Source organism: Syngnathus leptorhynchus, chromosome 5 (assembly GCF_054491065.1).
Source record: "Syngnathus leptorhynchus isolate UIUO chromosome 5, UIUO_Slep, whole genome shotgun sequence".
In the NCBI taxonomy this organism is placed as follows: Eukaryota; Metazoa; Chordata; class Actinopteri; order Syngnathiformes; family Syngnathidae; genus Syngnathus; species Syngnathus leptorhynchus.
This window is the reverse complement of record NC_141199.1, coordinates 7,703,572-7,827,310: the sequence shown is the minus strand read 5'-3', so window position 1 is coordinate 7,827,310 and position 123,739 is coordinate 7,703,572. Positions and strand designations below refer to the sequence as shown.

General features: G+C 38.8%; 7 protein-coding genes across 10 annotated transcripts; 4 read left to right on the top strand and 3 right to left on the bottom strand.

Annotated features, from left to right (window-relative positions):
• The first annotated feature begins 3,497 nt into the window (after positions 1–3,497).
• On the top strand, positions 3,498–17,147 carry chrna6 (cholinergic receptor, nicotinic, alpha 6). Its single transcript, XM_085911477.1, has 8 exons — positions 3,498–3,555; positions 9,231–9,370; positions 10,189–10,233; positions 11,501–11,610; positions 12,450–12,657; positions 13,451–14,053; positions 15,799–16,071; positions 17,022–17,147. Exons 1-8 carry the CDS (start codon positions 3,498–3,500, stop codon positions 17,145–17,147), a joined length of 1,563 nt encoding a protein of 520 aa, XP_085767603.1.
• Positions 17,148–24,058: 6,911 nt separating this feature from the next.
• Positions 24,059–31,865, top strand: chrnb3a (cholinergic receptor nicotinic beta 3 subunit a). The gene is made up of 8 exons (XM_085911301.1): positions 24,059–24,119; positions 27,574–27,725; positions 28,382–28,426; positions 29,159–29,268; positions 29,356–29,869; positions 31,045–31,235; positions 31,331–31,523; positions 31,668–31,865. The coding sequence occupies exons 1-8, from the start codon at positions 24,059–24,061 to the stop codon at positions 31,797–31,799; spliced, it is 1,398 nt and encodes a 465-aa protein (XP_085767427.1). The 3' UTR covers positions 31,800–31,865.
• A 4,892-nt stretch (positions 31,866–36,757) lies between these two features.
• On the top strand, positions 36,758–51,883 carry LOC147056627 (neuronal acetylcholine receptor subunit alpha-7-like). The gene is made up of 10 exons (XM_085911300.1): positions 36,758–36,827; positions 40,079–40,218; positions 43,461–43,505; positions 46,421–46,530; positions 47,288–47,367; positions 47,486–47,653; positions 48,652–48,846; positions 49,774–49,860; positions 51,075–51,184; positions 51,302–51,883. Exons 1-10 carry the CDS (start codon positions 36,758–36,760, stop codon positions 51,881–51,883), a joined length of 1,587 nt encoding a protein of 528 aa, XP_085767426.1.
• Positions 51,884–53,528: 1,645 nt separating this feature from the next.
• On the bottom strand, positions 53,529–94,060 carry dnah6 (dynein, axonemal, heavy chain 6). The gene is made up of 81 exons (XM_085911937.1): positions 93,924–94,060; positions 93,442–93,506; positions 92,765–92,944; positions 91,844–92,200; positions 90,988–91,122; positions 90,812–90,890; positions 90,652–90,724; positions 90,375–90,561; positions 90,197–90,298; positions 89,999–90,106; positions 89,585–89,665; positions 89,389–89,509; positions 89,099–89,250; positions 88,770–88,922; positions 88,426–88,674; positions 88,180–88,308; positions 87,705–87,818; positions 87,458–87,601; positions 87,196–87,348; positions 86,950–87,000; positions 86,647–86,739; positions 86,440–86,559; positions 86,155–86,335; positions 85,949–86,045; positions 85,561–85,786; positions 84,877–85,041; positions 84,441–84,551; positions 84,231–84,356; positions 83,939–84,094; positions 83,572–83,733; positions 81,979–82,116; positions 81,725–81,892; positions 81,413–81,561; positions 80,752–80,859; positions 79,741–79,867; positions 79,357–79,569; positions 79,052–79,273; positions 78,819–78,941; positions 77,337–77,519; positions 77,073–77,216; positions 76,447–76,668; positions 76,058–76,205; positions 75,680–75,837; positions 75,455–75,586; positions 75,196–75,367; positions 73,475–73,621; positions 73,269–73,342; positions 72,994–73,148; positions 71,520–71,751; positions 71,294–71,446; positions 70,977–71,117; positions 70,417–70,659; positions 69,838–70,005; positions 69,497–69,732; positions 68,547–68,691; positions 68,245–68,361; positions 67,985–68,108; positions 67,631–67,827; positions 67,127–67,330; positions 66,680–66,805; positions 65,919–66,083; positions 65,609–65,676; positions 65,294–65,474; positions 64,573–64,752; positions 64,247–64,480; positions 62,172–62,307; positions 61,908–62,080; positions 60,934–61,124; positions 60,109–60,269; positions 59,812–59,900; positions 59,456–59,602; positions 59,224–59,362; positions 58,617–58,736; positions 57,991–58,112; positions 57,540–57,669; positions 57,278–57,405; positions 56,594–56,779; positions 55,378–55,450; positions 54,961–55,112; positions 53,777–53,999; positions 53,529–53,674 (listed from the first exon to the last, which is right to left on the bottom strand). The coding sequence occupies exons 1-81, from the start codon at positions 93,976–93,978 to the stop codon at positions 53,571–53,573; spliced, it is 12,096 nt and encodes a 4,031-aa protein (XP_085768063.1). The 5' UTR covers positions 93,979–94,060; the 3' UTR covers positions 53,529–53,570.
• A 994-nt stretch (positions 94,061–95,054) lies between these two features.
• Positions 95,055–105,829, bottom strand: sclt1 (sodium channel and clathrin linker 1). 3 transcript variants are annotated; one of them, XM_085911936.1, is made up of 22 exons: positions 105,279–105,829; positions 105,056–105,190; positions 104,826–104,893; positions 104,590–104,642; positions 104,419–104,491; positions 103,833–103,888; positions 103,577–103,712; positions 102,509–102,631; positions 102,365–102,430; positions 101,979–102,049; positions 101,728–101,818; positions 101,336–101,427; positions 101,011–101,188; positions 100,439–100,537; positions 99,143–99,214; positions 98,965–99,039; positions 98,706–98,848; positions 98,365–98,557; positions 97,595–97,791; positions 97,090–97,168; positions 96,442–96,537; positions 95,055–95,803 (listed from the first exon to the last, which is right to left on the bottom strand). In XM_085911936.1, the coding sequence occupies exons 2-22, from the start codon at positions 105,087–105,089 to the stop codon at positions 95,744–95,746; spliced, it is 2,055 nt and encodes a 684-aa protein (XP_085768062.1). In that variant the 5' UTR covers positions 105,090–105,190; positions 105,279–105,829; the 3' UTR covers positions 95,055–95,743. The 3 variants fall into 3 exon arrangements, with proteins under 3 accessions (XP_085768062.1, XP_085768061.1, XP_085768060.1); XM_085911935.1 differs by having other exon boundaries at positions 105,056–105,123; XM_085911934.1 differs by lacking the exon at positions 105,279–105,829 and having other exon boundaries at positions 105,056–105,261.
• Positions 105,830–105,901: 72 nt separating this feature from the next.
• Positions 105,902–107,816, top strand: c5h4orf33 (chromosome 5 C4orf33 homolog). Of its 2 annotated transcripts, none has more exons than XM_085913009.1 (6): positions 105,902–106,300; positions 106,377–106,570; positions 106,740–106,800; positions 106,915–106,966; positions 107,060–107,259; positions 107,409–107,816. In XM_085913009.1, exons 1-6 carry the CDS (start codon positions 106,236–106,238, stop codon positions 107,503–107,505), a joined length of 669 nt encoding a protein of 222 aa, XP_085769135.1. In that variant the 5' UTR covers positions 105,902–106,235; the 3' UTR covers positions 107,506–107,816. The 2 variants fall into 2 exon arrangements, with proteins under 2 accessions (XP_085769135.1, XP_085769136.1); XM_085913010.1 differs by having other exon boundaries at positions 105,905–106,053; positions 107,409–107,815.
• On the bottom strand, positions 106,546–114,659 carry LOC147056623 (sodium channel and clathrin linker 1-like). The gene is made up of 17 exons (XM_085913007.1): positions 114,498–114,659; positions 114,373–114,422; positions 114,156–114,288; positions 113,654–113,779; positions 112,896–112,966; positions 112,468–112,558; positions 112,197–112,288; positions 111,919–112,096; positions 111,002–111,100; positions 110,446–110,517; positions 110,259–110,333; positions 109,988–110,127; positions 109,624–109,816; positions 109,185–109,381; positions 108,915–108,993; positions 108,435–108,530; positions 106,546–107,942 (listed from the first exon to the last, which is right to left on the bottom strand). Exons 2-17 carry the CDS (start codon positions 114,420–114,422, stop codon positions 107,904–107,906), a joined length of 1,731 nt encoding a protein of 576 aa, XP_085769133.1. The 5' UTR covers positions 114,498–114,659; the 3' UTR covers positions 106,546–107,903.
• Positions 114,660–123,739: the final 9,080 nt, after the last annotated feature.

Below are 123,739 nucleotides of genomic sequence, written 5' to 3'. Positions count from 1 at the left end.
TTGTAATTTTGAATTGCATTGTAAACAGCAGCCAGTGATAAAACGAACCATATATTAAAACTATTTGATATGATTTCCTAAACCCAGCAGCAATGGATCTACAGTGCATCCATCACCTCCACCCTTTGTAGAATCACCTGGAATCTGCTGATCATCTGTGTTCTACGAAAACCACCTCAGTGAGACGATCCGAGCGAGGAGTGTAAAAAGGGACATCCAGATTTTATTACGTGGGATTGAAGATAAAAGCACTTATCTTGGGGTCAGGAATGTGCTTCAGATATGTGTGTGTGAATAATTCAAAAGAGTCTAAAAGTTCTTGCAGGAGAAGCAGATATTGTTATGTTATGTTTCACTTGAGGCAGAAAGATGGCACTATTGTGCGTGTATTGTATGAACGAGAGCAAGTGTAAAGGGGAGAAAGCCTCTTTACGTGAGGTGAAAGAAGAAATGATGGCAGGACGTATAGGATGAAAGACATGAAATAAAAAAAAAAAAGGAGATATTTAATGAATGACGAGGAGAGATTGTTGGATGAGATGAACTTGAGAGTTACTGTGACACTAGGGAGTGAATAAAATGATCTTAATGGCTTTTGGAGTGTGTGCAGCCAGCCTTTATAAAAAAAGAAACATGAATTAAACATGTCTGGAGGCACAGCACAGGGGCAAGCTACAATGCGTCACGCTAAATAGTCCTGGCAGAAACACTGATTCTCACCTAGTTCTTCTTTGAAGTGTCCTCACTAATAAGACGGGCGAAGGGAAGCATGTGATGACGCTCCGCATTGAGGTCCAAAACACATTCGGCCCCATTTTTGTCCCCAGCACATGTCTAGTGCAAAGTGTAGTCTAACTCTGCATGGGTGGAGTTTTCTATCTTTTTTTTAATGTGCTTTTTTTTTGGAAAGGAGAGCGTTTGGTCAAATATTTGGTCAATATTTTCTTTTGGTATTTTGCTAGACTTCACACAGGTAGAATTGAGTGTAATGAGGCTTTTGCGCCTTTGTTGTTGTGGAATGGAACGGAATGGAACATTTTCCTGGCCAATCAACACTGAAAAAAAAGATGTGTTGAATTTATGCAATTGTATTACATCAAGTGGTTGCAAAAAATAAACAGACCCAATTCTGTAACAGCAATTGGGTCTGTTGGGGAAGATGAAGTGGCAAATCAAATTCGTTGACCTGCAGTGACATCATTTATGCGCACCGTCACAAAACGACACGTGCAAGAGATGGTTGTTGGTTGAAGTCAACATTAGACTCAGTTTCAAATAACTAAAAACACATTGAGTCAAAAAGCATTTACTTCAAAAGAACCCGTGGATTTTTTTTCCTGGACGTCATGCCTGCTCTTTGCTGATTGGCTTGTTTCATCATCATCTGGATCCCAGCACATTTTATAAGTACATATTACTCTGCTAAAAAATGATTTTCCTAGAAACGCACAATTAACACGGTTGCAAAAACTCAAGACTAAATTTGAAAATGAAGTTATGCTAGTTTTTACGCTGAGCGGTCGGGCACCGGTCAACATGCCTTTCATTCATTTCATTTTTTTATGTCCTTTTTTATGTTTTGCTTGTGTGCAGGAATTAGACTCATGAAACACTGCCAGATTACCTTTAAAAGATAACAGATTGGAAGGAACAGATTGATTTAATGACTTTGCCTATGATAGATATTTTTGTGATCCAACTACCATTCTCAAAGGAAGTTTGATTGTTTTTGAGATGGATATAGAGTGTGAATAAATTCACCTGCTACAACCTCTCCATTTTCGGTCTACATTCTGACAATCCTCGCTCTACCAAGAGGAATAACAAGCCATATTTTGTAATCTCTGTAATCTCCTGTAGTGTCACTCAAAACAAAATATTATTTAAAGCCAGTTTTTGCGTTTTCTTTTTGTATTGCATTAAAATGCGTATGTTGTGGCTTGTATAAAAAGTTTATAAGAAGCAATAACCTGTATGTAGTAAATATCATGGATATTCCTCCTACACCATTTCCCTTATCAACTAGTTTGACCTGACACAAAGCAACTCAATTTAAATTTTATGTTTGAGGAATGCAGCTGTTTTAAAGGTGTGATTGCTTTGTATCAAAAAATGTAAATGAATTTGACCAAGGTTACAAATATTGTATTCTTTAACACTACGTATGCTCTATAATGACTTGGTTATTGTAGTTGACAAAAATTAACAATATAAAAACGAAAACATTAATGACATAAAATAAAAATAAGACACTCCCATGGCATAGACATCTCCTACCACTGGCAATACATGCCAAAACATGGGATTTCAGAATCGTTAATAAACCTCACAAAAAATTAATAATTTCAGAGACAGTATCAATTGATTTGAAACGTGAGCGTTCCCTATTTATCTTAAAAGTATTGATTTTGTTCTTACTGACTGTGCAGAAGAAAGAAGGTCGAACTGCACTGTATTTTTACTTATTACAAAATACTGTGCGATTTTTTAAAATCCCCACACACGCGATTGTATTAATGTAGGACTCAAATATGTATAATCCTTTTGTTTTGGAAGCCTCATTATATTATGATTTGAGAAAACAGCATGGACTTAATTAAGAAATAAAGAGACAGTAGTTGAAACGTTTATTTGGGAGTAAAAGCAAATTCAGCAGAGTTCTTTCTGTTATTTGTTTTCTAACGAGCCAGTGGAAACAGTTCAGCCTGACTGAGAGTGCCTGATTACCTTGATGACGTCAAACCAAGCGTGGAAAGTGGCAAGCCAAAATTAAATTTCATCAGCTTGATCTGAAGGGGAATCAAACAGTCACCTGGGATACAACGTGAAAACTTGACAGCAAGGTGTTAACCGTAACTTTGTTTTCATTGAGGCAGCTCATTCAAACCTGTCTTTGCTGAATGTGATTGTTAGAAAATACACATTTGAAACAAAATTATTACATTAACTACCGACTCATAATAGCCACATGTAGCCAAGACTCCCAAATATAGTTAAGTTGGATGTGATGAATGATACATGACTTATAAACAATTTGACAGAAATTGCACATTAGCTTCAGGGGAACTGCTCATTTCTTGCTTTTTTCAGTCAGCCATGAGAAGCCAAATCATTTTACGATGTTTTCAAAGTGGGCCTAAGTAGAGATATATACATTTGAGGCTGGTGATCAACTGTTATTTTGAAATTATAAGCAATATCGTTACAATGATTCCCAATGTACAAATTGTGATCAGTCCCTCCTGTGACTCCCACCAACACATGAGGGAAGGGGAGGGGGCCAGATTAGGGATGCAGAGGACCAGGAGAGGAGCAGGAGGAGGAGGAGGAGGAGGAGGAGAAGGAGGAGGAGGAAGAGGAGGAGCGAAGGACTCAGTCGAGTTTGGATCAGTAAGGAACGACTTGACAAATCCACAACGACGCTACTGGACGAGAGACACGAGCACAGTCAGAAATCAGAAAGCTGCAGGACGCAGCGTAAAAAAAACAAATGAAAGATGCATCCAGTTGTAAAATGGACTTGGGTTCTTCTTCTTGGAGGTTTGGTGACCCAAGGTAAGCAGGATTTGCCGCTTGTTCCACTGCATTAGACACCTACAGAGTTAGAGATGACTGCATGGGATCACTTTTTTTGAAGTCGCGAGAAGTCATAAAGAAGCTTGCACTAAAGTACGGTATACAGCATAGAAGTTACACTACTTTATTATTATTATTATTATTATTATCTATGTGTTATTTATGTATTATTTATGTAATATTTATTGTTTAGAAATGATTATCATTATTATTATTATTGTTATTCTTTTCTGGAGTATTTGGTATTAACTAGGCCATCAAAATGAAATGCACAGAAGGAAAATGAATTTTGATGAATGCAAATGTTTGTAATTCCATCTTTGCAGCTAATGAAGGAGGGTGGGTGGGGGTGTTTCAATATGACCTTCTCGAATCCATGTTCTGATGGTACTTGATAAAACACACATGGAGTTGTTGTTAGTCCATCTTTCTCACAATCGAGTGGTTTTGCTTTCAAATCTTGTCTTGTATGTTCTCAACATGCTTGTGTAAGTTTTGGTCCGGACACTTCCTCCAACATTCACCTTTCATCCAACGTAAGCTGGCAGAGACTTCCTAAAGACGACAAGCACGTTTGAAAATTGATTATAGAATTATTTGTGGTTGTGAAAATCATCGTAACTGGATGTTCTGACTCCTTCAAAAGCACTTTTGGTGGTTGAGGCCTATAGGGCATGATATTTTTTTCTCTGTTGCTTCAACATCACATCTCATTCGTCATTAATTGATCCATTATTGTAGCCATGCCTAAATAAATAAGAAGTTTTGAAAAACAGCAGTCTCTTGTGGCTGAATTGGAGAAGTGAACTGAGGAAGAAATATGACGATCGGAGAATTGATAGGGGAATGTTTTAGCTGCTTTGTCTGTCTTTCACTGACAGCCTGCATCTGACGTGAAAATATTCAACTGAACATGGAGAGGGTAATTATGTGGTAGCATTACCATAGACCTTTCATGGTTTATCAGCCTCTGCGCCTAATTCTTTATCTAATGTAGACCTAGTGGGATTAAATGTATGTTTATTTTGTTCTCCATCAACACCATATTACAGCAGTTATTCCAATAAATAATGTCTTTTAGAATTTAATTTTAGGATTGAAAAAATCCATGACTGACTGGTGCAGGTAGTATGGGCTCCATTCCTCATACTGGTTCGTTTCATCCCTCTTTAAATATATGCAAATATTCATAATAACCATTAACATATCGCTGGCGTCGGGCTGAAACCTCCAAGACACAATTTGTTTTTTCAAAAATCACTGTTTTGGTCAGTCGACCTGTGTGGTTGTTATTTTTACAAATAACTAACCGATCGAAAGTGTTAAAAATCCTTCAGTCCTTTTGCTTATGAATGTTAATGGGTGAACAAACATGTCGTTTTGGGGGTCTCCTGAAAAGTGACTAATTTGGAGGTACAAGGTTTCGGCCTGACACCAATAATATGGCGATGAACTAACTCCAACCAAAAAGCATCATTGACAAAAGAATAGACAATGTTATCCCCCCCCGTCCCTCTCTAGACAAACCAAGAATAACCAAAAGTTTCCACGAGTGTAACATTATATTGAGTGCGTGCCAACAGTGAAACCTTCTAATACTAGGTTAGCATAGTAACAGCGCTAAGCCAATATAAAGAACGCCATCATGTGTTGAGTGAGTGTCAGCACGGCATTGGCTGGCATAGGAAGGATATGAAAAAACAAAATAAAAACATGTCGATCTGAGATATAAAAAACAATAAAGGACACGTCATAGCGCTCTGTGGGACCTAAAAGTTTACAACTTAGATTTATTTGTTCTTTATTTGGCTGCATGTCAGATGTGCGGCACTCTGTGGGACCAAAAGGTATACAAAAATGCATGATTGACAAGTCAGTCAGTGAAGTGTGCAATACATCAATGGTACGGTGTGTGTGTGTGTGTGTGTTCATGTGGTGTATGTAGCTGTGCGTTAACAAGGATTATATCACCAGAACATTTATAGAGCAGAACGCAGAACAGAAGGGGCATGGCGAAGTGACTCACAGACAAATGTGTTGAAAATACCTCATAAATTATTGACAATGCGTTTAACCTGGATTATTATTATCATATCAATTTCAACATATTTATATCAAAGACACCTCCTAACCTCTCAGAAAGAACAATATAACATTTACCTAGCTCTTATTTATTGAGCAAATCATTTTCACAATAGAGAGAAAATTTAAACTGCAACGTTTGAATGATTATGTTACATCCTTAAACAAACCCAAATTTGGGATGAGTGTTCCTCAAGGAAAATTTGAGTAATTTATTTTTCACTTGCAGCAAGGATAAAAAAAAAAAAATCCATTTGTAAGAGATGAGTGAGAACACAAACATGTAATTTGTTATCTATGAATGTCATTGGACTTTTATTTAGCAAGTCTAAATACATTAGTTTACTTTATAGCCCTGCTCGACACCATCTTGTTCTATCCCACCAAGAAGTTATTACTCATGTTCAAGACATTGAAAGTTGACACATCCAATGCATAACTCAACTTTCTCAGCTGTACACTCAAAAAGTGAGTGAAGCCGAAAAGGTTCTCACACAGCGAGGACTCATCTCCTTCATCGTTGGCTTCCTTTTCCTCCTATTCCCTCCTTGTTATCCTCCTGAATGACACCCATCCGGAGCCATTTTTCTTCTCACGATCCAAGTTGACCTCCAATCCGTAATGCTTGGCTGCGTTAAATATCCCTCATGAGATCTACACTTCAAGAAACTTATGCTCCAAGTTTTGACAGCTTCGGCACATTATGTTGAATAATTCATATTGTGCATTTTAGGATATGAAATGAACAGCCTTTGAAATTCAGTAGTATTTTAACATAATCTTCCTTATTTTCTTTTGTGATCGTGTTTCACACGATAGACAAAAAAAATGTCAGATTGTATGCCATGCATCTTTGTTCAATACGCATCCAGGTCATCACAGATGCTTTCAGCTAAATCCAATGTAAGCCCTGCTGGCATTTTGGGATATAGCAGATAATATTGCGGGGGGAAGGGGAGCAAATGGAGTCCCATGGGGAAAAAAGGGATATTCTCACACAGTTTTTGTATCATAAAGTTAAAAAGCTCGAGTTTAATATCGTCAACCCAAAGTGAGTATTGAGATGGCTTGGTAGCACTTAAATCAGAGGTCATGACATTGCAACAGACTATGGTCAACAACATGCTTTAAGCTACCGTAGTCATTTTGAGAGCCTGACTGTTTAAAAGTGCTGGAAACAATCAGGAAGTGTAAACTAGAAAAGAACATGGAAATCAAGGTTAGTCAACCATAAAAAACAGGGGAGAAGCAAACATGATGAATTTGACGGCTGGACTGTGGAAATGCATCTTCTTCTCCCTCTCTGTTTTAATTCATTAATTACTTTATGTATTTTATATTATAATAATACATGTTGGATATTATTAGTTATTATTAGATTATACCAGCATGAATACACTATGCATTTCATTTTAGTGACTCATGCAATTATGCGATCAAAACAACATGGACCGCTACCTTTGTGTAATTACAAACGAAAGAATGCCTTCCTTCCATTCATGAACAGGAAAAAAATACTTTTATTGTGCTTGATTAATTTGTAGTACCTTATCAGGGAAAGCCCGAAAGCCGCTGCAATTTTAGTCATAAAAAGGTGAAATTGTTTTATTCCTCTTCATGATGTTGTAACGTCAAGAGCTCACTGAAAATGAAAGAATCCAAATTAAATCACATCATATTGCTCGATGCCAGCTAAATACTGTAGGTGGTTATCTTCAGCACTGTACTTATGCTGACTTGATTTTACTAGTTCCCATTCCCAACATGTCAATCTAATGTGTGTGGAGCTGATGAGAATTTTCCAAGGTGCATAAGCACACAAAGGAAACATGTATAGAACATGCATTTAAAATTCAAATGAAAAGAACACAAAAATCAAATAAACATTATTCAAAAAACTTACAGTACATTTGAGAACTTTTCAAATAAAATAAGAAGTGTGATATATTTGTTAAAGAAGTTTCTGGAGATCATTTCACTTCACTGTGTGGGTCTTTTTGACGCACTACATTTTTTCTTAAATAGTACATCTCCATTTCACACCTGTTTATATCTTTTCAAGTCTTACTTTCTTCAGTTCTTTATTTCTTGCATTCTTACTTTGCCGCCTCTCATTCGTCATCCTTTGGTGCTACATTGCTGATGTATACAGGATATTGATTTAGTTATTAATAGGAAGGCAAAGACTGATTTTTTTTTTTTTGGTATGGTTTCATGAGCATAGGGGTTGTAGGAGGAAGAGTGGGGGTATTACACAAACAACAGATTTGATCACTTCAATGACTCACTTGTTTAAAGACAACAAACTGTGTGGGGAAAGTTTCTACTTGTTTCGTTCATTTCATACCTGTTTTATATTTGAGGTGAGATGTTTGTTCTCATCATCCAAAGAACCAAATTCGAAACTAGGCCCTCATTGCGGTGGTAACTTTTCTTTACTGCACACTGCATTTCAAAACAGCAGTAAAATGTTTTATAGTGCCCATATCATAGCATATTGCTTAATAATAAACAATTGATCTGTTGTGGCAACCCCTAATGGCAGCATCTGAAATAATAATAATAATAATAATAATAATAATAATAATAATAATAATATTTGTCAGTGGTGGTGTAGTTGTACTAGTATTATTGTTGCGGTTATTCTTATTTCAGCTTACAATTTGATACAGATGAAAGAAAACTGAAGATGTTTGGTTTAATTCCTTGTCTCAATATTCATTGTAATATTTCCAATGTTACAGTTCAGATCACTGCCAGTGTTAATCATCTTGAACCTGCACTCATTATTATTTATTAGTTTTTCCATATCATCTTAAAAGGTCATGCTTCAAGTGTTTACAAATTGTCTATCTCCATGCGCAACCAAAACAGTGAACAGTGTACACTATACTGGAGGTAAGGATAGATGCAATTATGAAGGTAAATTACAATAAAAATTGAGTAGCGATCCATGGCTGGCAAATTGTCAGACTGTGAAAAGATATATTGTCACTTTGGTTTTCCAAAACCAAAGAGCTTTATTCATAGATTAGCTCACTGCGGTATCAACAATGGTGCACATGTGAACTGGTGGCTTTCAAATTAATTCAGAGCTAAATTGAAATATATGGAGGCTTTGAAACGTAATGCCGTCATGTGATTCAGGTCAGACTAAAAGGTCATTGTGGAGCCCGCAGATATCGAATGTAATTTTCCCCTGACATTTTACTGTATATTGTCTCCATATAATAGAAGCAACATTGTGAGGGGAGACAGCTGCAACCTCACCAATAGCAACACACACTTACGTACACTGATTTTGAAATAAATGATGTGTGTACGTTTTAAGCCAAGTTCATATTTGCCTTTTTGTTTGGGCGACATCTGATGCCCCACGGAGTTGATCAGCATCAGTTACAATCAAAACATCTTTTCACGTGTCTGGAGGCGATTACATTTATTTCATTTCATGGTTCTTGTGATGTTACTAATTAGCATCCCCTGAAATATTCTTTCCAAATTGTAAAATGCAGTTTTATCAAGTATACCTGCTTTTGGCTTGCCTGTCTCATTTCTCATTGCACCCACAGATTGCCTTGCATCTAAAGCAGAAGACCGCCTCTTCAGGAAGCTTTTTAGGAGATACAACCAGTTCATCAGACCAGTGGAGAATGTCTCAGACCCTGTCACAGTGGAGTTTGAAGTCTCCATCTCACAGCTGGTCAAAGTTGTAAGCTAAACTTACACAGACACTGGATAAATATAATCAATTCCATAAAAGGGAGAGTATGTCCAACATTTTGTGGGATTGACGCAATTTCACAGATTCAAATGTGACAGCCCTTCAAATAAAAAGCATGCATCAAGTCTAATAAAAGAGCAAAATAAAAATCCCAAATATTCCTTGGAGAGGTGATCTAGTCAGCTTTGAAAGTAAAGGCTGAGATAAGGTGAAGAAAATTACCTGCTGAGGCTTTTCTCAGACTTGACTGATATGTAGCTTTATCTCTTCAAGGTGACATTACGCTAAAGGGGACTTAATAGACTTGTAAGCAAAGATGCTCTCAGTATGTGTCATATTTGAAAATCCTGCTCAAAACAGGTTGACTGGAGGAAATAGTTTTTGTGTGGGTCTATATAAACTGTCCTCATCTAATCTGCCACCTGATCCTGTCAATAATAAAAAAAAAACCCTATAACTATGCACATTATAATCTCCCTTAACATTATTTTTACAATATCAGTGGTCAGTGGTTCTGTAATTGGCTGCACATGATAAAGCGGAAAGCAAAAGTAAAATACTTCATTCTATTTATTTAAATATTAATATGTTATTAAACCTGTAAAGACCCCTGTGGATTCCAATTTCCTTTATATGAATTCATTTGTCAAATAAAGCACCACTGTAGAAGCAAAAAAAAGCTTTTTATACCCAAATAAATGTACCGGGTCATTGACCCACTTTTTCCTTTAAAATTCACAAGCAATATTGCACTTACTTTAAAGACACTTACATACAAAGTCACATGCTTCTGTGCTTTTCTGCAGGATGAGGTCAATCAGATCATGGAAACAAATTTATGGCTCAGGCATGTAAGTACACACACACACACACACACACACACACCATTGGGTGAAATCATTTTAGCATTTTTCCTTCTGTCAAGGTTTGTCCACAGAAATAAAGGTGAAGAATAGCTCTACATACTAATCAGGGTGAAAGTATTCACCTGACAGGGTCAGCCTATGCCATCATGCCATCTTCATTTGTCAGCAAAATGCTAAACACAGCAATTGAGGTTGTATTGGGAAAACAAAGACATTCTAGATAGACGCAACACTCAATGTAAGCATTAGCATGTAAAGGCACACATTACCTTGCTGTAAATCTTGTAACCAAATTTAAACCCCAAATATGCTCTCATGGCATATGTGTATTTAAGTGCTACTCAAGTCGAATCAAAGCATGAAATCAGAGTTGCAATGTCTGTTTGATGCTGATACAATTCAACAGAATATAAGCTGTTGCTTAAAATACATTCAATTGTCTGCAGAGGTTACTTTTGTTTGTAATGTGTCAGCTGTCTATTTTTAAGAATATAATTAAAGTGGATAAATGCCACTGTAGTGATTCTCTGGGGGTTTCCATCTATAAGTGTGTTTTTAACTCATTCTTTAAAAAAAAAAGATCATTTTCATTGTTTACCTTGTCAAATTTGTTTAATGCACAATCTCCTTGCAACAGATGTATTTTGTATAAGCGCTTCTATGTTTATGACAGTTTGGAATCAGTGACATTTTAGAAACAATAAGGCATCCAGCACACCCTACCAGGAATTTCATCTCCAGCTCAACATAATCCCAGATAAATGGAAAAGCCAGTGTAGCATGAAGTGGTTAATTAAACAGCTCTCAGGTTGTTACTGGGCATTAATCCGCCTAGCTAATGAAAGACTTCATCTTGAATGGCATGCAAATGGCCAAGACTAATGGATCCACGGCTCACAAAATGTTACCTGCAGGTATGTTGACAGAATAGCAAGTGAATCCTTTTTTGTTTGTTGATAAGATACTGAAACAACCCCTTCTTTAATGACCTGCTCCTCAATAAAGATAGATGGTACAGTACCTGGCAATTAACTGTCATTTCTCGTTAACCCTGACTGTGCTGCAACAAGCATGCATTAAAACTCTGCAGTACAATTACTTGTTTCTGTTTGTAAATATTCGAAATAACATTGTAAAACCTCAAAAGAATGTCCAAAATATATATGTAATTGAAGGTTTTGGTGTCTTCAGGGACCGGAATAGCCATAATCTTTGACAGATTGATCATTGAGCCTTATTGTTGTTTTTTTAGATTTGGAATGATTACAAGCTGCGATGGATGCCCGATGAGTTTGATGGAATTGAATTCATCCGAGTCCCATCTAATAAGATCTGGAGACCTGACATTGTTCTCTACAACAAGTGAGCCCATCATCCCTGTTTCGTGTCTTTTTGTCCCCACGAATACAAGCATTGTGTGAGATTTGAATGACTTGCTTCACTCTAGGACAAAATTCTTTATTTTGCATGTCTTTTACTGTCATGGTGGATTAGCTACACACAAATGACACTCATACAAATCGACTAAAATGTATCTCTTCATTCAGTTTTTTTTTAATCCTATCTGCCACAGGAATAGAAACATGCAAAAAGTTACATTATGTTCACAGTCAGGGGCAAGTTTATTTAACAGAGCACTCACCACCCTAATCAACAATTTGTTTGCTGATAAACTGTATAAACGGGTGTCTACTATAGCTGTGTAACGAGTTGGGTTGACATTAGTGATGTATTAGAATAGCATTTATTGAGTTTATTTAGTGTAGCCTATCGTAGTATCGAACTTACTTAGGTTGTCGTTTAGTTTGCTGCTGTCAATCGCAGCCAGCCCACACCGAACGCTCTCCAAGCTCGATGGCCATCCAGGCAACGCTGGGCCTCTGAGCATCATTTTCAAATTTTCGTGAGGGTAGGGGAGTGAGTTGTTCTTTTATTGCTTATTATCTTTTATTGATAGATTTATTTTAAACATGTCACCCATTTTCTTCTCTAATTAAAGTTTTAATATTGGTCCAAAAGGTGAGAATGAACTCTTTTAATTCTGTTTTTTTCTTTGTTTCCATTAACATATATTGTCTTTCCTTACACGTGTTCCTTGTTTTCATTTGTGTGTCCTTTTCAAATCCACATATGCTTGTAACATTGTCCATTGCCATAACAACGCTGATGTTGATACGTGTACACATGCACGTCATATACAGTGCTGTTGGGGATTTCCTGGTAGAGGACAAAACCAAGGCACTGCTGAAGTTTGATGGTACCATTACCTGGATTCCTCCTGCCATTTTCAAATCCTCCTGCCCTATGGACATCACCTACTTCCCATTTGACTATCAGAACTGCTCAATGAAGTTTGGCTCATGGACTTATGACAAAGCCAAGATTGACCTTGTACTTATTGGATCTAAGGTCAGTGATAGGGACTATATTTGGGTTTTGTCCATTTACAGAATTTAATCTTTCTTTTCTAAATAATGTGGACACTCACATAATAAAGTGATGGATGCTTTGAAATATCTGATGTTGATTTGAGATAGATAATATTTGAATTCACAAACTGTCAGTGTGACATTAGCAATGTTTTTGTCTATCAAATACATGTTGAATTTGACTGAATGAACATTCCGCACGTCCAATCCATTTGAGATTTTATTATTTTTCACTTTCAGGTTTTAATTAATTCAAAGTAAAATTGATAAACGACATCAATCTTCAAGCACGTAGAAGCTAATTTACAAAAAAAGAAAAAAAAAAAGAATTCAAAACATCTTTCAAGCCAGAAAAGCATTCAGTTTGCAGTTCTGTTAAAACTACTTTCACGACATCCATGTTAATTGAAGGCTCTAGTATGTACCGGTAGTGGTAAAATAATAATAATAATAAAGTTGCAAGCTAAAATTAAATATAATTGTTTCAGCTATACTGGATATATTTAATTATAAATAGCAGTAACAAATTACAAAATATGTCATGGACTTTAATTAAGGATTCCTTTTTCATTACCTAAAAATATAGTGGTAGTTCATAATGACTGCAGGATCAACAATTTAACATAATCAATGCAATGAAATAAAGTAGTCTGTTCTTTCAAAACGTCATCAATCAATGTCAGATTTCCCAATAGTTTATGAATGATTACATATTTATATTGTGTATATTCATTGATTGTGCAAATAACTACAGCTTTGTTTCCATCATTTAGGTTAACCTCAAAGACTTCTGGGAGAGCGGTGAGTGGGAGATCATTGATGCTCCAGGCTACAAGCACGACATCAAGTACAACTGCTGCGAGGAAATCTACCCGGACATCACTTACTCCTTCTACATCCGTCGACTGCCACTCTTCTACACCATCAACCTCATCATCCCCTGCCTCCTCATCTCTTTCCTCACAGTGCTGGTTTTCTATCTCCCGTCTGACTGCGGAGAGAAGGTCACGCTCTGTATCTCCGTCCTGCTCTCCCTCACTGTATTTCTACTCGTGATCACCGAGACCATCCCCTCCACATCTCTGGTCATCCCGCTGATTGGAGAGTATCTGCTCTTCACCATGATCTTCGTCACCCTCAGCATTGTCATTACGGTTTTCGTCTTGAACGTGCACTACCGCACCCCTATGACGCACACCATGCCCGGATGGGTGCGGACAGTGTTTCTTAAAGTACTGCCGAGAATTATGTTGATGCGGAGACCAACTGATGAAGTCAGCAAGGCTGGAGGGTTGGAAAACAGTGGGGAGGCAGGAGGAGCTGGAGGGGGAGGAGGAGGCGGTGGAGTTAAGAAGAGGAAGAATAACTTGACGCAGGCAAGAAAGAATTTCTTCATCCTTTTGTGGATAAATGTGAGTGTGATGTCACAATGTGTCATACAGAGAAAGCCTTACCAAATGTAGGTCGTAAGATCATGTGTTCTACATTCAAGGAAAACTACAGTACACTTTTCTAGTGACTGGTGCACGTCTATGTTTAATTCTATTTTCTACTCTGAACACACTGCTTACTCAAACACTCCAAAATAGTAGCTCATTTGCGAGACTCAAGTTGCACATTGTAAGGGTGAATGGTTGTCGTTTTTTGATTGGCCAGGTTATTGACTAACAAACAGTCCATAGTGTACCTTGCGCCTCTTACTTGGTTACGTTTCTTTGTTCAAGGGGATGAACATAGTATGAACCAGCACAGCTCAAGATTCTGATTGAACAAATAGTAAAAACTACTCACCACGATGAGTTAACATGACCATGAATTGGGTAACCAAATTATCAGAATAGCAATGGGTAAGAATAATTCTAATTTAACTGCCAATGTTTTCTACAAAGTCGTGACTTTCCCTTAGATGTCACCACAGCTAGCTACTTGCCTGCTACGCTTGGTCAAGTTTTTTGTATGGAACGCCTTTCCTGATCCACCCAACTCTTTTTTTATCCAGTTTTGTAAACGACAGTAGCTGGGCTTTGCTGATCTTGCACCCAACTGTTTGTCCTGACCAGGATTTGAACCCACTGACCACTGCGGCCGCCACCTGCATTCTCTACAGTTACATTAAATTTACATCAACTTCAGTGCAAAACAACTGTCGAAAATAGCGACCAGCTTCAGCCCTTCAGCCTGCTCGAATTTAATCCTTCACTCAATCTGCTGCCAATTTTGGGTAGAAGTAATTCATTTTACTCAAAATCCACAGCTGCTCCATTGAGTGGTTTAGGGAAAAGACCCAACATTTTTTGTGTGTGTGTGTGTGTGTGTGTGTGTGTGTGTGTGTATGATGTTTGACAACTCGATGCAGGCCCCACAAAGCACACAGAGATTCACAGGTCCATGAGCGAAATACCCTAATGAATGATTCCAAAAGAAAAAAGATACTTCAATACGTTTACATATAAAAACATCAACATCAGTTCATGAATGATTTGTCTATATTGACTGTAAAATAGATACTGTGAAATAGAAGAAGAAAAAGGCACTATTACATTTTTGTAAAACACTGATTCTGTGGGTGTGTTCAGAACAAAGTTACGTTTCTTCTTGCAGGCAGCAATCGAGCTGACTGAGCTTGACTGAAAAGTAGATCTGCATCCCCATCAATGTAAAACACGCATATGTTATATTGTTACACAGACCTCTGATAGATGTCAAATGATGTCATAAATGTGATTTGTGGGTCACGCCTTCGAAGACCTCTGTGGTGCATGCAGTTAATGTATTTGTACTATCAATAATATTTGTATGCATTTGCTCTTCTCAGAAGGATACACTATATCTGAGTATTTGATTGCATACTGGCTATTACATAAGTTATTCTTCAGTCTCCTCACAGTGCTTTAAAATACTACAGGAATTAAATACCAGCTTGTTATAAATTTTCCTGTTGGTTTAATGTATACAATTTATTTCTGTTTACAGTAATAACGCAGAGGACAAGCCCTCATTAACCAGAATGCTGGAAAGAAGTTTCTTTTTGAAATGAAAGATAGTGTACAGTATGTTCTTTGGAATGTGTTATTAGATAATTACCAAGACTCTAAACTTTGTTTTTATTTTTGCTCTCCAGCAGGTTGGTGGCGGTTCCCTAAATTGTCTAGAGATTGGGGACACCACCATGTCCTCCATGGAAGGTTGTGCTGGGAAAAAATGCTCTTGGCCTTGCCAGCACGGGCAGGAAAGTCCTGAATCACCAACAACTGTAAAAATGACACGTCAGATGAGTCCACAGAGCATAAATTCAGTGGTGGCCTTTTCTGTTGTGTCACCCGAGATTAAGCAGGCCATCGAGAGCGTCAAGTACATCGCTGAGAACATGAGGAGCCGAAACAAAGCCAAAGAGGTTGGTTGTTGTCCTTGGTGGCCCAAACAAAGTCACATCTGTCATGTCTATAGAGATTTCAAGCCCTATTTTGGTAGACTGGTTCAGGGCATAACTTCATTTTCGTGCCAGCTCAAGTCTAGTCTAGCGTGTTTGGCGCTGTTGCGCCCATCTGGGTATTTTGGCATCATTTTCCGTGCAGGGGCAATGGCCTTTGTGTGTTTGTATTTGTTCACAATTTAATTTTTTTTTCATGTTAAAATAGGTCATTTTAGGTGGAAGAGCTTGGTAAAGTTCATTTTGCGTTCACATTCCTGTTTGGTGTAACTACTGTACTGTATAATATTTTTAATTAAAGAAGGTGTCTATCACATCCTAGTGATAAATCTAACAAGGGGACTTATCATTCTCATTTTACAGTTGTGTTACTATTTTGGTCATCTTAAGCAATCAAGAAAGTATAATTTTCAGAATTTCACAATATTACATATCATGTGAAATACATAATTCCACTGTTTGAACACTTGAGAAAATCCCATAGTGTTTTATGGGCAAAATATACATGGCACACAAACCCCATACATAATGTATAAATGCAAAAACACACCCTGAAGAGCTCTGCTTGATCTCAGAGCACAACATTTGCAGATTACAGTTTGTCCCAAAACAGAGCAATTGTATTATTTATATAAACACGACTTGGAATTCAATCATTTTCCTTGCTCACTCTTTCAGTTAAAACTGCAGCAGCTATAAATGGCTCACAGGAGACCAAACCTCTAGTATGCAAAATGATATTCATCATAACAACTGTGCTAAAGCAGCTCTATTGACACTATGATTTTCAGTGTCTATTAAGTTGGCCATTTTCAGTGAAAATGTTTAACCCCATCATTGCTTGCAAGTTATTTTTTAATACCACTGCTGAAATCTTTTCTGTTACTTTGTTTTGCCCCTTCACTGACTCTTAGGTGGAAGACGACTGGAAGTACGTTGCCATGGTGATTGACAGAATCTTCCTATGGGTGTTTGTGACTGTGTGTGTCCTGGGGACCGTGGGCCTCTTCCTGCAACCTCTTTTTGGATTTGTCTCGTAACCCCTCCTTAATTAGGGTTTACTGCTCCCATGATTGGACCATTCTAGAGAAATGATCCATTTGATGACAAAAAATGTACTTAGAAAGCACTTATTGATTGGCTAGTTTTGCTTTTTGCCTTTTGCAAAGAGCAGCACACATTTTAATGCCTTAATTTTATGCTTATTAACGCTGCATATTAATTTACCCCATTTACTCCCAAATTAATCCCATGGTATAAGAAGGCTTCCTCATTAAAGTTTTATAAATACTTTCTAAACAAGACAATTTTCCATGATAATCTCTGCAAATCATGAATGAAGCAGCTAATATCTGGCTTGTTTTAGCTATTGCTGCACTTCTGTACTATTCAACGTACACAAACTGCTTGTGCGGGCACTTGGCAAAAGGCAACCTCATTGAAGATGGGACAATTGCTGATTACAAATGTTACTGCCATTTAGAAGTTGCCAAAAGGCAAAACAGTAGGGCTAATTATTGGAGACACTTGTTTTAGGTCAGCGCTTGTGTTGTTGAAACCTGACACAAATAATACTTCAAAAGAGAACTCCCTACTGGCTCTGTTGATCATGTGTGTATTTTAATGCTTTCTTTAATTTATTATAGAAAACAGTTTAGAATCCCTTGAGAGGGAATTCAATTTATACTCCTCTGTATATTTGTTGTTGCATATCACACCCAAAAAAAAAAAACACATCACATACCCGCTGGCATGCTGGGAGAATTGTCAGAGTAAAGTTAAAAATCTTACTGCTGGCGCTGGGTGTCGATCTCCGAGGGCCACTAACTAGACTGCATGATCCCTCCTCCAGCAGCCCTGATTCAAATGATCAGGACTGGTATTAGGCTCCTACAGAGCTTCTTGATGAGCTGATCATTTGAATCCGGTCTGTTGGAAAAGCAAAACATTTAAAGTATGCGAGATAGTGTCCTTCAAGGACCTGAGCTGGCGTATGGATTTAATGCTTTGCTGAAAGGCACTTTGACAATAGTCAGGAAGCAGTCTGTCCAACTATTCCTTTTTGTCTGTCGCAGCATTTGATCCACCACACATTTTTAAAAACTCACATGACACATTTTATAACATTCTTTTGTTACTTAATGGGTTTTGGGCCCTTGGACATCTTGCAATTTAATGCTCAAGTGCTTACACTGACTCAGCTACACAATACACCCCTTTGATGAGAACCATTTTCAGGATGTATGTTTGGAACAAGAGGAAAACAAATGGAGGCAGACGAGTTGCTGGTGAAGCGTCTTGCTAACCCCCAAGTTTCTCCTACGTGAAAATCGTGTCATTTCCTCTAGTCTCAAGAGAGAGAACCAGTTTCAAATGCAGTTTAAATAGATGTCAACAACCCTGTTGTGTTGATTTAGGGGTGCGCAACCTATTCACTGTAGATAATTTCTAATTTTAAATGATTTCAGAGTGAATACTCCCTTACAACAACCAAGCGTCTCTCCCGGTGACTTTTATTGGAATAATCATACTGTGTCTGATTCATTAAGCTGCCAGCGGTGAGAGACAATCATTCACACACTCATCGCCTTTTGGAGTCATTTTCATAAAGAAGTCAGATTTGTGATGTACTTGACATTAATGAATAAGGACAGGCTGTTTTTCTTTTGTAATTAGAAACCATGTGTTTCTAAATGTTCATTGTGATTAACGTTCCACATGTTAATTGGTTTGCCCCAGTAAATATTGAATCCAATCTACTTGGTTGGTTGCTCCCAAAATAACATTGCATTTGTTCATCAAGAAATTGTTTCTAATTCAGTGGTTATTAATTCTTGTTTTTCTTACCACTTCTGATTATGTACTTTTGATGCCTCGTGAGAGGCATCATTCAGGATTGCCATTAATGTATTGTAATAAAATATGCAGTTCTGACTGTAGGGACTCAATTTAATTGGGCCTTTTTGATACAATGTATTAAGGAGTTTATAAAATGGTATTTGCCTTTCCAATGGTTTGACTCTGAAATAGAAATAAACGTAATATTTCATCATTGTGATGTATTTCTTGTTCACCTGTACCACTGAGAAAGAGTGTGGTGGGTATTCAACTTAAGCATTGATTGGAAGGAAGCTTGAGCAGGAATGATAACCCATGTGGAGCATTCATGACTCAAGAGTCATTACAATTCCAACATTGCAATATTTCTCACACACAATCTCAAAAAAAGATGCAGGGTAAGAAAAAAATCTATCAATGTATGTATGACAACTACTGTTGGGATGGGCTGGGTTTTGGTCATGGTCAAAGCTGACCACTTTGGCACTGCAATTATGTTTTGATTTCAACAGCAGCAGCAATACAAGGAAAATGGCCGCCCCCTGAGATGATAAAAACAGGTGAATATTTTTGTTTCATTCATATTCCGCAAACATATTAATCAGAATGTCATGTTTGGACTAGATACGGTGCATAGAATATTATTTTTGCTAAGCAAATTTTTGACTTGACTACTCTTTTAGGTGCAAATTAGAAAAGCATTTATTTTCATGTTTTCAACAGTTTTCATGATTTAAATCAAATCTTTTTTTTTTTCTTGACATTGTGCTTGCATTACTTGTTGCTTTTCCCTCTTGCTTCCATTAGTTTAGGCTAGTAATCATGTTGTCAAAATGAAAAACCTAAATTATCTGCCTCTTCTGAACCAAAACTGCAATCAAAAAAGCTGTCTGCATCTCTGTTCTCAAAATGAATAACCTAAATTATCTGCCTCTTTTGAACCAAAACTGCAATCAAAAAAGCTGTCTGCATCTCTGTTCCACCATCATTTTATTGCATGTACAGTGTGCGGTCAACTGTCAACTTTTTCCCTTTTAAGACTTTTTCCCTTAACAATACAAAATCTACACTATATTTGGAAAACATAGCCAATTAAGACATTTATTTGAACTAATTACCTTTTAAAAACCCTTTAATGTATTCCATCTTGCAATGTAGTATGGCTGATGCACACCAGTGCAAGGCCTTTTATTGGTCGAGCAGATTTCAGGTACACAACTGATAATGTGTAAAATGGATGAAGACCATCATGGTCGTTTTGAGAGCCACCCCATGTTGTTCTGCAAACACATGCCCAACACTATCCTGATATTTTTTCACTTATATGGAGGCGGCGCTGAGATATCATTTTGTTTGCAGGATACTGGGGGAGGAAGAGGTAGGATAAGAAGAAAGCCGGAGATGCAGTCCACAGTCATGGCGAGGTGTTAACTTTGATGGTTTGTTGAGGCAGAGAACAATCACATTTTATATCCATTGTTATTCCCAGGCACACTTGTAATGGAAGAGTGGGAGGAGGATGCAAAGTGAACTTCTGGAATTGGTTTGTGATTCCACAATAAAATTAAGCCTACTCTATGTAATCCTTTTATATTCTTTATTGCCTACCACAAAGGAGCATCAATGATAAAATTGTTAATGTAACCTCCGCTCAGATGTTATAATTACTGTGTTCTGTGATATTTGCCATATTTAAGATGTCAGTTTCAATGTCCAATTCTAATTAACGTGAAACTTACAAATGAAATATGTCTGCCTTGAAGAAATATTTAGTCCCTCCTTGAACCTTCATGTTTGTGTGTCACAATGACCCTACAGGTAAGTTGTTTGGAGATTTAAGATCCTGTCGAGGTCACCCATGGCAAACAGGTCCCAGGGGAGGGACCAGAATTTCAGATTACATTAACATTTCAGATTAAAACATGCCAGGCTTCTAGTCATTGTATTCCTTTGTTCAGACAAATTGAGCAGATCTTACCTTAACAAACATTTCTGACAGTTTCGACAGCAACCTCCGCGGAAACTGTCAGAAAGGTCTGTTAAGGTCAGATCTGAACGAAGAAATACAATGGGTCTCATCAATGGAGACATAATGAACACAATTCAACTATACCAGGCTTCTTTTTTAGGGTTTATGTATTGATTCTCTGTGTGGCGGGTACGGGGGTTCATGGAATTAGCCAAATATTACGGTAACTGAAAGATTTGCCTGCAAGTTTGCCAACCAGTTATCAACTTTGACGGCCTAAATCACTGTGGACTGCAGTCTGACAGAAAGAATAACATGTCTCACATGTAGCGTATTGTGTATTCATGACAGAGTAAAACGTAACCTAAAATAATCTCTCTCACTCTTTTCATGACAGAGTAAAACACAAGAGTAAAATAACTCTCACTCTATAATTCGTTCCCTCGAAGTGGAAAAGAGATTAGGTTTTTAAAATGAGAATTTTTTAATATCACAGTAAAAATAAAAAATCAAATAACTGTACTGGTTACTTGGTATTAAATGTTACATTCCATGTTGAAAACAGGCCAAGTGGAGCTAATGAGTAATATTTACTATGCATATATTCCGTCTCCATGTTAAATTAAATAAGGTCTGATGTCGCTGTACATGTAAGTATCAGAGAATATTTTCCACTTTAAGTCCTGCTAAGTGAGTCATTCCTCTCTTGAGAAAGTTTCCACAGCTTTACCCTCAGGGTAAACTCGTGGTTCAATACACTAATTCAGAGCTAAGTGCTACAATGCACTAGAATGTAGACATAGTATACAAACTCTGTGGGACTGCTCCTAGAAATGAAACCATACCGTTGTTCACAAATATCCACTTCTATCCTAAAGGTCTATAGCTTTCATCATACGTCCTTGTGTGGTTCATCAACTTTACTCCTCTATAGTTCCCACAACTCTGCTTGCTTGTGGTTGTTGTTTTTAATAAAATGGCCACCAGCACGCTTTCCCACCATTACTCAGGCATCTTACCAGCCTCTAGAATTCTGTTATACAACCTGGTCAAATACTCCACAACCACCTCTCCAAGATGCTTACCGGCACAATAGTTAAAGTCTGTCGTCACACACACACATCTTTTTATAGTCTCTGGTATGACCTGGCCGGGGTTTGAACCCACAACCTTCCAGTCTCAGGGAGGACACTCTACCACTAGGCCCACTGAGCTGGTGTCAAGTGTGTCAACAGGACCAACTGGCCACACTGATTTGTTAAGCAAATATTGGGCGAATGTTACCTCTCCACTACAGCTGCTTCTGGCCACCAAAACTGGATTAGAAAATCGGGGCCATCTCTTTATCATTATCAAAAAATATTTCAAGCACCCCCTTTCTTTTTTCTTCAGCATTGCAGGATTTGAATCTCGTGGCTGAGATGTTCGCAAGGTAATTGTTATTTTTGATGGGAGTTGCTTCTTGCTTATGAATAGCGCCAGCAGCAACATTGGCCTGTGCCCGACATGCGGTTTTACTGCGGGCAACTAACTAAAACTGCTTATCGTGCTAGCTCTGTGTCTATAATTGTAAAATCTGTCATGCATAACAGTCACAAATATATTTGCCAGACATTCGCCAACAGTTTTAATAGCTGCCAATAATTTTTCTTACTGTGAAGAAATATTTAACAAGGAAAAAAAAACAATATGTACAAAAAAACTGTTTGCAACCATTTAGGAACCCTGATGAAATACCAAAATTTGTTACGTGCGCAAACACTTGTGGATCAGTCAGATATGGGCCTTATTAATGTTAATAAGGCTACAGTGTTATGCTGAGGTGAATTCATAACAATTTCATAAACAAATCATGCCCTACAACAAAATATGATTTTCGTGAGATATCTGTTTGTCTCTTAGAACTGTGCGCAAATCATGCATGTTTTGAGTCAAGTTTCACACATGAATGTAGAAACACAACAATGTGGTTGTGTGTGTGAGTTGTACGGATATGATTCCTCTTGTGGTTCCTCTCCCATCTGCTGTAAGCTCTAACTTAATCAGGAGAAAGCAAGAGTCCATCTCCCTCTAAAGATCAACACGACTTGTTTATGAGTCTGCCGACTGGTAATTTGATTGCTTAAACAAACGACATCCAGGCCTGCTGCAGTGTGTCGTCCAGACTGTTGGTCGTGCATAAATTCCCACCAAGTGTTAGTCTCCCATTGCAGCGTCCCACATGGTAGTTTCATGTTTCAAGTGCAGTTCACCTGCAAATAATGAAGTCTTACATGAAACCCTTCGTTCAGACAAGAACAGCATTACATTCATTAAATTAATATTCACATCTTATATAGGCAACTGGAATAGCATTGTATACAATACAGTATAGCTAGATTATATTCTTTTCATAATGTTTTAATCAGGGATGGGCAACTACCAATACCAGGTATCGGGACAATAGTTTCAAAGTATCGAAGGGTTGGATAGTCTCCGATACCAGTTACAAATATCAGTCACTTGCACCCGATGTGTGCCAACAGGCCTATAACAAAAAGAAAGGAAATTATCTTTTGGAAGGGACTGTACGTGCATCGCGTTCATGTTTTTTGCTAAAACCACAAAATTGCAAATTTTTAACCCCCCTTTTTTTTTTTTTTTGAAATAGAGGAATTTCAAACATTTTGGATCACAAATTTCACTAAATAATATTTGAACAAACTGCTTATACTGACATTTGATTAAAAAATTTGTTCTTCGTTAATTGTACACAACTATGATGTAACCCGTGACAAAAAAAAAAAAAAGACTTAGAAACTGCGGTTAGAGCGTGAAAACATGTCACATCTTCTTAACTGCCCTGAGGGAGGATGTAGTGGACAAAGTGGACAGCAGGGTCATCCATCTCTCCATCCTTTAACGGGCCAGCCCCCTTCCACTGCCTCCTCCTTCGACAGTACGAGTCTCTTCACCGGGACTCACTCGCAATCGCAAAGAGACGCCGGGTTTGGTCACAGAAAAACCGGCACGGAGTGTTTCCATAACATCGGAGCGAAGGCGTGTTGTTATTAGTGGATTCAATTTGAACGTCAAGACAGCGGATATTTCTGCTTGCAACAGAAATTGGAGGACGTAAATACGCGAGTGTTTGTCACACGCACGATGAAGTTTGTGCTGGTCGTGTTGTGGTCGCTCCTGACCGCTGAGATGGTTGCTGTACAAGGTAAGAATGTGCATGTGCAGCTTTGACAGTGCGACGCATCATCTCGGCATTTCTCATCACCTTACATCGTCAAGTCCCTTTTTTTTTTTTAAGTAAATAAAGGTTCTGCATCTTTGTTGTTCTTTACAGTCAACAACTACAGGCAACTTACCCAAACACATTTTTTTTATTAAGTATGATTCAATATTTGTATCACATGCATTCCTTTTATATCAAAAAGACAATGTTACATTTAACCTACATAAATTCCCACTTCAATGACCTTGAGATGAGAAGCACATTTATTTCCTGAATAACTAATTTAATGATAAGTAGCAGTGACACGGCACCGTTTGACAAAAATAGAAAGAAATAAAATTATCTATAGCACAACCAAAAGGACATGTATTAATTTGTATCAATTTGCTAAAGTCACCACGTTACTTTTTTTTTGGGGGGGGGGGGGGTTTCTGCCAATAAAAGATTTGAACAATCATCTGCACATTAGAGGCCATTTTTATACAATAAAGTACTCCCTGGCATTGAAACTGATCAAGTTAACCATTGCAAAAATCCTGCCATTATAAATTCATAAAGACATTCATAATCAGGTGTGTGTTATTTACAAACACATTCAAAAGATAAAAAGCGAGAACGACAATATGAAACAGCCTCAAATCATTTGGGTGTACGCAACAAAATGAAGGGCTCCCCTCTATGTTCCCATTTCTCCTCTCTGTGGTACATCACACTGAGGTTCAACAAAGAGCAGATGGTGGCAGGGTGATGATAAGACTCCTACGCATTCAAGACCAGTGGTGGGTTAGGGTTATGAATGTGAACCAACACACACACACACACACACACACACACACACACACACACACACACACACACACACACACACACACACACACACACACACACACACACACACACACACACACACACACACAAATGTGTCATGATTTATCCTCAAAGTGTCAACTCTCCCCTGCTAACACCGGCTGCAGTCAAATCAATACGCTGCCCTTCACCTCTGTGCTCAACACACACACACACACACACACACACACACACACACACACACACACACACATACGCACAGTAAAATAGATCCAGGTGAGGGAGGAAGCATTGACTGAAAGTTCTGCAGGCATAATCTCTTATTTGGTGCGTGATAGTAGATCTGATGCAATGGGGTGAAATCCACCTGAGACTAAAATCAGCATGAATTTATGATCAGATCAGACACGCAAACATACAGTGAGATGGCTTTGAATACGCCCTATGATTTTGGGATCGGTCCAACCTGTGACTGTTCACTGGTTGGACTGGACCGATAGTCCTGAAACCATTACTTGTATATTGATGCCATGTAAACGTAGTGCATGAAAGCAGGCTAGTGAAAGCAGTTGAATCAAAATTAGACATTTGCAAATATCTGCTTTGGAAAATAAAAAACAACATTTTACCAATATTCTGACATGACTGTTGACATAGTTTCTGTGTTATTTACTAAGACACCCCTAACTACAGTTAAATTCCCTTTCCATTCCAATCTTTTGGCCGTGTCGCTCTCAGACACCAATATGAGTTTGCTGTGGGTCAAATCATCTCACTCTTTGCTTATCGTCTCTCTCCACTCGTCATCTGCTGATGCATGTTTGTTGCTGTGCTGCAGTATGGTGCAGCAATGTCTTATGCCGTTGAATATTCAGAGCACTTGGGTTACTGATGATTTACTGTGGCATCCCGTGTCGTGCTATTTCAGGGCAATTACTGTGTAGTGCTGCTAGTGTCCAGTGAATTTGTCTTCTGCTTGGAAGTGACAGAGAAGATGTTAGCCTCAACAGGAACGATGATCTAAACCACAAAACAACAAGACAAGCTATGCTAACCAACCACATATGGACAATATACACAAATTAAATGAATGCAACACAATGTAATGCAAAAACTAACCAACTAACCAACTAACCGACCGACCGACCGACCGACCGACTGACTGACTGACTGACTGACTGACTGACTAACTAACTAACTAAAACCCCTTTCAAGAATTATATGCGTCAATAATACAAAACAAACATGCAAGGTCAGCTAATTGAAGACTTCAATTGGCCACAGTTTTGAATGTGAGCGTGAATAGCTCTTTGTCTATACGTGCCTTTCCAACTAATCCGGTGACTTGTCGACATTGCACCATGCCTTCCACCAAAGCTCGCTGGGATAGACTCACCTTGTTTGTGAAACTTGTCCTCAACAAGCACTACAAAAAATGATTGAATGGAAGGTGCTTGGCAAGATACCCAGGCAAAGAAAACCCTTGCCAAACAAATCATGTGAGTAGGACACTGGGAAGCACTCAGTCCCCATCCAGCCAACTATTCATTCTCTGTACCGCTAATTATGGTTTAGGGTCAAGTGCATCCCAGCAGATTTTGGCCAAGGGCCGGGGAACACCCTGAACTGATCTCCAGCCAATTGCAGAGCACAAACACAAACAACAATTCACATTGAGACATATGGACAATATAGAGACTCTAATTAATCAAGCTGGAGCTTGGATTTCCCACAACCACTGAGTGCAGCCACCAGTAGTCTACCTGTATTTAAAAGAGGACACACTATGTGTTTTTATCTGTTTACCTGAAGGACCTGACACCTCTAAGGTCTCTAAAGAAGGGGTGTGCTGCTCAGCTTGAGTGTCACTCTCTAAGTGACTGTTACGTCTCGTGCCTGACTTCACTGAGCATCTCAACCCTTCTCCCCTAGCAATGCTTCTGTCAGAGTTGATCATGTCAGTATGATCATTTTGTCAGCCTTGGGACCTTAGATGCTTCCACTCGGCCATGACCAGCTGTCAGAGTTGACAGTTTGGCTGCGTCTGCCTTGTACTGGCACTTCCTCACCACCCCTTTCCCTTTACTCCTGAGGAATGCTGTACTTCATGTTTGTTGTGTGCAGGTTGATTGTCTCTCGTGTTTTGTGTCATGTGCAAAATGGCACAGAAGGAATAACGTGAGGTAATCGTGATCGCCCATTCAAGTGTTTTAAGTAAAGGAGCTGTATTCCTTTCATGCTTGCCGTACCTCAAAGGATTTGACTGAGGGCAGGAGTTAGATTAGAGCAGGGGTGTCTGTGGGTACCAGGTACCCCTGAGGATCACATGGGTAGCCCATGGGAGTATTCTAAAACTAGCTCACTAGTGAGATCTGTCATTTTTTTGTGTTGCATACTTTTTTTTTAGATCACATGTATTTGTTCTCTCCACACAGGAAGGCTAAAGCCAGAATCAAACCCTGCACCTCTGAACTGTGAGGTGGACGTGCTAAACAGTGCCGCTCCTTACTTTGTTTATTTAAAACTAATTTCTTGATAAAGTTATTGTTAGATGGCTGAGGTCAACATTCCAGTCATATAGACAATACTAATTATTTGATTTATTTTAGTTTTCTTTTTCTGCTTCCAGCTCAAGATGACTTTGTGTCGCTGGCCGAGTTGGAAGACGCCTTATTGAGGAACCTCTTCCGAGGTTATCAGAAGTGGGTTCGGCCTGTGCAGCATGCCAATGACACCATTACGGTGCGCTTTGGACTTAAGATCTCACAACTGGTGGATGTGGTGAGGACTCAACACATGTAACTACAGTGACGCAATACGTTCAGCAATCATTTTTCATCAATGTTAAAAATCTAGTCGGCTTTTTGTCCGCAAGTTGTATTAAGTGAGTACAGAGGTCAAAACTGCGTAAAGGTCGCACACTACCTGACCTCAGGTTAGCATGGTGTTGCCTTATTAATACATTGGTTGCTATCTACTCATTAGAGGAGCAGGTACAGAGTTAAGGTGGTACAGCTTAAGCCCCCCTGAGAGATCCCACTACCCTTACAGAACTGCCACTGAATTTGATACTTCTGTCATGCTTCTGAGCTTCCTTGTTTTCCTTTGGTGATACTAATGAGGCTCCAGTTTTCAGTGATACGGTTCTCATTTTCTTTTTTATATATATATATATATATATATATATATATATATATATATATATATATATATATATATATATATATATATATATATATATATATATATATATATAAAATATATATGTAGCTACTGCTAATTGGTATAGCCTCAAGCAAGCTGTGGTGATGCATATGCAAGAGAAGCTACTTTATCCCATAAAAATTGTATTGAATCAAATTCAACATTTCTTTGGCTCTCATTTCCTCATACATTTTTTCAGGGAAAGAGAAACTGTGTTCCCTTTGTTCCAACAGGATGAGAAGAACCAATTGATGACTACGAATGTCTGGCTTTGGCAGGTATAACACCAGCCTAACGGAACGCTATGCTTTGTGCAGTAATATAACTTTTATGTTACTGTGTTTTCAATATATTCTTTGTTGATGAAATGATACTCAATGCGTAGGAGGAGCTGGTGATGAAGAAGGCAGGTTGCAAAAATATATAAAGTAGCTAGTCAGGCTTGTTTAACCGTGTAAAAATCACATTATTGTTGAGGCCATAATAAATGTAGCAGATTGTCATTTATAACTAGAATTTACATTCTATGTTTAATTAGCGCTGCTAGAATGAATCCATTTTGTTAACCAATTAACAAGCATGCCATTGCTCATAAATTTACAGTACAACCGAACAACTCTCCGCTCTCCATGGTCCTGAATAATCTGCCTGACGTTAATTAAACTTCAAGAAACACCAAATCATCTGAAACATCAAACCAATTCATAGCAATTCATACCATCTTTTGACTTGTTTAAGTTTCTGTAAATGGTTTGTGTACCGATACACTCGCATCGTCTTAATCAAAACCGATTTTCCAGTTTTAAACAGTTTTCATTAAACCCCTAGTAAATAACCAACACCACTCAACCAACACCACTGTTAATCACTACAATTATTTGAAACCTTCCAGATGTAAGTAAGCTGGAAGGTTAATTTCCAGCCAGTGCCAAGGTACCGACACCCATTCCGTTTACAATACAAATACTATTTTGTAGTACACATTGCCTATCTTCATGACTTTTTTAAAGGAATGGGTCGATGTCAAGTTGAAGTGGAATCCAGATGAATACGGAGGTATCACATCTACCCGAGTACCTTCAGAGACTATATGGCTGCCAGACATTGTTCTGTATGAAAAGTGAGTGACACAATATTCTTTCTTTTTTGTCTCTCCTTTTGTCTCAATGATATATTTTATTCCATCCCTTTTCCCATCAATCACTAGCGCGGATGGTCGTTTTGAGGGTTCCCTGATGACTAAAGCCATTGTTCGGTGGGACGGGACGATAACATGGACCCCGCCTGCCAGCTACAAATCCTCTTGCACCATGGATGTCACCTTTTTCCCCTTTGACCGCCAAAACTGCTCCATGAAGTTTGGCTCCTGGACTTATGATGGAAACATGGTTGATTTGGTTCTGGTGGATCATTATGTTGACCGCAAAGACTTTTTTGATAATGGAGAGTGGGAAATACTCAATGCAACAGGAACGAAGGGAAACAGGAGGGACGGGGTGTACTGGTACCCCTTTATAACTTATTCCTTCATCCTCAAGAGGTTGCCCTTGTTCTACACACTGTTCCTCATCATCCCGTGCCTCGGTCTGTCCTTTCTTACTGTGCTGGTCTTCTATTTACCATCAGATGAAGGAGAGAAACTGTCACTTTCCACATCCGTTTTGGTGTCCCTTACTGTCTTCCTCCTGGTCATAGAAGAAATCATACCTTCATCCTCAAAGGTAGACTGGTTTGAGGAGTTAGGCTAGTAAATACAGAATTGTATTTTCGAGTTCTTTCTCATTGTAACCTAACAAAGGCTAGTTGAAGCTAGAATCACTCGTGTTGCAAATTGGACCTGTTGTATCAGTGGGTTGACTGGGTCAGCCTGTGAACAGCTCAAATCTTTGTATGATTGATGCTCATTGGAAGGCATTTTTTTTTAAATGTGCCCCCCTCCTCCTCCCAATTATATTAATTATAATACAGATAAACCTCCAATTTGCGTATTTCACCAAAAATAGGAGTTTGCTCACTCGTCCCCAAGAAGGCATGCATTGTTTGAATGAAGAGTGACATCTGAAAGAGATGAGCTGCTCATCCATGTAAACATCCCTGTCAGGATCAAGCTTGATATTAGAGAATGTGCATTTTTTGAATTCTCAGAGATCTTTGACGTGTTGTGCACACACCATTTTTATGGCGGAAATTTGTTCTAATGTGCAGCCATTGCTATGCATTGCTGTGCAAGGAAAAGTCTTTGCCACCAAGACAGTGGAAGACAAGCACAATTGTGCTGTTTTTGCTGTCATTCCATCACCATTAGAAGGATTTATGCAGAAATTGTGGGGAAATGTTGATAAAACATCAGGTTTATCGTACACACACACACACACACACACACACACAAAAAGATTTATAATGGGAGTCAATCTGACCAAATGTGTCACTTAAATGCGTTTCAATACTAAGTTATTTCCTCACTGCAATGGTTTAAAAATTGCAGCTTGGCGTCATTTTGGACATTGAAACATTTTAACATATAGAGTGAAATTTTGCTTTTTTTTTTAAAGTTTTTTTTTTTTTTTTTTACAATGCTTTGCTTTTATTGGAACTAAACAAAAACATCAAAAGCCCAAAATGGTACAATGTGTTTGTTCCATGAGGGTTGAACGGAAAAAAAGCATTTTCATTTCCTCCCTTTTTACTCTTGGCAGCTGTTTGTGCAGGAGGAATGTCTATATATGATCGTTGCTGGATTGTTAGAACAACAAATCTAATTGAAACTTTTGCACAGTACTGAACTGATTGATACATAGCATAGTCGTGTTTCCACATTCCATTCCTTTCTGCAAATACTGACGACAGATGATACCATTCCTTGATATCTATATTGTTTTGTGTTTCTTTACCCCAGGTGATCCCTTTAATTGGAGAATACCTGCTATTTATTATGATCTTTGTCACCTTCTCCATTATTGTAACTGTTTTCGTCATTAACGTCCATCATCGCTCCTCTGCAACCTACCACCCTATGGCCCCCTGGGTGAAGACCCTTTTCCTTCAGAGACTGCCCAGGCTGCTGTGTATGCGGGGGCATACCGACAGGTAAAAATAGAACCCTAATTGACTGATGTTATGTTGTCATACATACAATAGCATGGTAATTATGACATACTGTGCATTGTATGAATTTCTTATAGATACCACTTCTCAGATACCGAGATAAGTAGCCCTGAGCTGAAGCCACGTAGAGGGAAAGGAAAGAAAGGGGCTCCTAGACAGTCGCGAGGAAAGGAAGAGGAGAATCAAGCCTGGCTCGCCATGCTGGAGAAGGCCACACAATCTGTTCGTTACATCAGTCGTCACATCAGAAAGGAACATTTTATCCGTGAGGTGTGTGGCTTTGAGGGACAATTTTGGATACAATGAGGCTTAATGAGTCTGGTTTCACTGACTGAAATCATCTCAAATTATAATAGCAATATTCAGAGAAATGTTTAAGATTATGGCAGTAATTGGGTCTTCCTATTCATACAGGTTGTGCAAGACTGGAAGTTTGTGGCTCAGGTGCTGGATAGGATTTTCCTGTGGGCCTTTCTCACTGTGTCAATATTAGGCACAGTCCTCATCTTCACACCAGCTTTGCAGATGTACTTCAGCTCACCTTAACGAATATATACTTGCAAATACTGTATTTTAGAATCCCTGTTTTTCAGAGTTCAAAGTTTAATAAAACTCACTCATGGTTTTTTTTTTTTTTTTACCAAAAATTTAAGTACATGCACAAAAGTGTGCAAACAAATAGCAATAGGCAGGTACACATACATCAGTAAATTGTTTTGTGTCCTATACACAGCATGCTTGACCAGGTGATTGCACTCAATACTATGTAATTATAATAAAGTTGTTATTAAAACATATCCTGTCATTCCTGAAAATGTTCATTAAATCACGAGTTAAAAATAAACGCATGACGTTATTCCGCCTGACTGTAATGCTATTGAGTAACCACTAAATGGCAGCAAATACGTCCATGCAACCATTATCTGGATTTCTTATTCTCACGTGGGTCACAGCCTCTTCCATTTTATTGCATTAATGACCAATAAATTATAATTACAGATTTTATAGGAGTTTGTAGGTGCTCCCCTCTGATAAGCAGCAGTCAGGGATTCCTAAATTACATTCCTTGTCAAAGAGCACATAAACTGTTGTGTATCACTGACGGTAAAATCACTCTTTAATCTGTCTACCGCTTGGCAAACTGCCCAGTCTTTTTTTTTAACAATAAGTTGCAATTGTAGTGACAATACTGGGGGAGCTGAAAGTCTGAGATTTTGATATGGAGAGGTGCGCATGCGCACCACCTAAAGCTGTACATTTACTTTCCTCTGCCCCTTTGCAAGGCCAATGGTAGCAATGATTTTGTATACTTGTAATACTGTATACTGTGCATACTACAACTGCCTAAAGTTCAGCAGTCTGACACACTTCTTAACCTGTCTTGTTCCTGCTGCATTCTCTTCCTTCTATGCCAGGGTTAACATTTATAACCACCTTCTCTTTCAAGACAAGCACCTGGTTGCTGCCTCCACCAGGACTGGGGTGACCCCATTTACACCTACGCTAGTGACCTTCACTTCATATGTTGCTGCTGATGATTGCAACAATTTAAATACTCTACCACCACCACACACACACGCAAGCACTGATGCACACACACTCTCACTCACTCACTCACTCACTCGCTCGCTCGCACGCACGCACGCACGCACGCACGCACGCACGCACGCACGCACGCACACACACACACACACACACACACACACACACACACACACTTCTGAAATCTTTGTCAATGTAATGTAGCTCATTTGTTATTTTAACTGTGAATTTGGCTTCCAAGCAGCGTTCTTATTTTTAAGAGTAGTTACAAACTCATGTTTAAAATTTCATATCTGAAAATGTTAACCCCAACTCGGGGTTAACCCTAATCCTAACCCCCACACCTAAAGTGAAGGTGTAACCCACTGAGCCTCGTAGCTGAGATTTCAAAAGTATGTTTGGGTTTCAATGTCAGTTTGTCTCGTTTTTGATAAAGGTGGACATGACCAATGACAGCAACATCTTCAAAAGGCTCCAATTGCCCCTCCAGAAAGCGTGAGTGACTATTATCAAGTAACAGTACAGTCCAGGCTCCAGATCTTGAAGCCACAAATCCAACCATTACCTGAACTGCTTTTATCCTCACAAGGGTCGATGGCGTGCTGGAGCCTATTAGATCTGACTTTGGGTGGTAGGTAGGGAATATCCTGATTTCCTGTTCACACTCCTATGGACAATTTGCAGGGGTCAGTCGACATACCATGCATGTTTTTGGATTGTTGGAGCACACTGGAATACACGGAGAAAACCTACATATAGGCACAGGGAGAACATGGAAACTCCACAAGGCGAGAGCCTGGAAACAAACCCACAACCTCTGTACTGTGAGGTTAAAAGGTTAGAAAATACTGCTAATGTAATAAAGCAAAAATATAGTTTCTTCTTAAAATAAATGCTAAATAAAAGTACAAAATATGCAACGTCATAATTTTATCACTTAGCCCTGAAAGATATATTGTGACAGACCCTCGTCGCTGCTTGCCACACATTGAGACTGAGACACCCACAAAGCCTGCCCCGCTTTTAAAACCTCCATCTCCGCCATTTTTGTTCTACCGTTTGCGCAGGAGCATATTGTATCACACGCTCGCTCAAGTGAAATGAGAAAGGAACATATCATCATGCAGTGAGTGATTCCATTCAATACGTTGACTGAAAAGATTTGTTTATTTGAAGCGATGCTCCTTCATAACAAAAATGCCAAATTCTTGGTGTGCAAAAGTGCAGTGACACACTTCTAATCAACTCTGATGTACTTTTAATATCATCAGTGTGCATCCACACCTAGGCACCACTAATGTGACCACTGGCTAGAATAGATGTTTAGGGCGAGAAAATAGTCTAAAGTGAAACACAAAAAGTATAGTAGCAGTGCAAATAAACAGGTACATGGAGAGAAATACAGCACATGACAAATGAAGCAAATTTTCACATTCAAGCAAGAGTCCCATCCCTGTAGGCTGAGCTCAAAAGTCATCTCTTAATGCAAGCTGATGGCAGTCAACATACATATATGAGACTGTGCAAAGACTGGACACATGCAAAAAGGGAGTTGAGGAGAAGAGATGTACAAAACTACTAAAGCAAATGAAAAGAGGAGTGATAAATAGTGAAAGAAGCGCTGCAGGCGATCTTCTAACGGTTTTAGGGCGCTGCTGCATCGGCTGCGTACTGATAGTTGAACACATGAACAGAACGGAGAGGTGAGGGAAAATAAACATACAGCGTGTAGACAGATTGAAGGCAGATGGGGAAGGACAGAGAGGAATCAAGAGAAACATGGAAGAAGGGAGGATGAATGAAAACAGAATCAGAGAAGTTTTTGGCTAAGTGATGACAACATGGATGACTTATGGATGACTTACCAGTACCAATGGCCCATACACGTGAAAGTGGAATAGCAGCACAAATATTGTACGAGGTATAAATCAATGGCTGTGGGATCACCTAAAACAGGGGTATCACACTCTTTTTTTTCGGTGGCCGCATTGTGGTCATAAGTTCTTTCGGAGGGCCAATATGACTGTCAACCCAAATAAATGTATGAGCACCTCATATTATATACAATAAAAGATACAAGACAAACTGATAAATAACTCGTTTTCAAATCAGATGAGTAAAAACTGGTCAAATATTAAAAAAAAAAGATATTATTAAAAGTGAAGACAATTTGCAATTCTATTAATGACACATGAATTTGATGCACAATTTGTCTTGACGGGCCACATAGAATAATGTGGCGGGCCGTATCTGGTCCCCGGGCCTTGAGTTTGACACCTGTGACCTAAAACCTTGAACCGTGATTCGCAGGCACAAAGGTGGAATAGCTGTTGTGTAAAAAGGCAGATTTCCTGGTGGAAGGCAGTACTGCTTTTAAGGAAGGTTTGGATTTTCCTTGGGCAAAAAAACTCCATGGGATGGATGAACATCTGTACAAAACTTGAGGGTGGATTATATTTTACCTTGGAATTGGTATCTATATATTTGACATCTTATCGAGTGTCGACATTCGATGACGGCTACCATATAACAGAGACTATACTTTTTTTTTTTTTTTTAGCTTGTCCCTGTGGTTCAGCTGGTTGCTCTTTTCGAAGACAGTCCTATGAAGAGACTTTTGGTAAATCACCTGTTGGGTGCTTAAACACACCAGTGGTGGTTATGGCGAAGATGGTGTGCCATTACTTTAAAGCTACTTCTGACAATAACAAAGTTTCAACAACTCACCACATCTGGGCAACAGAAGAATGCGATCGAAGTTGAATTCAGTTGCAGGATGATTGGTTGAACATTGGTACGGCAGAGAAATGTTGCTGGCTACAAATACGAAACACAGATGAAGTTACTGCATGTTAGCTGCAACGATGCCAGGATTTTAAATGTTTGTTGTTTTTTTTACTCACAGAATAGCTCCAGTTGGAATGAAAATACAATTACATTATGAAACTCTCTATGAATTAAGCAACAATCAAGTGTGATTAACAAATATGTAAATGAAGTGAATACAATGTTATAAATTACTACCGTCCATGTTTGTTTGCTTCTTTGTTAGAAATTGCATTTCCCCCAATTTCTCACTAAATATTGCACACATCTTTCAAGGATGTGTGGCAGGTAGCAATGAACGTGTACCATTTGGTTATAATCCAAATTAAGAGTATGATGGAGGTCTACATTCCCCTGAGTGCCTTTTACTTTGTTGCAAGTGTCACCGCCTAAGTAAAGATACTTAATCAAACATTTGTAGACCTTTTATGCATATTGGGTGATACGTTCTCATTAGTAGAACAAATGTTTTCAAATAACTCATTTGTTGTTGAGTAAAACTCCCACTCGGGTTATCTGCTTACGCCAGGACTCGAGGTGAAAGGAGATCTGCCACATTCTGGTTCTTTCGCCTTCCTCACCATTTGCCAAAATAATGACAAATGACAAAGTGCTTTTTTGATTGTGATCATTTCTATTCTCATTTGTGAAATGTACCTAAGTGATGAGAATTTTGTTTTTTAAACAGGGCTAGTTTTCGGATGAGACATTTTCATTTACTTCGGACTACATTGAGACGAGAGTGGCATAATTTGAGTATTCATTTTTGTTTGATGCTGTGCTGAAAGATATTCCCAATGTAAAATGGGTGCCTTGGCTCAATAAAAGTTGGGAGACATTGCTTTCGAAGAAGAGCACTCATCTTCTTGGAGAAAGTTTGGAGTTGACCGAAGCAGGCAGGTTGGCTGTCCAAGCCGGCATAACAGCAAATTGGTGTCGTGTGTATGTCTTTGATGTTTGTTTTCAGCGAGAGAGACAGAGAGCGAGGGAGGGAGGGAAGGGGAGAGAGAGAGAGAGAGAGAGAGAGATGGAGAGAGAGAAAAATGGAGAGAGTGAGAGAGCGAAAGCAGTCTGATGAAGCTCTCCAAGTTTGACACCTTCTGTGGGCTAAAAAGGAGACCAACAATATTGCTGTGATGGCGTCACGGAGGACCGGAAAATCAATACTGCTAGGATTTTACCTCTGGGTGACTTTGAGCTTTCAAGGTAGGTTGCTGAATGACTCCTACTTTTTTTTAGTTTACCCAAACAACCATACATTTAAGCTTTTTGATTTTATTTTATTTCATGATATTTGATTATGACCATCAATGACGCAGGCACATATTCCCAGATGTGACTCTCTAATATTCCAGCATGTGGAAGAATTCTATCACATCACTACAGCTGAACATATTGCTGCATGCCTGGAGTGCAAGTGTAGGTCAGTGTGCTTGTGTCAGTCTTGCTCTTTAGACCAACAACATCTGGCTCAGAAAAAAAAAAAGGAGGGCACACCAGCAATGATGCACAAAGCCCATTGGGACTGTTCATCCCCTCAGCGTAATCCGCAGCCAAAATTAAATACATGATTAGTAGAGCAGAAACACCATCAGATGAAGTTAAAGCGCTTTAACACGTTTGAATCCATGGTTTACAATACTTGGGCTATTTGACACCTTTGTACTACCAAGTGACACACCGTTTTATTTAATCTTTCATTTTGTTTAATTGTTTTTTAAATCTTTCTTATCAAATGCATTAGGGTTAAGTGTTTTGTTACACCAGGTTCTATCGAGTAAGTTGCATGACTTTTGAGTGAACGTTCATTATTTAAAAAAAATGATAACATCATACCACATCTAGTTATTTTCTATTTTTGATACTACTTGCCCAAGGGTGGACTGGAATCCTAGCTGACCTTGGGTGAGGGCTGAGGTACACCCTTGACAGGTCACAACATTTTTTTAGTTTTTAGACACTAACAACAGATAAAAAAAAGAAAAAAAATTATACGGTGGTATCTTATTCAGTGGTGTTCGAGTCACACTGCACTACCCAAAATTATTTATGTACTTGGAATATAAACTCACTGGAAACTTCAATAGCTGCTCACTTGGTGTAAACTTTCATATAAATTCTCTTGGTTGCAGTGGCATTAATCCTTTGCGTTTTCCAATATATTTTTGCCTTTATTGCCCCCTGTTGTGTGCAGTTTGGACATTTTCCAGTAACTTATAGTGCCGCTTAAGGGCTTTTCTTAAACAGTCCCTCTTAACGGGGAAGTCAGTGTTGCTGCAAGGGACAAGCTGTTAGGGGCCTGCCTTCGTCTGGCATTGGAAAGCCACAATATGGTACAGACGGACAGGGGAAACCCAGTTTAAGTCTTTGGCATGACATCAAATTATCTGGGAAGAAAAAAATATGTATGTAGTCTTAGCAAATGTTAGATGTTAGCTTTTTTCAACTTTTTGCACACACACACCTCTTATTCCTGAAGTCTCAATAAATTCCATTTTGGTTGTGAGGCCATCAACACACTTCCCCTGTTTACCATCACTAGTGCCCTTTGCTTCATGAGAGAATAAACATTGAAAGGTGTGAAATACGTCCACTATACGGTAACGGAGCACAAGTGTCGCAAAATTTGCAAGATATGAGAATGTCACGCTACACATGGAAAAGAAAACAGCTGAAGTTTGAGGATCTGTTGTAATAATGTCATTCATGCTATTCTGACGTGAGGAATGGATTTGAGGCTGACCTTTGTTTTTTTTTTTTTGTACTTTTATTTAATCATCTGTCCATCTGCCTCGGCGGGCATCATTTATCCATTGGCTCACGTGTTTTCAAAATGTTTTCTCCATATTTGAAACTGTCTCCACTGAGCAATTTCTAGCTGTACCATTTCTGTTGTAATTGTGAGACTAAAAGGGAACATATAGAGAAATAATGTTTTAATTGCTTGTATACACAACTCTGGAGTGCCTGCCGATACATAATTTCTGAATATGTGTCTCTGAGCGCATTGTTTTGAATTTACCCCTATCGAGAGAAAACAGTGCAACTAATTTACATGATAACACTCCCACCCCTCCCTACACATACACCCATAAAAACAAACAGCAAATTTCTGCAGACATGACTTGGCAGCTAGACAGAGCATGGATGCCTCAATTTTCATCGACAGCTTTATTACAGTCTGAAACGTTGGGCCTAATTTACTAATTTTTGACAAAAACAGGGACAAACTACGTCGAATTTTCAATACAATCAAGTGTAGACCAGACAAACTCAGAATTGTATTTACCAAGTTGGCAAAACAAGTTTGCAGTTCATTTTGTATGTTTTAGAAGGTGTTTAGGAGGGATTGATTTAGCACAGGCAATGTGATTTATCGACCAAAACAAAACAAATTCCTTTCAACTCTACAATTTACTTCATCTGAAAATGCTGTTTTGCAGTTGGAACTGGGTTCTCCCAATCCAGTTTTTTGGGGTGCGCCTTCCTCAATTTTAAACAGGATAAGCAAGTAGAGCCAATTGCCACACTTATGAGCAATAAACAAAGCTTCTATGCAGTTGCTGGCTCCCACAAATTTGTCAGCGTAGTTTAGTTTTCTTTCTGTAATTCAAAAATGTTTGTTTGACTTCCTACTGTGCCTTCTGAGTTCTCCAAAACGCCCCCCCGTCCGGAAAATAATAACCATAAGATGTATGCTTTAAATGATCAACAACAGGGTAGATATCAAATGGACAAAGTAGCTTGTACGTGCTACTTTTATCTAATGAAATGCACTATGACTGAAACATTCTGTTAGGGGACGCAGCAGACATCCCAATTCACTGAGAAGTTTTTATGAATTACCTGCAGGCCATCTGTTTGTGAGACAGGCTGCCCAAGGACATTTTTTATTGTTGCTGTGTTCCTCGGTTAAAAAGAGATGTGATATCTTGACCATTCAGCACACGTTTCCATCTATCATTATGCCGCATATGGAAGAATCATTCAAAGAGTATTTGATCATTTCCATAGCCCGATCAAGTTCATGTTTTAAGTAGGTATAAACTACTAGGGTGTTCTTGTTAATGAAGACTGGGCTAAGATTACTTAGATGAGAAAATAATTTTGTTTTGAAACAAGTCAACTGTTTTGGGAGACAACATCGTAGCTTGTGTGCTGAACTCCTAAGAGTGCTTTGCCAAATATTTTAGAATTTCCAACACCATGAAAGAGGCCCTCTTCTCAAATTATTTTTTTGCTTGCTGATGATGAATTTACATTTTTCTAAAGTACCATTGAGGAATGTAGCCCAGTCAGTCTGTGTAGTCTTGCTTTTGCCTGGAGTCACCTCTGACAGACAATTCAGAGCAGGAGAATTGGCATAAAAAATGGATTATTATGCAGTTGATTTATCGTTGCATTCATGATGTTTTAAGTTACATTATATTCTTCAAGTTCTTTGCTGTTGTACACAGGCTGCCATGGTGGAATATATCAGAGGAAGTTGTACCGGGACTTGATGGTCAACTATAATCGACTAGAACGACCAGTTCAAAACGACTCTACACCCATCGTAGTGGAACTTGGTCTCACTTTGCTCCAGATCATTGATGTGGTGAGTGTGTTTTCCATTTGACTAAGTGCGAGCAGAAGGTATCATTTGTTCTAGATACTTAGAAAGAAATCAATATAAATTGGAACCTCTCTCATTCACCTCACTGTCCAATTGATTCAATTTAAATTTGTAGTCAATCAATATAGTGACTTGCAGAGGTCAAGCGGGATGATTCAACTTTGATATTTTTACGCATCTTTAGAAGTGCATTATTCTGGAAAATCTTGTTTGAAGTCCATATTGTACAGCTTGAAGAAAATGTGACTTTCGAGATTCCATTGTGTCAGTCTTGTGTATGTACTTAACTGATTACTCGAGTATATGCTCATTTTACTGGAAATAAAAACTGTCAAATTTCAAAGCCCAAACTAATGAGAATATTTATCTTTACCTATTTTTAGCTTCTCATTTATTTACTTGCCACTGACCTTTTCTACTTTGGTCACCGATGTTTTAAATGTCTCCAACAAAAGAGTCCACTAATTGCATTCTGGCTGAGACTAAAGGTAAAATCGATAGCACTCTTCTGGTTAGACGTGTTACTTAAAATTTGAACTAAATCAAAACAAAAAAGACAAATGCTACATTTACATTATGTTACAAGCATCCACAGCAATTATATTGCAGGCCACCGTGGACAAAACAGTAGTGATGTGAGACAGCGAGTGGGGACGGGATGGGCAAATGAGAACAGGCTGATTGTCATTGACTCTGGGTCAGATTTTTAGATTGTCAAAACATCTGCCACTGCGGTCACGGTGGGGAGGAGAAACCTATTCAGCTGTCGTAAAATGGAACGAATGCGATAAAACGTGACAAAACTTTTACGTGGTCTGGAGATATCCAGCAGATGTATTGGCATCTCCTGGCGTGCGGTGCTTGATGGACATCATACAGTGTGCTGCATTCTACTAGTCTGGAAGGGGGTTTATGTTCCCTCCATGGCAGACCCCTTCGATCAAAACAGTGCACCATAGGATTTGGGTTGTTTTTCCCAAACTCAAAGGTTTTAGAAACTGTGTAGACCAAAGCAAATCAAAAACACTGCAACATGTTCCTTCATTTCTTACTTTTCCTGCTCCTTCACATCAAAGGTCCGTTCTGCCTTGCACATGGATGTGCTTTTGGAGAATTTTCTGTCACATCTCAATTTGTGTAAAGGCTCAGCTCTCCTTACCTGATCTGTTCTAAATTTGGCAAATGTGAATTCCCTGGATTATGTTTTCCCTCAAGCCTTACATGCATTTTTTTTTGTTATCAAAGAAAAACATCTTGACTTGCTGTTGAAAGTGGATGTTTCGTTCGAAGCCGTTGTTGTAATACTATATCGGATTCCCCCATTTGTCCATGACTCATATGGATTCTGAGAGCCCATAAAACATAATTTTAAGATTCTATGCACTGGATAAAGTGTATCCATTCATAACCCTAACCTAAATGTTGTATAACGGTATACAAGCCAAAAGTATGAGAACTCTATGCATTGCTTAAAATAAACATAGAATAACAAACAAAGAATAAATCCAAGTACCAACCAGCAAAGCATATGTTTGACTCATTTTGTCGGCTTTGGTCTGTATTAATTTCAATCTGTTTTAAAAACAATCGTGTCCTATAATAAAAAAATTCTAGGTGAGTCGGTGTGGTATGAATACTCATTAACACATGTTTAACAACTGGCACCAACCGTGAACCCATATTAGCCATTCCTAAATATACATAAGTGGGAATATAATAATTATGAAGTTGGCAGTGATGTATAATGAGCCACTGATTACTTAAAATGACTTAGATTTGTGTACAGTATCATTAGGCCAAATCATCTTTTTTTTTTTTCTGTGTGTGTGCGTGGGGGGCAAGGGGTAGTTGCTAAATGTCCCTGAGTTGGCAACACCACAGTAGCTCTGGTTTGATACTTGACTTGTATTAATGTCCATGTGTGCACATAAAATAAAACCACAACTTTCAGAATAAAAGCACGGCACATTTTATGTGTTATTTTGACTTCAAGCGGGTGGGCCATATGTGGGAGTCATGCACAGGTTTGATCCAACAGCTCATGCTGTTAGTGGGTATGTTGGATGTGATCCGCTAAAGTTGTGACCTTTTACTAAGTGTCCAAATAGAGTGATTAAATAATTAATTAAATTATGTGTTTACGCGCGCAAACAGATTCTGCGTGCTGTTTGGAACAAGTGTAAAAGTAGTGAGAACCGCTGTATTTGAAAGACAGTTTTATGTGTTTAGTAGCTCTCCTGGTATTCACCATAAAATCTTTGGAGAGCATCACAACCAAAAAATAAAGTTTGAAGGGATGGAGTTAGAAGTGTTCGTGTAAGACGTTACTGAATTAGCAAACAAACATGGGCTAATAAAATTACATTGCATGTGCTAAAAATAATCAGTTTGCATGTGCTGCTTTCATGACACAAAAAATGAACTGCACGGCAATTATGCTTGTTTGCCAGACGTATTTCTGTGTGCGGCCACTTTTTTCCAAAAGAAATCAAGTTTGCATGCACAAACCACTCCTAAGTCAGGCCCAGAGCGTCAACATCATAATTTACTTTTTCTTTGTATGAAGTCGGAAATAACAAGATGAATTAATGCTTTCTGAAAGGTTGTGAAAAATATATTTTGAGCATGTGTGTGTGTGTGTGTTTTGTTCAATGTTAGCACGTATCTGCATACATGTGTGTGTGTACCACGGCCTATGATTCATCCATCTGGTTCTGGGTAGCTCTGAAGCCAGCGACTAGCTTTATCACGAGTTATGAACAGACTTGGCAGGATGATCATGCAAGTGCTTACCCTGACTCAAGTAGTTCACAGTGAAATCTGTGTTCTTTTAATTGGCCCTCAAATCTGGGTCACTTCTGCTAATATGTTCATTGGACCACTATACTAAAACACGAAATCCATTACTGGAATCTCAATGACATCTTAACTAATACATGCCCTTTGACTATTGTGTCATTACAATTGTCCATTTATGCGTTCGTCAGTTAAAATATTGCTAGAATAAAACATATACTCTACGTACTATTTAAATCATGACTAAAAAAGAAGCTGTCATTGTCATTCAGTCAGCACAGGGTCATATACTGCAGGTTGCTTGTCTTCATTCCAAGTCTTTTTAGTCCGATATCAAAGTTTTTTTTTTTTTTATCTCGGTATGCAGAACATTTTTCTTTATCTCTAGAAAACATCGACTTATCTGACATGCCATCTTTCTCTTACAGGATGAGAAGAACCAAGTTTTGATCACAAACGCGTGGCTTCAGCTGGTATGTCTCTACTTTGAGTATGTTTATGTGATCATTGCACATTTACTGTCATTTTGTATTTATTGAGAAGGTTTTGCCATTTAAGATAGCTTTTTCTTAAAAGCATTCATGTCAGAAATATTTTCAAGGCAAAAAGACCCATCTGATTTAAGGCAGTAAACCTCAACCATTTGTTTTGAAACATTGATTACTAAAATATAGGCAATATTAATCCATTTCAATCCTCCTCCTGCAACAACTGACAAATTCAAACAAAAATCTGAGGCATAACATTAAGATGAGTCTTACAAATAAAATCTCAGGGCTATTCTATTCAACTTCTTCTATTAATGTACATTTAGCATTTAATGCCAAAGCAATATCAAAGGAGAATGCTGTTGAATTTCAAATTACAAATGTATTGTTATTAAATGTGCTTGTGTGTTGCATTGTGATATTTCATGAATAAATTGCGATATTTCATAAACAAAAAACAAACAAGCAAACAAACAAAAGATAGAAAGAAAGAAAGAAAGAAAGAAAGAAAGAAAGAAAGAAAGAAAGAAAGAAAGAAAGAAAGAAAGAAAGAAAGAAAGAAAGAAAGAAAGAAAGAACCTATTTAAATATGGGACTAACTGTAGAAAGAATCTGATTAGTGATCTTTTTATTATAGGACTTTATACAGTACTTTTTAAACGGATTTTATTATCTCATTTTATTGTTTAGGACAGGATTGTGTTGTTGTTTTTTTGTACTTTTTGCTGCGCTTATTTAAAAAGGACCAGACCGGATGTAGGGAAACAAATATAAGAGTACCATGTAATGTTAATTCAAAATAATACAAATCCAGTTTTACCAAAAGTCACTGTTACCAAATAAACGGTATCCTTTATTATAGCATTCACAGTGGTTAACGTAACCATTTTGAAACCTGACAAACAAGCAAACATTCACATGCACACTTACACTTAGGGGCAATTTATCATCTTCAATAAACCTATGCATAGTAGTAGGTAGGAAAGTGGAACACCTCGTGAAAACCTTTTCAAGCATTGGGAGAATGTGCACATCCAAAGAATGCGCTGCACACTCCAATTTCAGTAGCATGCGCATATTTAACAGAAGGCTTTGTGGAGGACAGTTACTTAATTGTTAATGTGACATCAGACTCGTCAGGAAGGTACAACATCCTTTTTGTCCCCACCGCCCATTAGACTTGCACATTAAGAATGTCACATTCTACATCCAATTTGTCTGAGTCAGCTGCTGACTGGCTGGCATGTTATGAATGATTCAACTATTCGGGAAGCCACCTCCTTAACAGGGCCTCCACGCAGGAGTAATGTCTAGAAGTGGCTTTGAAGATATAGCAGATCCACAGGAGACATGAGAACACAGACAAAATGACAGCAGACAGACAACATCTGCACCTTTTAGGATTTTAGGATTATAGGTTCATTGGAAATGAACATTCCACATGTAAATAATTGGGATTTCATATAGATTATAACAGTGGAAGTGTTATCATCTTCAAAGTCGAAGTCAAAGTCAGCTTTATTGTCAATTTTTTCACATGCCAAGACACACAAAGAGATTGAAATTGCGTTACCCACTATCCCACGGTGACAAGACATATAACAAAACGTCCCAAAAAAACCCACAAAAAGTAAAAACAAGAAGGAACATACAATGAATAAACAAGAATTGGAATTGTGCTGTTTAAGACCCTCCATAAAGATCACACATGCCCAGATAGGATAATGATTTAATTTCTAATGTGCCCCAATCCTAGACACACTTTGTTTACCTCTGTTATAGAATGAACAATATTTTGGATGAAAAATTACTTTGCTTCATGCATTATCTTTGGTTCACAGTCTCTGAATGTCCCCGAACGATTCAGTTGTGTTTTGCCCCGCACCACTTAAACATTATTGGCTCCGTGCATCACACAGTGCAGGTATCTTTTTTTTTTTTTTTACATCTAAATTAGCTCCCATAATTGCTGAAAGAAAAAAGAAGTGGAACGATAGCAGCACGAAATGCATTTGGGCATATTTTCCGGCCAAGTCTTCACAACAACTTCTACGTATTGCGTGGGTCTTTATTTATGCATACTTTCAATTGGAACAGGACCTGGGCCATAAATGATGAAAAAAACTGACAAAACCACAAATTGAGAAATGGTTTTGTAAATTTACAGCCGTAACTCCATTCAGATGAGCAAACTGTGCGAAAAGGCTAGCGTTCCACAGATCTTTATTTGTGAACACAGTGTTCTTTCTTTGCAGTGTATTGTGTTTCACTTCTTTTCATCCCGTACAGTAATCATATTTAACCACACACACAAAAAACAAACCTATTCCACATTATAATAATTGCATATTAACGTCCATCCATCCATCCATCCATCCATCCATCCATCCATCCATCCATCCATCCATCCATCCAGTCCCCATGGGGGTCACGGGCATGCTGGAGCCTATCCGCAGCGGTCATCGGGCAGTAAGCGGGGGACACCCTGAACTGATTGCCAGCCAATCGCAGGGCACACAGAGACAAACAACCATCCGCACTCGCACTCACGCCTATGGGCAATTTGGAGTGTTGAATCGGCCCACCAAATATGTTCTGTGGGAGGAAACCGGAAGACCCAGAGAAAACCCACGCAGGCACGGGGAGAACATGCAAACTCCACACAGGGAGTGCCGAAGGTGGAATCGAACCCACACCCTCCTAACTGTGAGGCGGACGTGCTAACCAATGTAACGACGTGCTAACCGATGCACCAACGTGCCACCCGCATATTAACGTTTAAGTCCAAAAACAAAACAAAAAAACATGATTGCCATGACAGTCTTGTCCATAGCTGTTCCTGACTACACTTTGCTTAGTTGGAAATTCCTTTGTCTGTTTGTCTCTGTTTTTGTTTCTAGCAGTGGACAGACGTGTACCTTACATGGGATACAGAGAGTTACCCTGGTGTTCAAAACCTGCGATTCCCTTCTGATTTGATATGGACTCCAGACATTCTCCTCTACAACAGGTTGGGGTTTTAGATTACTACATTTGAAACACTTTTGATGCATTTTTGTAGGCTACCACATCTCTGCAAACTACAATGTCAATAACAAGCATATTTGATATTGAAACACAAACGTGATGTGCAAATATTTAAAGGTGGTCTGGGGCGCCTCCCGATCTGAATGCTAACAAATCATTCTTGTTATTGCTACTGACTCCTTCATTGTTTGCCATCATTTGTCAAGGGAGAGTGTTTAATTTAGATGCATCGCTCGTATTCAGCCCACTTAGACTGTCTACCTGTCAGATACAAGCATTCAAAGCATCTCTATTATGAAAGGGAGAGGACAACATGTTAAATGGAAGAATGGATACATATGGATGAGATTCCTACCTTCAGCACAATTTCTGTGACATGTATATGCTTGATATGAATATAAAGAACAGATTGGAGCTTTCTCAAAAGGGTGATACCAATCATTAAACCGAGTTATAGCCGTAACTGCATTCAGATGAGCAAAAAAGAAAAACATATAAAAAAGATGATCCATACTAATTACTGCAGAAACAGTGGAAGGTGAAGAAAGGTAACTTCTAAAAGTAGAATTTGAAAACTTCATTAAAACAAAAAAGAGTCCCAGAAGATGCTCCAATAATGTACCTTTGCATATAGACATCAGTGCATTTGAAAGTGTAATTCATCAACATCAATGTTGATTTTTAATGATGGGAGCAAATTTTGCACGAATGCTAGTCATTGTTCCCGAACTTCTTTGCAGTGCCGATGAAAGGTTTGATGCAACTTTCCATACAAATGTACTGGTCAATGCTTCAGGTTCCTGTCAATATATCCCACCAGGTGAGATAATTCCACTGATGATGTTTTTATGTAGATGCATACATGTCATTGTGCTTTCATGTTCTTGTTATATGGTAACATACTCACTTTTTTGAGTTTTTCTTTTCAAACTGTCCAGGCATCCTGAAGAGTACCTGCTACATCGATGTTCGCTGGTTCCCATTTGATGTACAGAAGTGTGACCTCAAATTTGGCTCCTGGACACATAACGGTTGGTTGCTTGACCTCCAGATGATGGATGTGGACATCTCCACCTACATACCCAATGGCGAGTGGGATCTTGTTGGTAAGACAATAAAAAGATGCCCCGCATGTGGTTCTTTTTTGATAACGGCTACATCATGAAAGCTGGCACACTTTTCTGACTTTCACCACCAAAAGGTGATTTTGAAATTTGTTTTGAGGCAAACGTATTAGATAGATTTAGTCGGGAAAAAAGGATGCTAACAAAAGAGCTTCCATTATTATCATCTCCATGGTCTACTGAATGGTATTTGAAATTGTGAGGCAAAATGCATCATGGATTATTACTTGATTGCAGAAAGCATAAAACATGAAGATTGTGATGTTAAAAGATAGCACAGCCTACCACAGGAGTTGTTGAGACACATGTCCCAGGCCGCATTTAAGACTACATAAGAAAAAAAGGCTACTGCCTCCCCATAATGCACACTGCAAGGACTAAGAAGACTGAGAAGCGGGCAGGCAGAATTCTCTTGGGTTCTTCCCACTCTGCACAACACTTTTTCTGAGTTTTTACTCCAGTCGAGACTGCAAAACTGCATCCTGACATGATCTGACATCTCAACAGCAACGTTCTTCCTTCCACTGTTTTAAATAATTGCCTCATAAGTTCACCTTGACACCCTGCCAAACTTCTTTTGTATGTGTTTTGTAGCAGTGACACTAGACATAATTTAGCACATTATAATTATATTCATCATTCCCGCATTGTCACTTTGAATAAATCTGCACACTTCTGATCAGACTCAGAGTATCCTGCTGCTGTCAAAGGAATGAAATGAACAAATGCCCTCTGTTTTATTGCTAGACTCTTGCTTCTGTCTTCTTTAGCAAACAATAAAATGTGACTTAAAAATACTTTAAAAATACTATCCCATCCATCCATTCAGGTTAAAAACAAATTCAAATCTCTAGAGTTTTTGTATTACATAGTATGTCCTGCTTGAGCGTGTGTGTGTGTGTGTTTATGACTTGTGCAACTAAGAAATCCTTATTCCAAATGGAAAGTTACAAAAACCTTCATTTGTCATTAACTTGTAGGTGTGCCAGCCAAGCGGAATGAGCTCTACTACGACTGTTGCAAAGAACCATACCCTGATGTGACATTCACTGTCACCATGCGCCGTAGAACACTTTACTATGGCCTCAACTTGCTTATCCCATGTGTGCTCATCTCTGGTCTAGCCCTGCTGGTTTTCCTGCTGCCTGCAGACTCCGGAGAGAAGATTTCATTGGGTGCGACTAAAAATACACACAAAAACTCATTCAGTCAACACAGCAATAATGTTCAAATTCAACAAGAAACACAAAACTTGACTGATGCATCATGAATCATTCTTCCTTATCATTGTGGCCCTGTTGTTAACGCATGTTTTCTATCGTACAATATTGTTCGAAAATATTTGACACCAAGTACCATTTACTTGACCTTCCAAGTTTCACAATGGTGACTCATGTTTAAATTGTTAATGCATCGAACCCCACACCCCTAAATTTGTGAAAAAAACAGGCATAAAACACCATTAAGAATGTTACACACACAAAGTCTGCTTTGATTTAACCATATTGAATATTTACACTTTAAAATGTACTCTCTTTAAAGTCATTTAATGTTTCGAATTGTCTTTTATCAGAGAGAGGCAACTTTATATGTACAAGGGGTGTCAAAAACTCTCCGGTTTACTTGAAAACAAAGACACCACTGAAAAACATTACATGCCACTGCAGCACATAAAAAAAACCCCAACATCAACATAGTACATTACTTGAAGCAGTGGAGCCAAATAAATACGAGTAAAATAAAAAAAAGAGACTGTTAGGAATCGATGAATTCATGGGACACGCTCCTGATTATTGTTACATGTTTAGACCTGGAAAGCCTTGACCCTGATTGCACTCCTCTGGTATAAGCTGATACTGAGAGTATGGCAATATTTCTGCCTAATCATATGAATCAAGAAAATAATAAAAGATCAAGTATAAATAAAGTCATAGAAATACAGAATGTTTTCGAATCGTCGCTCAGTAAGTGAAACACAGAGTAAAGAATTCTCTTGTGGGCAACTATTGCAAAATAAATCTGCAATTCTTGTCACTTTGGAAAAACTCTCAACTTTCAGGATCACAGATAGAGACACCAATTGTCTCTTTTCTTTCTCCCAGGAATCACTGTGCTGCTGTCTCTAACTGTGTTCATGTTACTGGTGGCAGAGATAATGCCTGCTACATCAGACTCTGTTCCTCTGATTGGTAAGTTGGGCTTCCATTTGACGAATATCTTTAGCAAAAAAATAAATAAATGCTGCAGTTATAGCAAGTAATTTTAACCAGTTTTGCCCTCTACAATTTCCACTGTCCTAACATACTAAATCTCTGTTCAGGAAGCACTTGTTTCTTATATGTCCTTTCCACAACATGAAATAGATGCTAAAAATTGAATTTCCCTTTGAAATAGTTTGGATCATGGCGTCTTTACAATAACATTGTTGCTAAAATGTCTCAGAACATTTGCTGTGGATGTTACTGTTAAATCATTCCTAACAACTGAAAGCAACATCTGTGGCGATTTAAATTGTTTATGAAGCCACAACAAATTCACAAGAGCAAAGATGTCAAGTGAATTAGTGTTTACACAATGATGTCACTAGAGCATCTACCCCAATGGCAAACGTGTACTGACATTTGTGCCAATGTAAACAAGAAGCCTAATTTAAATACTGTTCACTATACTTTATTGAGGAAAACATTCGCAAAGGAAAGGCAGGCATGTTCTCTTTGCAACCCAAAACAAAATGTTTCCATCCACAGCCATGCTTGACTGTGGCTATGGTGTTCTTTGTGTCATAGAAATGTTTTGGCTGTAAACATTTTTTTTTTACAGATGGTCACATCTGTTTAATGCTAAATACACTTAACAACTGTTGGGGATTTTTTTAAAGACCTCCAGATAGTTCTAACTTCACCGAGGAGCTACATTGGACATTTAAGAATAATTAAAAGCTTTCACCAATATGTAAAGCGATGTGTCATGAGATGAGAGAAAACAACAGATGTTCTGCATTGTTTTGTAGCTCAGTGGGAATAAAAAAATCCATTAGCACTCCCCCTTGGTGTAAGAGCCGGCATCTTAATGCTTCGCAAGTAGAGCTGAACTGATAGCTTTAAAATAAAAACATAAAAATGTACCACAGCCTTCACTTTGACTAAGACTTTTATAAATCTGCATTTTTATTTTCCCGCAAAAATGTATTCTTTTGGTTGGAAAACTTTCTCAATGACACCAAGTGACAATGGAAATGTATAGGTAAATTGAATTTGTTTCGTAATGTTCAAATGGTGACGTGCATTTGTTTCTCATCTCTGACTGACTGGCTCTCAGCATAGTAGTCAGATGTAGATTTAAAGTCTTTTAATCTGAACCTTATATTTTCACCTGTTTTTCCATTCCATTTCAAAATTTTCAGCTCAGTACTTTGCCAGCACAATGATGATCGTAGGCTTATCCGTGGTGGTGACAGTTCTAGTTCTCCAGTTCCACCACCATGACCCCCAAGGAGGGCAGATGCCAAAATGGGTAGGTGAAGATTGTTGACTGGTTTGCGACATGGTGCCAAAGGGCATGTAAACTGAAAGAAACCTCGGTCCTAATGTGTGTACCTCTGTCCTTATTTTTTCTCATCTTCTCATTCAGGTCCGTCTTATTCTCCTCAACTGGTGCGCTTGGTTCCTGCGCATGAAGAAACCTGGAGAGGAAAGAAAAAGTCAATCAGTTTGCCCTGCCTATGTGTATCCACACCCTCCTCCTCACCACACCAGCACCAACAGCATTCAGATGAGCACCATACCATGTCAGAGCTCCACCCAGTCACCTAACACCAATGGCAACGTTAACCTGCACCTCGGATATCATTCCATGGGAACAGACAACCCTTCTTTCCCACCAAGCACTGATCCGACTGTGCTAATGTGCGGCAGCAGTGGAGGCAGCGACAGACATCTCACTGGTTCTGCCATCTACCCAGAGCAAACACGGACTTTGCTGCTGGAACAGCTCCCGGAAATGTCTCGGATCCTGGAGGAAGTGCAGTATATCGCCAGGCGCTTCCGAGAGCAAGATGAGGGCCAGGCCATTTGCAGCGAGTGGAAGTTTGCAGCGGCGGTGGTGGATCGCTTATGCCTGGTGGCCTTTTCGCTCTTCTCCATCATCTGCACTTTTACCATTCTCATGTCGGCTCCCAATTTCATTGAAGCGGTGTCCAAAGACTTCACATGAAGCGGATTGTTACTCTATGAACAGGAAAGAGAGGGAAAGCGCTGACATTGCTTAAATATTCAGAAACTGCTTAACATGCTTCCAACACCTGGAAACCTATAGACTTACAAGCGTCTCTGATATAAAGTATTTCTGTTCAGACATAGCTGTTTTCATTGGTTTGATTGCTGAAATGTGGAAACTTAAAAAAGCACAATCTTTCTATATCTCAATTAATTTAGCACCACCAATACACAGTTTTGCAGTCACCATGCACTACTTGCCTTCTTACTTCTAAACATTGAATATTTATTGTGACTTCTTGTTAGATAATATTCTATTCGGGTTTGTTTTGATAGTAAAATCATCCACAAATACACTCCCATCAAATAAATATAAAATCATGCAAATTTTGAGGGGTTTGACACTTCAGCAATTTTAAGGTTTAGATTATTATCTTTTTATTGTTGTGTATTTTTGTGAGTTATCATCATTATATTTGTCATTAGACAACTGAAAATAACATTTCAGTTTGTTTCATTGCACCAGAGTCCTAATTTAATTTTTGGAGTCAATCCATATCCATTGATGTTTATTTTAAGCCACATTCTCCTCTCATTCTATTAAATCCTGCATGTTGTAAGATATTTGTTTACTGATCATAAAGCAAACAATATTGATCCATGACAATTTTAATATAAGTAATATATCACTGTGAAAAGTTTCCTTTGTTGGCCGTCTGGGTTCTCCCTTAGAAATTGGGTGGGAAGCTTAGTCAGAGGGCTCAGGAGAAGCTCAGAGAAGAGCTGCTGCTCCTCAGCATCGAGAGGAGTCAAATCAGGCTTCCGGGCATCTCATCAGGTTGGTGACGTCTTTCCGTCTTGTACCACCAGGAGGAAGCCACAGGAAAGACCCAGAACATATCGGAGAGATTATGTCTCCTGATTGGACGGGGAGCACCTCTGGAGTCGTGCTGGATGAGAGGGAAGTCGAGGCTTCCCCGTTTAAGCTCCTGGCCCTTTGACCTGAGCTCAAATAAATGGAAAAAGATAGATGGATGGTAGAAATAAAGATGTGTGTGCGTGTGTGCCTATGTAAGTTTGTACGCCTATATGACAAAGATTGTTTTTGTCAGCTCCCTGCCATAGCACTGAGGTGGAAGCACACATCCAATGTGTTTGCACAGCATGCCCTAAGTGACACAAATAGGAAGCTGCTGCACATTGCGGTTGTGGCGGAAGCATTTCCTAATTTGATGATCAGCACTCCGTACAGCGCTTCTGCTTGTTAGTAAGAAATATTTGCTCGTCTACTTAGTAAGCTTGCTTTACCAATCAACTGTATGATTTATGAAATCCAATATCTATTTTCTTCTCATTTCCTGAGGCAAAACATATTGCTTTAAATCTTGCATACATAAATCAAGTATATATATATCCAGCAGCTATCCACAAATAGTGACTGGATTGCTTGAGTACACTAATTCGGTGTGGCGGGAAAATGTATGGCTCACAAGCATTTACTTGAAAAGTGTGTGTGTGCAACTGATAACTGTTTTTGGATCATTCATACCTTTACCTGGTTCCAAAATTAACATCAATGAAAGAGAGACAATGACTAAAATCTATGACTGAAACCACTATATTGTGATATTTCTTACATTTATTTAAAACTCAAAAAAATGTGTTCCTAAATCAGGAAATAAAACTCAGTCATTCAACTGGCACAACAGAGCAGATGCTTTGGATATCCAATAGTCGCTTGATTTGTTTGATGGAAGCATTACAGTCACAACAAAATTTGTTGAGTGTCCTAGAAAAAGGAAGAAATGAAGAATGGAAGTAAATTCGTCATGTTTCAATTTTGACATGTACGTCAGGCATTACATGTGAGGGTCTTGGATGAAATATGCACCTGTGGTGGAAAGAGTTCCTGCCCTCACTGAGGTCTTGTACAGTGGCGCATGGTAGAGCTCAAGCTCGGGCTCGTAATTCTGTTGTGGCTCAAAGTGCACCACCGGAAGAATGCCATTCATCACTCGAGGTAACGAATCCTCAATCACCATGTTGTCATCATCCCAACGACTCGCATCCATGAACATGCCATGTACAAGCACACCGTTCTCAGGCGTTGGCAACTGCATCCACAAATAAGAAACGTTGGTAATTGTGTTGTATTTGGTACTCATCCAATAACGCATTCATAATATTGCGTACTGGCAAAACCAGGAGCCTTCAAATAACTGTTCACTTTTTTTTTTGTCAAATCTCTACACAAGGACGCATTTGCATTGGTATTTAATTCTGCTCTGCTCACAGATTTTCCACATATTGCAGATATGCCCAGAATGTACCATGAACTGGGATTTCCATAAATGTGCGTGCTTACTTGACAGGGTGGTTCTGGAACGCATCTCCCGCGAAAAGCGAGGGATCGCTGTATACTTGAGTGAAAGTAGGAAACTATTGAAGCTCTGAAGTGGTGAGTAATCTTTTTTTTTTTTTCAAATCAGCATGGTCAGTAAATAAAATATATTGAAATACTCTACCCATAAAATGAAATAAAATACACTAACAACTCAATAAAATATAAATGTGAAGTCAAAAATTGCAGAACAATATCATTTATTGTAATTGAAATTCTAACCACTCACTTTTTCATACTTTTAGTTCCAATACTTAAGTAAATGTCATATAATTGACTTCTTTTAATCAACATGTTATTGAATATGCTAATAAATTGTAATGTCGTGAAAAAAGTGACTCACTTTAACTAAACTTATTTTCTCTGAAATACTTTTAATCAAGTATTTCATTCAGATATTTTATAGAAGCATGATATTTACATTCCCCCAAAAACAAATACAGTAATTTTTAGACTATAAACTGCATCTGAATATAAATCGCACCAGCTAAAATTAGGGGAAAATCTAGTTTTGTCCATATATAAGGCAGACTTTACTATAAACCGCAGAGAATATGCACACATTTTACAATATCATAAAAATCATGATAAAGCCGCACGACGAGGCGCAGGTTTCAAAGCTTGTGCAAAAGTAGCGTTTTATATTCTGGAAAATATGGTAATCTAAAATGTACCTCCAAATCCATGGGGAGTTCACTGTTGCTGTTCAGATTGCGTAGAGCCTCGGCCACGGCGGTCTGGTCCCTGTACACAGGTACCACGTTGAAGCGGAAGTTCAGCTCATCGATGGGCAAATTGTACTGTCGGGCGTGATTCTGCAGGACTGCTACATGTCAACAGTTAGGAGAGAATATTCGTGTTAGCTTGAAAAGTGTCTTTCCGTTAAATACTCTTTTTGTTGGCCTCAGAATACTCTTCAGTCTTTCTGAGAACGTTTTAAACTGTATTTATTTTTACAAACGCAACACTTATAGCATCACTAACCGTACCACAACGAATATATTCGGTCAGTTTTGAGATTTGCCTTACTATCATGGACATGGTATATTAAAGCATTTAAAGGAAATGTTTTTAGTGTAGCAGTGGCATACCAGTTAGAAAGCCTTGAGGGAAGAAGAATCCAGATATCCAAAAAGATTTGGGATGGCCCCGTGTGATCCAAGTCTAAGAGGAGTTAAAAATAGATCAATTAACTTGTGTTTGAATAACTCATGTAATGTTCTCAATATGAATCAGTACATGCATTTCAGCCATCTACCTGCATATGAAAGAAACTGAGAGCGGTTTAATTGGCACAGAGTATGTGTAAAATGTATAGTCTCGACTTATTTTACAAAATGATATTCTTCCTTGGAGCTTCCATTTCATTTTTTTGTGTAAAAAGAAAGCAACGTTTTCAAATGTGAGACCTTTCTCATCTGTCTGTCTGTCTGTCTGTCTGTCTGTCTGTCTGTCTGTCTGTCTGTCTGTCTGTCTGTCTGTCTGTCTGTCTGTCTATCTATCTATCTATCTATCTATCTATCTATCTATCTATCTATCAGATTATCTACCTACCTACCTACCTACCTACCTACCTACCTACCTACCTACCTACCTACCTACCTACCTACCTACCTACCTACCTAGTTTGCATGTTCTCCCCGTGTCCGCGTGGGTTTTCTCCGGGCACTCCGGTTTCCTCCCACATCCCAAAAACATGCTTGATAGGCCGATTGAGCACTCCAAATTGTCCCTGGGTGTGAGTGCGAGTGCGAATGGTTGTTCGTCTCTGTGTGCCCTGCGATTGGTTGGCAACCAGTTCAGGGTGTCCCCCGCCTACTGCCCGATGACGGCTGGGATAGGCTCCAGCACGCCCGCGACCCCCGTGGGGACTAAGCGGTTCAGAAAATGAATGAATGAATGAATAATACAATAAATGATTGTTCGTCTATTTGTGCCCTGCAATTGGCTGGTGACCAGGGTCTCCCCCGCCTGCTGCCCTAAAACAGCTGGGATAGGCTCCAGCATGAGGATAAGCGGTTTGGAAAATTGATAATTTTCTGTCCCAAAAAAAGAAACAAGAACACATTAGTCCTGAAGTATCTCAACTGGGAAGGGGAGGTTTGTGGATTCAAGACTACTTGGGGACGAAGACGACAAATGTTTTGCTGCTGTGACTGCAGCACTGTTCAATCCAATTCAATTTTGTTCAAATGACCACTGCCACATAATGCAGTGTTCATAGGTGTTGAGAAAGTGTGTGTATAATGCTTGTAACAAAACACAAGCGTTAGAATATACTGTCTGGGAATCAAGACATAAATAAACCTCAACAAAGAAGATCCTGAGGTACAGGTCTTTGACCCAGGAAGCCAAGCCTTTTAGAGATGGGTAGGATGCATTGGACCAGTGGGCAGGAACATTATTGTTAACAAAGCTCGTGTAGATCCGGTCCATCTCCTCGGACATCACCACTAGACCTCCAATGGCCTTCTGCAAAGTTATGAGAGACACCTGGAAACACCGAAATGTCTAAGTAAGGCAGTATTTGATCGGATTTACATTACATGTATTGGTAATTCATTTCCTTAATTCCCAACACTTTTCCAAATTTCTTAATCTGTTTTCCTCTCTTTTGCTATTTCCTTGCCCTTTAGATGGCTAAAATGGTTCTTTAAGACAGACGGCCATCCCAATACTGACTTTTGACAATGCATGTCATAAAGGTTTCTTCCAAAGATGTGATTTTTTTTTTCCCTTGCTTATACAAAATTCCTGTTTGCTCACATAAAGTTCAGTTGGGTTTTTTAATATGTGAGTAGCAGGTTTTGAGACACCTACTAATTGTTGTGATTTGGTGCAACATAAATGAAAGCATATCCCTCCAATTTATGAACTACTGCTCAACAAGCAAAAATAGAGATGCAAATCAAATAAAGTTAATTACATTTTGGGTAATTAATTTGCCACTTTCTAACGGTTCCTGAAAAAAAAAATCATTCTCATCATCACCCTGAGTAAGCGGACCAATTTGGTGAATCTGTTGGCCTCCTGGCCCAACACAGTAGTTAGGGAGTTGACACGACCGTTATTGTCTCTGTCGAAAAGAGACTCAAGCGCCACGTCCATGTCAAGGCGATCTTGAAAAACACACAAAAACATATCAGACATGTACTGTATTCGTAGAAACACAACTCTGCCTTAAAAATGCATCTTAAACCATTTTCTAACCATGACAGAAAAATACTAATTGGCAAAAAATGTGTCTTTGTACCAGGTAGGTTAGCAAGTATAGCGTCGGCAAGCTCGCACACAATCTCGTCATTGCTTTTGGCTCCGAGTTGGGCTGAAGAGCGAGGATTAACATCCAGAATGGTGTTGATCAGAATCATGGTTTCTCGGCGCTGTGGAGACAAAAACATTTACAGTTAAGGGAGGAGGTAATTGATCAAAAGCAGTTTATAGTTTCTTTTTAACTTAGGGTACATTTCAATTACAGATTGAAAATTCTGTTTTGAATGTGCCCATTTGTTTTTGCTTTTTGAATTAGTATGACTGTTAATTTAAAATTCCATTAAACACAGCAAGTATACTAAATTAACTATTGGATATGTACAACAAAAATGTTAAAGGTTAGTTAAGTGCCCATGACATCACTTCACAACGACCAGGACAATTCCTACTTGTGTCCTTTGTTTTAGTCCTTTGTTTTTTTAGCTCCATACCTGGAAGGCCAGGTTAGCATTTTCATGCATGCCAAAGACCTCAGGATCATCAATGATGGGAAGATTCTCAATGTACTCTATATATGAATCCATTGAGTCCAATGCGGGGGCATAGTAGATACCTAATGAGCAGGAGAAATTATTAAATCACTTTATTAAAGTTGTGTTTAAAAAAATAGCAGTTCAACATGACTCTGACAAAATCAATCTCCGTTTTGGTATAAATTGTACTGCTTTATGGCAAAATCATTTACCAGTAGGTTGAGTAGTCATAGATTATCAACAGATCATCATACCGCATCATCATCAGGAAAACGTGTTATTAAATGCAAGAAGTTAGTTAACGCCGTGGAAGCTGTGATTGGATAAACAGCTATCCATGATTAATTTTTCGTTGTGATCCGTAGTGTAATTTAAAAAAAATCAATACATTCTCTCAAGGTTAGATTTTGAATATAATGTGCATCTTTTATGATGCGTTGAAATAAAAAGTACTTTAAAGATTTTGAGTTTTACTCACATTTTTAAACACACTGATATTATTTCAAACACAACTCAATAATGTATATGCACATAATTTAAGTAAGTGTGAACAGTCACAGGCCAAATGGAAATTAAAGAAGTACCTGATGGAGAGAAAGTATAGCACGGGCCCAGAGTTTTAGGAGAAAAGAATCCTTTTAGGACTGTCCTAAGGCAGCGTTGGTCCCAGACATCTGTCACTCTGCCTCCATATGTAATCTCACCTGGAAATACACACTCACATTTGACCAGTTAGCTTCTTCAAGCAAGATAGGGCTCAGTGTGGATCATGAGAAGGATCATGCTGGATTATTTTGACATGATTCCTTTGGTGCATGTAGAATATTAGCATATATATGAATTCATCCATCTCTTTGCCGCTGATCCTAACCCTGGACTGGTCGCCAGTCAATAATGTGCAGAAATTAACATTCATGTCACCGAATGGGACCTCAGCCAATGCTGTGCAGTGAGTGAACAACAACATCAGTGACTTATTTCATTATTATAAAACATTAATTATAATTACCTTGATATAGATATATTGATATATTTACTTAAGGTCATATACTGAGTGGTGGTTCAGGTGGACACAGTCATGTAAAAATAAATCCAACAACTATCAAACTGCAGCAATCAAGATGGATATTTCAGAGTCAAACGTTTGAAACACAGTACTTGTGAAGCAGTCATATATTAGGGTTGACCTACTCGTGATGTATGTGAGAGCATCCCAGGGAATAGTTGTATTTTGGCAGTAGAGGTTCAGGTTGAGCAGAGCACACTCCCTGTCACTGTCACTGAACTCATAAGGAATGTTCCAACCAAGAGGACCAAACTTTTTGCGCTCCTGAAGTGCATATGAACGAGGTCAACGTTTGACGGCGTACAACTACAACAAACAGCAAAATAGGAAAATACAACATCATTGCTGTTTTTGAACCTGAATGACTGCATGGAAAAAGCAGAGTCCAAAGACCATCTTCTTCCAGTCCAGCCCCAGCAAGTGGTCTTCAAAGAAATCATTGGAAATCTCGGTGAAGGCCCGACGAATGTTGGCCCGCAGCCCTTTAGGAGGTTCATTTGTCACCTTGAAGAATAAAACGCAAGCAATTATATTACATAATAAATATTTGTTTCCTAATAATTCTTTGTTTTGTCTGATCATTACATTGTAACCATAAAAAAAGAGTAGGCATAAGTGGCAACTATTAACGCTCTTAAATCTAAATGGGATTAAGTTATTGTACTCCACTTTCACATTTTCTCTAATACACTTAATATTCAAGTAATGTTTACCTTGACAGAGTTTTGTAGCACTGTAACCGGAAACACTTTGGTAGGCATGGAACTGAGAAACAAACGGAAGTTCTCATGGATTGATGTGTCTGTGCAGTAAAAGAATGCCTCACTCAACATACATAACATACACCACAAGAAAAATAAAATAAGTGTGGCAAGAGTTCTGATATTTATCCATGGCTAAGAGAAGTAAAAGGAAACTGAGGTGACTGTTACATACATGACCACATGGTATAAGAGAGCAAGTTAAAACAATATCAGTTGAGGGCGTGTGTGATAGTGTGTTACACAAACCGGGCTCAGCAAAGGTCTTAATGATCTCCTCCATAGCGAGCATCCAAGAGACTGCTAAATGACAGTTTTGCAGGAAAACCCAGCCTCCATCTTCTAATGCTGATTTAATCATTTTCTCTGCTATTGGCCCCTGTCCTTGACCCAATGAAATGGACTCAACCCTGATAGTTAGAGAAAAAATATTACTTTAATAGTACATGATTGTATATACTGTATATTACTTCAAAATAATCTTTATTGTATCACATCCTAAAGGCCCTGTAAAGTAATTGGCGGAGAATATTGTTGGCCTCTATTAATGACAGAAAGCCCACCACAGTTGGTACAGAAATAAATCATTTGACTTAATAATAGATAAAAATCCAATTAAATTCATTTTGAATTGTGGTTCAACGGAATTATTTCAAAAAAGAAACTCTTGAAATACGCCTGGACAAAAATGATGGTACCCCTGGAAAACGTTAAAAGACTATAAGGTATGTTCAACCGAGGTGTGTCTTCAAACTTGTAACCCGCCAGTCGGCCAATCAAAAGAGTAGCAAGTAGTCAATGTGCCGTTTGGTGACATGGTGTGTTCCACACTCAACATGGATCAGTTGTCTCACGAGATTAGAAAGAAAATGATAAACAAGAACGGCAAGGCAAAGGCTATCAAGCCATCTCCAAGTAGCTTGATGTTTTTCTTACACAGCATTTTCTACATGGACTTGAATGTTTGCATTTAAGTGTAATGCAGCAGACAAATGTTTTGGCATTGAGTATGACATTGTTACTCGTGAGAGTCACATGCAAGATCTAATTACACCACCTTGTACACGATTTTACCTTTCAAGACAACCCCTGTCTTTTGCAAAACGCTGGAAGGCACCCATAGGGTCTGATCCGGTGCTGAGGATGAAAACCAGTGGCGTAGATGGGGACATGTCATTATACAGATTAGCCAAATCAATTGGAGGGTTTTCCACAAACTGCTTTCCCAAGCTGACAATTACAAATTCTGTCGCTGCAAAAACAACCTGGACAAGGAAGAACGATACAAAGTAAACAATATTTAATCTTGATATTAGTTTGGTAGCTGAACCTCAAATTATCAACCGGATAAGGACGATAGCTAGTGTGGATGACACTCAAGATACTGCAGTCCATTAAGTGGTTGACAAATAAAACTTAATTGTGTGCAACAACAGAAATTGACTGAGAAGAACAAAACAGCTTTCAGATAAGCCTCGTCTTGTTCTTGTAATCAACAGTTTTTATTGTTGCCAAGGATGGTACATTTTGAGGATCATTAAGACCACACATACAGAATACGGTTTACATTTCTCAAGGCTGTTTTGAAAGTCTCATTGTAGTGGAAGATACAAAGTAGGTACTTTGAAAAGCTGATTGTGTCATTCGAAGGGCCGCAACGTCTCTCCAGTGACACTAGACATGAATTATATTTTACGATACTGTCACAATTATTAAGAACGGGCGAGTACCAATACTAACCTAATTTTAACGTATTGGTACTCGCGACAGCCCTCTTGAGGCCATTTTACGATGAGGAATTCTAAATTATAAATGAATGAAATATGAATTTAATTTGAAGGAAATTTGTGATATTGTGATCACACATTGTGATGTATACTTAATTCTTTGTTACCGTTTTTGGGGGGACATTTTATGTATCAAAAGTTCAAGTGATATTGGTACTTGGTCTCAGTATCCGTGACAATTGAGAAATCAAACTGGTAACGGTCGTAAAGAAAGTGATGTCAAATTTCCCTCATAATTATATACTGACGATTCTAACCTACCTTCTCTTCCATCAAGCTCTTGATAAGAACTAACTTCTGAAAAGAAGTCAGTCTTTCATTCCAGTGGCCCTGGATTCCACCTTTTTGCTTTCCCTCTTCTGATGTATCAAGAGGGGGCAACTCTGAGACATAGCCCTCCCAATTTTCTGGATTAAAAGATGTCTCAAAACTTCCTAAATATAGGTAAAAGGGACTAGTTAATACTGAAAATCTTTTCACAACGACAGGAACATATTACTTATCAGAGATGGGGTGCAACTTTACCGAGCTGAACATGGATGTGAGTAGCAATGATTTCTTTGGGGATGCCCTTGAAGCATGGCAGTGAATCCTCCAATTCACAACTTGTCTCCCAGTAAAACTCATTTAGCCATGGGACATCTGGTTTCTCTGGATATTCCTATCAGATATGAAACCAGGGATAATTAGATTGTCTGACTATAAACATCCACATACATAAATACCATCTATATCGCAGAAGAAGTGACGTTGATGGATGTGCGGAGAAGACAATGACACACAGAAGTGAGAAACAGAAGAGGAAATACACTATTAGGATGACAATAAAGCCACCAGTCACCCCGTCTCCTCAGACCAGTTATCGTTGACTAATATGAGCATACAAATGCAATACTTCCACTCGCAGGCCACAATTATTATGTCCAAACCGGTCCATCACGTCAAGAGTACCTTTTACAAGCTTCTCTGTGGTTCTACTCACAGGCTGCAAGTATGTAGATGATGGGTAGATGATGGGTTTCACTAGAGACCAAATGACCATGGAAATGCACCCTTTTAGAATTCTAGGGATGGCCACAGAAGCTTTTACTAGCAGGGGGACTTTTGATCAGATTCATGAAAGTTTCTCCAACCAGCAGAATAGTTAGCACTTGTGACAGCAAATCAATTTATTTGTAAATTCAAAGTCCCTCTAGTGCTCCTTATTATCATAGCAAATTTATTTGTTGTGTTATCCACTAGAGACGTCTGAGCAGGATTGACAAGAGGCATATATCTACAAAATCAAAAGGCACCATGTGAAACATCACTTCAACGAGACAAAAACGAGCAAGGGCATAAAGGCCATATCAGAGAACACAAGGATCACATCCAGTAGGGGAGAGGGACGAGTCGAATGAGTTGGATTCCCAGTTTGACAGAGAACAAGGCCAGCTTCAGCACCTATTAACTGAAGATGCCACGCCCATTCCAACAAGGTCAGATTCTGCTTGTATGATGTCAATTGCACCAAAAGTATAGGACCATGGCATGGCAGGTCAGGTGCATGATTTTAACTCAACATCAAAAAGATATAGTTTTAGACTTTTGGAAGTCTGATCAGCAAATCATTTCCCATGTACTTCATGAGCAGGAAAGCATCACTGTAAGTCAGTGGGTGTCAGAGGAGTGTTCCTCTGAGATTAATGCAAACACTGTCACAAGACTGTGCCAGTAACATAAACAGTGTCCAAATTTAGAAAACAAGATGGCAGTAATTGTCTACTGTTGCGCAATTGGGAGTGTGTATTCATACTGTACTGTGCAGTTGTATGGTTCTCCAACTGCATGAATGCTCGGGAGGCAGGCATCCAGCGGCTCATCAAAACAGCTGGGAAGATCATCGGCACAGAGCTCCAACACCATCTCTACCTCCCATGCCTGGAGTGTTCTAATCTAATCTACAAACTAATCTAGCCTTAGCTCTCGGATTCCAGGGAAACTGTGTCACATTTCAGTTAATCTCTATACAACAGGAAATGACATTTAACCTTTGAAATAAACTGTGCAAGGGAGCAAAAGTATCAAAATATCCTGATGTATTTAGAAAATCTGAAAAGCTTTAATTTTATTTCCTGATGTGAGTATATTACATCAATTGGAATTAGGAGTGCATTTTTGATTATAAAACCCAAATATTATTATTCCTCCTTACAGGTTTGCCTTAAGTCTGCAGCCAACAAAGCAACCAAGGCAGAGAAGCTAAATGTAGTTTTGTGACAAATAAAAACCTAATTAAAGCATCACTGTGGGAAGATATAAAGATGTCTTGTTATTGAGAGAATTTGGAAAAAAACAAGTTTTGTTTTCTTCTCTTTGTGAGAATACATGGTAACCAAATTAGATGAAAATATTTTCTCATTAACCACCCATTAGAGAATGATAAATGGACCTCTATCGCTGCACACTCCACAGAATGCTTTAATTTATTTTCCTCACTGGCCTTTTGTTCTTGTCACAGATGACATATGACAGGATTTTTTACCCTAAAATCTATTTTACCCTAAAATTGCAAGAGGTTTTTCAACAAGCCATTTTACGTGTAATGCTTCCAAGCTCACCTTTTCCATGCCTGCAGTAGACCTAATGAAATTCTGCCACTCCACTTCTGAGATGTTACCATGGTGCTTCAGGATCTCAACACACAACATGAAGCTGTAGATGAGTTTGTGCTGCTCGAACAGGCCCCGGGAAACATTGATGTAAGAGTTGAGTAAGATTTGGTCCAGTAGGATCTGGAGACGCTCCTCCAACACGTCACTTTTTTCAGATGTCTCAATGGTGGTGTTGAAGAGCTGCAGTTGGCCAGATAAAGAAACAAATATTTTATACAATATTTATGTGGTCTTCATGATATATCAATCCTAGCAAATGCAGTCTTTCTCACTTGTTTAAAGTACTTGAGTGAGAACTGGTACATTGGGTCAATCTCAGAGAGGCTGGCAACGACAAAGAACAGGACTGAGCCTCGGGTGGCTACAGATCTGTAACCCTCTCTTGCATTATTAATCATGAGCTCGGTGGCCTCTGCGTCCTCCAGTCGTTGTTTTATAGCTGCTGATGTCACCTGAGCAAGATTGAAAAACATTTAAAAAAAAGAGGGATTAGAACAATAACACAGTAACATTGAAGATTATGATTTTTAAGATTAAGATTTATTAAGATTAGTATATGCTACATTGAAACGTGTGGCTAATTCGTCTATATATGCGCCTTCTAAATTTGGGTTTGGCATCAAAAAATGAGTTTGACAAAAGATTAACCACCCATCCATCCATTTTCCATACCCCTTGTCCCCACGGGGGTCTTGGGCTTGCGTCAATTTCAGATTTTATTTGGCTTTATTCAGAATTTGAAACAAACTTTTTCAGCACCGCTAGTAATAAAACACCACATTTATAGCTGAGCAAATCAAATGAAATCAAATCAAATCCAAATGTTTTCAGTCGACAAAAAAAACTAGAATATGCCTTCACTCATTTTGGAGAGAAATTAAATTGTGGAATAGAAGCAGAAATTCTAAATTGGAATTAATCTAATAAATTGATGTCAGATTAAACACCAAAGCAGTTAATTATATTTTTTCCTCAAACCTAGGTTTACTTTACCTTTGATTCTTGGAGAGTGGTAACAAGCTCCTCATTGTCAAGTATATTTCCCTCAGAAGTGAAGAGAAGCTTCAGAATGCGATCTTCAATGTCTTTCAGCTGGATCCTGTCATTATTGATACGTACAACCAGATCGTTTCGCTGCTCTTCCAGGTGTGGACTTTCCAGGCATACCACATCGCTGAGAAGAGAATGGATGGAGGAGATCAAATAATTTGGCAGAATGTGATGGAATACACTGCTTTACTGTTTATTAAAACAAAATCCAGCTGCAAGCTTTATTTTTTTTCTAATGTTAGTGTAATAGTGCAATACCCAAGCAGTTGGTCCTCTAAGCCAGACTTAGTCACAGTGAAGTTTATAATTGTGACTTTGATACACACCTGAAAGGTAAATGCGTACATATTAAAACATTAACTCAACAACAAAAACATTGTCAGACACATTGCGCACATATGCCTTATGATGATCTATTTGTTTGGGGAAAAAATCACCAATTATCAGGGAAACAAAAATCAATCCAACTTGTGCAGGCTCTGTGAAAGGCAGCATGTATCACTACACTACAGATGTAATTAAAATGAATGAAACTGTGTCAAAATATGAGACGATGTGCTGTCACTACCTCTGGTAGGTAGTGCGGATTGGCCATTTTAGTTGTCATATAGAATCGGAAATTTTTGTCATAGTCAATATCTGAGTCACCAAGTCGGATCAAGGTCCGTCCACCCGCTATAAATGTCTGCTTCAGCAAAACAGGTTCCAGAGCAGGATCCAGGGTCTCCTTTAACTACACCCATAGAAGAAAACACAAATGTAGACATGCAAATTGAAACATTTATGACATTCCACTTTGGAGAGATGTATGAGCATGATCCAGAAGTATTTTGACAATGGTAGAATTTTTGCTACTTTTCTGTCAGCCAAAAAATGTTCACTCAACACCAGTGAGCCTGTTCCAATTAGCAGCCATATATCTGTTTTCCACCATTCTGATACAAGTGGCTCTTGATTACTTAAGTCCATTACTAAAGAAAGGTTGCCAACATCATCTAATTTAGCTGTATAATTTATTCTTTATATTTTATCCAAATCTGTATACATAGTTTAGCTCACTGTTCAACTTCTTTTAAAATGAGATGTTCATTTCGATCATTAAACTTATCTCTTTGATTGTCCAAAACACTTTTTGACCTAACTTAGTTTTGTAGTTAGTCTGCATGAATTGTAGTAAATTTGGTAATATTTTTTTTTGCAACAATACTTCATGGAATCGATAAAAGACAAAAATGTTTTTTTTTTTTACAATTATTATTTTCAATTATATATTTTTATGATCAATTTTGGATGTTTCAATCTGACATGAAAGTTCAATATCATTTCTACCTCCTCCAGCAGAACAGGCATGCCCATACGGATGCCATTTTCTAGCTTGTGAAGAAAGTTTGGGTCAGTGAGCTTGATCACTTTAAGTCCATGCTTGGCTTCCTTTGAGCGTATCCATCGGTTAGCCTAATGAAAAAAAAAGGGACATATTTAAAAAGGTATTTTTGACAATGGAATAAGTGAACACAAATTCCAGCTGTTACTGTGAAAGAATGTCAAAGAGATTTCCACGCTGTCACTGTGTCAGTGGAAGGTATAGAATAATTAGTAATATAAGCTTGTATTGTAAGGTACATAAATCATTAATTCTGGCAGCAAGTCTACTGGAGTGCAATACTATGGATTTTATATGTCTCCTTTTGGGTGACGCAAAATTAGTAAAGACAAACTATTCAGTGAGTAATGCTCAAAACTGTATACTGGAGGTCAAGGATACTTCTAATTCACCTGATCCTGTGGGTCAATCATGAGAGGCCAGCGGCGACCCTCATTCACCAGTATTCCATTTTCTGTGGAGACCGTGTCTCGTGGAAGACCTTCATTATTCCATTGTTGAATGACATATGGGTCACCCAGAATATTGATTAGGTTGAAGCTGGAACTTATGGGTACTTTCAAGTTCTGGCACTGTAGTATCCACTCATCAACAAGCTATGGAAAATGGCAAATGTGAAAACTTGAAGATATTAATTTGGTCCAACTTTTTTATTATGCATGACAAGGACAGTGCAAGATGATGAAAATTACAGGCATCCCTCATCTTTCAAGTGGGAGAACTTGCAGAATTGGTGGATGACTAAATACCTTTTTGCCCCACTGTACATACATACATAATGTGTAATGCGCAGAGTAGGATTTGTATTGTGTAAAACTGCAGCGATGATGTTCACGGCTGCTCATATTCTAAGTTACAGCATCCTAAAAAGCTCTGAATTAGGAGACTCTTCCTACCAGTTTTCTATAGTGAGAGGTGAATGCTCCATAGTAGGCCACACAAGCAGCGGCGATGAAGACATTGCCTACGACGTCGATGATCTGTTGATCAAATGTGGCAACACTTTGCTCCCAGCGCACTTGCTCATCACCTAAAGCCGATGTTAGCTTTCCTGCTCTGGTCAACCGAGCCTGTGTCACTGCCATAGTGTTAACTTTATGAAAACAAGAGAGGGAGAAAATTAAATGACAGAATGTTGCTGCTAAACTACATTGCTTCTTACTGTACATTTAGGAATTAATCAAAAGTGAATTGTTAAAAAAAAAAAATCTGCTTCATAGTGATACAAGTACAAAAGACATGACAATCACCCAAGTCCTGCTTTTCATTAAGGCTGCTGTCATATGATTCCTGTAGAACCCTGATCTTGTCTTCCACACTCTGGAGCAGCTGTTGCTTTTCTCTCAGGGTTGCCATTGTGATTTCCAGCTCCGACTATATTGGATGTGTAGGTATAATTGAGTTTGCAGAAACAGGAGACCATGAGGGACGTGAAACTAAGATGTTTTAGGTGAATGCATACAGCTCCAATGAGATTAGGCATGTCTGTCCTGTATACTAAATTGCTGACCTGTGCTTTAGCAAATGCTTCTCTCTTTGGACCAACTTCCTTGAGGATTCTTGAGTATATGTCCATAGCCCTAACCCACATACACATGGATTTGCATGCTTTGGAGACTTTTTCCACCTTAAAAGCCAACAAACAGATAAATGCATTAATCAGTTCAAAAATGCAAAGGTATATTTTAATGACATACACCAAGAAGCTGTAAACTTGTGACATTGTCAAGTGCAAACTATATCAACCCAGTAGTTATCACTCAAAACTATTGCCAAAAGAAAAAAAAAAAAAGACTAAAAATGGAAACAGACCTTCTCGGGTATAAAGTCAGGGTTGTTAATGTATTTCTGCAGTTTAGCCAAGACTTGAGGCTTAATGTTGTCCTTGTCGTAGTCTGTCAGATATCGGGTAAAATTGGAATCACCCAGTAGCTTTTTGGCATTGGGCCAGTCCGGTCTGTGCAGGTAAAAATTGATGGTTAAAAAGAGCAAAATTGTTCAATGAAGTTTGAAAAATATAAGGTGTTCACATTTTTGTCTCGTCTTGTATTTGCCAAAATAATCCCCATGGTTTATTTTACTGCACAACGCCATATTGGGAACGGGTGTGATGTTAAGTTGTTGACTGCACCGTCCCTTGCACCCACCACTTGCTATTGAATGATACACCAGACCGCTTGCCTATGGCTGTAAATCTGTCCTCTCTTATTTTTTATTTTTTTAAAGCACGAGGTGACACTAATAAGCCGCCGTAGGGGAGTTACGGGGGGGGGCAGGCCAAGCGCAAGTGAGTCATCGCCGCCTGCTTCCTCATCTGACATCAAAGTGTCAAATATATTGGATTTAATTATTCATTCATTTACCTTCCGTCAATATTGACACTGGAAAATTTCAAGAATGGCGCAGATTAATTAAACTCTACCTAGGAAAATGCCACATTGTATTAAGGAAGCGGCCAAGCAAGACACCTGTCAACATCGCTCTGTATTGTATAAATTTGCCTAAATTAGCTAGAATATGTACCATTAAATAATACATTTTAAAGTGTATCCTTGTTCTGATACTCTTTGTGAGAGATGACACAAAAAAATAATTCACAAACAAAACCCTCTTTCATTAATTATAGTTGGTGTATAACCCTAACTTGTCCCAGAATCTTAATTGTTAATGGAGAAAGAAAGAAAGAAAGAAAGAAAGAAAGAAAGAAAGAAAGAAAGAAAGAAAGAAAGAAAGAAAGAAAGAAAGAAAGAAAGCACACGTACTTGTAATTGAGCAGGATGCAAACAGCCTCCATGACAGTCATGACCATGTCAGGGGGTTTGGTGAACACTTTGAGCTCAGAAATATCAGCTTTGTCCAGAGAATTAAGAGCCTGGTTAGCTCCCTCCAGGGCAGGAAGAGCCTCATTCAGGTCTCTTTGGGTATCATCAGCTATCGCCTGAGTATCTTCAGCTTTGACCTTTGCTATTGCCTCTTCTTCTTTCACAATCCTACGTGTCTGTAAGTTTCAAAAGATGCATGCATCAAATACACCAAAACCTGGGATTTGTTTTGGAAATTCATATATTTCATGGCACCGTAATAAATGGGTGAAATACTGTACCTCATCAGCACTCTCTTGGTCAACAGACAATTTTTCCATCAGAGCATCCACGTCTGTACTTTTCTGTTTGAGAAGTGGTTCCAGAGCAGAAAGTTCCACTTTCATTGTGGCCACAAGTACATTGGTCTCCAGAAGCTTAGTAAGACCACTCTTCACACGGTCCCTTGCCTATTTATATGGAGATGGCAAAATTATAATTAACTGAGGTTATAATATGTTGGTACTTTGGTACTTTATGGGGTACTTTGATCTGAAAAAACATGAATCCATCCATCTTTCATCCATCCATCCATCCATCCATCGATCCATCCACCGATCCATCCACCGATCCATCCACCGATCCATCCATCCATCCCTCCATCCATCTTTCATCCATCCATCCATCCATCCATCCATCCATCCATCCATCCATCTATCCATCCACCGATCCATCCATCCATCCATCCACCGATCCATCCATCCATCCATCCAGCCATCCATCCATCCATCCATCCATCCATCCATCCATCCATCCGTTAGTTCGTTCATTCATTTGTTTCGTTCATTCATTCGTTCATTCATTTTTGGGCTTTGCCTTACAAGCACTAGCTGCATCCTCTTGTCGTCTAGCATGGACAGGTACAGGTTGATAAGTTCCAAGTAGGAGGTGGGCGTAGTGTAATATCGACGTCTAACTTCTGAGTAGAATCTCTCAGCCATGACAGAAACACTGACATGCGTCTCTACACACAAATCTGAGAAGCTATGCTTGAGTTCCTCCGTTCCAAAGTCCACACTGTGGAAAAAGGCCCGCGAGACAGAAAGCAGGGCTTCACGGGGCCACTGGACAAAAACAGCATAGAAAGACAACAGCTCAGGGACAAGCACAATTTAGCAGCGGTTTGTGGACTTTAGGGGCTTTAACGACCTTCTCAAAGACGAATGCAAAACTTTGAGGATATCAATAGGTCACAGACTTGATGCAGTTTAACATTTAAGCATGTAGTCAATTTGATTGAAATAAGACAACACAATGGCACAGTTAATGGTTATGTGTATACAAAAATGCTTCTTCGACTCAATCAATAGACACTATCACAATAATCCAAAAAGTCAAAAATGAATTGCCATGCTCAGAAATGATAGTGATTTTAACATACCTCCACAAACCAGTCAATAGTGCAGCAGTTGACCAGTGAGGGGAACATGCGACAGCGAGATCTGAAGGCATCACCGACTGGACTCATACACAGCACAATATGCAGCTTCTCCCGTACACGAGAAATAAAATACTGAAACACCTGAAGATCACAAATACATGTTAGCCATGGCCACATGGTCAGAATGCCAGATATAACATATATGACATATTGCATCATGTAAAGACAGTGAATCACTTGTTTAAAAAACGTACAATACCTGTACTTAATGAATGATTGGGATATTTCTTTGATTGAGTATGTGCATCTGATTGTACCTCATCTCTGTTCTCCTCACTGATTCCAGCTTCTTTGGCTTTTGGGCGGGTTGCAGCAAGCACTTGTTCCAGCTCATCTTTTTCAAAGAGGTTGGGCACTTCACCAGAGTTCAACATGTTGTTGACATCCTCCAAAAATTCCTCCACAACAATCTTTAATACATGCCGGTTTAGAGGTGAACTACCCAAGTTGCGCATAACTTCTTGGTTTTCCCATTAGTCATACCTGAGTGTCTGTAAAAAGGAAAACTGTATCTTTCCTTTCCACCCCAGCCATCCTGTAGAGTCTCCTCAAGTCTTCGTGGAAGCTGTCGTAGTTGTAGCCTCGACTCAGTTCAATCTCAAAGCATTGGTACTCACAAATGTGAGATGCTAATCGAGTGAGTGACTGCTTGCCTGTGCCCCCCACTCCGACCAGCAGGCCGTTGCCTCGCTCCAGGCGAACCATTCGAGCAATTCTAGAAAGTCCAATCAGCAGAATCGTTTTTAGAAAAGAACAGCAGATGTATTTATGGTTTAGAATGCCATTTAGAGGTGACTGGATTTCAAGTAAGAGGTCTATCACTCGTCAGGTGCACCATAGGTGAGAGAATGATTGCAGGGAAAGATAGACTAAAATGTTTACGAAAAACAGTGGGTTTGCTTTTTGTGAATAACAAGTGAATGTATTTATTGAATCGTTTTTAAAAGTGAATAAATTGAGAATTTAATGGTATGACAAAAGTGGACGAGGAACAGTTTTTTTTGTCCACTTTTGTCAGGGTAGACGAGAATGTGTTTGAACAACAAGTGGGTTTGCTTTTCATGAATAGCAAGTGATTGTATTTCTTGAATATTTTTTTTAAAGGGGAATAAATTAAGCATTTTAGTGGTGTGACAATAGTGGACAAGGAATAGTGTTTTTGTCCACTCTTGTCAGGGTAGAAAATGTGTTTGAACAATAATGGCTTTGGTTTTTATGCTTTACATGAATAACAAGGGAAAGTATTTCTTTAAAAAAGGGGGAATAAATAAGCATTTCAATGGTATGACAAAAGTGGACAAGGAACGGTGGATTTGCTGAACAACACCAAATGTCATACTGTACCAAATATTTTTCCAACTGAGTTTTGTGATACAAAACATAATGTGTGTTGATTTTTTAGTTTTACTTTCTACATCCCCATGGCATGAATCAATGCTGCATTGTTTTGAAGTATTGAAAAGGTCATTGGGTAGGTAGAATCCTTGGACTTGCATTGCATTTATAAACTCAACATATTTTCTCTATTACAGTCCAATGAAGGTGGCACGGTGGGGCACTGGTTGTAACATTCGCCTTACAGTTAGGAGAGTGCGGGTCCGCTTCCACCCTCCCTGTGTGGCGTTTGCATGTTCTGCCCGTGCCTGTGTGGGTTTCCTCTCATATCCCCAAATCATGCTTGGTAGGCCGATTGAGCACTGCACGTATTGGTGTGAGTGCGAGTGCGGATGGTTATTCGTCTGCGTGTGCCCTGCGATTGGCTGGCAACCGGTTCAGGGTGTCCCCCGCCTACTGCCCGATGACTGCTGGAATAGGCTCCAGCATGCCTGCGACTCCCGTGGGGACAAGCGGCATAGAAAATGAATGGATGGACAGTCCCGTGAGCACAGTATCAGCAAATATTGCATCCCCAATCACAAACAAGATCAGCGCGAGGGAATTGCTTGTTCACAAATACCTGGAAACATGCTCAATGGCATCCTGGAAGAATACCAACTTGCTCTCCTTGGAGTAAGTCATGTTATAGTCACACAAATAGTCATGAAGAACAGCTTGGATCTTATCCAGGTCTGGAAGGTCTTCATACTGTTTTTCTTCTTTCTCTGCACCCACCTAAAAGCATATAACATGTTTAGATCTTTCTCCTTTGTTGTTTTTTTTTCAATAAAGAGGTCCTTTGGTCTGAAAATGGGGGTAAGGGGGTTCTCTGGGTGTCTGTGTGAGGCATCATACCTTGATAAAGTCCCCAAATATGATAGGCTCGTTTACAAAGTATGAGGGATCCAAGTTAATGCTAAAATACTTGGCTGAAAAAAAAGAGAAATGAGTCAATGGTGGAGTATTCTGTAACAAGTATGAGAATAATGATGACTCAAATCTGGATATGTGCGTGTTTCAAATAAGAATTTGGGTAGTGTATCAAGTGCGATTGTTCTTACAGGCTGTCTCACAAACGATGGTGTTAAAATACTCTTTATCTTGGTTATTGATGAGTCGATCATGGAAAACCCGCTGACATTCGTGGCAGAATAGACGAAAGATCTGAGTCTTCTCTCTAATTTGACTTGCTTCACATTGTAGCATTCCTTGAAAAACGGACAAGGAGAACTTTATATGCATATAACCATACATGTGAGGCCAGTAAGATCGCTGCGCTTCATTAAAGACTTTCAATGGGAAGCCTAAGCTCTTATTACCCTTTTATTTTACATCAGTATCATAATCTATTTCACCAGAAATTTACTCAAACATCTTGAATATTTACTTCATCAAAGTTGAGTGTGGAGCTTTTGTAACCTATTCACCTGCATGTATTATATTTATATTATATTATTTCTCTTTGTAAGTACTAAGCAGCAAAATATGCCATAATTACAGGACTAGATTTGTTTGCTGCATCGCAAGACTCTTCAGTGATCAATCAGAAGTTTTTGTCAGTAACAGGAAATCCATTGCACTCCCCCGCCCCTCAAATTTTAATACCGTGTCCGAGGGGAAAAAAAAGCAAAACATCTCAATATAGAGCACTGCACTTGACTCTGAGAGGATTCAATCTCCAAAGCAGGCATTGGTGATTTGAATGCTGGAGGGGGTCACAATTTTTCATCACTGCTTACTCAGGGACCACATAGGACCACTTACTGTCGTAATACAACAATGAGCTTGAAAGACAGAACAAAAAAACTAGACAGCTTTTATTTTTCATTCCGAAGGCTTTCTTATATAAACATGATCATTCAAATATGAAAACTGCTGAATGCAAACCAACATAAAATACAAGAACTCAATGTGTTTGAAATTGCACATGCGCTGATATTTTTGCACATCAGTTGATATACATATATATATATATATATATATATATATATATATATATATATATATATATATATATATATATATATATATATATACATATATATATATATATATGTATTTTATATATATTTAAAATATATATAAAATATATATATTTTTTTTTATATACATATCTATCTATCTATCTATCTATCTATCTATCTATCTATCTATCTATCTATCTATATATATATATATATATATATATATATATATATATATATATATATATATATATATATATATATATATATATATATATAAAATTACAGGATTTTTTTTCACCATTTCCCTTCCCAAAACATACAACCAATCTTCAGCAGCCTTAAGTGATTTTTGTTTTTTACAAACCACATTTTTTTTCCCTACAAACACATGTATGGTTCCCTATCCGAAATGTAGAAAAAAAGAATGTGGTAACAAACAAACAAACAAACAAACAAACAAACAAACAAGCAAACAAACAAACAAACAAACAAACAAACAAACAAATACCTGGCCATTGCTTGTCATTGAAGATGTTAGCAGCCTAAAATGATGTTGTGATAAACATGGTAATCAGGCTTATGTTGGCTTTTTTTTTTCCCTAGCCTACCACGGTTTGAATACTTGCGATTAGAAACAAGAGTGAGACATCGTGACAAGGTATGGCATTGAACAAAGGGCTACTGCAGGAACTGGGAATTTACCAAGGTTTAGGGAATGAGTACGGTTCAGTCAAAAAGCATGAAATAGCCATGCTTGGAAAAATATTTGCACACAATTGTAGGCTAGGATGTATTGTTGTATACTCAATTCTCACCTTGGACACACTTGGAGAGGTCCCTGAGATTGAAGACATAGTGAGACTTGGCTGGAGTGGGAAGCAGATCCACCATCAAGCGGTTGTAAATCTCCACAGCTGAATCCACAATCTGTTTTACACAGTCCTTCACTGGTTGAGTGAACTCTTTGAGAAAACCAGACAAGATTGCCTGGACAAGAATCAAAGGGAAAAAAGAGAATCAAGAGTGAAGAACACTATTGCACTATGCGTGTGTTTGTGTGATGTCTATCCTGACAGTAATGATCTGTTTGAGGCTTTGGTCTGAAGGTGTGGGCAGACAAAGCATGCTGAAGTGGCGAATGAAGCGGGGAGTCACAGGGTTACGTCCTCCTCCTGGTGGAGCGCATGCTGCGGCAATAGTCATGTCCTGGAGAAGACAATGAAGAAGTGCCAAGGCAGGGAAGCAGGCTCTGCTTTTTTCCTTTAAAGTTGTCCATAGCGCATTTGTACAATAGTTTACCTGAATCTCCTTCCAGAAGAAAAATTCCCTGTCATAAAATCCAGAGAAGTCCTGGAACTGACGTAGAAGTTCAATGGGGGGCTGGGAGCCATAACTGTCCAATTTGGGCATATTCAGATCATCCACAAACACCACTATCCGCTTATCCTTAGGTGCACCTATGCACAGTGACAGGGAACAGGATTAAGTCAATGAAATGAGTGAAAAGAAATCACAAGGAATATTCATGTTTTGACTGAGTGTTTACTGAGGACTAAAACTGACAACCACAATTATTAAATTAAATGATTGTGTAAACAGACAAACTAAAGATACTATGTTCTTTTTTTGAATTGATCAAAGTGTGGTGTGTGTAAATGAGTGTTCTGTCCTATTTACCAAGCATGTTTTTTCTCTTTTTCTCCAGCTTAGACTCAATGATTTCTTGTGTGCGGGCAGAAGATGTCTGAGCAGAGAAGTTGATATAGACAGGAATGTAGCCCCTACTTTCCTGGATACCGTTGAGGAGGCCCCGAGCTATCACAGACTGTAAAAGACACAACCTTGTTCAGGGTTTTGACAGTTTAAGGCACATTTTATTTGAGGCAGCATAAACTTGAGAGGATTCTGAAAAATGGCAAAACGGCAATGGGTAGTACAAAACTAAGCCAAATGCCCACTGGGCACCAGCAGTGCTATTAATACCAAAAAGAAAATCAAAATCATGATAATGATAAACATCTATCTTTTGAAACTGTATTTTTAGTTTTAATATTGTTACTACTTGCCTTCCCTACTCCTGTAGAGCCAGTGAAGAGTACAGAATGGTTTACTGAAAGCAATTTCTCCATCAGATAGCCATAGCGGACAGTGTCCGTAGTGGGAACCAACATTTCAAAGAAGGCTTGTTCGGTGTCGTATATAAATAAAGGTATTATGGTCTCCCACTGGACAAATGTATTTTTGCTGTAGTTGATGAACACATCCCATACGGATCCGTTGGTCGGAAGCTATAAAAGACAAGTAATGAATAAAATAAATATTACATTCTTTTTTACATGGACCTAAAATGTGCTTTATCACATTTCTATCCTCATTCATCCAATATAGTGTACATTTTTACATAAATACTGAGTTGCAGAAATTTTGTAATATTCCAACCTTTGCAGGGTCCGCCTTTGCTTTATCAAATAAAGCAAACTACCCTTTATTTTCATTTACTCTAAGGCCAAGGGGCTCGTCATTTCAAACAACAATGATATTTTTGTCTGCACCAATTTCTTTTACAACTAGTAGTATTAGAATTACTTACATTAAAAAATAAACAAGCAAACTTTACTCTTCTTTCAATTGACCAAATAAAACTATAATCCAGTTGACAATCATGTCTATCTGTGAATACATGGTGCAGTACCTTTGCACTGTTGTTGTCTTTAAATTGCTCTCTGATAAAGTTGTCAAAATCATCCCATTGAGAACTGGGCAGATTTCCTCCTACTGCCCATAAGTAGCAAAATATGAAGGTCTGACATAGTACATCGGTCAGGCGCTTGGAATCCTGCCATTCACGAACACGCACATAATATGTTGTTAGAAGCTAATGGAATGTTATTATACACACGATAAAAGAGTTAATTTATCCATCATATTCATTCAGTCCTTGATAACAAACAAGTACCATATTTAAGTCTGGTCCATCTTTGCCGAGCAGCAGTGCCTCCATCAGTGTACAAAGAGTGCATACTTTACTTATGTCCACTTGGCGAATTGCTTGGGTGCAATGTTTCCATATATAGTAGAGCCCATCCTCCACATAAGTCTGAAATAACTCAAGCAATGCCGTCTTCACCGAGTCTGAAAGCTTGAAGGACAGCAAGATGTAAAAGTACACAGATTTTCAGAGTGAGGATAGATATTTGGGGAAATTTCTCATCTTCATTTATATTGGATGGACAGATTAACAAACTGTTCAATTGGGAAAGGGACGAGGTAAATAAAACACAACATTTCATTTAATTTGATCAAATCAAAATCATATGTTATCCTGGTCAAATTTCTGTTTTCTTTTGTTTCTCTCTTTACATGATTATGGTAGTAATATAATTAGTGCTGGGCAGTAAAACCTTGGTTGGAATCGGGACGGGACTAGATAAGCAGAAGTGCTTCAACCCGATTCCCTTACTGACAAGTCATGGAAAACAAAATGTGACATTAAGTTGTAAGTGTTTTGTACTTGCCGAAATAAACAAAGCAAATAAGGAGAAGCGGGTCGGAAAATGGATGGATGGGTTTCTCCATCCTCTGTTGTTAACGTTAATACATACATTTTTACTGCATATCTTGGGTCTGGCATCAAAAGATGAATATACAACAAGGGATTAACATTTTCCTTGCATTTTCTGGTATTTACATTTGAATGTGAGAAGTAATTTTGACCGCCACTTTGTTAGAAACCAGCCATTTTTCACTTGAGTATTGAAAACATTTAAGGTGTGTGGCTCTATTTTGTTCGACTGGTGCCCATGCACTTAGTGTAAAAACTTCATATTTGTGCAAGCGCAAGTCTAGTCGAGTGTGTTTGGGGTCGTGTGGCGCTAATCTGGGCGTGCCGGCACACAAAGCAGTTTTGCCTCTGACGCACGTGATAATTTGGTGACAGAAAGTAGTCTGTGCTTGATTTGTGATGTAGGTATCACATTCTACTACTAATAAGGGCTCTATTTTCTTGCCCACTACAAAATCGAGCACAAGTCTGCCCGAAGCCAGGTTCAATATCGATGCGGTATTTTTGCAGCTGCTCGCAAGGTGGAACAGCATGGCGGATTTAAAAAGAGTTTTGCGCCCTGATTCTCTGCCAATAGAAGCAGCTCCTCATATTTCTTTAAAAGGAAGCGCACAAGAAGTGCACTGATTGTCCTCAATGAAAGAAGAGACTGATTTGCAGGTCCAAGTACGCATGAAGGGTTTAGAAGGAACGGGGTGGCTGATGTAAACCTGGTCAGGGAGATCAGAGGTATGCCTTGTGAAGTGAGTACTTGGAGACTCACTGAAACACTGATCTTTTGTGTCTGTATATGTGTTTATCTTGTTTTATATTCATCTGATGATGCAATTTACCAATCTAGTAAATTTGCCAGAAATGTTTCAGACACAATCCTACTTTGGATCCTAGACCACTGAGCCATGTCTGGACATAAGGCATCCACTTGAGTTCATCTGGGTCAATGTAGACCATGCCACAGCGACTGACTGTGGCTGGAGATGCCACAGCCAAATCCTGGACCTGAAAAATGAAATTTTAAACTGTCGAAGGTTATACTGATAGAAGAAAAATATTAAGTGAGCGGTTTATTTGAGTAGATTGTAGAAATACGGTTTAGCATTAGCTGTTACCTCAAATACCATATGTATGGAAGGAGAAAGTTTGATACGTTCACTGTTAGCCAGACAGAGCATTTTGTTGTCATCCAGCACTGTATTCATGTTCTCAATCCACAGGGCATCAACAGGTCCATCACAAATCACCCATTTATGGTTATCGTTCATGCTGTCGACTGCATCACGGACGCTCAGTGCCATTAATCCATCACGCCACTCAAGGGTCAGTGTGTTAATCTAAAGCAGATTATTATTGCTTGTTTTTTAAAGAAACTGAAAATGAATCAATGAGCCAAAAGGCCATTATATCCCTAAAGTACCTCTCCATAAAGTTCTCCCATTGTGATAGATTTGGGGTTGAGAACGTAAGTCTTCACAGGCTGAAAGAAGGGGTTTTCTTCCCTATACTCGGAGTCATAAAGGGTATCCAGTGTGTCTGCCAAGACGGTGTAGACGGCGGTCTTTCCACCACCAGTAGGTCCAACCAACATGACGCCGTGACGCACAATCATGGTCTCATACAGTTGGATAACCTAATTTTCAAGACACAGGGGTATTAGTTTCGATACTATGAATTAAAAGGGATTTTGCCAGCTCACACATATTCATTACAATAAATAATGTTTCCCACCATTATAAACACATTTATTTCCCTAGATGTTGAAAAAGAAACTGGCGTGTATAATTCCCTTAGCCATGTGTACCTTGTTAATCATGGTGGCCAGAGGCTGCAGGTTTCGCTTCACGATACAATCCACAATGGTTGAGTGTAATATACCATAGTCATGCGCAGGGATGGTCACACCAGGGAACAGGTCAGACAGGATGCCACTAGATGAATTTTAGACAGTAACTGAGTATAAAGAGTGCATGCAGAAAGTAGTGCTCCACTACGAGAAAGTAGTGCTTCACTACTAGAAAGTAGTGCTTCACTAGTTCCACATTTTGTCATGTTACAGCCTTACCCCATTTTCTTTTCCTTTAAGCTTGTTAGATTTCACAAATGTATGAATATGAATAAAAAATGAGCACTCACATGAACTAAATCATTAAATCTGAGTTGTCAGATTGAGATCTATAAAGTAGAAACCCTGCCACAGTTTGGTTTTAGCCGCTAAAACCAAACTGTGTCATTTACTTTCTGGATCTGGATTTGACGTGTTTTACAGCATGACTGTGCTGAACTACTGTACTGTACTACAGTAAATTCCATTGCTTAGAAATAATTTGGAAAATCACACCTGTGTCTATAAAATGTCCCGCAGTTGACATATCAGAAATATCTCTGTTGCTTTTTAAGATTATCGTGAGCACAATGGACCTCCATAGTTCATGAATGGAATCAATTCTGAAACACCGGAATTCATTGTAGGGGCGTCCAACTAAACTGAACAATCAGGAGCAAAGTGGCCTTAATCAGGGAGATGAACATGAACATGAACCTGATCATCACTGTCAGGGCTCCGACATACTTCAATGGAAGGAAAAGCAATCAAAAGGACAACCATCTCTGTGGCAATCCACTAATTCAGCCTGCATTTCAGTGACAGTGGAACCCACACCATGGTAAAAGACACATAGCAGAATTTTGGAGAAAATTTCCAGTCATTTCTTTTTTAAATAAGGCTGTAACAAAATGCCCTTTACCTATTACATAGCTTGAAATAGTAATGGAATGACAACTTGATACCTCCTCACTGAACTAGCACTCTTACCCAAATAGTTCTGCATCATCTGTTAGGAATTTTGGCAGGTTGGAATCCCTCAGAGCTCTAATGAGAACCACATCCTCAATTAGGTCAGGGTTCTGTCTCTTCAGAGACCTGATGACAGATTATCAGATGATAAACACACTTGCGCAATAACCATGACTAACTTCTGTAGCTTTCAGGGTGCCGAGTTATTCTACTCTCTCCGATGTGCTAGTGATCACCTAGGATTGGCTTCACTCTGCTATCCCTCCAATTTCGCTACATTTTTTGCAATGACAATTAAGGCTTTCTGATTTTCATTTAGTGAGAAGATCAATAAGGTTTTGTCTATTTATCACAATTGGAACAAAAGAGTAGCACAGACTTATATGTAATAAAAATACATGCAATCAGCTGTGAGCTTTACTGATGCACATCTGATTCTAACAACTTGGTCATCTAAAAAAACACGAAGCAATATAATGATTAAAGTGTTGTCTTATAAATGTTTGGAATTGGCCGACTAACAAGACGACTAAATGTAGGAACACGTAAAAGACATGCAATGAATCATGTGGCATTCGCTACAGCAGCAGTAATAGTACATTAGTAGTAATATCGTTTTGTTCATGTAACGTGAACTACGTGATCATGCTAACAAAAAAAAAAAAATATGCCCACTGACCCTGCCATGACAAGAACAGATTTGACAGCTCTCATTCCAAAGTCATAATGGTCCTGCTGGGACAGCTGTTCAGAGCACAGCTTGTACATTTGGGTCATCTTCCTTGCTAAAGTCTTACTGGACTCAAAGCCTTCTGAGTATAAGATCACCTGCATGGAGAAGTGGGGTACAAACACAGGTGCAGAGGCCAAAATGCAGTTTACCAAAAGGACGACATTGTAGTAAAACACATAACATGTTTTTGTATTCTACTGTAAAGTTGTCCATCAGTGGCTCAATGTTAATATCTGGCACAAAGAGAAAAACTGTTACCTCCGCAATGAGTGCATAGTTGGGCACCATCATAGCTACTGGCCTAAAGAGAGATTTAAGATTATCAGGTAGCTCTGATCTTCCAGCATAGCCTGGGTTCATGGTAATAAATGCTGCACAGGTCATCACCAGCTTGATCTCTCGTCCCTCAAATCGAAACTTTGTCATCTGAAAAATAATGGAGTAAAGATTTTAAAATACAGTATTGAAATGCGACATAATTTGTGTCATCATTTCTAAATGTTTGTGCATACCTTAGCAGCTTTAGCATTCCGTATAGTTATGAGCTGCTGCGCAATGACTGACAACACCTCAATATCGATTCGATTGAACTCATCAAAACAGCACCAAGCACCAGATTGAGCCAGTCCACTGAAGAAACGCCCCATCATCTGATGGAGGTATATACAGTTGAGTAAGAGGCAGAAAAAAATACATGCAGTTATTTAAGAGAATTATCATAAATTATACTTTAATTTTTTATTAAATTATACTTTAGGCAGCAAAGAGGACCATACGGTTACCACAGCTGCTGCACAGTCAAAATGTTCTGGGTTTGAATTGCTTTTATCATTTTTTTTGGTACTTTGCTTTCCTCCTTATATTGCTTTTAAAACTCTAAGTTGCCAATAGCTATGAATGGTTGATGTGTTCTGATTGGCTGCCGGCCCCTCTTGTCGTCTTGAACAGTGTAGTGATAATGGATGGATGGACTGTACACTGTGTTCTAAATCATTATGTATGATTGAAGCTGAATTTTACATTGAGTTTTTGTGGATCTTTTTATAAATGATTTAGTGAGTCAACATGGCGCTGTTCAATAAACGGTAACTTGGGGGATTATTTTGGCAAATACAAGACAAGACACAAAAATATGAACATCAGATATTTTCCAAGGTTTACAATATTGCATCCTTTACCTCAATGTGGGGTGTATGTATGTATGTATGTATGTATGTATGTATGTATGTATGTATGTATGTATGTATGTATGTATGTATGTATGTATGTATGTATGTATGTATGTATGTATGTATGTATGTATGTATGTATGTATGTATGTAACTGTCAATGTCACTGACAGTTTAGAAATACAAAAACGGTTTATATATGCCGTTGAAAATAGTGTCTGTTGACCAAAATATGAATGGGCATTTGTCTCCTCATCTTGATCATTTGTGTAAAATTATTCATCAACAAATTGAAAAATAATCTGATGATGTAGTCCTGATAACTAGAAGATGAATAAATTGTGGGGAAAAAAATAAACAGTATTTTATTTGTCTGTGATGAAATGGAGAGGCGTGAGACTTGATTGCTTTGACAACAGCGCCATCTAACAGCCCCATAAAGTAAATGCATTAAGGGTGAGAGAGCAGGCGTGAATAGAGCAAACTTGTTGAGTTGTCCACTTGCAAATACACTCCAAAACCTTGTAAGTGCAAATATCCAGTGTGCACCTCCCATTAGATCACCACTGAATTATAATTATGTTTAATCATCCTGTGACTGATACTTTTCAGACAGATGCCTCTTGGCATTTATAACTTCACAAGTTAGTTAAAACAAATCTAAGTCAATAACTCAAAATGCTGTCAGGTGTATTGACCATTATTTGTCATTTGTTTAAATGTGAGCTCCATTTTTCATCAATAATTATTTTGATACAAATGTTTATTTGTGTTAGCAGAAGTGAATGTGTATTATTTTCACATTAAGCATCGAATTCATTTTCCTTCTACTTTAAAATAAACCACATTTCAGAGGAAATTATGCCTTTATATTCACTTAAAAAAAAAAAGACTTTAGAAAGGTATCCAGATGCAATTACTGTAGTCACATCGCACCTTGTAGTCGAGTCCATCAGAACAGTTGAAGACCACACACTGAATTGCCAAGGCTTTGGCCAAGTCCTTCGTAGTCTCTGTTTTCCCTGTCCCTGCAGGTCCAGCTGGAGCTCCTCCTAAGTCCAACTGGAGGGCTCCCATTAGACATAAGTAGCAACGATCCTGTAGTGGCATGTTAGTTAATTTCGGTAAATTAAGTGTAACATGTAAAAGTCAGATGTATGTTATTTCTTACATGATTTAACAATTTAACTCGAAGGTGTTGTGTTGGACTGTGTGCACTCAACAGTCCAATAAATGTACTGTATGTGCCTATTCCTGTGTGACTTCTGTTTTATGCATGTGAGCATTATGTAGCCCGTGTTACCGTAAGTGGAGTGATGACCAGTCTCGGACAAGCTCCGAGGTATTCGTAGCCATAAATGTAAGTCGATAGGGCCATGCAGGCTATACAGTTGTCCAGGTCAAGATCCCAGTAGTAACGTAATTGTCTCTGCCATTCAAAGTTAGTCCCCGAGTCCACCTAAGAAAAAAATGTTCAAGTGCATGACCTCATAAATTACATGCTACAAAAAGCTACAGGCAATAAATGAAACATGTACTTGTGTGTGTATGTGTGTATGTGTCTGTGTGTGTGTCTGTATGCCGCAGTACTCGACCTTTTGTGCGACTAAATCTGTCACAATATCACGGGCATGCACATCAACGGTGATGAGGGCGGTGATGATATTGCGATGCAAAGTCGGTAGTTTCCCTCTGACCAAAGCAGCAAGGGAATTTAACCTCTGAAAAATACACGCGCAGTCAACGCTGGACAATTAGATTTTGTCGATTCTTTTTGAAAAATAATCAGAATAAAAGTAGTTTACGTCAAAGTTGGTGAATTCAAATTGCTGCAAGGCAGCAAAGTGGTCATGATCTCCTTCCAAACAACCTTCCATATCCCTGCACCACATCAGCTGAGAAATAGTCAACACCACCTGATGAAGAGCAATAAAAGAAGAAGAAGAGTAAGAAATGAGTGGCAGTGCAAATTGAAAAGGACAGGATGGAGGATAAGATTGAGAAAGATGTGTGCATTGTCGTTGCCAAGGACATAAACGGATACAATTGAAAAATATTGGGCTCTGCAAATCATGCTGCACCCAAGGCAATACTGTAAAGAATACAGCACAGAGGACTAAAGGATAGAGCAAAGTGAAAAAGCACGGAAAACAACATTCATTATTCAGCTGAAAGACTAAAATGTCACATTTGGAGGATTTACCAATAAGTTTTCTTGCATAAGTGTGTGAGTGTTTATACCTGGGAAGGATACCCAGACACCACCCATTCTTCCCTTGATGTCATTTGGTAGTCGGCTATAGAAGCCTTGCTGAGCTGCCGCAGTGAGTTGAACATGGCCTCTTCCACTTTGCAAAGCCAATCTTCCACATTGCCTCTTGCTTTCAGACCTTTTGTTAAAGCCACCTACACTTGCACACCAAAGGACAATATCAACAGTTATAACAGTGATATATCAGGCCGCTCCATTTTTATACAGCAATGGAAGAAGATGGATGGATGGACATTCAAAGCTACATGGCCCTGTGTGAAAAAGTACAATACTTGCCCCCGAAACTGAACAACTGGTTAGGCTACGGTCAGCAGAAATAACTGAAATCAAGAATTTTCTATAGTTAATAATGAATCTTTCACATTTCTGTGGAGATATGTTGACCCACTTTTCCTTGCAGAAATGTTTTATTTAATTCAGCAATTCTACGTGGTTTTCAAGCATGAACGGCATCATACTACCACTACCTTGCTTGACTGGTGCTGCTGCTTTTTTGAAATACCATATTACATTTATGCCAGATGTAACCAGACACATCTCCCTTCTGTCCACCCCCCCCTCCCCCATTGAGCCAGTTTTAAACGTGCCCATTTAAGCCTCTATGCCCAAAACAGACTGACAAAGTTCAAGGTTTGATTGTAACCACAGCTGACCTTCTCTCTTTCCGGGGAAACCATGTTCAAGATGTCCTTTGTGTAGACCTTCTCTTGTTCTCCAGACTCCAGTGTTGCTTGACCCGTATTCGATTGTTCAGTGTCCAAGGCAAACTCAAGGTGTGTAATTGCATCAAAACATTTTCTCAAGTGAGGTTGCACTGCCTGGGGGTTTCTTGTCTGTGCCAAAATTTTAAGCAATTCATCATTGGATAAGAAGTAGAATCTGCAAAGAGAGGAAAGATTGCCAAGTAAGCAACATTCACATCAGTCATGCTAGTAAATGATACATTTAAATCACATTACATTAAGCATAAATACTTAACATATTTAAATCATGAATTATAATGTGTTTATTTCCCATCTTTCTAACCAGAAATGAGCCTACCTTGGGAATATAACTCTCTTGGACTCCAAGTAGTCTTCAAGACACTTTTGTATCTTGTCCAACAGAACATTATTTTCTTGAAACGTTTCCAAAAGATCTGTGTGGGATAATACAAAATCTCAAGAGTGTACATCAATGTAAAAATGTAAATTTCTTGCTGTAAATTGGTACCTCTTTTGGTAAATTGGTAACCTATGGATACCTACCAGGCTGTGTGGCCGCTTTGAGTGCATTGGGCATCTTTTTGACTTTAGCCATGATGGCCTTCCATGACTTGTCCACTTTGAGAAACATTTTGGATTCAGCAGGAAGCTGCCTCTTGATGTCCGGTGCCAAGAAAATACTTTCCAAATACAGCCAGTTTCGTTGGCACGTAAGCCACTCATCCTGTGTAGGAAGAGGAGGTAAATATACATATGTGTGCTTATTTCATACAGATGGCAGACAAAAAAAAAATGCTTTTGCTTCTGTTTTTTTTCCAAAGCCTTCACCAGAGTTTGATTGAAGCGGAGCAGCCTCATTAGGAGTTTGTCCACCCTGGCTTTGATGGGAGCAACGTAACGAGACGTTGCTGCTGTGCCCACATTAATAATGCTGTCATCCAAGAGTACCTCAACAAGGACAAAAAAAAGAATGAATACATTTGAACTTCACCACATTTTATAGAATGGATTGGGGAACGTGCACTTCATGTTTACTTGGACATCATCTGTGCCCCCCAAGATGAAGACTTCTTTGGAGTCACCATGCTGCACAAGAGTGAAAGTAGTGGTCCACCACACATCCTCCACCTAGAGTGTGATCAAAATGGGCCCCGTGTCAAAGGGACATTATTCAATGACTGATTTATCAAAATAATAACGGCTAAAAACATTCACGAATGAACACATCTCCTCATCTACACAAATAAATTGAATTATAGATTGATTTACTCCAAAAGAAAAAGGCAACAAACATCGTAGAAGAAAAAAAGACACTCATGGAGCCCTATTTTCACCAACCTTATTAATAATTGTCTCTACTGATGCCTCGCCCGAAGCCTGTGCTGATGCCTAAAATTCAAAACATTTGTTTCTTCAGGCTGCATCAGTTAGGTTAAACATTGAAATACCAATAGTAAAACACCGTATACAGTTTTTTATATAGTATAATCTGGATAGTTCAGAAATAAAGCTATCATGAAGATATCTGATAGTTTACGGAAAGATCAAATATTGAGGTTGAGCAACAAAGAAGTTAGGCGAGACCTCCATTATTTCTGTGCCATAGGAGAACACGTTGAGTTCCTCCACAACAGCCACAGTAAGCTCCACACTCAAAGAACTCCCCACAACAGTTTCCAAGGACCTCCAGTGTTCTGGTTTCATACATGGGTTGCGCAAATCTGTGATCACGGGCACCTGAACGCATCACAGTTGTCAGGGATATAATCAATTCACCATTCATTAACAGGAAGTACTTTAGTTCACATTGTAATGGTATAGTTTTATTACAGTTATGGTTACCCACCCTCTGTTTCATAATTTCAACCTTCTCCTTAAGAAGTGGCACTACGTTATTACGCGGCAAGCCTTTTTCCATTTGGTTGATATACTTGTTGTATTTGTTGACTTGTGAGTTTAACTGCTCCATGTCCAGTTTCTCAAGTGTGGTCTGAAGATGCAACAAACAGACAAATAAAGACAATTCATGGAAATACAGTGAGTAGCATCTAAAGTATCCTTATAATGCTGCACATATTTTGAGAGTGTCTCACCTGCCGCCATTGTTCTTGTAATAAGTCCCATTCCTTCATAGAATCCCAAAGAAGCCTCTTCAGCCTAAACTCTCCTTTTAGCTCATCAAGGTCATCAAATTTGGTCACCACCAACTAAATTGAAAAACAGTATTCACAGAAAAATGGCACTGACTTGGTTGGAATGGTGGTTAGTCAGGATTTACTAACACATCGTGTACATACTGTACTTGAGACAGTCAATAAAGTAACATTTACACCAGGGGTCACCAACTTTTTTTTAAACCGAGGGCTACTTCCTGGGTACTGATTAGGGCAAACGGCTACCAGTTTGACACACATTTCTGAAATAGCCAATTTGCTCAATTTAGCTTTAACTTTTAAAACAAAAGCAACACCAAGACCAAGATGAAGGGAAACCCAAGAGAAAACAACTTCAGGATAAGGGAAAAATAATGGCTTTATTTTCAGATTTTTTACTTAATAAGCACATTACCTTGAATTGTTTCTGGTAAGAAGTATATGTCGAAGCCTGGGCTTGCAGCTCATCAATGGAAACCTGAAGATCCTCAAGCAGAAGATGCACTTCCGCACAATCAGCAGTGACTTCAAGGATTTGTGGATCCTACACATACATCCATGAAATAAGATCATCAGAGAATCCCATTCAAACTTGGCAACCAACTCAAACATACTTTCTTCGCCATTATATATTTTAAGACAAACTAATTTGTCAACACACCTGCGATCTTTCCTTGATTTTTTTGACTTTCTGGTTCAGCTCTCTTATGTCTACTTGAAGAGACTTAGAAAACTTGTCCATCATTTTGATCCTGTCAAACATTGCATCATTGATCATGTTGTGTAATGAGTTCATGTAAGGCTCCATGGAGGCAAAGGCCACATCGTCAGCTGTGACGGGAAGTGAGGATAGATTGATCAGATTGTACATCTGACACACAGTCTCCTGTTCCTGCTCCAGCACTTTCATCTGGCAACAAAAAATGACAAGAGGGATGTTTTCTTGTGATGGATGCTCTTTAAGTCCATCCAAGTTAGGATATTGTACACATTAACAAATCTTACCCTTTCTGGTATCTCATCAAGGAAAGTAAGGTAGCTGGCTAACTCGGTTGTATTACTGGGACTGAGTTCGAGTTTAAATTGAGCTTCACCAGCTTCCACCATGACAGCTTTTAGCTTTCCCTTGGCCTGCTGTGTCAGTATCTCATTAATGAACTATAAAAAGAGAGCAGAAAGTTACTACTACTCTGTGTCTTGACACGTGAAGAAATTGACAATAAAGCAGACTTTGACTTTGACTATTGCCCCATTCACTGACAATTAATGAATATTGCACATTTGTATGGACACGGTGTGTTTATGAGCATATTATTATTGTGTACTGTTCTGACCTCTAAACAGCGGAGGGGGGAATCGATGAGCTTCTCTTTCATTTCCGTCTTGTCCACAAGAAGGAGGCCTAGATGTCTCTGTGGCTGGAGAGCCACAGCTTCTTTATGTTCATTGTGGTACAGGTCCAGTGAATTTCGGAAAAAGTCCAAACCTGTTCAACAAAGTATAGTTAACAGTAAAAGAAAATTATGGAAAGAAAGTTCAGAACCCATGATTAAATAAAACGTCAGGCACCAGCTTTATCACTTCTGAATAATGATATTGTTCATTATATACAGAAAGTTTGTACCGTGATCTTGCTGTCGGAGAGCATCCAAATCTAGACTTTCATTCTCCTTGTAAAACAATTGAAACCGCTTAAACATGCTTGCGCATACTTGAGCAGCTTCAAATGTGAACTGCAGTGCTTCCTGAGAGGGAAAGTAAACACATTGTGGCATCTGGAGTGTTACTTCCAAAGGGAACTAATGTAAAGTGTGACTGACCTTAATTTTTTGACGGATACTTTTAATGTAGCCATCATTTTCAATGACCGATTCCAAACTGGGTGCATCTCGGTATTGACTCTTAAAGTAACAGACACACATTAAAAAACGGAGTGGTGGTTAAAACATTTACAAATAAGAAACCACGGATGTCCACCTTCGATCCTAGAGTACTGCTGTCCTGCATGTTTTAGATGCTTCCCTCCTCCGACACCCCTGACGCAAATAATCAACACGTCGGCAAGTTCTGAACAAGCCTGATGAGGATTGTTATCATTTGAACCATGTGGTGTGTTGGAGGGAGGATCAAATACATGCAGCTAAGCATCCTTCGAGAACCGGGTTTGGACACCTCTGATATAAGCAGTGTAACCATAACAGTGACTTAAACATAGCTGAGAGTTATTCGTCTACCTTAAAAGAGTCGTGACTTAAGAGTAAAATGAAATCCGGGTCTTTTGTTAGTGTTTCAACAGACAAAGCAGTCTTCTGAAACTTCTCGATGATCTCTCTAACTGTGCTCTGTTTGATGGGGGAAAAAAAAAAATCATTTATTTTGCTCGACAGTTTATTATCAATGGGTATAAAATGGTTGCTGACTCAGTCTTTAACCTGAAAGTTCTGCTCAGAGGGTCTGTAGGATAGCGCTTGTGTGTCGAGCACAAGTTCACTCATCAACATCGGTTTACTCTGGGGAGCTTCGGACTCTTCCTCCTATTAAGACACATGTAACAAACCTTTCATTTGGTGTATGTGAATGTCAACTGGTGGTGCAGAGATGATGCCCTACCTTTTGATCCGTCTTTTCCTCAGCAGGTTTGTTATCAGTCTCTAGCTGCTGGCCCCAGGTTTGAATGACATCATGGCTGGGGGTTTGACTAACCTGCTCTTTGAATGCAGCCAGAAGCTTCTCCACGGCACTCACAAACAATGTGTGCATGGTGTTGAGCACCAAATAGTCAACAAGTCGGATGAAGCTGTGCGGATGAGAGATGAAGGAGGGAGTGATTGATTTCCTGCAAAATGGTTACTTCAAACAAAATGTTAAACAAAACAAGAAAACCTACCAGTTGAGGCGGTGACAGAAGAAGCCCTTGTTGATCCCCAATAGAATTTGAATTTCACTCAGCTTGTTGCTATCTGTGACAAATAGATAAATAGATTAAAAAACACATCTCTATAATTTGGGGCACAAAAATCTCAAGACAATAAAAAAAATGCACACACGATCTGACAGGAAGTTGCTACATGAACACAGTGTCACTTCCTTGACCAGGTCTCGTAATTTCTTCAGGTCAATCAGTGCCTAATTAAAGAAAACAATTATGGGACAAGATGATGTGGAAAAACAACAATGACACTATGAGTCACAACATTCGCGTTTTTGGGGAATAAACATGTACCTCCTCTACTTGTGTGAACTGAGCTTCATGAAATTCCTGGAGAGTATATGTGTGCGTTTTCTTAATATGACACAAGTTAGTTGTTCTGATTTGGTAACACATTTTCCAGACATCTGTCAATGCCGTGCTAAGATCCTGGATAGAAACAGGACAAAGTTTAATGATATCATGGTCTAAAAAAAACTGCCCAAAGTGATAACAAAAACGATGTGCTCCTTTTGGAATTTGATGGTTTTCTGAAAGAGAAAGTCAACAATTTTCATTTTGACTGGGTGCCTACTTCTTGGTAGAGTAGTAACAGCCCAAAGTGCCTCCATTTATAAACTATTAGTAGAATTCTAGACTCGTGAGTTTATAAATTCTGGGTAACTGTAATCTTGCCAATTATTTTGATTTAGCAATTCTTGATCGTAAATCCAATGAAAGCACGGTTCACTGAAAGCCTGTTCTAGTTTAGCAGGACTAACTCTAAACATTTGAAGGTTTTTTGTTTTCATCAGTAGTAGCTAAAATCCACACCTCCAAACTCATTCCTTTATTAAGACGCCATGCAGTATGGTAAAACCCGACACCAATTTTTGATACTGTATTTTTTATATACTGTAGTGCCTGCAGAAATGGAATATAAACAATATAATTTCTACCAGCACTAAAGTTTTTTTTTTTTTGGTCATTTTCAATCAAGACAAATGTTTAAAAAATTGTCATTATTATTTTAGAAGTGTCAATAGCCTTGAATTTGATGAAGATGAGATCACAATTTATGACAAATGTATTCAATATAAACCATGAAATTCCCAAAGAGTTGCATATTTTCTGGCAACTGTATTTTTACAGAAAGATTTTCTCTACTTACCGGGTGGATCAAGAACAAATTGTCTTTGAGAGCCTCTTGAGCTATGTACATCTTTCTGGCGCAGACTTTTTTATGCCAGATATAGAATGGTTTGAATAATTTGAAGCGAGCAAAGAAGGGGATGAGAACCAGCTTGCGGTGAAGTTGATATTCCTCTTCAAAGCGCTCAAGGCTTACAAAGTCAAAGTTTTCTCGACAAGTTGACAATACGCCGTCTTTGCTAACCATCGTGTAGTCATCCTTGCTGTGCTCAAAAATTCGGACTTGAGAGGGGGTTTCCAGGTTTGCGTCTTTCTTAAGGGAAAAGGGTCGTTTTGCTGGACAAGAGGTACATGCTTCATTTTGGGGGAGTTGATTCTGTAAGAGTGAAGAGAACAGCCCAAAAATTACAGGTCTTTATTAAAGCTGAGTTTGAACTCATTTTGATTTCTATTCATGGAGCTGTAAAAAATCCTTTGGTTAACTATTTACCACTATTTATTTTCACATTAGCACTCAATTATTTTTCTTACAACTTACTAAATGGACCTCTGAGGTACCCCTATTTACACTGCATGTGAAACCCACCATTTTTAAAAGGCTCTGATATGGAATTTGCCTGTAGAAGTAGTAGCAGACGTTTAACAGTCAGAATAATGCATGCGTGTCAGGATAATTGCCAATAGTGGTACAAGTTGTGTGAAGTTAACTATACTTAACCCTCATTTCTGCCACCCTGTTGTGTTGAAAGCACAGCTGTAATTATTTTCTCACACAATTCATTGTGTGAAAGCTCACATACTCGACGAGTCGTGACATTCAATTGGAAAAAGCCAAGGTGGGTAAATGCCAAATGTAGCACTCTGATGCTTCATTTTTGAGGATCTTTCTCCCAGACGGTTCATGTTTATCATCTAACTCACACTCATGAGTGCCACTGACCTTGGTGCTAGGTTGCAAAGGAGGTAGTTTTACATGTGATGGCACGCTGCGCCTTGGTGGTGTCTCTTTCTTTTGGGATATAGGCGCTTGAGAATGCCAGCCTGGGAAATACCTCTTTTCCTGAGATTTTAGGTGCTCCTCAATTGGCAATTTCCGTTTAACACGTCTCTTTAACAGAGCCTACATTATGGGGCAAAACAAGACAAAATAAACTAACAATAATGTGTATAACAACATAGACAGGCCAAACACCCAAATTGAATCAGACCATCAATTCCCCGTACCACTAGTCCTAGTGCTGGAGCCCATCCCAGATGATCTTGGATGAGAGGCGACGCTGCCAGCCCATTAAAGGGCACAAATATAAAACTATTCACACGCACATTCATACCGATGGACAATTTAGACTTCTTCAATTAATCTTCAAATAGTTTTTTTTCATTTAGAATGTGATTAAAAAAAAAGCTAAGTACCTTGATAAAAACCATGCAAGCACAGGGAGATCATGCAAATAGAAAAGCCTAAACCCAGAGAACTTCTGAGACAGATGTGCGAATGGCTCGGCCACCATGCCTCTATAAAAGTTGCAACCATTGAAAATAACTTATAATAATTAAACACTCAGCGGAAATGTTTATGTAATTTCAGTCGACTCATAACATATTGTTTGTTCATACCTGCGTGCCTTTATCATAGAGTGGAGGTAGCATGGTGGGGCTCTGCTGTTGTGGGAGATCGACCTCTGAAAAAATATTTAAAGTGGATATGAGATATGGTGTGAAGTGGCAGAACTTGAAAATACTCCTGCTAATCAAATGTACTCACATACTAAAAAAAAAAAAAAAAAAAAAACTGGCTACCTCAATAAATCCACATTCAGTGGATGCAATATGAATATTTAAAATAATCTGCTGTAAATATTGATCATCTAGGTTAATGTTGGATTTTATTTACAATTTTTTGGGCTATTTTACAGAGGGAACATGCAAACCCTCAAGCCAATAACTATATTGTGCATATTTGCACCATTTCTGTGAGGCTCGAAATTGAGCTGTATTGTATTTGCAAAAACCCAATTGTAAATCCAGTTCTTGAATTGTATCTAGAGTATATGCACGAGTGCAATACGGAATCAGTGTAGTATGTAGTTGGTTATTACCCATGCAATCCTTCTCACTCTGTCCAGACGAGGAGGAGTTAGATGTTGATGCCATCTTCGTTTAAAAAAAAAAAGTCCTAATGTGCAATGGACTGCAGGATAGCGTTAATGTTGTTTTTCAACTCATAATTACTCAATCCCGTCGCAAATTTAGTGCATTATCAAAAACTGCCATTCATGGACACTGTGTGTCATTTTGCATACGTCAGTGATACACATATCAATGACATCACTCATGTAATGTTACACGCTTAGATAACACGCCAATGAAGTAAATGAAAGAAAGTTACGCGGACGATGGCGAGTGGAAGCCTCTGACGACTGTTGCCGAATTTAGCCTTCACTGCATAATTAACGCATATTAATATTCTGTAAGGTGACGCTACATATGTTGACACCATATAACTATAAATATGCACAAACTTGAGCAGTGTTAACAGCACTTCCTGTAATTGTAGGATTTGTTGTCATGGCAACAAGCGCATTAAATTCACAAATTAAAACTTTTAGCAAAATCAAATGTCAATCGCAAAGCATCAAAACATTTTTTGCAGGGCAAACAAAGCTATATTGTATTGCATAAAAAATGAAAAAAAAATACGGAAAGTGCTCTATAACGATTTATTATTTTCCCCATCAATTAATAGCAAACAGGTTGACAATTCACCATTGTAATGTGAGCACCACTTTGAGGCATTATATACGTAATGTGTTTTTTGCCTACCTTTACGTTCTAGAATACGTCAGCTATTGCCACCAGAGCATGTTTACAGTCGCCTAGCAACACAGAGCTTTCCCAACATGCATCGTAGACGAAGACATAGTACTAGGTTTTACAAAGGCACCTGTAAATAAGCAAGAGACCATTTTCAGTCTTCAGCCAATTGTTATTTTTTTTAAAGACTTTAAAACCCAACTGCATAAATGACAAAAGGATACTCACTTGAACTCTGGTAAAAGAAATACTACCTCATATACCTCAGTATAAAAGTAAAACTGCGTATTTTCTGTCAATTCTGCAGCATAGGACACCAGAAAAAGAAACCGCAAAAATAAAGGATTGGACGGGGTGAAGAGTGAAAATCCATGTTAAGTTAACGGACATTGAAATGATTGTTGATCCTCTAAAATGTAGAATCTACATCAAGAAACCTGATCGAATTCAGATTAAATAAAATAAAAAAATCCCGCCCAATCTAAATAGGACTCTGATAATTCCGGGGACATTGTGTATTTTGTTTACTGTTTATTAGAAACATTACTGGGGGGAAAAACACAAATCAATACACAGTTGCACACAATTAAAAATATTGAAATGCTGAAAACGTTCCAGGGCGGCTCGGTGGAGCACTGGGTAGCACGTCCACCTCACAGTTAGGAGGGTGTAGGTTCGATTCCACCTCCGGGCCTCCCTGTGTGGAGTTGGCATGTTCTTCCCGGGCCCGCGTGGGTATTCTCCGGGCACGCCGGTTTCCTCCCACATCCCAAAAATATTGCTTGGTAGGCCGATTGAGCACTCCAAATTGTCCCTGAGTGCGAGTGCAAATGGTTGTTTGTCTCTGTGTGCCCTGTGATTGGATGGCAACCGGTTCAGGGTGTCCCCCGCCTACTGCCCGATGACAGCTGGGATAGGCTCCAGCACACCCGCGACCCCCGTGGGGACTAAGCGATTCAGAAAATGGATGGATGAAAATGTTCCAGTAACAGAGGACTAGAGGATTGCCAACATTCCTGAAGCACCTTTACAACTCAAAATCAAATCAACAATATGTTACAAAATGACACCTATCACAGTTCCAATAGATCTGTGAAAAATGCCTTTATTCATGCTTTGGCTCACAAAAGTAAGTTTTCCTTTGCTTGGATGCCATAACTGAAATCTGTGGAGGAAACAGATAAAATTAGATTACTATTTGCACAAACCCACAATTTTAATATTTAAAAATGTTCTGACATGCTGTTGGAAACGAAAACAAATCAGGGGCGTGTCTACGGGTGGACTGAGTGGGCGTTGCACACCCCAGAGATAAGTCATGCTCACCCAGAGGTACGTTCTGCCCATCCAATGAAAACTCTCCAAAAATTACATTTTTGGGGGGGGGGGGGGGGGGGGGGGGGGAGAGTATTCATAGCGTCCTGTCATTGGACAAAAATGCACCACTTTTTAATTGGCCATTTTGAAGGTGTGGGCGTTCTTGGTGCTGCTCCCTGACATCAGCAAACCACGACGACAGTTCCAAAACACGGTACAGACGTGGTCAAGTGAACAGCTAAACCTGTTTGTAGCTAGCTGCACTCAGCAATCTAAATAAAATGGTTAATACCTAATAAGGCTTGTGTTACTTCTAAGATACCAGGTCACTTGGTGATTTGGTAATTAGCTAGCTTCAGGCTTCCTGTAGCACATTTGTTACTAGTCACTGGAGTTGGCTTGTTGGGTATTAAAAAAAAAAAAAAAAGTTCAGTTTGCTAGTCACTGGCTTGTTGGGTATGAAATAATTGTGCTCAAGAGTGGTACCTGTTGTGAAGCAGTCGTTGCACGTTGCTCAACATCAGTTAGTCGTCTTTGAAGGCGACTGGCCTTCTCTTGAGACTCTGCTAGCTGTCTCTCATACTGTACAAACACAATATGCACATTTTATTAGATCTGATCACTACAGGGAAAACATTTTCAAAAACAGTCAACTGATATTAGCTTCTCTCATTTCCTTAGGAAAATTTCTAGCCAAGTGTAATTCATTTCCAGTATACGCAGCATTAGAAGAATAGAAGATTTTTTTTTCCCCCCCCAATTAAGGCAATAATGCTTGACTACACGGCATCAAGAAGCGTAAGGAGTTTGAACCCATGTACATTTAACATCATATTTTTTCCCAAAAAAATAAATAAAAAATTCTGAAAAATATATCATGTCACAATTTTGAGGGAGAACTGCATTTGGTCTATCGTGGAATATGTCTGTAACGACAAAATGTGGAAGGGAAAAATTAATACTGGGTGATCTGTATTCTTGCGCTTAGAGAGCACATCATTTGTCAAGTCTGAATGGATCAATTTAAATTTGAATCTGAGGTCAGTCAAGTCGTGTTACATTGTGTTGAAAGGACAGCCTACAATATATTATATTCTTGATTCCAGATAAACACTATTCATGTGTTGCACCCACCTCTTCAGTCGTTTTTAGGTTATTAGCCAGTTGGAGCTCGAGCTCGTGTGACCGCTGCTTATGTTGATTCAGCTCTGCCCTGAAATACAAAAGCCGTCACCACACAAATTAAACTATAGCTTTACTGGATCTATGGATTCAAGTGATAGATATCACATTTATTTGGTGAATGACAACAACTTCAACACGTTTTTTTGTTTTTTTTTACTTTTAATTGGGGCTGCACGACACTGGGAAAAACATGTGATATTGTGTGTTGAATATTGCATCTGACCAGTCAAAATAAGGTCATACAATTCCATAAATATTACTTTATTGCATAGCGCATGTGGCATTGTCTCAAATTTTATACATTGTGCAGCCCTACTATTACCTATTACCATAATGCATATTAGTAGTCAGGTGTCAGCTCTCGAGTTTTTAAACAAAGAAACTGGCAGTGGCAAAGCTGTACTAAGATCCCTCAAATATTGATTCGTTAAATCATCGGTTAATCGGTTCTTACTTGAGATTTTTCATTTTTATTTCAAAGACTTGGGCCATGTTCTTTCCCTCGTCTTTCCAGCGCTGAATACTTTTGTTTTGTGCAGTTAGAAGACGCATTAGATCAGCACTTGAGTTGCGACTGCTCTCCTCCAAGTCACTCATCTGTGCACTAAGAGACTTCTCTTTTAGGCTGTACTCTTGCTCCATCTGTGACACCTGGAAAAAGACAGTGCAGCGCAGTAAATAGGTTAGGTCCTAAATGTCTTGACTCACGTGCATACGTCTTATAGCTCAGTGGTGCCCAACCTTTCGCAATGACCCAGTTCAGTGTCACCATTGCAAACCCACACACCTTTTCCAGCATGCACAGCATTTTTCTCTTGATCTCATACAATCACGAGACATCACATCGCCCTCTGTGCTCCTTTTTTTTTTATACGAGTGCATGCATGCAGATACCTCCAACCGTAACCAATTTGATCGGGGACTGTGTACAACTGCTGACCACTAATAACCTCATGTAATGCAGGTCACACGTGTTAAGGTGCCCAATTTTTTGCCTTTTTTAAAAACACTTTGTTTTTGACATGAGACTGTTAGGATTTTTAGGCCAGTGTAGTGAACATTGACATAACAAATAGGATAATAATTATGCGCACACAATTATTTTTCTCCCGTACACCTTACAATGTTGATTTGGGACCAGCCCAGGGCCTAAAGTTGATCAATCGATCAATTGGTTGGAGACTTCTGTTGTAACCTAGTAGCTTTTCCTCACTTTTTCCTTACCTGTTGTTTGGCCTTCTTTTGGACAAGTAAGGAGGCCTTACGCAGTTCATCCATCTCTCTGCGTATTTGAAAATTCTCCTGCTGCAGGTGGAGTCGCTCGTCACTGATTTTGACACAGTCCTCTCTTGCTGCAGCCAAAGAACCCTTGAGTCGCTGAACTTCTTCCTGACTTCGGGACAATTCTTCGTTGTAGCTACAGATATAAATGTGGAAGATGACAGGGAATAAATGAACAAAGTGTTGCACAACTAGATGCTCAGAAGGACTGGCTAAGTAACTGCCCTGTGGATTACAGGAAGTTGGTAATAGTAGTAGTAGGTAATGTTAAGCATTGCACTTACCTCAATTCTATCTTCTTTAGTTTGCTTTGTGTACTTTGTAAAGTAATGCTTATTTCATCTTTCATCCTCTCTGCAGTGAGACATCTCTGGTGAAGGATATCAAATTTCCCAAGCTCTGGTTCGGCCCGACCCTCCTTAACTACCTATATCACAAAAAGACAACAATCTCATGGTTGATGATGATGGGGCTCATAAAGGCCACAGACATAAAGAAAATTTAGAGCGGCTGATCTAAATCTAATCATCAGTGCAACAATACCTTTGCAAGTTCTTCCTCTAAAGCTTTTTTCTCTCGCTTTGACCTCTCATTCTGAGATTCCTTTTCTGCACACTCCTGCAAATGAGTGAGGAGAGTGAGAACATACCCAATCAGGTAGTAAGAATTGTAGGCTATAAAAGGCAGATTTGGGAACATATTTCTGTGTGAGGTCTCTTACCAGTTGCAATAATGACAGCTCCTCAGCCATACGACGAAGCTCAGCATTGCACTGCTTGCGTATATTATCCACCTGTTCATCACAAATGTCATGCAGCTGCATTATAGCATAGATAATATGATTGGAATTTAAGGGCAGACAGTAAATTGTATTATACATAAATGTATCACAGTTAGTGACTTAATTCTATCACAAATGTTTTAAATTAAAGGCAATTTGAGAAAACTTGACTATTAACAATGTGCAGCAATCCTATCAAATAAAATTGTATTGTACATAATGTATCACACTTAGAGACTTAATTCCATTACAAATGTTTTCAATTGAAGGCAATTTGAGTGAACTTTACTATTTACAATGTGTAGCTTTCCTATTAAATTTAGGGCAGAAACTTCCGATTACAGACAATAAAGCTAGACAGAAAAACTTTGCTATAGTGACTGAGATGTACGGTAGTAACACAATATAATTAAATAAAATTAGGCTACCATCTTCCTACTACTATTTGTGGCATTTATTATTGCAATAGTATTTTTTTTCCAGAGTTTAGAGTTAGTTACATTATTCTGACGTCAACCTTGTCTTGGAACACTGTCCCAACTCATTAGATCAGAAAATACATCATAATCTTTTGGTGTGATCTTGGTGTCAGTGAAATGGACAAAATTAATGTAAATACCTCCAAGATATATTAGTGCAGGAAATTGCAACGAAAGACTGGCTTTATGATTTTTTTGAAGCAGGGTGGATTGGCTTTTTGAGGCCAGTTTCATTACTACACAAAAATAAATCAGAGAGATTATTTCACGTATGAGTGTATCCGTGTTTTCGCTATAACAATAGCATGGAGATCATTTCCATTCATAAGATTTCAGGAGTAAGAGTCTGATTGTTTGTTGGATAATCTTTTAACCCTGTCTCAATCTCTCCATTAGGTTTTTCAATTACCTTGTGAATAAAACATAAAAGGTATCCAGTCTTCAAGGTTCAGTCCTCAAAGTCAGTGATTTGAATTGAGAGCTCACTTTCCAGTCACATAGCATTTTAGCAGGATTAACCAGTTAAACAGATGCAGAGAAAGCTTTGTTTTGATGTGTTTTGGCACATATATATATATATATATAGGAATAAAGAATGATGATTAAGCAAATTGAGTACAGCAGAGAAAAACAGGTTTGCTTGATCAGGGATTTAAATATGGTTTGGCTTATAAAAAAAAAAAAAAAAAAATGAGTACGTGTACAGGATATAGACGTCAGCAGAAATAGCTTTGCTTCAATAACCATATAGAAACACCTCTTTTCTGGTGCGCACTGCTGCATCCTCAATCAGCTGGGGAATGACTGTCTTTGTTTTCTCAAGTTCCTCCATCATCTGTTTCTCTCTTAACAGAGCCTACGGAAAAAAAGCAAATTGCATTGATTGAAAGACTGTTAAACAATTCCCTCATACCATATATACTACTTGCACCAAAATATATGCATGCAAATTTGAAATGGTAGGTAGACATAGTTATGGTTTGTACTAAGTATAGTTACAATCATAAAAGGACACTGTACTTATCACAAACACGCAGAATGCTTTTACAAAAAAATAACAACAATGGCATTGTAAAGAGTTGGTGCACAGAAAGTATTGAAATGCAGAGAAGAGAACGCCTGTGTTCTTGAACAACCTCTGAATTAACAGAGATGAATGAATCCATTGGACTGCAAAGAATTTCCTGGTAAGATGCAATAATATTAGTTTGATACTCTATTGACTGATTACAAAACTTTTTAGTGAACTTACACTGTTAACGCAAATACATGCATTAAAAACATTCATGCAATAAGAACATTATCGGTGAATAAATGAGTATGTGCTACCTCATTCTTCTGCAGTACAGCCTCCTCAGCCATCTGCACACTCTCTCGAACTTTGTCCAGAGCATCATACTTCTCCTGTTCTAAGGTAGCGCATCGGACCTTAAGGTTCCCTGACATTTGCTCCCACATAGTTTGTTCTCCTCGAACATCATCTGCCTCCTGCGATGTTGTTTTGAGCCTTAAATGAAAATATCAAACTGATAGTGAACTGCACAAGTAACCGATGCAATTCATAAAAAAATACAGTATATTGGAGTATTATCTCTCGAGCAATGAACTGAGTCTATGGAATAAGCCAGGTCAAGTGACGCTGCAGTTGTCTCACCTTGTCTCCTTCTGACTGATGGTTGACTGAAGCTGTTGAATTTGTCTCTCTGCCGCTTCCTCTCGACTGCGAGCCTCGGCAAGCTCTTCCTCCTGAATGAATGCAATATGTGCATGGTCTTTAATACAGTACAGTATTGCACGCGCGCACACGCACACACGTCCAGAGAACAGGTGAGGTTGAGAAGTATATCAGCCAGAAATTTGTATACTGTACAGAGGTATACTGTATTACAGTATGGAGCGTAAAAATATACGGCAAAATGTCAAAATCTTTGAATGAGGGTAAACAGTCTTAACGATACTACAGAAGTTCCGATAGCAACAAAGAAATTGTTTCAGCATTTCGACTCAAAAGCAATGTATCATATTCTAAAACAAGTATTTGTTCACCTGTCTCTTTAGCAGGTGCTGAACTAACTGGAGCTGTTTGTTCAGTTCTTCCACTTTGGTTGTGGCCGTCCCCAAATCACTTTTGGTCATTCTAGAACACAAGACCCAGAGAACATTTCAGTCAATAGTTACTTTTGTTAATCATTCCCCCCAATTATCAGACTACAATGTAGCAATTGGCGTGGCTGGGTTATGCACCTAGCAACGTAACCCAACTGCAGTGACAGCTATTGTAAATCAACAATTATTACCTGAGCTGGCTGCGTAGTCCCTCCATCTCTGTACTCTGCTCTGTCACTGTTTTTAGTAGCTGCTGATTGGTCTGTATGTGACAAGATACACAAGTTTGCCCTTTGAATGGCATTTCATTATTGTATGCTTTGACTCAAACTAAACTGTAAAAACTTTAAAAATCGCTTAACAACAATGCTACTGTTCCCACGAGACAGTAAAAGTTAGACCCCCTAGCTTTGCCCTCTCATTAAATATACATCAGATAAATATCATGTTACTCTCACATCTTACAACTCCAGTCAAGGCTCACATAAATACTACTGTATACTGTTTGTGTGCAACTGTATACATGTGAGAGATCTCAAACATCCAGAAGAAGTATCATGCTCTACCCAATACATACCAATTGTAGTTCTTGATTAGACACTTGGAGTTGCTGTGTGTGCTGGTGGGTAACAACGATTTGATCCTATGATGAGGAAAACAATTTGTTATTGTCCTAAAGTACCCAACACAGTGGCTATGAATGTCATTGTATGAGGTATACCTTGAGTTGCTGTTCTTTAACATTAGCGCTCTGCTTATCAGTGAAACTCTTCTGGTAGAACTCCTGGAGGCGATCAAGCTCAAGTGCTGCTGTCTGCCACAACTCCATGGCCTGCATCCGCTCCTATTCAAATACATAAAACACATTCAAAACTATCCACGCAGGTATCGGGAAAGGGTCGTACATCAAACAAACAAAAATATAAATAATGGAATGATTGCGCTGTTTCCATTATAAAGGCACTTCATTCATGCATGTATGTTCTTCCACTTGTCCGGGGGAAGTGGGGGTGTTCACTTGAGAAGGGAAGCCCAGACTTCACTCTCCCTAAACATTCATCCAGCTCTTCCCAAGAGTTCCAGAGATCATCCCTGGCCAACCAGGAAACACAGTCTCTCCTGCGTGTCTGTCCTCCAGTCTTTCCCAGGACCTCCCCCTGGTCAACATGCCCGGAACACTTCACCCGGGACATGGTCCAAGAGGCATCCTGATCTGATGCCCGATCCACTTAATCTGGATCCTCTCAGTGCAGAAGAGCAGCAGCTCTACTCTGAGCACCTCCCGGATGACGAGGCATCCAGTAGTCATACCAGAGGACCAAAACAACCCGCGGGAGACATGGTAGAAAAAAATGGCCAGATCTCACAGTCATTGCCTATGTGAGTGTGGCAGTCAACTAGCATAAAGACCTGTTGTACCCTGAGTCAAGGGGAGCAGTAAGTATGCACTTCTCACCGTGGTCAACTACAATGTTGCAGTGCTATACATTGTAAATAAAGATGAATTGGATCCCAACACTCTAAATTGTTCATAAATAATAGTGCGAATGGTTGTCCGTCTCTGTGTGCCCTGCGATTGGCTGGCAACCATTTCAGGTTGTCTCCCACCTACTGCCCAATGACTGACTGCGCAGTGTGGTACGGTACCGTCCGGACGGACAGACAGACAAACAAACGGATTGGCAAATGTAACCACAATATTTGTCTTCCTTTGTTTGAAAAACAGGCAAAACATTGTTGCTACTTAAAACTGGAAATATATAAAAAGTACACGTGAAAGTTTTGGGACCTGTTCCGAAAGCTTGATTTGTTCTTGGAGGTTTTCCACCACTGCTTCCTTCTCCACTGTGCTCATCGCCACTCCAGAAATCGTTGAAGGTGACTGAAGCTGCTTCTCAACTGATTCCCTGAGTTCTGCATGCAGCCTGAAATAAAATCCAAACCTTTACTCACCACTTCTCTAGATTACAATCAAGTATAGTACAATATTAGTAATGTCACATAAAAACCAACTACTCTGACAGACACCAACAAATGCCAGATACCTTTCATTTTCCTGGACAACAGTCTCCAACCTTTCTTTGACATCTGTCATTGACACCTGCAAACATGAATGAAGCCAAAGTATGTAAATGGTTACAACCCCAAAAAATTTAAATAGATGAAAAGTGACAAAGAAAGACAAAACTCAGATTATATTGGTTTTTACACATGATATTGGCAATTCTTGAATAAATCCCTTTCAGCATTTATTCATTCTCCTGCATGACATTGAGAGTTCCAAGTGCGTGAAGTTCAGTGATAGACAATGATGTGACCAAAAATGAGAAGGGGATGTGGAAATCGAACCTCAGCTTAACTGGACAAAACAGTTTATGTCAAAACACTCAAATCTAAGTGAGAGATGAGTGAACCCTACTCGCATGTGGTCTTTTTAAAAAGGTGAAAACTGCAAAGCTGTTGTGGGAGGTTCAGTAAGATACATAAAATCATGATATTGTTCTTGAATCAGCGATAATGTCATTTGAATTTGAACAAATTTCAATTGGCATTTAAAAGGTACATTAAGTTTAAGCTCTTTTTTAAACTTTGAGCCTCCTTTCAATAATTACCTAATCTTGGGGGTTTTACCTGATATTTCTGCAGCTTTTGAGACATTTCATCAATGTGCCGATCATACTCGGCTATCAACGGAGCCATTATACTGTAATAAAGAAAATGTGTATTAGTTAAATAGCACGCTCAAACCATCATATGACTTACAAATCTCATTTCCAATAACACCAAATTGTCGTGTCATACCTCCTATTAGAGAGCCAGGGAGCATCAACCCCAGCCTTCTTTTCCTCGAATCTCTGGGGGGGATTTGCAAAGTCGTATCATAAAGTCTGAATTCAAGCATTTGGTTGAACACATCGTATGCATCATGACATGTCTCCTCCACATTTCAGTTTTCCCTTAACCTATCCCACTTCATTGTCAACTAAATACACAATACTGTACCACAAAAAATGTATGGTAGAGCTTTCGTTTGGTACCTGAGATGGTTTGGTGCGTGCATGCTCCTCACGCTGATACTGGTTGAGAGATGAATTTAGCCTGCGGACTAAGGACACAAATTGTTGCAGTTTGCACCTCGAAAAATTACACACATTAATTTCTCGAATAAAATTGGACAATGGGGACGTTTTCTTGGTGCATGGCATCGTGCAGGTAAATAGTATGCAGTCGAATTGTAATTAATTCAGCATGTGACTTGTTTTCTTACCTTGATCACGAAGAAATTCGACCTCCGTTTCCATGTTGATGATGCAGCCTAGGGCAGTGGTTCTTAACCTTGTTGGGAGGTACCGAACCCCACCAGTAAAATTATTCTTTTTTCCAAATTCAAGGCATGGTTTTACTGATGCACAAAATGAATCGTGCACTAACATCACCTTATTCAAAGAACAAAACCAACACAATGCAGGAACTCGCAACAGATTACATACCTGCAAATCAGTTTGACTTCTGCTGTTAACTTTGCGAGACCAGTTCAAATATCCGTCGTCACGAATTTACATGATAAATTAGGTATGATTGGAGGTTCTGCTGAACCCCTAGGGTTCGATCGAACCCAGGTTAAGAACCACTGGCCTAGGCGGAAGCAAATGTCAAAATATTATGCTAGCGCGTCAAACAGACATAGATGCAAAATTAGTATTGGGTTTGCTCCTAGAAAATTAAGCATGGCTGGCGTTGCACAGTATCAGCTTTGGGGAAAAAAGAGGTACCAAGCTGATCGAGAGAGAATCTAATGCTTCTTTTACAGGAGATTAGCACAAGAAGCGAGCTAATAAATGCCCGTTAGCACTGAGTCAGGTATTTAAAACAATTACATATAGTGGTTAAAGATATGAAAATCGATTTAATTTAATAGTTTACGTTTGACAACTGTTTGTATTATTAAATTATGATAAAAAGAGGGCATTTCAATAATCGAGTTGCGCCGTCCGTTTTGAAGAAAACAAACAGCAGCCAATGACAGCTCAGCTGTGCGTTGGAAAATTGTTCCGATATGTACAATTTAGCAAACGAAAGCGTTCCGCTTTCTGAAATAAGGAAGTGCACCGTATTACTGACCACAGTTGAGTTCACGAACTGCACTCGCATAAAACAAATAGTGGGAATTTTTTTTATCATCACTGGTATATTCTCCATTGACTGCTGATATCATATTTTGGTAAACTCGACTGTTGACATGGACGGGTCTGAGACCATATTTAGGTTAGGTTTGCTTATTACATAAATTGGATTTACGAGCTTGATAACGTGAATGATCAGAACTCCGTTAAACATTAACCTAATGTAATAACGCATTGCGTAAAAGAACAACAGGAACGTGAAAAGTTGAAGTGTTTAAGAAAGCAGTGTAGGATGCTTATCGTTTAGTCTCTTGGAAATACACTATGGGGTTAGTTCGTGGACTGCAGTTTGTGACAGTCATTTGCATGACAATGAGTTGTGATTCTCTGTAAGTCGATATTTATAATTTCCTAAACTGGGGCCAGATAGAACCTTACGGTTTTTGTATACAATTCTACTTACAGGCCGAATATGCAAGCAGAGTTTGAGATCCTGCACACTTGGGACAGCAATCCTGTGAATCATGACCCCATCAGGATCATCTTCTCCCCTGGTGTTGAAGGGCTAAAAATGAAGACTTTTGCTCCCTTTTTCAATGACCCAGAGGCCCCAGCTGGAGCAGCCGGCCAGCCATTCCCTGGGCTCTGGAACTATGAAGGTGGGTGATTAGAGCTCAGACGAAGTTGTATTTGGAAAGATTTTAAATGAAAAATGTAGACCAAACAAATCTATCATGAAAACATGTGGTATGAGATTTTATATGCATTAATTTTACATTGTCTTTTGAAGTCTGGTGCTAAAAATGTCAATATTTCCCTTTTTATCAGTTGTTGAGTCCTTCTTTCTCGATAGTACTACAGACAATTATTTAGAGGTGGAGGTTTGTCCGTAAGTAAAATTTAATTTGTTTTAATATTGGACACATCAATGGGCATCTAATAAATGTAGTTATACTGAAACTTCCATTTTTATCTTGTACCGCTTTCTCTTATTTCACTTCAGACATGGTCAGCATTTGGTATTACTGCTGTCAGGGGTCGGCCAAGCGTTCCAGGTAGGCAGATGTAATTGAAGTAATCAACAGATTCATAAAGGGCTATTAATATGCTTTAGCATGATGTAAAATGTCCCTTGTACCCACTTTCAGCAAGAACTGCCGCTAGTTTTTAATACGACAGTCATAGGAGACAAATGGATAGGTGAGGCTCTCCTTCCCTGGATTTATTTTCCTCCCAATGTGAACAAGATGAACTCTTATGCTATTCATGGCTCTGGAGAGATGCGCACATACGAAGCACTCTACTCCATCCCCCGTGATGAGATAGTCGAAGGACAGAAGCCAAATTTGTAAGTACACCATTAGGCATAGTTGTAAGTACACCATTAGGCATAGCTATCACTCATTGCGAAACAATTATTTTCTCTTGCAGCTAATTAGAACACAAATGTTTACAACATTGTGCATTACATTTTACATTCTGTCTTTTTCCTGTTAGCCATGCCCTGAAGTATTTTGGCAATTTCCGACTGCAAAGCATCATGGGGGATGGCTGGGAGCAGCCAGAGTCTGATCTCTGGAAGGGAAAACGCTGAGCAGCTTGCTAACTCGTTTGTCCTATTTCTTCCTCTTTTTTTATTTTTTTATTTTTTTTTTATATATATATACTTGGGTACAATTGCAGCATTTGTGTGTGTTGTCACAAATGTGGAAATGTCTTTCAGTAATTTATGTCAGCGATTTTGGCATAGTCTTATGATGCAATTGAAGTGTATTTCATGCCTTTCTGGATTTTTCTAAATTTTTTATTTAATTCCCTTTCTCATTTTGTGGTGTTTGTATATCTATGAATGAACTGGTTCAGTAATCACTTAAAGATTGGGAAATCAATAAATATACATTTTACATTGTATACCTCTGGTGTTTGTATATTTTTATAGTTTATTGTGGATGTTCTAAAGACAAACGAGTGACTGATAAGAGTTCAGAGGAATCAAGACTGGCCCTCCGTCCCTGGGATGCCAAACCGGAGCTGTCAGGAAAATAACAGAATTAACATCATTTCTATTTGCACACACATAGTTAGAAGGAAAAGTTTATGTGCCGACTCCCAAAAAAGTAAGCAAAGTAACACTATCCAAGAGCTAATTGGGAACTGCTGTCAGCCAACCTAGAGTCCAGTTCATCAAAAAAAATATTCCCCAAGAACTGCTGTCTGGTGTCAATCAAAAGGGTTCACTTGTTTTTTTTTCTTTCAACGGTACTTGAATACTAAAGATTATGTACATGACATGCCCATGTTCCTGTTTGTCAGAAACGTTAAACATAACAGTGTATAGAATTTCGTGCCAACTAATGTTGAATTAATAGAATGCAACAACCATGAACGCTGCACTCCTATATTGAAGCACACACGCTATGAGGCCACAGAGTGATGTCACAAGCCGACCCTCAATTTCTTCAAGAGAGGCCATAGGTCAATAGACTATTTTTATCAGTACAATATGCTGCTCAGTCGTCACACCTGTTGTGAAGGTAGAGTTGTTTGTTGCTCAACTTCAATTAGTCGTCTCTGGAGGCGACTGGCTTTCTCTCGGAGTTCAGCCAGCTGTCTCTCATACTGAATAAACAGAATATACACCATTGTCTACACAAAGACGATGTAAAAATAATGTTACAGTATTGGTTTCTCTTCATATCAAAGACAGTGAATTGTATGATAATCCTGCACATGCATTAATGGCAGTTATTAATGGATTAAGTTGATAAATCATATATTACCGATGCTGTTTATCATATTTAGACTCATAAGGTAGATAGAGCCTCAGATGAGAGTTGGGTGCTTACTGGACTTTGACAGCAAAAGGTCACACAAAGAATTCATTCTGACATTGACTTCAAAATCTGTGAGAAATTTTAGAGTCTAACATTCATTTTGGGGAATGTGGGAGGAAGCTGAAACACCACGACCATATCATTATCCTCCGCCTTATTTTTCACAAACCTCCACAATAGTATCGTTATTTTTTGACAGCTGGATTTCATATTCATGTGAACGCTGTTGGTGTAGATCCAATTCTTCTCTGAAAAAACAAACAAAACAAAAACAAAAGAAAATCACGCACATATATCTTTTTTAATTGTGGTTGAACAGTTCTCATGATAAGAATGTCATCAAAATGGAGATATTTCTTGACCCTCTAAAAAGTCTAGTCTCAAATCTCATTTCTCTATTCATGTCTATTCTTTTCAATCTGCTGTTTTAAATTCTCACGTGAGAGTTTTAATTCTGGATTCCAAAGCCTGGGCCATGTTTGACGCCTCCACTTTCCAGCGCTGGATACTTTTCTGCTGTGCTGTCAGAAGGCGCATCAGATCAGCACTTGAGCTGCGACTGTGCTCCTCCAGGTCACTCATCTGTGCTTTTAGTGTTTTCTCCTTAATGCTGTACTCTTGCATCATCTGTGTAATCTAGGAAATTGTAGAATCATGCTAAGTCTATTTTTTCCTTTAAACAAAAAACAAAACTAGCCATTAACATTTTATCTGTTGCCAGTGTCCCAATAAGTTGTACAGGCATCTATGCAAATGTTGAGTACTAGGTAAAATGAATATGACAAAGAACCACTGGTTCTCTGCTTACTTTGGATGATCTGTACTCTGTTCTCAGTGGCGCATTTCCCCACATTTTTTTCTTAAATTCTCACATTTACCTGTTGTTTGGCCTTCTTTTGGACTTGCAAGAAAGCCTTCCGCAGCTCATCCATCTCCCTGCGGAACTGAACATTCTCCTGTTGCAATTGGAGTCGCTCGTCACTGATTCTGCCGCATTCCTCTCTTGCTGCATTCAAACAGCCTTTTAGCTGTTGCACTTCTTCCTGTCGTCGGGATAACTCCTCACTGTAGCTAAAGATAGAAATATGCAAACATGAAAGATAATAATGCCACGTAATTTTATATGGATTTCGCAGCTGATGTCTTTGAGCGAGCGCCTCTGGTTTGTACTGTGATTATTAACAACATCATATAATCATCGATTGGCTTTAAAAGCAGTGAATGTATGACTGATCCACCTACTCCACTTCCAACTTTTTTAGTTTGCTTTGGGTACTTTCCAAAATGATGCTTATTTCATCCCTCATCCGCTCTGCCTTTAGACACCTATGGTGAAAGTCATCAATCTTCCGAAGCTCATCCTCTACCTTGCACTTGGTCATCTTAAATGAAAAAAACAAACAACCAATTAATCATTGCGTAAGATTATTATGCAAGAGTCGTGCATTATAAAACATTGAAAAGACTTTGGATCTGAATTGAGCTGTTTCCTCTACTATAGTTTAACATCTACCTTTGCCATTCCCTCTTCCAAAGCTTTTCTCTCTCGCTTTGACCTCTCAATCTGAGACTGTTTGTCCACACACTCCTATAACAAAAAGAGGATGTGGAGTGTAACATCAATATTGCAGGTTAAACCAGGTGTTGTGAAAACAAATAGTTAGAATGAATGAAATGTATACATTGTGATTTAAACTTACCATTTGCAATAGAGACAATTCTTCAGCCATATTTTGCATTTCAGTGTTGTACTGCTGACGCATTTTATCCAGCTGTTATAAAAGTACAATTCTGTCAGTGCGGCAAATTTAGTTCATCAGAATGTTGTGAGCTCCTAACAGACTATTATCACCAATATAATATTACACAATCAAGAATAAAACATGAAAGGGCAAACAAATTGCAAACAACATGCATGGCGAGGATGCACTCTTGGCTGCTGTGCCCAGATTTTGACAGTACTGTAAAATGGTTTGAGATAATAATAATAATAATAATAATAATATCGGTGTCATCTGAAGATGGTGAGAAAGAAAGTACTATATTTAGGTTTATTATATGATAGCATGTGGTGTCTCTTCCTGTAATCGTCGCTATTCAGGTTAAGTGCTGACTAAACTTTATCTTGCATGTGTAATCTGTACGTTTAAGCCAAATGTGAATAATAAAGAGAGAGAAAAAAGTGACTCTTCATGCAAGAGGTGGCAAAGGGAAACTCAAGTGAAGTGCTTCCTATCCACAGATGACATTCTCTACCTCTTTATTGAAACAAAGAGCAGCTTCCTTGATCAACTGTTGGAAGGCCTTTTTTGTCTTCTCTAGCTCGTCCCTCAACTGCTTTGCTCTTAACTGAGCCTGAGGAAAATAAATGGAGGGTCAGCAGGTTAGAGAGTTTATGCTTGTACCGAAGTCAGATTCAAGATTCCCAAGATCCTCCGCTTCTACATCTGATATTGAGAGTAGTGTTTTCTTTCGTTTTGTTTTATAGAAAAAGACTGGTGGGTTATTGACCTATTTAGGTTAGCCCATACTCATTAAATAACATTTTAATCATCACTCATGATTGCTTACATTACAGATTACAGACAGCCAACGTGGTTTATTTTGTCTGCCAGTAAGTTAAGTTTGAGTTATGTTTTTCTCCTTTATGGTAATTGTGTTTGTATGTCTATGTTTTACTGTTGTTTTCAAGCTATACTTAACCTATCATTTGTCAAGTAACAATAAATTCATTAAAACAGTCGTAAAAGTCATTAAAACAGTTGTATAAGTAGCATCGACAAATGTACAAGTCCTTTAACTTTTTTGGGAGTAAATAAATACTCAGATCTATTATTGCACACTGTCGGGACACGGTGGTTGGGAACCAATCATCTCGGAGAAACAGGTAGGAAGATCAACAGAACGGCTATTTAATTTTCATGGTCACTCATTGCCAAACAGTGTTCATACAATAACTACATTAGAGCTGCTCCAATGGCCACTGAAATAAAATGGTATACTCAAGTGACACCAAATAGATAAATTAAGGCACACACTATGTCTATTATAACTAAAATAATCTGCTAGTAAACACATTTCAAGTGAAAAAATAATGCAATCTGGTGGGTCTTTTCTCAACAATACAAATGAAAGAACAGTCTCTACTTTATAATTGGAAGTACGAAATGTACCTCTTCCTTCTGCAATGTTGCTTCCTCAGCCATCTGAAGACACTCTCGCACTTTGTCCAGACCCTCATACTTCTCCTGTTCTAAAGTAGAACAACGGGCCTTTAGGTTCGCTGCTGTGTCCTCCCACATAGCTTGATCTTTGAGTGCAGTCTCTGCCTCGTGACATGCGACTTTTATTCTGATCAATTATAAACATCAAGAGCTGATGAGAAAATCTTCAAAATGACTTCCCCATGCATTAAATGTTTGTGAATAAAACCCTTGCTTTCCATAATCACCTGGTCTCTTGCTGGCTGATGGTTGTCTGAAGGTGCTGGATTTTTTTCTGTGCTGCCTCCTCTCTACTCTGAGCCTCTGCTTCACCTTCCTCCTAAACACACATGGTATTTACAAAAAAGCCAGATTTGAAAAATTAGTAGTTATAAAATAGTTGTTTGAACCTCTAGTCTGATCATGTGAAATTCTCCATGTCCATCCTACGCCAAATACCGTATTGGCCCGTATATAAGACTCGTCTTATATTCGGGCCAATACGGTACTACATTTTACCTGTCTCTTTAGCTGGTGCTGAGCAGACTGGAGCTGTTTGGTCATCTCATCCACTTTGGCTATGGCTGTTCTCAGATCAGATTTGGTTGTTCTATAACACAAGTGACATCCAACATTCGCTCGTCAGGCCTTATATGATGTGTATATATATATATATAAATATATAAAACATATAGTGCATAATGTGGCCTTTAGATGAGAAACAATAATTATCCATCCTTTCTGTATTATACTTTTTCTCATTCTGGTTGCAGGTGACCTGGAGGCACAGCTGACTAGGCAAAAGTCAGGGTACAACCTGCACTGGTTGTCAGCTAATTAATTGCAGGGCAAAATAATTAATCTGGGTGTATTTGCAACATTAAAAGTGTATTTTGGTTTTTAAAATACACGTTGCAACAGCGACATTGAATCAAAACTTTAGTTACCTGAGCTGGGTTTGTAAGTTCTCCACCTCTTCGCTGTCTCCCGCCATTGTCTTCGGAAAATTACGGTTGGTCTGTGAGTGACAAAAGATACACAACTGCCATTAGTGTGGCATGCTTGCAAAAATACATTTTACATGGATGGATAAGTATCCATTCATTTTTTTGTATTGCATATGTTGTTATGAGTTCCTGAGTAAAAAAGGGTGACTAGACCCTGGTTTCAATCAGCGAGTGATTGTGAATAGACAAATTACACGGTAGAGAGTGAACATGGTAGTGAGTGAACAAATCAACCCATTTAGCCCACTTGAACTCAAAATTGACTTTACGCTACAGCTCAGCTCTGTGAACAAAAATTCTTTTCAGGCTCATGGCACTTTACCTATTCTTGTTCTGTTTAGTCACTTCCAAATAAATGTATGTAGTTCATTATTTGTTCATTGGTGCTTGTCGAACAGGTGTTGGGAAAGTCCAAGCATATGGTAAATTGTGACCTCTAAAGTGATGCCAACATTTTTAATTATAGCATAACAGATAGAGTTGGTGGTAGCGGTTGACATTTCTTCACAAGATTCGTACATATTTCATCAAGCGGTAGCTTCAAACACTGCAGATGTATTGTGAAATCATTTTTGGAAGATACCTGACAAACTTAACAACAGTTAAAAGTCATATTAGAAAAGGCATCAATATATCTTTCTTTTGAGCACTCTGCTAGGGTCAATTGTCAAAAACTGTATATGTTAAGATGTAAATACTGGTATCAGCTGTTGTCCTGTTGCATTGGCATTGAGTCCGTTAGTGAACATTTTCTGGTAGAATTCCTGTAGATAGTCAAGTTCCTGTACAGCTGTCTGCCATAACTCTGTGACCTGCATCCGTTCCTTTCAAATACATAAAATATACTGATTATACATTCTAAGCAATTCACACATGCGGTTGTTAAAGACACATTTTACAATTCTACAATCAAGACTTTGATTTGTAAACATGGAACTTCCAACATAAACTATGGACGATTATGTTAAACATGTAATCCTTCAAACTATATTACATCATTGTAATGTAGATAATATGAGGAAACACCTCTCAGGTAATGGATAGATGTATGTATGTAAAAGAGACTACATCCACTCAAGTTCGGTCTTTCTTCAAACCCAACCAAATATTTTACTGTACATTATGTGAATACATATCTTGCATGCACTAATACAGACGCAATTAACTCGAGAGTAAAACCACATTTGAACACATGCAGACCTGCTTAAAAAGTTGGACTTGAGCTTCATAGTTATTTATCATTCTGTTTTCCTCTATGTTAGCCTCCGCTCCTGAAGTCAATGGGAGCATCTGAAGCTTATTTGTGATTGACTCCCCCAGCTCTCTGTGCAGCCTGCAAAGATAGTGGGAAGCATATATTTATTAATATTTCCAGTATATTGTCTTGTTTTGATTCATAACAAAAAAAAATCCATACCAATCGTCGTCCTTGACATCACTTTCCAACTTCACTTTGACGGCCATCATCTGTCAAATATCCACTATGAAATGTGTGTTCAGAGAATACTTGAAATATTATGAGCAAATAGAACGTTAATATACCTTGTATAGGAGCTGTAGATTTGATCTTAAATTCAAACATTCACACTATTGTGGTGAGCAAGTTCCGGTTAAATGGCATGACTATTCCACCTAAAATAAATACATAATATAGTGCTGATTAAAGATAAACAACTGTCTTTATATCCGCATTTGACTGTCCTTCCTTTGTTACATCAATTCGGCCATTAAATAAGCACCTGTGAAGTCACATGACAATGCTTTTATAAGGCCGCTAAAATTGTCAAAATAAAAAGATCAATTGTTTGGATCCGATTAGTCTAGTTCAAATGCTGTAAACCACTAAGCATGGTTTTAGGATTTTCTGGATAGCAAGGTTTCCAAAGTGATACTGCTGTCTACTGGTGTTTTATGCCTAAAAGTACACCAACTCCTTTTGAAAATGAAACAGGAGGTAAACAGCACAATCTTACTTAATTGATGTTTAGCGCCTTTTCCGATTCTTATACCAATTAATTACATTTTGACAACTTGATTGCAAAACATTGATGTGCCTCGCTGGTCTTCTTGTGGTTGGTATGTCTGCCTCACAGTTCCCTCTGCTTGGGGACAAACTGAGCAGGATGGGAGTGGACCCCTGCTTGGTGGCATGGACCTCCAACTACCTCACAGTATGTCAGACTGAGAGACACCATCTGTGGTCAACAGTACTGGGGTGCCCCTGGATACAGTGCTGGCCCCTGTTCTCTTCACCCTGTATACCTTGGACTTCAGTTACAACTCTGAGCTGTGTCACATACAGAAGTATGAGGAGAAGTACAGGGGTCTATACCTTTGCCACCCGATGCCACTCCAACCATCTGGAGCTCAGCGTCTCCAAGACAAAGGAGGTGGTCATCGACTTTGGGAAGTCCAGATCAAAGCCTAGGCCAGTACTACTGGGGGGAGTTGAGGTGGAGACTGTGGACTCGTACAACTATCTTGGGGTGTGGCTGAATGGTAAACTGGACTGGTCAGCCCACACCAGCCACTTGCACATGAAGATGCAAAGCAGGATATACTTCCTGAGGAGGCTGCGGTTGTTCAACATCTGCAACAGGCTGTTGGAGATGTTCTACTAGATTGTGGTTGCTAGTGTTCTCTTCTACACTGTCGTGTGCTGGGGGAGCAGCAGATCCAAGAAGGATGTTTCCAGACTGGACAAATTGGTCAGGCGAGCCGGCTCTGTGATTGGCAAGAAGCTGGGCTCTCTGTGGGCGGTGGCAGAGTCAAGGGCACTGAACAAACTGCGAGAGAATGTGGACAAAGCCCCATCTGACTTATTTCATGGCTCATATAAACTATGGAAATTAGCCTCACATGTTTTTGCCAGATCAGGTTTAAGATGCTTCTGTTGGTTGTTCAGGGGAAGAAAAAAAAAGTATCTGTCACTTGTGTCTCCATTTTTTTTCCCCTCGTTTCTTTTTCCAGGCCTGTCATTGCCTGAAACACAGAAATGATGTGGACAGATTTACCTTCAAAGCCTTCATTGTATTCTGAAAGCACTTTTAGAATTCAATTGAGGAGGAGAAAATATATTTCAGTTAGTTGTCTCTACAGCCCTTCCATAACATTTTGGAGCATCTCTCATCACCAATACACTGGAAGTAGTTGGTCAGTGTTTAAATGGCATATATCCAAGACAGCACCTTGTTACAACGCTCCTTCAAGCTCTTTAAAACTCGACACATGTATATTCAGATTGGAGCCACTCGTGCATATTCCACATTATTTTCAATTTTTGTCCATCACCCGAAAATTTAGATACACACCGAATGTAACTACCACAGCAACCGGGGGGTAGAATTGAGATTAAAAATGAGTATAGAAATACCCCAACATGGACATTCCGTAGTTTATCTGTGATATCTGTACCTGCTTGAAGCACAAACCGTGCTCCAGCTCTGTCTGAAACTCTTGGTCTGGACCAGGGTGCTAATTCCCCTTTTCCCTTTAGTGCGGAAAACAACATGACAACGCACTCCACCGTTGGTCTTCTTGGGGGAATTATTTTCCTGTTCACAGTGACAGAAGTACACAAAAGAACGAGAAGTGTGACTGCTCCCTTGCTCTTGCATCACCACTTTGGAATTGTACACAACCTCACAGACAACTGCTGCCTGCATGCCACACTGTCCCTGGTTTTGCCTTCTCTCAAATAAATACTTAAAAATACATCTCCATATTAGTGGTCAAAGACGTTACTGTGCTTATAAGTATTTCGGAGCCATCTTCATTCAAATTGGGCCCCCTGGCAGATTAAATTCGGAACCTTCATTCCAACGCGATGGACGCATGGAAGTAAGACAGCAAGGAGGTGGAAAACGTTCAAAAGTGACAGATGTTTTTATGCAAGTGTAAAGCATAAATGTGCCTCCATCAAAGATTACTAAGTGCAGGCTCACAACAGACATTTTGCTGCATCAGTAAAGCTGTGGTTCCCAATCGTTTTTTTTTTTTGTGTATTCCCAAACCTTCTGACATGCTGTGAGTACCCTTCATTCATACTTTCCAAAAGTATGAAGAAATGAGAATGTATTTATCTTGTAACCTTTAATCCTCAAGCATTGTCTTCTTTTAAACTCAAAAATAATTATGTTGCCTAAAAAATAAATTTGTATAGAAATGAAAAAATGAATTTAATTCATTAGGGAACCTTCCTTTGTTTATATATATATATATATATATATATATATATATATATATATATATATATATATATATATATATATATATATATATATATATATATACAACTTTGAATAAGTTTGAATAACACTTACAACTAATACTCAGACCCACTCAAGCAGTTTTACTTTACTTTCATCAGTCATATGAGCTTAATGAGATACTTGCACCAACATACAGATCGTTTTTAGAAATTGATTTTGGTGTGGTAGTGCCACTGATTATTGTCTCCTGAGGGAACCAGTTTTAGTGCACACACCACTTTATTATGAAATCACTTAAAATATTTAATTAACTTTGTTTTGCTGGTTCTTTTCTCACAAACAACATATTTAGGTTGAATTACCTGACATGTTTCGGCTTGTACTTCCTCCTTCATCAATTAACGTTGGAAAGAAATGATTAAATATTTCTACATAGCCCCTTGCACAGTGCCTGGTTGAGAAAAACTAGCATGGGTAGGCATCTCCGGGTTGCCTACCCACCCACTACTACAGTAAAGTACAGAAGAGGTAGTGTCTTAAAAGATGGTCCACAAAATATGACGTTCATCTTTCTACTGGCTCTGCTATGGCTATGGTCAGAGCAAAAGCTACAACAGTTAAAGCCTGTCTTGTCTTTCCCAGAAAAGACACCACGATGCAAAAGCATGGGCAACTTGAGCTCAAAAATTGGCGACACTGGTAACAGAAACTTGCCTAACCTTGTTATATTAGCAACAGGTCTACTCTGGCTTAACGATAAACCTAAAAACTACAGAACTCGGAAACCTGGAAATGCAACAAGGAGTTTAAACCTCAACCCAAGTCAAAAGACTGACTTGCATTTCATGTGGCTTGAGAAGGAATACGTTGAACAGGTTGAGCAAATGAAAGAGGAACACATTAATAACCCATTGCCAAGACAGAGGATGAAGTACTGTTTTGGCTTTTCATGGTTGTTTAAAGATGCACTTTGTAGAAGATTGACAGCTCCTCAAGATAAAAACGAAAAACCACCACAATTGAAGAAATTTAGTGACATATTTAAGGAACTTCAACATGCCAAGACTGGCAGAAATTCTCTATTTTGGACACGCAAGTGGTTTAAACTCAATCGTGCAAAAATTGCCTTTAACCTTCGGGAAATGTGGTCAAGCTATAAACTTTAGATTTTGTGCTTCACATCAAATATTCCTCTCATACTGAGCCTCTTTCAAAACCTGGATAAGGCTATTCTAAAATGAACAAACAGTATCACCATGTCATTGCATGAAACCGATAACGTCAAAACCTAGTCATTGTTCCAGCGATTTATCCCCCCCCCCCAAAAAAAGGGAAGATAACGACAATCATATCCGCTTCTCAAAAAATTCTTATCCCCTCTTGAAAGGGTTTGGGCTGATTCATGTGTTGCTCTTGTTCAGTTCAAATTGCAATGCACTGCATGATCACGCTACAGTGGTAAGAAAAAGGATTAGGGAGGGTGCAGCCCTTCAGCTGGAATCCTCCAAACACAAATGATAAACCTTGCAATGCTACCTTGCTTACCTTGTTCAGAGCTTACCACCTGCAAACTCAAATCAGTTGTCTTCTGGTGGTTCACTCACTCAAATCTGGTTAATGTAACCTTCTGTCTTCTGGTGGTTCACTCACTCAACTCTGTTTAATGAGACCTGACCACACTCATTCGCTGGGCTGTAGCCTTAAAATCAGATTTCGGAGATTTTACGGCTTCTAACTGGAAGGTAAGGAGAGAAATGATCTGTTTTCCTGCTGCTTGAAAATAAATATCTCCCAAAAATATGATGAATGACATGTCAAGAGCTGATCTTCAAAAAGAGTGATATATGATTTGTGTCAGTCTGGAGTGGAGACACCAACATTGAAGCAAGTGTCACTTTGTGACTGTTGATAATTGTCTGAAATCTGGTTTTAGTGGAGAAATAGCAATGAATTTCCTTCGAAAGACTTTCATTTTTACACAGCCCAAGAAGCACAAAATCATAGATAACAGAAATAGGCACTGGAAAATTTTCCAGGCCAAGATCAAACTAAAACTTGGGGTCGTCTCGGTTTTCATTAAAGAAAAAAATCAACTTTTCTTTAGTTGGGCATTCCGGTAAGACTTGATTATTTATTTTGTCACATTAACTCTGATGTTTAGGATTTTTTATATTTTAACCATGCGATGGATGCACTGTGATGCTTCTCATTGTTTTTTTTTTTACTTTGTTAAAAGTGTTACCTAGTTAGTTGAGGTGTGTGTCTTGACTGAATAAGGTGACCTTGAAAACTTTACAGTAATCGCCATGTATTTAGTACAGTGAGCACATTTGCATCTTGATCTCGTAGTAATGCACACACAGTCTTTTCAAAAGACTTATGCAAAGATGGGTTGATCTGTGTGGGTCAGTTAATAGGACTATTGCATAAGCCATTGGAAAAACACTCACTCTCTGCCTCTCTCTTTTAACACGCACACGCGCGCGCGCGCACGCACAAATTACAGCGCAATAGTTGAAAGCCTTCAGAGAGCAAAGAGCAAGTCAGTTATCTTAATTAATGATGGCAAGTGATATGACAACAAAATTGTCGCGAGCTTGTCTCTATACATCACGTGATACTTGCACACATTCCAGTGGCTTTATCATATGACATTGGTTGCACCTCGTCATAATGCAAGAACCAAACACTTTGACATTTGCTTTTGTGAACCGTGAAGGACATTCCAGAAACTTGACGAGACATCCAATAACGTGACGAGACATCCAAGCGTCTCAAAAACAGATGGTCTTCATTTATAACAAAATATTTCATTGTTGTCCAGCAGAGAGCAGCAAATACTTGCTGTTGCGAAATCCATCTTGGCTACCATGAGAACGGCCTTTTCCTCACTTGAGATAAAAACTCAATTTCTGTGTCAAAATTAAAATAAGATAATTATCCAGGGCAATCGACAGATACAGTATTTTTTATTTTTTTAGATTGAGGTAAAAAGTGCATGTCTGCTGGCATTTGGATTCTAAAGAATCATTTCATTATTTTTTAATTGTGTGTTGATTTCAAACGCGAGAGTCGCAGGTAGGGAGAATAATTAAAGAAAAAAAAAAAGATTACAAACTAACAAATCTCTGTTTTCATGTCACTATCATGAAAAGCCACTCCCACCTGTCCTTGCAGGCAGTGAGGCTCTTTCAGTATCCTCTGGCATTACCGATTCATTGGGAAATGGCTTGTCTTGAACAGCAGGAAGGACTGATTGATTTTCACACGTATGTTGGATTGCAAAAACCCATGTTAGGTATGATCAATTTTAATTGGCACTTTTAGCTTTGAAATACGTGCAATATTTAGGTGAAGAAATCCCGCTCCTTATCATCCCTTGGTGACCTGTCCCCCGCTCCCCGTCCCTCCCTCCTCCACCACCACCACAAAGGCGCACGCACGCACACTAACGCACACACGCATGCGTGCTATGAAACACGTGAACACAAACCTGAGTAAAGGTAAAAGATGTGTGTCCCCAGACAGATTCAAAGCTTGTTCCTTCTAATTAGTGTGAGGAGATGAGAGGGGAGTGCAAGAACAGGTAGCTGCCTCTCGTCTTATTCCAAATCCTCGGTAGACAGGCAGGAACAAGAATTTTCTCATCCCCCACAGAAAAGAGGCCCGCCTCCACTAAAACATTCACAATCAGCTTAGGGGTGATTGTGCTTGTCAGAAACTTTCTGGTGTTCACCCAGACCTACGTAGCTCTTCTGTTCAGGGGCTTGGGATTTCATTTCAAGTTTAAAGAGTATTTAACGCAAGAGGTATAAAGGAACATGTCTTGGAAGATGAAACAAGCAAATGGTCGAAAATTGGTTGAACACTAAACTTTTTTCAAATGCAAATTCCAACTTCAGACCCATATAAAAACTGTTGTTTCTAACCGAGGCCCTTAATATGGTTGTTCATCTCCAAGGTTAATGAGGTTGTTTCTCTCCATGGTCCTGAATAAGGTTGTTCCTCTGCAGGACCACCTCAAACCTTTGAAAAGTTCCAGTCGGGTTTTTGTTTTGCTCACAACTAACCACCTGCTAAAAATATTCAATATAAAATATTATTATTATTATAGAACTATCCATCCATCCATCCATCCATCCATCCATCCATCCATCCATCCATCCATCCATCCATCCATCCATCCATCCATCCATTTTCTGAACCGCTTAGTCGCCACGGGGGTCGCGGGCGTGCTGGAGCCTAACCCAGCCGTCATCGGGCAGTAGGCGGGGGACACCCTGAACTGGTTGCCAGCCAATCGCAGGGCACACAGAGATGAACAACCATTCACACTCACACCTAGGGACAATTTGGAGTGCTCAATCGGCCTATCAAGCATGTTTTTGGGATGTGGGAGGAAACCAGAGTGCCCGGAGAAAACCCACGCAGGCTCGGGGAGAACATGCAAACTCCAAACAGGGAGGGCCGGAGGTGGAATCGAGGTGTTACCCAATTATAGAACTAATTTCATGATTTATGTTGGAATTTGTGAGATGCCAGATTGTTCAAAGCAAGTATCCTTAGCACCGGGCTGTACACCAATGTGGTATGTTCCACAAACAAAAGTAAACTTTGATCAGTGTGCATGGAAGACTTTATCTTCCAAAGTGCCATATTAAACATATTATCGGCAAAATAGTCTCAAAAGCGATAATTCACCTACTGTTGCGGTTGTGTATACGTATTATCAGCAAAGGAGATAACAGTGAGTTATCATCAGCACCCACTTTCCACAAATGTACTGAAAACACATTACCTCTGCTTTATTTTGTCAAACATGAACATCGTTACGGAGAGAACTACATATAGTGGTGAAGGAGGGGAGAACCATTCTAGCCAATGGAACTTGGGGTGACTCTCTATTAGGAGCGGGGGTCCACTTATTCTTTTGTGTTTTTCCATAGGTAAATCAAAGCACTGTTTCAATGACAAAATTTAGTCTAAATGAATGAGTCATTTTAATATAGGTAATTATAGTGTATGAAAATATCAGAAATTAATGTTTGTTAATCGATCTGATTTTTTGTTCCCATAGGCTCTGTACAGGATAATGATATATGATTAATATATGTCAGCTTTGTTGAGTAGTTGAGCTCATTAAACTCTGTGATCTTCATTACTATCTCTACCAGAATAAAGTCAAAATTATTCTTTTTTTAAGTAGTCAGGTAACACACACTTTTAAATTGTTATGAGTATGCCTCTGGCACGTAAAATAGATAGCTGACTGGAGCTAGACTATTGTGTTGCTGTGACCTATTCTCCTGACTTGACATCTTTCCATTTCTGACACAGCTGGAACTAGTCTAGTCTACAGGAACTATAGAGTTACGCGTGGAGCTTCTCCATCAGCTCGGTTCAACACTGACTTGCTTGGTCCTTGACAATTGCTTTTCCAATAGACTTTTATGGGCGAACGTTGGAATGGCTTTCCAGAATCATCTCGGAGGTGGTTCTAAAGCGAGTGGTTGCGGTATCATCACTGTCATCCAATCGGCCGAAAGCCGTACTGCAAGGAACGCCACCCCACACGCCCATGTTCTAGTTTTAGACAAGCCGCCTACCGGCCTACACCAAAGTCATAAAGTCACAATATATACAATAAAACTAATAGAATAAATGTCATATGTAGTATGGATCTTTTCTTATTATTCGTAAAAAAAAAAAAAAAAATCACATATGCATCACCTGCTTGCTTGCAGGGTCCCATTCACCCAAATCTCCAGCATTGTGGCCCTTTCCTCCGGGATAGTGGCTTGTGGTGGCCATCGGAGTTAAGGACAACAAGTCCTTGACCCGGATATGTGGGCAAATGAATGAAAGTGAACTCTCCGTTCAATCACTATTGCAGTATTTCATCCATGGTATAATATAATTGTAAATGTGCTTCAATATTGTGATACACAAGATATGTGCTGTAGACATTGTATTTTTGTCTTAGTGGTGGTTGTCAGATTACTGTCTCGCTGTCTTAAACCCAGAAATTGATTTTGCGTCTATGTCTTTGAAAGCGTATTTAATGCGCTGTACTTTGTGACATTGCCACATCATGCAAAGCTAATTCATCTTTTGAATCGCTCCCCTTACCTCAAAACTTTGTCCGAGAGTGGCCGTTTTGTGAAATGTTATGATGGCTTGCGAGTGTCTATAGTGCAGCGCAAAAAGGTTACACAGTTTACTTGATCCCCGACGCAAAAAGGCCGTCTGGTGTGGAGTTGGAACTAGTGGAGGAGTTTAGGGCTGTTTAGGGCTAATGGAAGGCCCATCTCTATGAATTTGTATATATAGGCTATGCATAAAAACATTTCAGGAACCCAATAACTTTACTTGGGCTTTGTATCCATTGAACATGTACCGAAAATATAAATACATGAAAACGGAAATCAAAACACAGATGACAGAGATTGATTTATGTGCCACAAAGTGAAATTTATGTTGGTTGGGAAAACAGTTTAATCTCATTGTTTGCGGCAAAGAGATCCGGATTCAAGTTATTTTGGAGATTAAAATGAAAAGGGAAATGGATTTTTT

Excerpts from the sequence above, each read along its gene's own strand:
- chrna6 (XM_085911477.1), top strand. The coding sequence starts at position 3,498 with ATGCATCCAGTTGTAAAATGGACTTGGGTTCTTCTTCTTGGAGGTTTG. Across the intron at positions 11,611-12,449 it reads GACATTGTTCTCTACAACAA|TGCTGTTGGGGATTTCCTGG; the intron begins GTGAGCCCATCA and ends CGTCATATACAG. Across the intron at positions 14,054-15,798 it reads GGAAGAATAACTTGACGCAG|CAGGTTGGTGGCGGTTCCCT; the intron begins GCAAGAAAGAAT and ends TTTGCTCTCCAG.
- chrnb3a (XM_085911301.1), top strand. The coding sequence starts at position 24,059 with ATGAAGTTTGTGCTGGTCGTGTTGTGGTCGCTCCTGACCGCTGAGATG. Across the intron at positions 31,236-31,330 it reads ATGCGGGGGCATACCGACAG|ATACCACTTCTCAGATACCG; the intron begins GTAAAAATAGAA and ends AATTTCTTATAG. Across the intron at positions 31,524-31,667 it reads AGGAACATTTTATCCGTGAG|GTTGTGCAAGACTGGAAGTT; the intron begins GTGTGTGGCTTT and ends CTATTCATACAG.
- LOC147056627 (XM_085911300.1), top strand. The coding sequence starts at position 36,758 with ATGGCGTCACGGAGGACCGGAAAATCAATACTGCTAGGATTTTACCTC. Across the intron at positions 47,368-47,485 it reads CTGTCAATATATCCCACCAG|GCATCCTGAAGAGTACCTGC; the intron begins GTGAGATAATTC and ends CAAACTGTCCAG. Across the intron at positions 47,654-48,651 it reads TGGCGAGTGGGATCTTGTTG|GTGTGCCAGCCAAGCGGAAT; the intron begins GTAAGACAATAA and ends ATTAACTTGTAG.
- dnah6 (XM_085911937.1), bottom strand. The coding sequence starts at position 93,978 with ATGGCATCAACATCTAACTCCTCCTCGTCTGGACAGAGTGAGAAGGAT. Across the intron at positions 69,733-69,837 it reads ACCAAGAGAGTGCTGATGAG|ACACGTAGGATTGTGAAAGA; the intron begins GTACAGTATTTC and ends TGAAACTTACAG. Across the intron at positions 65,475-65,608 it reads TTAGAGGACCAACTGCTTGG|CGATGTGGTATGCCTGGAAA; the intron begins GTATTGCACTAT and ends TTCTCTTCTCAG.
- sclt1 (XM_085911934.1), bottom strand. The coding sequence starts at position 105,221 with ATGTTAGTGCACGATTCATTTTGTGCATCAGTAAAACCATGCCTTGAA. Across the intron at positions 98,558-98,705 it reads CTAAAGAAGATAGAATTGAG|CTACAACGAAGAATTGTCCC; the intron begins GTAAGTGCAATG and ends TTATATCTGTAG. Across the intron at positions 95,804-96,441 it reads CAACGACTGCTTCACAACAG|ATTTCAGTTATGGCATCCAA; the intron begins GTACCACTCTTG and ends TTTCCTCCACAG.
- c5h4orf33 (XM_085913009.1), top strand. The coding sequence starts at position 106,236 with ATGGGGTTAGTTCGTGGACTGCAGTTTGTGACAGTCATTTGCATGACA. Across the intron at positions 106,571-106,739 it reads TGGGCTCTGGAACTATGAAG|TTGTTGAGTCCTTCTTTCTC; the intron begins GTGGGTGATTAG and ends CCTTTTTATCAG. Across the intron at positions 107,260-107,408 it reads GAAGGACAGAAGCCAAATTT|CCATGCCCTGAAGTATTTTG; the intron begins GTAAGTACACCA and ends TTTTCCTGTTAG.
- LOC147056623 (XM_085913007.1), bottom strand. The coding sequence starts at position 114,422 with ATGATGGCCGTCAAAGTGAAGTTGGAAAGTGATGTCAAGGACGACGAT. Across the intron at positions 110,518-111,001 it reads CTCTTTGTTTCAATAAAGAG|CTGGATAAAATGCGTCAGCA; the intron begins GTAGAGAATGTC and ends CTTTTATAACAG. Across the intron at positions 108,994-109,184 it reads TCCAGAATTAAAACTCTCAC|AGAAGAATTGGATCTACACC; the intron begins GTGAGAATTTAA and ends TTGTTTTTTCAG.